Source organism: Mauremys mutica, chromosome 9 (genome assembly GCF_020497125.1).
Source record: "Mauremys mutica isolate MM-2020 ecotype Southern chromosome 9, ASM2049712v1, whole genome shotgun sequence".
NCBI classification, from domain to species: domain Eukaryota; kingdom Metazoa; phylum Chordata; order Testudines; family Geoemydidae; genus Mauremys; species Mauremys mutica.
The window spans coordinates 56,499,379-56,643,557 of NC_059080.1; the positions used below are offsets into that span (position 1 = coordinate 56,499,379).

The 144,179-nt window shown below is 45.9% G+C and overlaps 3 protein-coding genes and 1 long non-coding RNA gene across 11 annotated transcripts in view; 3 read left to right on the plus strand and 1 right to left on the minus strand.

Annotated features, from left to right (window-relative positions):
- The first annotated feature begins 1,779 nt into the window (after positions 1 to 1,779).
- On the plus strand, positions 1,780 to 15,623 carry SLC35G2 (solute carrier family 35 member G2). 6 transcript variants are annotated; one of them, XM_045029423.1, is made up of 2 exons: positions 1,780 to 1,816; positions 12,616 to 15,623. In XM_045029423.1, the coding sequence occupies exon 2, from the start codon at positions 12,639 to 12,641 to the stop codon at positions 13,872 to 13,874; it is 1,236 nt and encodes a 411-aa protein (XP_044885358.1). In that variant the 5' UTR covers positions 1,780 to 1,816; positions 12,616 to 12,638; the 3' UTR covers positions 13,875 to 15,623. The 6 variants fall into 6 exon arrangements, with proteins under 6 accessions (XP_044885358.1, XP_044885354.1, XP_044885355.1 ...); XM_045029419.1 differs by lacking the exon at positions 1,780 to 1,816 and adding an exon at positions 2,860 to 3,206; XM_045029420.1 differs by lacking the exon at positions 1,780 to 1,816 and adding an exon at positions 3,347 to 3,477.
- A 7,308-nt stretch (positions 15,624 to 22,931) lies between these two features.
- LOC123377126 lies at positions 22,932 to 47,668 on the minus strand. The gene is made up of 3 exons (XR_006582098.1): positions 47,286 to 47,668; positions 36,009 to 36,590; positions 22,932 to 23,021 (listed from the first exon to the last, which is right to left on the minus strand). It is a non-coding gene; the product is annotated as an uncharacterized LOC123377126 (long non-coding RNA).
- A 1,117-nt stretch (positions 47,669 to 48,785) lies between these two features.
- Positions 48,786 to 100,064, plus strand: EFHD1 (EF-hand domain family member D1). Its single transcript, XM_045031589.1, has 4 exons — positions 48,786 to 49,271; positions 78,566 to 78,713; positions 95,981 to 96,115; positions 98,612 to 100,064. The coding sequence occupies exons 1-4, from the start codon at positions 48,964 to 48,966 to the stop codon at positions 98,744 to 98,746; spliced, it is 726 nt and encodes a 241-aa protein (XP_044887524.1). The 5' UTR covers positions 48,786 to 48,963; the 3' UTR covers positions 98,747 to 100,064.
- Positions 100,065 to 127,544: 27,480 nt separating this feature from the next.
- GIGYF2 (GRB10 interacting GYF protein 2) overlaps positions 127,545 to 144,179 on the plus strand; it is a 165,959-nt gene continuing 149,324 nt past the window's right edge. For 2 of the 3 annotated variants that reach the window (XM_045030279.1, XM_045030280.1), the window contains exons 1-2: positions 127,545 to 127,684; positions 142,058 to 142,133. In XM_045030279.1, coding sequence (XP_044886214.1) covers positions 142,093 to 142,133 — 41 coding nt within the window. In that variant the 5' untranslated portion in view covers positions 127,545 to 127,684; positions 142,058 to 142,092. The remainder of the gene's footprint in view (positions 127,685 to 142,057; positions 142,134 to 144,179) is intronic. The other variant, XM_045030281.1, reaches the window with a different exon arrangement.

Consider the following 144,179-nt stretch of genomic DNA (forward strand, 5'->3'; position numbering starts at 1 on the left):
GCCCTCCTGAAGATAATGAGGGAGGGATAGCTCAGTGGTTTGAGCATTGGCCTGCTAAACCTAGGATTGTGAGTTCAATCCTTGAGGGGGGCCACTTAGGGATCTGGGCAAAAATCAGTACTTGGTCCTGCTAGTGAAGGCAGGGGGCTGGACTCAATGACCTTTTGAGGTCCATTCCAGTTCTAGGAGATTGGTATATCTCCAATTATTAAATGCAAAACCTCAAACTGTCTGGTTTAGGTACTAGAATAATGGTGCTCCTCCACTCATTCTGGGATTCCTCCACAACCCCTAGGGCTATCACCTTTAGCAACTCATGGACTGCCTTCCACATTTCCTCAGCAAGGGGCGATAGTGATCCTCCTGCACCCTGTCAGGAGTGATGGTAGGTCACAGATCAGACAGAGACACAGATGCTGCACCCCATGAAGGCACAGACACTGGACGAGACTGGCCAAGAATGGTTGACAGACAATAGGGACATCATAGGGTAGCAATGGGTTACTTCCTACCCGCGTCCCAGTCCTTCCAGCATTGTCTCCAGAGTTAGAAAGGGAAAGTTATTCCCAAAAGGGATACTCCAGGTTCAACTAGATGGACAATCAGTCATTTTATTCTTGCATGTGATTGAAAGAAAGCATCCACTGTTATCTGGAAAACCTTGGCTTGAGACGCTCAAGGCAAATCGAATTGATATCAAGGTGATCATGAAAAACATCTTGAAATCTTCAAGAAATACTAGGCAGACACTCCAAAGCATTTGAAAAAGAATTTGGACAGTTGAGCACCATGTCAGTGAAGCTCACTATTAAGTGTGACATCCAGAGAAAATATTGGACATCTTCATACCTCGTTTAGCCAATTTGGTTTATTGTTACAGATGATAAATGAAAATGGACCTCAATTCTGTTCTAAAGAATTTCAGAAGTTGAGCTTCAAATCGAATTTAGCACATATGTTGTGCTCCATACCATCTTGTGACAAATTAACTAGCAGACTGCTTCATACGGCTACTCAAGCATGCTTTAATTGCCAAGGAGTCTACTTTGACTAATCAGAAGAAATCGTCCAATTTCTAGCTTGCCTACAGGAACACACCACACTACTACCCGGGAGTTAGCTGCAATTATTTTCTTGAAGTGGTCTTCATGTTTCTGTAGGGACCTGCTTTATCCTGATGTTGTCTCATGTGTGGTCAAATCCCAAACTATGCAAATTGATCAACAACATGAGATTAATCATTGTTCTTTCCTAAACACTGAGCACCTGGCAGCTCACACTGACTTCTTGGTTCTGCAGTTTGTCATAAGACTGCAGAAGCATGTATGTGGTATATAGCACCTCTTCTATAAAATTAATAGATATTAAGGCCAGAAGGGACTGTTATGGTCATGTAGTCTGACCTCTTGTATAGCACAGGCCAGAGAATTTCACTCAGCAATCCCTGAATCAAGCCCATTACTTCTGGTTGAGCTACAACATATTTGTTAAAAAGCACATCCAGTTTCAATGTAAAGATTTCAAGTGATGAATACATCACATTCCTTTGTGAGCTGTTCTAAATGTTAGTTACCTTCAGTGTTAATAATGTGCATCTTATTTCTGGTTTGAATGTCTGGCTTCACCTTAAAGTCATTGGATCCTGTTAAGCCTTTGTCTGCTAGATTATCAGAAATCTTCTCCCCATAAAAGGTGCTTATAGATCACAGTCAAGTCATCGCTAAACCTTCTCTTCAATAAACTAATCAGATTGAGTTAACTCAGACTCACTGTGGGGCAGGCCTTTGCTAACAAAGATCCACAAGAATGATCTGAGGTGAGTCTGCTCTAATTTTTCATCATGCTTTTTGAACAGTGAGCAAGAAAAATGGACACAGTATCCCATGGCTTCACCCATGCTGTATACAGAGGTTATACCACCTCCCTACTCCTATTTGATATCCCCCTTCTCATACACCTAAGGATCACATTCACTGAGAGCTTATGTTCTGTTGCTTTCCAACAGGACACCAAGTTATTTACAGAGTTACTGTTTTCCAGTATACAAATGCCCCCCCCCTTCCTGTAAATATGGCCCCCATTCTTTCTTCCTAGATTCATGGTCTTGCATTTCATTGTATTAAAATATACGTTGGTTTCTCCCCTTCCACAACCCCAGTTTACAAAGTGATATTGATTTATCTGGATGGCATCATTATTTACCATATGATCCATCTTGGTATCATCTGTAAACTTTAATATTTCCTTCTGAAGCATCAATATTAAAGGGTGTTAGGCTGAAAATCAATCCTTAGGGTCCCTCTAGAAACACTCCTAAGCAATAATGATTCCTAATTAACAATTCCATATTTAATCTGTCAGACAGTTTTTAATCCCTTTTATGTGCACCATATTAGCACAAGAGAACCTCAGTCTCTTTAATCAGAATGTTGTGTGGGACTAACTGTCTTACAGAAGTTTCATATCAATATACATTTCCTTTATCAGACAGACTTGTGGTAATGAACAGAACAGGAATTATACAAACAGCAGGTTGTTACTAGACATCTTGCTGTTTATATATCTGCCAAAACATGCCAATATAAATTACTGAAAAAAATCCCAGATTTTGTAATTGGAGAACAGCACACCATAATCTTTTCAGCCCTGGACACCAGACGCATTTTGATTTCTGATGCTACACCTCGTTGTTTTTTCTCCTTGACTGAGCCCGGTTGCTTAATCCGCATAAGCATTATATCAATTAAAAGAAATTAAAAATCCAGGCAAAAGAAAGCTACTGTACGTAATACTCTAACATTAAATAAAAATGAATGTTGATACAACTGTCAGATGCCCTTGTGCTTACTGGGCATGCTCACTTGCTCCTGCTCTGTCGCTCTCTCCTGAGTCTTTTGCTGTCGCCTCAGTCTTTTCCTCCAGGCCCCTCTTCGCAGAGAGAAGAGGGCGAGTGGAGAAAGGCGAACCAAGTCTAGTTCTGCAAACACCCTTTTCTGGAGTACGCCAGGCAGTGTTGCTGACTTCACATTACACTGGGATTAATGGCGTTGTCCTGCCTTCTGGGCTCTTACAGCGTGAGAAAGATGAAAGGATTGACAAATTCTGGAGAACAGATTTCCTCCCTTCTTTTCCTCTAACATCACGTAGCCTCCTCATTGTTGCAAGGCATCATTGTTTGGACTTGATCGGCTCCTTCTAAGCGAGAGGTAAATAGAGATTTCTTCCTCCCCTCCACACACACACCCCTTTTCCTTATGGTATTTACTGATCTGCTGCATGATAACGCAGACATCCCAGCTGTTCTACAGGCTCCGTTCATTCAAGTAACAACCTCCTGCCTCTGTTATTAATACTCACTGCGCTTTACAAGGCAGGAGATTTGGAGGCGGTCGTTTGTTCAGACCAGATATGGATTCACTGGGAGACTTCTCAAAGCGACTTCATTTGATCCGGTTCCATAAATATAGACAAAAAATGGTAAATGGGTAAGAGCGCAGTCCGGGGTACATCGAGCCCAGGACTGGTAACGCCGCTTTATGTATCATTAGAGAACAGCGCTAAACTCGTGTGCTGTGTGTCCAAGGCACTGAAATATCTCTAGCCCTCATTCAGCGGCTCAGAGGGGCTTGTGGGCTGCATTCACCCCCCTCTTTGTCCTCTCCATTTTAGCTCTGCGGCGTACAGGGAGATCGAAGCCCTTTCATTTCTCTCCCAGGCTCTAGGATTTACTAATCTGCTTTTTAAAGAAATACGGCTAATTCCAGGATATCACAAGACAAGGACATTTTCCTCCTAAAGCTGGTGTGAAGAATGGGCGCAGATGGAGAAAGCTGTAGATAATCTCACAATAGGCTGATTTTAGCAATCAATGTAGCGTTTTTAATTAGCAGGTTGGAAGAGTTCCCGAACAGTCAGTAAGATCTGATAGTTTTACTTTCATATGTTTGTCGGCAGAGACTATGATTAAGACACATTGATATTTAAATGCTGATACAAAGATCTATTTATATTTCAGTGAGAAAAGCTGACTCATTCAAAGTAAAGAGTTCTATGAACTGTAAGGAAAAGGATGCTTTAAAGCGCAGATGCTGAATCTTACTTTTTTTTGGCGGAAGAGACAAATATCCAGATTTATTTGCGGGGGGAGGGGCAGATTTAGAATATCTGACAAAAATGCACACAGTGCTGCTGCGGGCAGTGTAGTGTAAATCTGCTCACAGAATCAACTTTCCACAACAGATTTTTAACTTATGAAGTTTGGACTCTTCTTGAATCCATCTCAGTTTGTCTAAACAAGTGCCTACTTGCCATCAAGGTATGAGTAAAATTCCATTCGATTACCACTATTTTAGAAACTTGAAATACTATTAAGTCTAGTAATATCTGCCTGCTTTTCCCCACAAGATACATTGATTGTAATATAAAGTCTGAGATTTTATCCAAATTACCAGTGTGAACATTCACTTAATTTCAATTAAACTGTTGTTATGCAATAATTTGTATGTAGAGTCCCCATAATAGTCAAAAATTACATACTCAAATTCAATATTAGCTAACTATTTCTAGAACAAGTTGCCATTTAAAATATACTAGAATGCTCAGGATCTGTTTCTTTGGAGAGTATATATCTGGTGGTTCTCTTTTCTGGTCTTACTTTACATTAAAGTGACCTAGCCAACAAATGAAAGTCACCACTTCTTAAAAAGAACAAAATTAAATGTATGATTGAGATTAAAAAGATGACATTTAATATGGAACACATCACTGCAGCAGATACAGCATATATTTTATTAAACTTATAAAGTAAACAATTAGAGCTAAAGACATAAGTTCCTTTAAAAATAATTAATCTATGCTTTAAAATTAATTATTTTCTATATTCTTATAATTAAACAAAACTGTTTGCCATTAGACCTTCATGTTTGTTTTATTTTACTGGAAAATATTTGTTGCTCTTGTTCAAACAAATTTTTCAATAGAAAAAATCAGAGAAAGGCTCTTTACTAAACTATCATGCCACTCATTATTTCACCATACAGACACAATATTTCATTTGTCACTGTTGACAATTTCATCTTAATGTTTAGGGTGACCAGTGTGTGGCTTTCATCAGGCAGTAATACATGTATTAAGCAGGAAAAAAAGGTTGCAGGGATATGTAGGGGAGTTACCATTTTTAGAAAACAGATTTTTTTTTTAAACTCAGACCCATGTAATCTCCATGGCTCTAATGCTGTAATTTCTATCCTAGTGCAACCCAGTTGAAATAATTAAAAACTCTATTTTGTATATAATATGCAACATGGGCAAGATCTGTGCTAGGTACAGGAGTAGGTGTGAAGCACTCCATGCCCTGTAAGCCTGATAGAATGAGTTGGATTGAGTGTGACCATGCAGGAGTGTCTACACCATGGAGATGGCCTCTGGAATGGCCCACACAAGACTGGCATAGAAGGTCAGTTTGGGACAAACCGCAAATGGTCTATGGGAGTCTGGGGAGGGGCTGTGGATCCACTTTTACACAGATACAGGGGTCCCAATACCCTGTGAAATTGAGGTGGAGGGGCTGATGGGTGTGAATTTCACCTGTCTGTTGCATCTCTCTGCTTACACCAATTCTGTATCAGATGCTCTCGGTTTAGGATTAAGATGATATTTTTCCTACATGCAAACTCAAACTGGCTAAATCATTCCCCTTGGTTCACCACAGTAACAAAGCTCCACTACAGGAGTGGTATGGGGACCACAGAGGCCCCATAAGACTTTCACTACCATTGGATGCATCTGGTGGCTGGCTTCTCTGCAGCTTGTACAATAGGCCTGTGCAGTACCAGTTATGCTACAGTACATCTGTAACAGACTAGTAGCCCTTTAAACTGTAATAGGCACTAAAACCACAATACAAGACTCAAAGCTGTTCCCTCTGGGAAGGCTGTGAATTCCCTATTAGTCTCTTTTGTCTGGGTGCCCAGACTTAGTCAAAAGCTAATCAGCACTTCCCTAGCTCAAGCCTCCTGGCTAAGGCAGACAGTAAACAGTCTAGGCTGTGACTCTCTGGGCTGGGCAGAGCAAGAAGTAGTCTTTAGCCTAAGCCTTCTGGCTAAGGCAATGTAATGGGGTCAGCACCCACCTCTCATGAGCGCCCCTATTTTGGCCACTACGTACCTGCAATCACTTAGTTTTTGAACTGGGTGGCACCTACCTCTTGCAGGCACCCCCTTTCTGGTTGGGTGGGAGCCTGTTTTTCTTTCAGTTCTTACAACAGGGTGGCACCTGCCTCTTGCAAGTGCCCCCCGGCCAATGGTAGTTTGGCAGGTCTTCAGCAACTCAGCCCTCTGGTCAAGTCACACACACTGTCCCACACTTCCCAGGTATACAGTCTCTAGCTCTTTCTCACAGCTCTGGTATGGGGTCATAGCACCAAGGCTCCCTCCCAGAGGCATTGCCTTCTGTAGTAGCCCAACAGGGGCCCATCTCAGTACCCTCAGTTGGTGTCCTTTCAGCAGCCCTCACTGGACTCAGTCTTCAACCAGACCAGCAGAGTCCATCACAGTACCTGCACCTGGGCTGGCTAGGTTCTGGTCTCAGTCCCCTGGGCTCCGCCTGCCCACACTAACCTTTCCATGCTCCCGCTACTCTTCTAGCCAGGCAGGCACCCCATCTTTAGCAGCCTTCCCTGGGCTCAGTCCTACCCGCAGTAACTGTCCGTAGTCCTGCTGCTCTTTCTGCCAACCAGGCTCCCAGTTCTCCCTCCTCAATCTCCAGGCAGCAACTAACTGCTTTGCCTTTGCTACTTCCTTATATCTGGCCCTTCCACCCCGATTGGTTGCTCCAACATCCCCTCCAATTGTCTGCTTCTCTGCAACCACTCTAGGTCACCTGGAGGACTTCTCCTCTGCTATTTTCTGGGGCAAGGTGAGGCAGAGCCAATAGGCCTCCAGCAGGGGGCCTCTGGACCTAGTCCATTCATCACAGCCAGGCAGTAAACACAGTCTAGGGCCTGGTCCACACTGGGGGACAGTGTCGAGGTAAGATACGCAACTTCAGCTACGGGAATAGCGTAGCTGAAGTCGAAGTATCTTATCCCAACTTACCTCCTGTCCTCACCGCTCGGGATCGACGTCCGCGGCTCCCCCGTCGACTCCGCTACCGCCACTCGCTCCGGTGGAGTTCCGGAGTCGACGGGAGCGCGTTCGGGGATTGATATATCGCGTCTAGATGAGACATGATATATCGATCCCCACAAAATCGATTGCTACCCGCCGATTCGGTGGGTAGTCTGGACGTACCCTAAGCTCTGAATCCCTGGATGGGGAAGAACAATAAGGAATCTTTAGTGCAGCCTCCTGGCTAAGGCAGACAGAGAACGCAGTCTAGGGGCTTGCAGCCTTCTGGCTGGGACAAGTCACAAACAAGGCACAGGCCTTCTGGCCTAGGGTGAGAAGGCTGCTGTGACGGGTTGAATTACAGAACCCACCTTGGGAGCTGCCACCTGATGTGCCAAGACTACTTTTGCTGCTGCTTTTTCTGCCAAGTTTGGGTTCCCAGCACCCAGTTTTGCTGAGCCAGACATGCCCGTCTGCTCCAACAAAGACCCAGGGTCTGAATTACTTGCCCCAAAGCTGCAGACTTAACTGAAAACAGCTAAGAGAAGTGTTTTTGTTTTTAACACTTAGATGCTCAACTCCCAATGGGGTTTAAACCCAAATAAATTAGCTTTACCCTGTTTAAAGCTTATAGAGGGTAAACTCATTCATTGTTTGTCCTTTAAAACACTGATAGAGAGGTATGCACAGCTGTTCCCCCACCCCCCAGGTATTAATACATACTCTGGGTTAATTAATAAGTAAAAAGTGATTTTATTTAATACAGAAAGTAGGATTTAAGTAGTAACAGACAGAACAAAGTGAATTACCAAGTAAAATAAAATAAAACACACCAGTCTATGTTTAATTTAACTGAATACAGATAAAATCCTCACCAGTTTCAGAATGCTTCCTTTTACAGACTAATCTTCTTTTAGTCTGGGTCCAGCAATTACTTACACCCCTTGCAGTTAATGTCCTTTGTTTTAGTTTTTTTCAGGTATTTTTGGGGGTGAAGAGGCTCTTTCTTTAGCCAGCCGAAGACCAAATGGAGGGGCTTTCCCTGGGCTTAAATAGACTCTCTTGTGGGTGGAGACCCCCTCTTCTCTCTTATGCAAAGTCCAGCTACAAAATGGAGTTTTGGAATTACCTGGGCAAGTCACATGTCCATGCATGACTGAGTTCCTTACCAGCCAAGCCACATTCCTGGGAAAGCCCAGATGTGGATTGGTGTCTCCAAGTTCATTGTTGGCTTAAGTGTTTCTTGATTGGGCACTTACTGAGAATAGTTTTTTCTCAGGAAGCTGACCAACTGCTTCACTACAGCCTACTTAGAATCAAATAAGTATGCAGCCAATATTCATAACTTCGAATACAAAAATGATACATGCATACAAATAGGATTAATAGATTCAGTAAATCATGACCTTTACAGAAATATGTTACATGGCATATGTAGCATAAAACACATTCTAGTTATTATATATATATATATAGCATAAGCATATTTCCATAAAGCCTTATCACAGCTTATAAAGGCATCACAGCTGCCACCCCAGGGTTAGCAGCAGAGGGTTGGGGGGACCCAGGCTATCCCTACTCTACTAGGTCCAGCCCAAAGCCCTAAAAGTGCCAGGGGATCCCGCCACTAGGACAGTGGGAATCCTGCTGAAACATGCTGAATCATACTGTGACATTACAACCTGACTAATGTCTGGTTCCCCTGGGTTACTTCCTACCACAGTCCATTAGTGTGGCTCCGTAGTCTGCAGGTCCTCAGCTTCCTCAGGGTACGTGGCGGATGGCAGTCCCAGCAGCTCTTCCCAACTCTTGGTCTCCTCCAGAGGCAGGATGCCACACAGATCAGAGTCTGGTCCAGAGTCCTGCAGCAGGCTAGAGTTGTCTGCCTCCTTGCCTAGCTCTGACCCAACTGACCTCCTGTGCTTGCCTTGTTCCCAGCCTTTCTCCAGCCCTGCTCAGTTCCTGCCTCCTATTCTGATCCTTGGCTCTGACCCCTGGTTGCTGACTCCAGCACTGTCCCTTGGCACTGTTCCTAGCCACTGACCCCAGTTCTGACCACTAGGCTTGACTGCCACTGCTTTGACCACCCATGCCCTGGTCCATGACAGTATCTCAGGAGGATGTTGAACACAGTTACTAAAGTTAGACATGTTTAAATCAGCAGGTCCAGGTAAATTGCATCCAAGAGTTTTAGAAGAGCTGGCTGAGGAGCTCACTAGACTGTTAATGTTAATTTTCAATACATCTTGGAACAATGGGGACTCCAGAAAACTGGAAGAAAGCTAATGGTGTGCCAATATTTTAAAAGGGTAAACAAGGTGACTGGGGTAATTATAGGGCACTCAGTCTGACATAGATTCCAGGAAAGATAGTGGAGCAGCTGTTAGGGGACTCAATTAATGGAGGATTAAAAGGAGGGTAACATAATTAATGCAAGTCAGCATGGGTTTATGGAAAACAGATCCTGTCAAACTAACTTGATTTTTTTAATGAGATTACAAGTTTGGCTGATAAACCTAATAGTATTTGTGTAATATAGTTAGATTTCTGTAAGGCATTTGACTTGGTACCACACAACATTTTGATTAAAAAGCTAGGATGCCATCAAATGAACATGTCACACATTACACAGATTAAAAGCTGGCTAACTGATAAGTCTCAAAATGTAATTGTAAATGGGGAATAGTCATTGAGCGTGTGTGTTTCCAATGGGGTATCGCAGAGATGGATTCTTGGCCCTAGGATATTAAACATTCTTATCAATGTCTTAGAAGAAACATACAATCATAATTGTAGATGACACAACAATTGGGGTAAATATTGAAGAGGACAGGTCACTGATTCAGAGTGATCTGGATCACTTGGTAAGCTGAGTGCAAGCAAATAATGTGTTTGAATATGGCTAAATGTAAATGTATACATTTAGGAACAAAGAATGCAGACCATACGTACAGGATGGGGGACTCTATCCTGGGAAGCAGTGACTCTGAAAAAGATTTGGGGGTTGTGGTGGATAATCAGCTGAACATGAGCTCCCAGTGCAATGCGGTGTCCAAAAGGGCCACTGCAATCCTTGGATGCATAAAGAGGTGAGTCTCACGGAGTAGAGGTTATTTTAACTCTACATTTGGCATTGATTAAACAGCTGCTGGAGTACTGGGTTCTGTTCTGGTACCCTCAATTCAAGAAGGATGTTGATAAGTTGGAGAGGGTTCAGAGAAGAGCCACAAGAATGACTAAAGAATTAGAAAACATACCTCCTAGTGATAAATGTGAGGAGCTCAATGTGTTTTGCTTTTCAAAGAGAAGGTTAAGGAGTGACTTACAGACTGTAATTAAGTAGGCTTGTATGCAATGTTGTAGCTGTGTTGGTCCCAAGATATTAGAGACACACACACAGAGAGTAAGCTCAAAAGCTTGCCTCTCTCACCAACAGAATTCAGTGCTTCCCAGAATATTACCTCACCCACCTTGTCTTTATAAATAGGCCTGGCAGAATTAAATGTATTTATTTATTTTTGTAACTTCAAATGATTAACATCAATGTTTATTTTAAAGTTTTTTTATTTTTAACTATTTTGATTTTCTCAGTTGCATGATTTTCTCAGGTCCATTAAGGTGGGGGGGGATGCATAGCTCAGGGGATGGGGTTTGGGGGGAAAGGGCAGAGTGGGGCTGGGGTGGGAAGAGGGGGGGCAGGGGCAGAGCAGGGGCAGGAGCTGAGGGGAAGGGGTGGGACAGGGGCGGAGGCAGTTTCCTGGGCCCTGCTGTGCGCAGCCCATGAGTGGCCAGCTCAGCCGTCTGGGGGATTGAGCTGGATGCTGGACCTGGATGCAGCACACAGCTGTGTAGGGCACCAGGAAATTTGGTGCCCCAAATTTAGTGCCCTACGCAGCTGCGTAGTTTGCATATGGGTAGGGATGGCCCTGCTGGCCAGTGATTGAATAAAATGGGCCATGACAGTGGGCTGTATAGGGCTCACTGCATGGCTGTGGAACCACGGACACTGGATTCCTGTGGGTGCTAGGGGAGAGGGAGGCTGTGCTTGCTGATTGTTGTAGATGGATGTCTTTGTCTATTTCTGTGTGTCAGGTGAAATCAGCATTTACCAAAGACTAACCATTATCAAATCCTGGCAGCCTTATCTATAATACCTACATGGGGAACAAATACTTATTAATGGACTCTTCTGTCTAGCAGAGAAAACTCGAACACAATCCAGTGCCTGGAACTTGAAGATAGATTAATTCAGATTAAAAATAAGGCATAAATTAACAGAGTTATTAACCACTGGAACAATTTACCAAGGGTTGTCATGGATTATCCATCACTGAGTATTTTTAAACCAAATTGAGTGTTTTTCTAAAAGATCTGCTCTAGGAATTATTATGGGGAATTATTATGGGGAAAAGATCTGCTCTAGGAATTATTATTCAGGCCTTGGAATCTGTGACTTTAAAAGACATGCTCTAGTGCAAACATGAGTTATTGGGTTTGATGTGTTTACTTATAAAATAGAAATAAATGTTTCCTACACAGAAGGAAGGAATCACTGATTGGAATTCTCTGGCCTGTGTCATGCAGGAAATCAAATTTGATAGAGATCATAATGGTCTCTTCAGATGAAAATCTGTTAATATATTAATTTTCTTCTTTATAGAATAAATGTAACAATTCAACCACGTTGGGTGAAAAATGAGGCATCCAGGTGACGTAGAATGGAACAATATGCAAATGTTCACTTTAGGCAGCCTGAATATAAGTTTGATATCTCTGTCATTTCATAAAAGTAGCAAAATCTACTTGTTCTCCTCTACATTGCCAAGGAGTGGACAGCTTCTTTTCATAAAATTTCTTAGTCATTTTGTCCAACGGAAGTTCCTTTGGAAAACAAATTGATAGTCAACAGTTTCTGGAAATAGTAATATGCAAAAACAGCTTCAGAGAATTTGAAAATTTATTGTAGTACTTTTTACATTTTTCTGGTCCTTGTGCCTAGTTCATTGAAGTGCTCAGTGATGCCATCTGTCTGTCTCTGGGTTGTTTCACTTTGAATTTGCAAAAATTGCTCTAGTCTTCTGTAACCCAAATTTCATTTTTGGTTTGTATTTCTCTTTGCCCCTTAGAACTTGGTAAAGAATAAAACCATTAATGATTACAGAATGACTAACTGACCAGAAAGTCCAACAAGGAAATTCTTCTCAGTGTAATAAGAACTGTTATTAATTTGCATATCTCTTTTTAAGAAGCAATGTAATAATAGGTATCATTTTCAAAAGTGAGTGCCTAAAGTTAGGCCCTAAAGTTATATTTAGGCACTTAACTAAAAAGGACTTGGTTTTCAAAGATACTGAGCAACTTCCATTGTGAAATAAAAATAGAGAGAATTAATTGAGGACAAGAGCAACTTGGTTAGGTTCATGCCAATAATTTGTAAATGGTCAAAAGATTGCAATGCAAATTAATTTTACAGTATTGGTTGAATAAAACTAACTTTTTTTTTTTAAAGACCAGACCTAGTTCTCTGAGGAAATGGATACTTCTGCCAAACAATGTCCAGTCAAAAAACGAGTGAAAATCCATCCCAACACAGTGACAGTGAAATATACATCACATTATCCCCAACCTGGAGAAGAGGGCTCTGATGAAACCAGTGAAGATATCGGAAGCTTTATGGAGGACAATCCAAAGAAAAGGTTGCTGAGTGACAGAAAAAGGAAAGGAAGAGCCTTCTTTGGGACTATGGATATCCAACCTCAGCCAGCCCAAGAGACGAAAGCCAATGAGACTGGACAACACCAGAATTTTACAGAAGGAAGCATATTTCAGTCCAGAAAGACTTGGGTAGTGCTGTTTGCCTCTGCCTTGGCTCATGGGTGTGTGGCTCTGATAACTAGACTTGTTTCTGATCGTTCCAAAGTGCCATCTCTAGAACTAATTTTCATTCGTTCAGTCATACAGGTGTTGTCTGTCATTGTTGTGTGTTATTACCACGAGGACCCCTTTGGACCAAAAGGATACAGACTGCAGCTCTTCTTCTATGGTGTCTGCAATGTTATCTCCATTACCTGTGCTTACACCTCCTTCTCTATAGTACCCCCAAGCAATGGGACCATTATGTGGAGAGCAACCACCACGGTCTTTAGTGCCATTTTGGCTTTTTTACTAATAGATGAACAAATGGCTTATATAGACATAATGACAGTAGTTAGTAGTGTCTTTGGTGTTTGCCTGGTCATGTTCCCCAACATTGTTAATGAAGACAATTCTTTGCTCAGTGTCTGGAAAGAAGCCTTTGGCTACACAATGACAGTTATGGCAGGCTTAACTACAGCTCTTTCCATGATAGTCTACAAGTCAATCAAAGATAGGGTCAGTATGTGGACTGCACTGTTTACTTTTGGTTGGACTGGAACTGCGTGGGGAGCCTCCACCATGTTTTTTCTTCAAGAGCCAATTATCCCACTGGATGGAGAAACCTGGAGCTATCTCATTGCCATCTGCATATGTTCTACTGTGGCTTTCCTGGGTGTCTATTATGCCTTGAATAAATTTCACCCAGCTCTGGTCAGCACAGTGCAACATTTAGAGATTGTGATAGCCATGATTCTGCAGCTTGCAGTGCTACGCATCTTTCCCAGCATTTATGACCTCATTGGAGGGGCCATTATTATGATTAGTGTTGTTTTCCTGGCATGTTATAAGCTGTCCTGGAAGAATTTAGGAAGGCAAGATTATCAGGAGATACTGGATTCTTCCATTAAATGAATGTCAGTTTGTTGTAGTCTTTACTGTAATAGTTTCTGCACCACAATGTCGATATTAATGTTCATTTACCAATGTCCTTTGTCTAGTAGAGTGGACAGAGTACTAACTTTGTTGTTCAGAAATGTGCCAGATTCATACCTGCCATAACAATGTTTAAATCAGTAGAGTTGTACTAGAGACGAATTTGTCCCAATGTGTTAAATAATTTAAAATGTTTCAATATGTGAACTTTAGATTTACTCTCAGCTGGTATGCAGTAGCTGCTAAGATTAGATATAGAGAATTCTGTCATAGGAGTCTTTCTATCATAGTCCTCCTTCTATAACATAATATTGAGACAGAAGGATTCACTATTGTTAGTCATTCTGGACAGTGCAGCTGTAGAATATTTTATGGCAACAAGAAAGTCATATGTTGACATTCACCATTGAAGGAGGAAATTCATGTTCCATAGTAACAGTATACTTACTTGGTTGAAGCATGTAATATTTTATAAGTAAGAATTTTAACATGTATATGGTTATAATTCTTTAAATATCTGCTGGGAGAAGAGTAAATAAATAAATGATGTTCTCTGTGCTCTAATAGTAAAGGTGCTGTCAGAATCTCCATAATAATCCTTGACTTGGTCCTAAAACTCCCTGTTAGCTGAAAGCTGGAACACATGAAACTAGAAAAAGATATTCATGGGCAAAAATGAAAAGGAAGATGTGAGGCTATTTTGGAATTGTCAGAGTGAAATGCACTTAAAAGCTAGTTTCAGATGTTTTTAACTCAGAAATGTTTCTAGCCACGGCTATTATTGCCTCACTTTCATAAGTGGCAAATCCACCTAGCTATTCACCCCTCTATTGACTCATGCCTCCTTGAATCTTTGGTTTCTTCCCTTGTGTGTGCCCACTGTAGCCCCAGGAAATGTGCCTCCCTCAGAGAGGACACCTCTGCCCATGCTTCTTACCCAAGTTTGGAGCAAAAGCTCTACTCCTAGACACAGATTTGCCTTCTGTGTCTCTTGAGGTTGAAGAAATTCACTCATGTTTGGGTTGAACGGCATGAAACACCCCCCTTCCCTGACAATAGTTTCTGGGGAAAAAAGATTTGTTTAAAATAGACAAAGAGAGAGACAGAGAATCAGATTAAATTAAAAGCAGCAGTTTCCATCACATGCCTTATCTGGGTAATTTCCCAAACCCAGAGAGGCAGGCTCTGTTTGCTTAGTTACAGAATAAGAAGGAAGCTCTCACATGTATAAAGAGCAAGCCCAGTCTCTGACTTCCCTGGCCAAAGTGACACCACCTTGGTGCTGTGTCCAGAGAGTTATTTCCTATCCCCCCCCACCTCGCATACACTCATTATGTTCCCTCCCCATTCAATCCAAGGCAGCTCTCCTTATTTTCCAAACCAATTATCTCAAGATACATCCACATGCAGTAAAGCTTGGTGAACAAATGCATGATCCATCCTGCCAGAGATGGCCAGCAGAGGAGCTATATTTAAGCAATGAGTAATGCAGCCTCTCTCATGCCAAATTCAGGTACAGCCTTCCACAGATGACTGGGTGCGGGTGTATCCAGTCTATCCAGACCTCTGTTTAAAACCTTTTATCTCAGTTTTTCATTGCCATGAAATATAAATTATTGGCAGACCCTTTGTCACACACTTGTTAAGGCAAAAGTTGGTATGGCTTTTTTAATGTGTGGTCTTGAAATAAATATTTAGGTGCCAAAATGTTACCCAAGTATGAAAATTTGCCCGTAACGATTACTTGTGCTTTTTGCCAAACTGTGCTAAAACTGAAAGTTGAAGTGAATGGCTCCATAACCTATTTTCAGTCTGCTGAGCCAGCAGCAATCCAGGCATTTTAAAGGCTTATTTCTGCTCTTATTGAAGCTAATAACAAAGTTTACATTGGCTTCACTTGCTGTAAGATGATATGATAGAACTGTGTTGATTTACAGCAGTTGATGATATTACTCACATCACATGCACAGTGCTTGCAGTCATCCAACAGAGCAATGATCCAGATCTTATGGTTTACTTGTTCACTGCTAAATTAATAAATACAAAAATAACATTATAAAATATAAGGTGGAGCTGGCAGTTGTGCCTGCGATTAATCTAGGTTTCACAGTACACCCTAGATTTAGGGTTCAGGTTCTTTATTCACGCAGCTACTTCTAGTTAATTAAGAAGATGAAACTGGTGAAGCATACACAAAATCTTTAAGATCTTTAGTTAATACAGACAAATATAATTGAAATAATAGAAAAATCAATATACATACCAATAAATAAGTAAAATAAAGTGGTTTTGTGCATTGTTCATGCTTCCAATCTTACACTGTGCATACTTGCAACCTTATGGAGACCATTAGAAACAAAGAGAGAAGAAAAGGTAAATGGAGCTCACCCAATGAGGAAGGTGCTGGGACAGGTTTCCTATCCAATTGTCCTATGTTATCATCCCAGTATCCCAGCTAGGGATGAGGTTGACAAAGTTTTATACACTTTTTCCCATTCCACCCATGTGCATCTGGGACCATATACGATTAAGTCAAGTCTCAGCCCATATTAATATTTAGTATTCCAGGAGACCAATTTTAGGATTCTGGTTGTTCATATTTGGCGTTCCAGTTAACCATAATTACAGTTCCAACAGTTAACCCAACCATTTGCATCAGTCCCTTTCCCAATAGTTTTGATATGTCAATGCAGTTAGCTCTTACTGAAAAAAGCCCCTAAGAAACTACTATCTGTTTGCTTGGGGTGTACCTGTTTATCACCAAATTCATTGGTAAACTATCACAACATGCTTATTGATAAAATTTGTAACATCAGGTCAAGCATTCCATAATCTTTGGTCAATCATATAATACTCATACTATGTTACACCAACTGTAAACTTCTAAGGGCTTGGCTACACTTACAGTTTGCAGCGCTGGTCATCCAGCTGTGTAGGAGCAGCGCTGGTGTGTGGCCACACTCACAGCTACCAGCGCTGGTGTGTGGCCACATTTGCAGCATTTCCAGCGCTGTTGGGAGTGATGCATTATGGGCAGCTATCCCAGCATTCAAGTGGCTGCAACGTGCTTTTCAAAAGAGGGGGGTGGAGTGGGGTCTAGTGTGACAGGGAGCGGGGGGAAAGAGAGTGGATTTTTGGAGCCAACACTGTGTGTTAGCTTCCTGACTTGAAAAATCAGAACATTTTTCCGACCCCTTAGTCTTAACTCTTAATTGCAAACAGCATGCAGGCAACACGACTCCCCGCTGTTTCCCTGCCTGCCTCTCATTTGATTGTTTACAGCCAGGTACAGATGATCACAGCAAACAGGAGCTGTGTTTGTTTAGATAGCAGCAGCAACGGAGGAGCTCCACAGAGCTCATTCACAACAGGGAGGAGGATCTCATTTGATTGTTCACAGATTGATCACAGCAAACAGGAGCTGATAAGCAGCTCCGGTAGAAACGGGGAGCTCCGGAGGTTCACAACAAAACAAAGAGAGGCTGCATAACAAAACAAAGGGAGTAATTTAGTTTAAAGCATTCTGGGATATCTCCTTATTCCCTGGAGGCCAATAAAAGCGCTGGTGTGTGTCCACACTTGATGAGCAGCGCTGGATCACCAGTGCTGCAATCGCTACACCCCAACCTGGCCAGGTGTACAGCCAGCGCTGCAGCCAGGGAGTTGCAGCGCTGGATGTGCCTTGCAGGTGTGGACAGTTACTAATTGCAGCGCTGGAAAGCCTCTACCAGCGCTGCAACTTGCAAGTGTAGCCAAGCCCTAAGCCTCATCTAAGTCATAGAAACTTAATGCGTAAGAGCTAAAGCCTAGCCCCAGGCTGCTGGAACAATTTTTATACTAGGGGTTCTGAGAGTCATTGAACCAAACTGTAAACCCTGTATATAATAGAAAACACGTCAAGCCAGGAGGTGTGGCAGCACCCCTAGTTCCACCACCTATGTCCAAGCCTACTTTTAATAGGGATATTTTGGTGGTTCTACTTCCTGATACAGCTTCAATAACTTGCATTATTTTTATATGCAAGCTTAGCAGATAGCTTATATTTACTCTAAACTATAAACCCTCCAAGGTCAGGACCGCCATCAATGGTCAACATAGTGATGCCTTTAGTTAAATGTAACATATTTCATTATAAGACTTAGTTTACAGTTTTACCAAAATCTGTTTGGGCTGAAATTTTTCCATGCTGAATCTCTGTTTGAGGATGATTGTTTTGTGAACGTTTCAGGAAAAATGGTTCATCCATTTCAGAGCATGAGTTAGGATCAAAATAGATGGGGGTTTTGCTCATGTTAAATAACTTTTACAACCATTTCTCTGAGATGCCCTTGAAATTATGCAGAGTGGTAGCCCTGGGATCACGGAGTTGCTGTTTGCTGTTTCTGCAAAAATCCACCCAAATTGGCTGAGTTATAAGCAGAGCTGGTTGGAAACAGAATATTTGTCCCATGGGAAATTTTCACATTTTTAAATTAGGTTAGGTCCAAATTGGAACAAAATGTCCAACATTTCTGTGAAATGAAAATATTAGAAAGGTTTGTTTGGGTTTTTCCTTTGTCTTTTTTTAAACACAAACTAAATAATGTGCGACTTTGATCTGGAACAAGAAGTCCTAGAGTCCCCACCATGGATGATGAGCAAGAAGAGGATAATTAAATCATTAAAGTGGGAGAGGAATTAAAAGCAGGGGGACCATCTTCAATACTAGTACTAGTACTTTTATATGAGTGTCAATCTTGAGCAAATCTGGATCTCATAAGAGAACAGTGGAAAGACTACCCCTTTCACATAACCAACTAATTTTGGTATGTCCTCCAGATGGTGGAATGGCTGGACACATAGGGGCCCTTTGCCCAGGAAATCTAGCCCAGCAGGCCAAGTTAGAGCAGTGTAACAGGCCCAGGAGCATAGTGTTCTGGCAGGAGTCACCAGAGTGCACTATTACACAAAAAGAATTTGTAAGACTCAGTGTTTGAGCAGTACAGTCTTTGAGGAAATGTAGTATTGATAGTTTTGTGATTCAGGTTCTCTCAGGGGAGTTTCTACTAAGGCAGGAGAGTTTGCTTTCTGCCTTGATCTCTTGAAGTAGAACACTTATCAGGGTGGAGCTGCTCCAAGGGAGCTGGGCACTGGTGTCTGGGCCAAGATTTCCCAAGTAGGGGATTTCCTGAATGTTGGTTGCAGCCAACTCTTTTCCAGGACTTGTGTATATAGTATAAATATATAAATTACACTAAGAGAATACCAAGACGCCACAGCACTGATTTCTCTTGCAACAGGAAACCAACCTGTAAGTCCACAACATCTGCTACTGCTGAGCAGAGGTATGCTCCATGCCAACGAGGGGTAGGTTTGACCTCCTGCTCCTGAGATCATAAAATAAATTCTTAGCCAAGTGTGCAGAAAAGCTGGGTGTAAGTAAATATTATGCATTGTAATGGCAAAATGTAAATGTATACTTTTAGGAACAAAGCCTGTAAGCCATACTTACAGCATGAGGGAAATCTGTCCTGGAAAGCTGTGACTCTGGCTGCTCTAGGCCATGCCAAGTCTGGGCACCGGTCTGGTACAAAGAGCAGGGAAAATGTCTCTCTTCTGCACTCACTGTCTCCCTGCTAGGCCTTGGTAGTATGGGGGAGGAAGCTGTCTGACTAGAATGCAGAGGGGACAAGAGTGAGGCTGAGGGGGAGGGAATGGGTAGGGGAGTAGATTGGGACAAGAAACATTGCAGGGGTCTGGGGAGATTGAGAAAGCTAGTGAAGTGGGAACTAGGACTGGAAGTTGAGAAAGAGAGGACTGGGAGCCAGGGAGGAAAATGCCAGGGAGGACTGGGAACCAGAGGATGGGGAGGGAGACTGAAATCAGATGGGAGTTGGGTGGAAGACTGGAACTAGCCAAGCAAGGACACAGACAAAGAGACGGTTGTTAGGAGGGCAATTGGATGAGGAGCCTGGGTAGAGACTGACTTGGAGACAGTGAGGATGGAGAGAGAGGGTGTGGGGATGAGTGGAAGTCAGTGGGTGGGTGGGAAAGGACAGATAAGATGAAAAGCCAAAAGCAGGGACCTGGGACTGGTTGGGGAACCTGGGATGGGAAGTCCAGAAAGGGACACTAATACAGGCAGGGCAAAGAGACTGGGACTGTGATGATAAGCCTAAATGGAGATCGGGATTAGGGGTGGGGAAGAGACAGATCTGGGACAGGGACAGGTTGGATGGGAAGGTGCCTAAAGGATCAAGAGTGGGAGAAACAGGCAGAAAAGTCTGTCCTCACTAAACCACACTCCCCTCCAATGCAAGGAATGCAATCCAAGATCCCTGAGTTTCACCATTCCTCTGCTGTCAGCAAAAACTTCTGGCAAACTGTCCCATCCCCCTCTAGTGCTACTCCATATATAGGATTACAACGTACTACTGCTATCAGTAACTCCATTAGCTCAAGAGGCAAAGGGCTCGGCTGTGGATCAAAAAATTTTGATAACTGATCTTGCTGAAATGGTCAGCAGTTATTCCTAACTTGTTTGCAATTAACGTTTGTGATCTTTTCATCCCTGACTGGTCATCAGTCACTCTGAAGTATTTTGTAATCAGAAATTTTCTGAAACTGATCATACCTGAATTCTCAGCAGTCACTCTGAACTTGTATACAGACTTGTGTTACCCTGGGGTCCCTAGGGCTCGGAATACATTTATTATACACCTCTCCATTGGTGTTACCAAGGGTTGGGGTCTCCATGCTAGGGTTAGGCTTGTGTCCAGTAGGTATTCTCACTCCAGGGTTAGAGTTACTAAGAGTAGGTGTTTCCATACTAGTGTTGTACCTGGGGTCACTAGAGCTCCCCGTGCTAGGGTTAGGGTTACCAAGATGGACCTGAAAATCCACATGACGACTCTCTCCCCTAGCTTCTCTGCCTAGATCTACTATAAGTTTCTAGCTTTTAACTACAACAGACCAACATAGCTACAATACCAAAAGGGACCACATGAAACCCAGAGGTCTAGATGAAATGTTTCATTCCACACAGCAATATACTCTCCAGCAGCTTCCATTAACTCTAACTAATGCAGGGGGCACACAGCTGGTATAGGATAGAACACTGTCCCCAGGTGAAGCAAGGTACACCTTAAATTACATATTCTCACCACAGAAGACAAAGAACATAGTACTGTCTCTGTTCCACACTGTAGGAGCAATATTTGGCATGTGATAAAAGTATAAAAATGGTATGGCAAACAGAAGAGCACCTGTGAGCCTCCCCCTTGTAGCCTGGTCCTAGTCACAAGATCTACAAAGTGGCCACATGACAATGATCTGACTCCAAAGCCTACTGTTCTAATAATATAGATTTAAGGTTTAACTGGGTTTGCAGTGATGGAATCCTGGGAAAGAGCTACTAAATTATCATAGGGCATTAAACCTACAATATACTAGGATTAGCATGTGAGCAGGCCATGAAGGTAAGACCATTATAACCACAGGGATCATGAAGAATGAGAGTTGTACCAAATTTCTGAATTTACGTTTGTGGAAACTCCATCAATCCTTTATCCTTGTTTTCAGATCCCCAGCCACAATCCTGCAAACATTTATGTGCATGTTTATTGCTACCATGAGTAGTTTAACTGAAATCAATTCACTGCTCATGCTAGTGAAGTTACACATACAGAAATGTTTTCAGGATTGGGATGCACATCTGATGACAGGTGCAGCCTATAAATGACTTTGTGATGTGACTTCTCAAGACTTTTGTGAAGGGGAAGAAAACAATTTGTTGGGGTTTCTGACATATTTAGTTTAGCAGGTTTCCTCATCTTTTCAGGCTTAAAGTGCTGTGGGGATTTCTGGGATAAGAATGGAATGGAGAAAGGTTCAAACAGTTGGTGTAGGTCAAAGAAGATGATGTGTTCTTATATTTGTGCCTGTTCTTATCAATAAAGAGTTTGTGTAACCTTTATGATCTGCGAGGCTGAATGGAACAGCATGCAATGGCCTGTTACTGACAGATTACAAAGGAAGTCTTGTCCCTTCCTGCTTGCCAGAAAAATGATGCCTGTAATGTAGGACCTTGGAGGAGAAATTGGAGAAGAGGTAAGGGAATGATCAGGGATGAGAGGGATCCCTAGCAAAAACGGAAAACTTTTCTGCTTACCCGCAGAGACATAGGGGTTCTTCACCCAGCAAGCAGGGGAAACTACATTCACTTTTTAAGTGTGTTATTTTAAATGGCTGCATGTAATCCCAGTCTTGGAGAGTGACAGGCTATGCAGACCCTCGCCCTGGGTTGGCAGAGAAACAGTTAACCATTTTTTCCTTGGGTAGGGCCAGAGATGTCTGCATTTTTTCCTTGGGTAGGACCAGGAGAGGGTGCAGGCAGCTGTGTAGAAGGGAGGGTCTGTCTCCTCTCTCTATATATATGAGAGTTTAGTTGCCTCTTTTTTTTAAGTCTTCAGAGGGTTGTAAGGCTGAATTGGCATAGGGGTTGGTTTTCCGTACTGTTTTTTGGGTGCTGTTTGATGTTCTTAGGTAGTTGGAAAACCACCTTGAAGATTAAACCTCTGTTTTTGCTGTGACTTTGCATAACATAAATCATGCTCTTTGGCAATGTGGTGGGAGAGAGACATATTTAATGACAAAACTCATACTGAAGACTGCGTATCCGCCACCTGTGTAGTATCTGCTAACTTTGAACTGACCATCTTTTCACAGTGTAGTTAAGGTGGTTGATCAGTCAGAATACTAACCACCTGCTGTGATATATATCTTTTCTTAAGCTACACTCTTACCCTTGAAAGCTTTCCCAGGCCCTGTTCTGTAGATATTGGAAATATTATATCTTCTTGTGTGTTGGAGGAAACAACGCTCTTTCTGAATCATTACTAGCAAACAAAATGGCTTGAGGGGAAGAGTGCAATAAAATGGCCTGAATGAAGGGGACATTGATAGACTTTCCTCCCCAGTGGAAGCACAGATAAGTTCTGGCACAGCAATGCACTAGCATAAATAGGCAGTCAGGACCTGAGTCCTGTTTGAACTCTCTTGAGCTTTTCTCTGTTTGAACTCTCTTGTAGTGCTTTCTCCTCAGTCACAGGAATTGCTGTGTCTCATCCTCCGTTCTCACTGGAACTGCTGCAAGGGAAAGGGGGAAATAAAGTAATAGTGCTCAATTTCCTCCCCACAGGGGATCTCTATTCCCCTTTTAGCAATACATAGAAGGCAGAGGGGCCCTGATTCTCTGGCATGGCTTGGTGCACCCCTCCCCCAACCTCATCACAGTATCCCTTGGCATAAACTCTCATTTTAAAGTGACCTTACTTTCCTTAAATCAAACTTCCTGCCATTCCAACCTTAGAACATCGTGGTAGAAGGTGACTCTCTCACTCCCAAATGAAACGGAATTGTGGATAGGTGAAAAAAATACCTGGGATTGGTAAATTACACACTGATTACATCTGACAACTATCCGCTGCAAAACAAAATGAGATGTAAGTTTTATGTTTCTGTGGTACCTGAAGAGTCGTCTTGGGACCACAATACTAGCACTGTTAAACAGAGCAAGGTAAGAAATGACTACATTGGCATAATTTTCAAAAGCCTTGACTCAAATATTCAAAGCTAGTCTATGTTAGGCCCTAAAATAAAAATAGTCTGGCCTTTGTCATGCTCGTTGCCTTTAAGAATAGGTTGCTTTCAATTAGTAGCTTGACTTTAGTCACTTACATTCAAAACTCTAAACCTGTGTCTGTGTTACCCTTCTCACTTTGCTGGGTTATGCCCTGCCTACTCTTTCCAGCAGGGCTTTGTCAGGCTTCCTATGCTTAAAGGAGACTTGAGCATCTGTTGCCAGCACAGAGTGCCCAAGGTCAGCAACAGTGGTTCGTTGCCCGGTGTGCTTCGCTCCAATAAACACACCAAGGTGGAGAAGCAGACAAAGTTTATTTGAGATCTCAAAGCGGGATGCTAGGAGACAGACACGTCTCAAATCAAGCACCCAGCTACAAGCAGCTTTTTCTCTTTTTATACATAACTTTAACTAAGGCCTGGTCTACACTAGGACTTTAAATCGAATTTAGCAGCATTAATTCGAACTAACCGCTCAACCGTCCACACCAGGAAGCCATTTAATTCGAACTAGAGGGCTCTTTAGTTCGAATTCGGTACTCCACCCCGACAGGTGGAGTAACGCTAAATTCGACATGGCTAGCTCGAATTAGGCTAGGTGTGGATGCAAATCGAACTTAGTAGCTCCGGGAGCTATCCCACAGTGCACCACTCTGTTGACGCTCTGGACAGCAGTCCGAGCTTGGATTCTCTGACCAGCCACACAGGAAATGACCCGGGAAAATTTGAATTCCTTTTCCTGTCTGGGCACTTTGAATCTGACGTCCTGGCTGGACATCGGGGCGAGCTCCGCAGCACCTGCAACGATGCAGAGCTCTCCAGCAGAGGAGTCCGGCCAATCCAAGAATAGAAAGAGATCCCCAGCATGGACAGACCGGGAAGTCCTGGATCTGATCGGTGTGTGGGGCGAGGAGTCTGTGCTGTCGGAGCTGCGCTCCAACAAGCGGAATGCAAAGACCTTCGAGAAGGTCTCCAAAGCAATGATAGAGAAAGGATACAGCCAGGATGCAATGCAGTGCCGCGTGAAAATCAAGGACCTGAGACAAGGCTACCAAAAAGTCAGAGCGGCAAACGGACGCTCCGGAGCCCAGCCCCAGACATGCCGCTTCTACGAGGCACTGCATGCCATTCTAGGTGGGTCTGCCACCACTGCCCCACCAGTGACCGTGGACTCAGTGGATGGCATAGTGAACCTGGACAGTTCCTCCTCGATGTTCGCCGATGGGGAAGATGAGGAAGGGTCTGTGGAGGACGGCGCAGGTGACGGCAAACACAATACCGCTTTCCCTGACAGCCAGGATCTCTTCATCACCCTCACAGAGATCCCCTACCAACCCTCCCCGGCCGTTAACCCGGACTCTGAATCAGGGGAAGGATCAGGCGGTAAGTGCTATAAACATGTAAACATTTATTTTTTATAAAACAGGTATAAAAAAATAGAAATACTATATATAAAATTTTCAATGAAAAACTATATGAAAAGTAGGTCCACACATATAGGGATTGAACAATAATCCTCCAGGGACAATTCAACAAAGGTCTCATAGAGGTCCTCGAAAAGCCTCCGCAGGAGGTTCCTGGGGAGAGGTGCCTTGTTGGGTGCTCCGTGGAAGCACACTCTTCCGCGCCAGGACATCCTTATGTACATGGGAATCATCGCCTCCACAAGCATGGCCGCATATGGTCCTGGTCTCTGCAGGGCTTCCCTTAGCATCCGCTCTTTGTGACTCCGAGGGACCCGCCTCAGGGTGATCTCGTTCATGAAATGCTGCATCTAATTAGGGCAATTAGTGTATTGTTACTGTTGTGAATGGTTGACTTTTACTTTGCATAACAATGACCCTCGCTTAACAGCCACGTGTTGTAGGCCACATAGGAAAAGCATACATTGATCTTTCCCGTGCACTGGCGGGAGTGGCTGGAAAAGGGTCAGAGTATATGATTTCCAGATTGCCTTTAGCGGGAGGGCACAGTTTCCATTAACTGATAAGCAGAATGTACTGTAAGGCTTACCAGGACTGTCTGCTAGATGGATTCAGCTGTCTCTCCCCACTTGTCCGCTCTCCTGTGCAATGCCGCAGCCAATGAGAGCGTATTCCGAAATCTCGAACTTGTCCTGAGATCTCGTGAGACTTGTTGCCCTGTATGGTCTTGTTCAGAGAAACTGACTAGATTGTGTTCACTGTTCGCAAACATGTATCTGTTCAAGGAAATCACTTACTTTTCCCATCACACAGCTTCGGCTCTTTCCCGTACTGCCCCGGCATCCCCCTCGCAGAGGCTGGCGCAGATTAGGCGGCGAAAGAAAAAGACTAGGGACGAGATGTTCGCGGAACTGATGGCCTGCTCCAGAGCCGAGGCGGCAGAGCAGAGACAGTGGAGGGAGACCCTATGTCAACAGCATCACACACACATCGAACGGGAGGATAGGTGGCGGCAGGAAGACCAGCAGGCGACTCAAACACTGCTTGGGCTAATGAGGGAGCAAACGGACACGCTCCGGCGCCTTGTTGATGTTCTGCAGGACCGCAGGCAGGAGGACAGAGCCCCCCTGCAGTGTATCTGCAACCGCCCTCCCCTGCCAAGAAGTCCTGCCCCCCCCTCACCCAAAAGTACAAGACGGAGGGGCGGTAGGGGCTGTGAGAACTGTCACTGCACCACTGCATAGCGCTAATGTACCACACACCTCTCATGCTATAAATTTGTAGAAGTGCTTCCCTTACAGGCTCACCCAGTCCCAAATCCAAGTTTCATCCCCCCACTGTGTATTAGATTATTAAAAGCTGTTTGCTGTTATTCACTGTTTCAGTCACGTCTTTCGTGTCAGAGGATTTTTTTGTGTATGGGGGGGGAGGGGATTTATAATTGCACGGTATAGCCTACATTACCAGGGTACAGAGTTGGGGGCATGATCAACTGCAGGGCACACACACACTGCAGTCAGTAGGCACCAGGGTCACTCTGTGTGGTGTATGCTGCCCCAGGTCATTCTGTGATGTGTATGCTTGTCCAGGGTCCTAGCGCCTGCCACCCCCTTAATGTTAAGGCACGCTGCCCTTACCATGCACTTCCACCGTAGCAACGAGCCTCTCCGCTGCCCTGAGCCCCAACAAGAGCCCTCATCCACGGACAGATACTCACCCTTCCCCCACACCCCTCACCCCTTCCTACGCCCAAACCCGCAGCCCACTGCCGTCATCCAAACCCCTATCCAAAGAAGGCACCACTCGCCCCTTCCTGCAAACCCACCCCTTCCTGCAAACCCTCCCCTTCATGCACAACCACTTGCAACCGTCCCCCACCCCAGAGACCTATGTAGGAGCAGGAGGATGTCATTCCTCTATGGAACAAGCGGTCTGTACATCAGTGCACACCGTGCCCAGCACAGTATGCGTCCATGTTTCAACACCTGAACAGAAATGCAAAGTAAAACAAAGATTTATTAATAATGAGTGTTACAATTAATTTGCTTTAAAACGTGCTTTGGAAGTGGGGGAAACTTGGAGAACGGGGTATGTAACCGCAGATCGAAATCGACACATACAGACACAGGCCCAGGCAGGGCCGTCCTTAGGATTTCTGGTGCCCTAGGCGAGATTATTAAACTGGTGCCCCTGTGCCTGATCTGCTCTTAGCAACACAAATATAAGCATACAGTATTGGAAAACTTGCCACATTCACGTTATTAAAACCAGTTTAACTTAAGCACACTGTAATGCTGATGCACTTGCACTAAAGAAGTAGCACTATAGAAAAAATTCTGATTTGACAGAATGATGCAAATAATATAATTTTTTTAATTTGTCAAAATTTTATTGGAAATTTATATGAAGAGGTATTGAAACAAAGATTTGTTTTTAATTAAAAGCAATCTTTCTGGCTTTTTTGGCTGCAAAATCAGTTTAATAAGCTGGGTTTCCAAACAGTGGGAAAATATAACCCTAGTTTTACTGCTAGGTAAAGCACAAAGTGACCAAAATGAAGTCAGCACAGAATCATCTCATCTAGATTAAGGTAGCACAGAAATGTTACAGAAGTCCTATTCTACCTTATTTTTGTTTGGAAAGACATTAGCAATAGCAGCACATTCACATGATAAAATACATAATAAATCACTGCCTCTAAAGTTCCATCAAAAACTGACATTTTCACAGCTCTAGCATGATCTGCTGTACAGATTCTTCACAAGGAAGTGTCCCTGGCCTTTTTAACTCATTAACTATGTATTTACTTTATGAAAGTTGGAGAAAACATTGTGAAAACATAAAACATTGGCTGCCCAACTTCTGGGCTGGCAAAAGCTATACTGACTCACAGGAAAAAAAAAAAAGCAGGAGAATCTTAGTACAACATATGATCAGTCTATACCAGGGGTCGGCAACCTTTCAGAAGTGGTGTGCCAAGTTCACTGTAATTTAAGGTTTCTCGTGCCAGTAATACATTTTAACGTTTGTAGAAGGTATCTCTCTATGTCTATATTATATAAATAAACTATTGTTATTATCTGAGGTCCTGGCCACCGGTCCTGCTCAGGCCACTGCCAGCTGAGTAAATGAAACCCCAGACCGGCAGCGGGCTGAGCGGGACTGGTGGCTGGAACCCTAGACAAGGATCCCAGGCCCTGCTCAGCCCGCTGCTGGTCTGGGGTTCTGACCACCAACTCCTGCCAGCCAGGATCCTGGCTGCCAACCCCCCTCAGCCCGCTACCAGCCTGGGATTCTGCTCACCCAGGCTGGCAGGAGGCAGAGTGGGGCCGGCGGCTGGGCTCCTGACTGGCAAGGGGCTGGCAGCCGGAACCCCGGAGTAGCAGTAGGCTGAGTGCTGCCGGCACCCCAGACTGGCAGCAGACTGAGCCACTCAACCCTCCACCGGCCCTGCTCAGCCCGCCACCAGCCCACTCAGCCCACTGCCGGCTGAGTGAATGGAACCCCAAGCTGAGAGCAGGTTGAATGGTTCAGCCGGCCTGCTCAGCCCGCTGCCAGCCTGGGGTTCCTTGGGGGTCCCCAGGCCAGCAGCAGGTGCTGAGTGGGGCCGACGGCCGGTATCCCAGCTGGCAATAGGGCAGCAGCCGGAACCCCAGAGCAGTGATGGGCTGAGCCGCTCAGCCTGCCGCTGCGTACCATCAAAAATCAGCTCACCTGCCACCTTTGGCATGTGTGCCATAGGTTGCCGACCCCTGCTTTATACGCTAGTAAGGAGATGAGCATATTACAGTTGTTGGAGGGCTCTTATCAGGAGTAAGAGGCTATAGGAAAGTCAGTCAACATTTTTTGTTTCTCTGATGAAAACTGGCCCACTCCCTGCCTCAAACCAAACCTGTCACTAATAATTGTCAACAACTTAATTTTCTGTTTTTGGCTAAGATATTGATTTTTTAAAAAAAAATATTGAAATTGGATTCAGGATTGTTAGCAAGAATTTTTGGCAAACAAAGTTGTTAAATGACAATCTAAATGGCAACACAGTACTGCTTTCATGCTTGGCTCACCCCCCAGCCTGCTGGTCCAACAGCTGCAGTAGACCCCAAAATCCACCTCTTGGGGTGCAGAGGCAACAGCAGCAGCAAACCTTCAGGTTCAATCACACGCCAATGGGCACCACCACCAGCCTTACGGACCATGGTGAAGTTAGCACAGCATCTGATCTCAGGGACAGGTCACCCATGGAGCCACAGCAGCTCATCCTGCCCTGTGTAGCTCCCCCCGGATTAAGTGGATCGCTGGCAGCTGCCAGCCTGGGGGAGAGGCGCTCCCCAGCTAGGGTGCCCAGATCCAGATGTCCTGATTTTATAGGGCCAGTCCCGATATTTGGGGCTTTGTCTTATATAGGCACCAATTACCCCCACCTAGAGTGACCAGACAGCAAGTGTGAAAAATCAGGACGGGGTGGGGGTAAAAGGAGCCTATATAAGAAAAAGACCCCAAAATTGGGACTGGCCCTATAAAATAGGGACATCTGGTCACCCTACCCCAACCCCCTGTCCTGATTTTTCACACATCTGGCTAACCCCAGCCCAGCCCTGTGTGACATTCCAATCCTGGCCGAGGAAGTGAGTTACTTTCACTTTCATTCCTCGGCAGGCAGCCAGCCAGCCTCCTCCCCCCACCTACCCCCCAGCACTTCACCCAACCCAGCCCTGACGGAGGGGAGGGAGGAGAGAGAGAGGGATGCTCCTGGGGAGGAGGGAGAAAGGAGGGGGTGCTCCATGGGGCAGGGGGGGAGAAGAATGGATGTTATGGGGGACAACAAAGGATACTGGTTGCAGAGCCTGCCTCACCTCACCTCAGCGGGGAGCGGGGGGAAAGAGTCACACTCACAGGTGAGCTCCTTCCCCAACCCCTACCCCCTCCCCTTCCCAGAGACCCCAGCAGCCAATCCCCTCCCTCAGACTGTGCTGCATTCGGCTCTCTCTAGGACCCAGCAGCCTGCTCTTACATGCTCCACTGCTTCCCGTCTGTCCCGGCTCCCGGCAGAGCGGTGCCCCCAGATCTAGTGGTGCCCTAGGCGGCTGCCTATTCTGCCTATGCCTAAGGACGGCCCTGGGCCCAGGGTCAGTTTCTCTTGAAAGCAAGTGGAGAGTCATAGGTTACCCTGCTCTCCGAGGAAACTTGCTTTCAAAGCCTCCCGGATACACAGCGCTTCCCGCTGGGATATTCTCTCGGCACGGGTGTCTGGCTGAGCGTAAACTGCAGCCAGGCGATTTGCCTCAACCTCCCATCCGGACAAAAAGGTCTCGCCCTTGCTCTCACAGAGATTGTGTAGCACACAGCAAGCAGCAATAACTAAGGGGATATTCTTTTCGCTGATGTCCGAGCGAGTCAGTAAGCTCCGCCATCTCCCCTTGAGACGTCCGAAAGCACACTCCACCACCATTCTGCACTTGCTCAGCCGGTAGTTGAAGAGTTCCTTCTCTCTGTCCAAGGCGCCTGTATAGGGCTTCATGAGCCAGGGCATTAGCGGGTAGGCTGGGTCCCCGAGGATCACTGTAGGCATCTGCACATCCCCAACTGTTATTTTGTGGTCCGGGAAGAAAGTACCTGCCTGGAGGCGTTTAAACAGACCAGAGTTCCTGAACACACGCGCGTCATGAACCTTGCCCGCCCACCCAACGAAGATGTTGGTAAAACGTCCCCTATGGTCTACCAGTGCTTGCAGCACCATTGAAAAGTAGCCCTTTCGGTTAATGTACTCGCTGGCCTGGTGGGCTGGTGCCAGGATAGGGATGTGAGTCCCATCTATAGCCCCACCGCAGTTTGGGAATCCCATCGCGGCGAAGCCATCTATGATGTCCTGGACGTTTCCGAGAGTCACTACCTTTGAGAGAAGTTGCTCAATGATTGCGTGGGCTACTTCAATCACAGCAACCCCCACGGTAGATTTGCCCACGCCAAAGTGGTTCGCTACTGACCGGTAGCTGTCTGGCGTTGCAAGTTTCCAGAGGGCTATGGCCACTCGCTTCTGCACACTCAGGGCTGCTCGCATCCGGGTGTCCTGGCGCTTCAGGGCAGGGGACAGCAAGTCACAGAGTTCAAGGAAAGTGCCCTTATGCATCCTGAAGTTTCACAGCCACTGTGATTCATCCCAGACCTGCAGCACTATGCGGTCCCACCAGTCCGTGCTTGTTTCCCGGGCCCAGAATCGCCGTTCCACACCATGAACTTGACCCATTGCCACCATGATCTCCACGGCGCGGCGTACCCTGCTTTGTGAGAGGTCTGCGCCACTCTGTGAATTCCTGTCCTCACCGCGCTGCCGGAGCCTCCTCGCCCGATTTCTCAGCAGCTGACTGTGGAAGAGGTGGACGATAAGGTGCGAGGAGTTGACAACGGCCATAAGTGCAGCGATGATCGCAGCGGGCTCCATGCTCGCAGTGCTGTGGCGTCCGAGCTGTAACCGACCAGAGAAGGGCGCGAACAGATTTCCCGCTGGCGCTTTCAGGGAGGGAGGGCGTGATTGACGGTTCAATGACAACAGTTACCCAAAAGCACCGTCGACACATTTTTCCCCCAGGAGGCATTGGGAGCTCTACCCAGCATTCCAATGGGCAGCGGGGACTGCGGGAACTGTGGGATAGCTTCCCACAGTGCACCGCTTCCAAAGTCGACGCCAGCCCCGTTACTGTGGACTCAGAAATTCGAATTAGTGTATTTACTGTGGATACACAAATTCGACTTCATAAGGTCGAATCCACAAATTCGACTTAAGTAGATTCGAAATAGTCTTGTAGTGTAGACAAGGCCTAAGCCTCTTCTATCCCCCCCCCCACTCCTCACCTTTCATTCCCATGTAGCAAATACACTTTGCGGTAGCAATTACATTAAGCAGTTAAGTCATACTTGGCATCTGACAATTTAGCTCGTTAGAAACTCTTCTGTGAACTGTTATCTTGTCTTATTTTCTTTGATCTGTTATTTTGCCCCTTAGCTAGGAGCAAGCAGGCCTCATTATTGCAGGCCTCATTATTACCTTCTGGTACAGGTGTTGCAACTGATAACCTTTCTCTGTTGCTGGCCTGTTAGGTCGATTAAAGTTCAAACATGGAAGCACTTTGGTCAGACATGGAGTGACTTTAGTTCATTCAGGCCTACTACAGAAAGGCTTCATTGACACTGTGGTTTTCCACCCTCCTGAGTTACCTAGAGTCATGCCTAATGACACCAACACATCTCTCTTCTCTTCATGCTGCCTTCTGTGGATTCACAGTTATTTGTCTGTTACATGGTCCGCTGGCCCTCAAGGGGACTAGAATTCACAGAATGGGGGATTGCAGGTTGGAAGCAAGGCTTGCTGGGCAAGGGGGCTGGGACCATACACCTAGGGAGTACCTGGAAGTTTCTCCTTGGAGAGGCCAGGGAAGAGGAAAGAGTAGTGAAAGGTCCCACCCCCAATAAGAATCTGGGTGCAGCAATAGCACTCTCAGCTGGTGCAGAAGTCTGAAAGGTCTGTGAACCAGAGCTTGGAAATAGCTGGGCAGGCAGCCTAGAGGTGACAAGGGGGCAATGGAACCCGCTGTGTGTGTCCGCGAGCGTGCTTTGGATAAAGGGCCATGTGAGCCCTGGATAGAGGTATGAAAACAGTGGCTTTGTGGTGAATGCAGATGAAGGAAACTTCTGTGACAATTGGTGCAGTGTGGGCTTGAAGCCCAGAAAGACCAACTGTATAGTCTCAGGGTGGGAAAGAAGCCTCATGGTTTAATTCCCCTGGGTCAAAAGGAACATTGCATGGATTCAGTTTCCTTACCCCAGAAAAGAGGTACCCTTTGTTTGGCCAGAAGGCCGTGTCACCCAACCACTCAAAGAAGAAACTGAGATGGAAAAGTATCATACCAGGAGACTGTGGAGCAGTGAGGGAAAATGGAGGCACAAGTACACCTGATAGTGCAATTTACCTTGTTCAATCTGCCTGCAAGTAACAGTATTATGGCACATTACCTCATGCCACAGAAAGGGCATAAGAGTCCTATGGTTCCACCTGACATAAGATTGAGAGGTGATAAGGCCTACTTCTTACTTTACTGGTTTCTTTTGATTCTGTAAAAGGACTTGAAATGTGAGATCTGGGGCTGTAGAAGCTTAAATCCAGATCTGAGCTCACAAATTGCTCTATGACTTTGGCACATATGGTGGGTTTGTGTAGAATGTGAACACTTGGCCACTAAGATAGGAAATGATTACTGAAGAGTGGTCAGATGGCTACAACTTCCAGTCACTACCAGAAAGAACTGGAACTGAACTGGTCACTTAAAAATGAGCATCTCTAGCCTGCTTCCAGTCCCCTGAAACATTCTGTATTTCTGTATCACTTTAATTGGTGTATAAATATTTAAAGCATGTGTGAAATAGTATTAATGATTATGTAAGTCTGCAAAATGAAAATCTCTTCATTTACAAGTAAAACACTTGAAAAGATTATCCCATCCTGTAAACCATGTGATGTGATGTCAGTGATGTGTAGGCTTATAGGACATGAAATCATATACAGGAGTAGTCAACAGGCAGACCGTGGGCCAAATCTGGACCGCCAGATGCTTTTGAATGGACCCCAAAATCTTTTTATTTACTACTTATTATCATAGTTTTCTTATTATTTTTTTCTGGAGTATGGACCTTGACTATACTTTGATCAAGAAATTTGGACCTTGACTACCCCGATATGGCATGTTTGAAAACTGAAAGAAAACTGTCAAGAACAGCACTTTCTCTCTTAGATGTCAGAATCTTATTTTCAAAATAATATGGGGTATCTTACACAATTTATAGGAGCAGGGAAATAAAGATTGTCACAGGTTGAAGAGATGAAAGTAGGACAATCTACGCTTTATTATCCCTGCTGGTGAGTCAGTTTGGTGCACATACACCAGAGGGCAGCCTGGTCCCATGCTATTGAACTCGCATAGGTGTCAATATCACTAGTGAAAACAGTGACTTGCTTTCAGTGAGCAATTGTAAAAGTCCTTACATCAAGAGCTGGATTCCCATTGCTGTGTAACCCCAAATCAGGGGAAAGTGTGTGACATATCCTGCCTTCTCTTCCCTGCCCCTCCAGACTGTGTAAAACTTGTTGTCCTGGTAACAACACTAAAACAAAGGGAAAGCTTGTACTGCAATTGCATTATCCTATTTGTAACATCTTATGTTTCACTTAGAAACATTCAGGGTCACCAGCTGTGTCTATGTAACTGGTAACTAATCTGAGATTAAGCACTGGGTGTCATTTGACTGTCCATATTTCCTAGGAGAGACTACTTTTCATCCTGCAAGAGGATATCTGAGACCACAGAGTCTGCAGCAGAGGGGCTCTTCCATGGGTACAATAGTTCTGCTAAAATATTCTCCATGTTTTCCAGTCCAGAGGAGTCTTCTCTCCCTGTTCAATGGTCAAACATGCAAGAGCTCTCAAAGGATGGCTACGATGGGGGCGGGGGGTGGTGGTGGTGGTTTGTCAGACCTTGGGACTGACTCATTACAAGACCAATATGCTGAACTTTATTGATGCAGATATTTTAGGATTTAATCTTCAGTGTTTAAAATGTGCCCATCAAATACTAATACCAAACTAGCGAACATGCTTTCCAGATAGATGCTTCAACACCACCCTTGAGCAAAAGCCTCAATCTGTGATGCTGGTACTGTGCCCTGGAAGCCTAAAAATGGGGCTCCTTAGTACAGTACTAGCAGGGGAAGTGAGTACTAGAGTCTAGGGCCCTCTGCTGAGAACACTGCTACCAGCTCACAGCTACTTCCTTATCTTAGTGCTTTGTGATCTAGGTGATAAATGCTAATGACCTAAGTCTTCAGAAAGAACTAGTGATTTAGGATGTCAAATGTGACATCTTAAAAGCTTATTCCATGGATCACCTGGATTGCTCTTTACTGCTGTCAGGGCAGGGTGAAGGGTGCTTGGAGGGTCATGGCTAAATGATGTCTGATCTGTGATAAGACTTAGGACAAGAGTTGGGGGGAATGTTTGATACTGAGGACACTTTAATGAACCTTAGCTGGAGGGGAAAGTAAGGGTATGTCTTCACTGCAGTCTTAACCCCAGGCTCTTACCCAGGGATGACCCCAAACCACCCTTGTCATAACTATAAAGGGAAGGGTAACAACCCTCCTGTATACAATTCTATAAAATCCCCCTGGCCAGAGGAAGCAAAATCCTTTTAACTGTAAAGGGTTAAGAAGCTCAGGTAACCTGGCTGACACTTGACCCAATGGACCAATAAGGGGAGAAGATACTTTCAAATCTTTGAGGGGGGGAAGGCTTTTGTTTGTGCTCTTTGTTTTTGGGTGGTGTTCACTCTTGGGACTAAGAGGGACTGGACATCAATCCATGATCTCCAAATCTTTCTGCACAAGTCTCTCATATTTCAAACTTGTAAGTAACAGCCTGGCAGTGCATGTTAGTTTTATCTTTGTTTTCTCAACCCGTAAATGTTCCTTTTGCTAGAGGGGCTACTTCTGTTTGCTGTAACTTTGAATCTAAGGCTAGAGGGGGTTCCTCTGGGCAATTTGAATCTGATTACCCTGTGAAGTTATTTTCCATCCTGATTTTACAGAGATGAAGTTTACCTTTTCTTTTAATAAAATTCTTCTTTTAAGAACCTGATTGATTTTTCATTGTTTTAAGAGCCAAGGGTTTTGGATCTGTGTTCACCAAGACTAATTGGTGAGGGTATACTCTCAAGCCTACCCAGGAAAAGGGGTGTAATGACTTGGCGGGGGGAGGAATTAGTCTCAAATCTGCCCAGGAAAGGGGGGGGTTACGGACTTGGGAAATATTTGGGGGAAGGCAGAGTTCCAAGTGGGTCTCCCCTAAGATTTGGAACACGCTTGGCATCTTATTGTTAACCTAAGCTGGTAAATAAGCTTAGGGGGTCTTTCATGCGGATCCCCACATCTGTACCCTAAAGTTCAAAGTGGGGAAGGAACCTTGACAACCCTATTATCACCAGACAAATCTTAAACCCATGTTTATGTGTAGCTCTAAGCCACCTACTTTGCAATGATGCTGCACGTGAAGCTCTGCACTTGTTCGACTTTAACCATCTCACTGCTAGTTGCAAACTGTTCCATTTGTGTCAGATTCAAATCTTAAGTCAAGACTCCTCATTACAGGATTGAAAACTTCAGTAAATAATTTTCAATACACATCCATAGGTGCAGCAAAAACATGGGCATTGTTTCCTTCATCAGTTCACCTCAATGCTTTCCTTACATTAGGCAGGCAGGGTTCCTCAAGATCCAGCTGTTCATCCTTTGCAGAAGCCTCTTTCCACAGATCCTCAAAACCATTGTTTCTCAATAGCTGAAGTGTCTCAGAGGAAAAATCATTCTTTGTGCTTCCTGAAAATTCAGGCTGATCTTCTGTAGACTCGTGTTAATCAATTCTACTTGGTCAAGAATAAGTAGAACCAGTTGCAGATTGAAAAATGTCTCAAACTTATGAAGTCGAGTAGCAAATCCACATGCTTTTCCTCCAGTATCAGAGAAACAAGTGCTGTCAATTTCCTCCAACAAGGTCAGCAGCATACCGTAATTTGAAGCCACTGATCTCAGGCATGTAGCATGTAGACACCACCTGGTGGGGCAGGAAAAGCAAAGACATTGAGCAGCAGGAGCTTCCGCTTCTTGTAAGGTCTCAAAGCTGGCCAGCTTTTTTGGAGAGCTTCTGATAAAACCAGGGGCGGCTCCAGGCACCAAGTGCGTGCCTGAGGTGGCAAGCCGCGGGGGCAGCCTGCCAGTTGCCGTGAGGGCAGCAGTCAGGCAGCCTTCAGCAGCGGGCCTGTGGGAGGTCCGCTGGTCCTGCGGCGGGTATGCTGAAGGCGCGGGACTGGCAGACCTCCCGCAGGTACACTACCGAAAGCTGCTTGACTGCCATGCTTGGGGTGGCAAAATACATAGAGCATCCCCTGGATAAAACCAATCAACTCATGCATTAGAGATAAGAAGTTCTGAACAGGCTGTATTTGTTGCATCACATCTTTCACAACCAGGTTTAATCAGTGTGCCATAAAGTGTACATACACAGCTCTTGGTTCGTCCTGCTTGGTCCTAACTTGTATGCCAGACAATACACTGCTGCACTGACATTTGCAGCCCCATTGTAACACTGATCTCAACATTTTCTAATGTCAAAACTGAACTGGAGCAGTACATCCTTCACTATAGTAAAGAGCGTATTAGCATCGGTAAGAAGTGTTTCATAAAATCCAAAGAAAAGCTCATCAACAGAAAAATCATCTTTAACAATCCTGAAACAGATGGATACTTGCTCTTTAACAGAACTATCTGCTGTTTCGTCAATTATAAGTGCGTAGTAAACACTTTCTTGTACAACCGTGCATAGCTTTTGCAGCACATCATTTGACATCGGGTGAGTATTTCATTGATGATTTCATGAGACATCCATTTATAAGACGTTTGCTGTAGCCATCTCTTAAGTTTAGGTACATCTTCAGCATGCAAATGTAGCAATTGAATGAAATTCAGATTTTCATCTGCGTGAAAGGCCACTATCTGTGCTGCTAAAAACTGCAATAAAGTTATAATTTTCAGCAACGAGATCCTTGCATGCTGATCAGGTTTTTTGCCTGCTGACATAAGGCTATCTACATATTCTCCTTTTTCAGATGCAGATACATTCTGAGCTGCAGCTTAGTGTACAGAAGAATTTTCATGGGATGAAAACCTTTCTAATGCTTTGTTCCATGAGCCAAACCCATTATTCACAAAAGCTGCTAATGATTCTTTATCTCTACTTGTACATTGGAGAGAATGTCTAGCCATAGTTGCTTTGCAGCAAACAGAGCAGAAAACACAATCCTTCACACTACCATATTTTAACCATTTATACTGCACCCCCACCCCAACTCTCTTGAAAAGATCTCCCTTTGCTTCATTTTTCTTTAGTGTTTTGTTTGCTCTCATATGTATCAAAACTACTGGTAGCAGATTCAGCAGTCAGATTGTCCACTGTTGCAGCAGATTCTACCGTATTTGCTGAAGCACTTTGGGTTCCTGAAGGTTCCTCACTGTTGATTTTCAACACAAATTTGGCCCTACTCACATCCATTACTTAATTGTGAATCACAGTATACTAAAGTACACTACACAGTATACACGGTATATACAGGGTCTAATAATTCCGCATTCCGGTTTCACTGCCATGTACATGGCTCCTGACCTACTGGTGCCATTGTAAACTGTCAGTTTAAGGCAAAATAACTTCCAACTGACATCTTTAATAAATTTATCACATACAAAGACAAAACATTGTGGCTCATGAGCCCTGGAGCACCCATGGAGTCAGCACCTATGCATGTTTGACCTCTGGCTGGGATGCCTGTAATAACTCTAAATAGAGGGTTTGGTATTAATTTTTAATAAAGGTTTGTTGTACACTAAACTAGTGTGAGTGCTTGGGAAAAGAGGAGGCAGGAGGCTTATCCAAAGTTTTTAATAAAGTATCAAACTCTTATAATTGCTTACAAGCAATAGCAAATACAGCGATCTGCATTCTGTAACAATACATAGCTTATCATATTTCTGCAATAATGTCACCAGGTGGTGTGATGCTACAGGTACACCCACCATCGCTTATGTCTCTTACTTGCCACCATCCAGCCGGAGTGATGACAAATGCACTTTCTGCTTTCCTATATTAGGCCTGCTAACCAGTTGTGGCTTGAGCCTATTCCTGGCAAAACTCTCTCCCTTTATCCTTGCAGATGTTGTACTGCATACCATGCTACTATGGGATTGGGCATAGGGGATCCCCATAGTTTTGTAGGCAGTGCTATCTTGCCTATACAGTAGAACCTCAGAGTTACAAACACCAGAGTTATGAACTGACCAGTGAACCACACACCTCATTTGGAACCAGAAGTACATAATCCGGCAGCAGAAGTGACCAAAAAAAAAGAGCAAATACAGTCCAGTACTGTGATAAATGTAAACTGCTAAAAAAAGGGAAAGCAGCATTTTTCTTCTGCATAGTAAAGTTTCAAAACTGTATTAAGTCTATGGTCAGTTATAAACTTTTGAAAGAAAAACCATAATGTTTTATTAAGAGTTAGAGTTACGAACAACCTCCATTCCCAAGGCATCTCTGAGGTTCTATTGTACATTCTTCCACCATCCTGTAATGGCTTAGTGTCTCTAAACAGTCTTCTGCCATCAGGGTTTGGTTTCATAAGCCAGGACTGTAAAAACTAAGTGGAGACCCCTAAAAGTAACAGTGGTACTGACCACGATCTGCAGAATGACGGAGTAGTAGCCTTTCCAGTTGACAATCATGCACTGCTTGTAGTGGGCAAACTATAGGCACACGTGCCACTGATGACCCAGCTCCATTCAGGAAACTATTATTTCAAATCCAGCTAATCTAGTAGGGCCAATATAGTGCTAATCTATAAAAAGGGAAAGAAGGACAACCTGGAGAATTACAAACCAGTCAGTTTAACTTCAGTACCCAGAAAGATGATGGAGCAAATAATCAATAAATTTGTAAACACCTAGACGATAATAAGGTGATATGTAACAATCAACATGGATTTATCTGTCAAGAACAAATCATGTCAAACCAACCTAACAGCTTCCTTTGACAGGGTAACAAGCCTTGTGGTAGATGTGGTATATCTTGACTTTAGTAAGGCTTTTGATACTGTCCCCCATGATCTCCTCATAAACAAACGAGGGAAATGCAGCCTAGATGCAGCTACTATAACGTGGGTGCACAATTGGTTGGAAAAGCATTCCCAGAGAGTAATTATCAGTGGTTCACAGTCAGACTAGAACGGCATATTAAATGGGGTCCCACAGGGATCGGTCTTGGGTCCAGTTCTGTTCAGTATCTTCATAAATGATTTAGATAATGGCATAGAGAGTATATGATGTTTGAGGACAATACCAAGCTGGGAGGGTTTGCAAGTGCTTTGAAGGATAACATTCAAATTAAAAATGAGCTGGACAAACTGGAGAAACATACAAAATGAAAAATGACTGTCTAGGAAGGAGTACTGTGGAAAGGGATCTGGTGGTTAAGTGGATCACAAGCTAAATAGGAGTCAACAGTGTAACACTGTTGCAAAAAAAAAAAAAAGCAAATATTCTGGGCCATAGGCGCCGACTCTGTGGGTGCTGAGGGGCTGGAGCTCCCACAGGGAAAAATTAGCCGGTGCTCCACACCCACCAGCAGCCAAGATCACCCCGCCCCCATACCCTCATCCTCCCCCTCCCAGCGCTTCCTGCCTGCTGCCTAACAGCTGTTTGGCAGCGCTTAGGACTTTCTGGGAGGGAGGGGAAGGATTGGGGATGTGGTGCGCTCAAGGGAGGAGGCGGTAAAGAGGCAGGGCAGGAGCTGGGACTTGGGGGTGGAATTGGGGCAGGGCAAGGGTGGGGCAGGGGCAGGTCCAGGGGTGGGGTGGGTCGAGCACCCACAGGGCAGAGGGGAAGTCGGCGCCTATGTTCCGGGCTGTATTAGCAGGAGTGTTGTAAGAAAGACACAAGAAGTAATTCTTCCACTCTACTCTGTGCTGATAAGGCCTCAGCTTGAGTATTGTGTCCAATTCTGGGTATATGTGGACAAATTGGAGAAAGTCCAGAGATCAGCAACAAAAATGATTAAAAGTCTAGAACACATGAACTATGAGGGGAAAATTTAAAAAAAAAAGAGTTTGTTCAGTCTGGAAATGAGAAGACTGAGGGTGGACATAACAGTTTTCAAGTACATAAAAGGTTGTTAAAAGAAGGGTAAAAAGTTGTTCTGCTTAACCTCCGAGAATAAGACAAGCAGTGGCCTTAAACTACAGCAAGGGTTGGACATCAGGAAAAACTTCCTGTCAGGCTAGTTAAGCACTGGAACAAATTGCCAAGGGAGGTTGTGGAATACCTATCAATGGAGGTTTTTAAGAACTGGTTAGGCAAACAATTGTGAGGGATGGTCTAGATAATAGTTCTGCCGTAACTGCAGGGAACTGGACTAAATGACCTGCTGAGGTCCCTTCCAGTCCTGCACTTCTTTGATTCTATTTTGGGTACATTAGCTATGTCTACTACCTGTTGGTAAACCACAGTAATATTTGCCTCACCTAGTGATTTCCCTACAACCCACCCCCTGAATTTCCCCAGCCCTCCCCCCTCCCAGTTTTGTGAACTGGTTACATGCCAATTTAGTGACTGTTTGGAAATTTAAATTGAAACATTAATACACACTTTAAAAGCATATACAGTGTATGATAAAATATGTGTATCTGAAAAAGTATAATAGATTTGAAAAATATGAACAGAGACTAGCTTCTTTATACAGCTGTTGTTTTTTATGACAATGTCAGTGCATTCATTTCTGTGATGTTGGCCAACCTAATAATTTCAAATGATGATTTGTAAGCAAAGTCTAATGAACTCTCCCTAATAGCTAGTGGTGAGCCGGGGCTGGGGGGAAAGGCTTCAGGACCAGATTGTATTTACATTCACACCTAATCTACCTATGTATCCAGCAAACAGAGCTGTGTTGCCCAAGTGATAGATTTTGGCTAGGGCTGGGTTACAAATCACTTGAATGCGGGGGGTGGGAGGATATGAAATGTTGTTGTTCTTATTGTATGAGTAAAGGGCAGTAGAACTGTACTTAGCCTGTGCTGATTGAGGGCATGAAGAGAGAGGGTGGGGACCTGTCCCTCTCCACTGTTTAAAGACAGAGCAATTAGGCTCCATAGATACCGTATTTATCGGCGTATAACACGCACTTTTTCCCCCTGAAAATAGGGGGCAAATGATGTGTGCGTGTTATACGCCGATATAACCTTAACAGGGCCGGCTCTAGGATTTCTGCCCCAGGCAGAAAAGAAAAGCGCCGCCCCCGCCCCAGCGGCGCGGAGCGGCGCCCTAGCCCCTGCCCCACTCCCGAGCAGCGCGGCCCTAGCCCCCCCCCCAGCGGCCCGAGCCCCCGCCCTCTCCCCCCCCCCAGCGGCGGGGCCTGAGCCCCGAGCCCCGGCCTGCGCGAGCCCCCACCTCCCGAGTGGCGCGGCCCGGCCCTAGCCCCCTCCCGAGCGGCCCGGCCCGAGCTGCCTTAGCCCACGCGCCCCTCCAGAGCGGCCCGAGACCCCGTCCTCCCTCCCTCCCCCGAGCGGCCCTGGCCCTAGCCCCCGCCCCCCTCCCGAGCGGCCCGGCCAGAGCCGCCTTAGCCCCCGCGCCCCTCCAGAGCGGCCCGAGACCCCGTCCTCCCTCCCTCCCCCGAGTGGCCCTGGCCCTAGCCCCCGCCCCCCTCCCGAGCGGCCCGGCCAGAGCCGCCTTAGCCCCCGCGCCCCTCCAGAGCGGCCCGAGACCCCGTCCTCCCTCCCTCCCCTGAGCGGCCCTGGCCCTAGCCCCCGCCCCCCCCCCGAGCGGCCCGGCCAGAGCCGCCTTAGCCCCCGCGCCCCTCCAGAGCGGCCCGAGACCCTGTCCTCCCCCCCTCCCCGCGCCGGCCCGGGCCCTCGCCCCCCCCCCCCGCCCGAGCGGCCCGGCCAGAGCCGCCTTAGCCCCCGCCCCCCTCCCGAGCGGCCCGAGACCCCGTCCCCGTCCCCCCCCCCGAGCGGCCCTAACCCGCGGAGCACCGCCCTAGCCCCCGCCCCCTCCCGAGCGGCGCGGCCCGGCCCGGCCCGAGCCCCCGAGCGGCCTTTTTTACTGTCCTTTTACATTATTTACCTTATAAGTGGTAATAATATTAATAAAACAAGTTCTGAGCTACCCTTATTTTGCTTCAAAGTCCTTTATTTGAAATTTAAGTTTTTTTCCTGAAATTTCCCCCTTAAAATGAAGGTGCGTGTTATACGCCTGTGCGTGTTATACGCCGATAAATACGGTAGTCTTTTGTTCTGTTAAGTGACCACTGCAGCTGAAATCAAACTGATAATCAGGTCTAAGTGCTTAGTCCTGCTGTGGGAACAGTGTTGCTGTGGAAGAGACAGCCCAGACTGCACTAGCAGTGAGGTTCCCGCACTGAGAGCTCAGCTGAAATCACTGAGAGCTGGTGGAACCTCAAGAGACCAACTCACAGAGGTCACAGTGGCAGGTGGCAGCAGAAGGTGACTGCGCAGGGCCATTGGCAACAGAGTGGTGGAGTGAACAGTGGCACAACAAACAGCAGTGACCAGGGCAAACAGTGAGCAGCTGGAGGAACGAGCAAGGTGCCTTCTTGCCCCCCACCTGGAAGGTGTACTCACGTGAAAGCACCTCTGAACTCTGAGTCTCCACTGACCAAGGACACCACCAGTGAGTGGGGTGCGGTGGAGGGAAAAGTGAGGGGAACGTTAAATAAACATTTGTTTGTTGGACTATATTTTAGTGACTTTGCTCCAGAATGCTAGATTTGTGACTGGGAATGGTGAAGAAGTGGGTATTCACCCACGAAAGCTCATGCTGCAAAACGTCTGTTAGTCTATAAGGTGCCACAGGATTCTTTGCCAGACTAACACGGCTACCCCTCTGATACTTGTTATATAAATATGTTTCCTAGTAGGCCAAGATTTTTAAAATGCATTATTTGCCAAGGTTGTTATCTCACATCATTGCTATCTTGAGAGGTCATTATGTTGGGGAGTTTCTGTACTAAACATTTTTATTATAATAATTATTTTTTTACATAAGAATGGTCATACTGGGTCAGACCAACAGTCCTTATAGCCCAGTATCCTGTCTTCTGACAGTGGTCAAGGCCAGGTGCTTCAGAGGGAATGAACAGAACAGATAATCATCAAGTGATCCATCCCCTGTTGCCCATTCCCAGCTTCTGGCAAACAGGCTAGGGACACTCAGAGCATGGTGTTGCATCCCTTCCCATCCTGGCTAATAGCCACTGATGGACCTATTCTCCAGGAATTTATCTAGTTCTATTTTTTAAACCTGTTACAGTTTTGGTCTTCACAGCATCCCCTGGCAAAGAGTTCCACGGGTTGACTTTATGTTGTGTGAAGAAGTACTTCCTTTTGTTTTTTTTTAAAACCTGCTGCCTATTAATTTAAGTGGGTGACTGCTAGTTCTTGTGTTATGTGAAGGATTAAATAACATTTCCTTATTCACTTTCTTCACACCAGTCAAGATTTTATAGACCTCTATCATATCCCCCCCTTAGTCGTCTCTTTTCTAAGCTGAAAATTCCCAGTTATTTTAATCTCACCTCCTGTTTCATACCCTTAATCATTTTAGTTACCCATCTCTGTACTTTTTCCAATTCCAATATATCTTTTTTGGGATGAGGTGACCAGATCTGCACACAGTATTCAAAGTGTGCACGTACCATGGATTTATATAGAGGCAATATGATATTTTCTGTCTTATCTATCCCTTTCTTAATGATTCCCAACATTCTGTTTGCTTTTTTGACTGCTGCTGCACCTTGAGTGGATGTTTTCAGAGAACTATCCACAATGACTCCAAGATCTCTTTCTTCAGTGTCAACAGCTAATTCAGACTCCATCATTTTGTATGTATAGCTGAGATTGTTTTCCAATGTGCATTACTTTGCATTTATCAACATTGAATTTCATCTGCCATTTTGTTGCCCAGTCACCCAGTTTTGTGAGATCCCTTTGTAACTCTTCGCAGTCTGCCTGGGACTTAACTATCTTGAATAGTTTTGTATCATCTGCAAATTTTGCCAACCCACTGTTTATCCATTTTTCCAGATCATTTATGAATATGTTGAACAGTAATGGTCCCAGTACCGACCCATCAGGGATACCACTATTTATCTCTCTCCATTCTGAAAACTGATAATTTATTCCTTACCTTTGTTTCCCATCTTTTAACCAGTTACTGATCCACGAGTGGTCTTCCCTCTTATCCCATGATGGCTTACTTTTCAAAAGTCAATTTAAATTAAATACATTTAAAAAAAATAATTATATTTTTTTAGAAATCTAGACCTGCTATGTGTTTTGGTGTAACTTGCATTATCCTTATGTTAAATTTGTATTATCCTAACAAAACATTTACTTTATTCATATCTCTTTTATATGTTGCAGGTCAAAGTGAAAATGAAAAGACAAAAAATACAACAATTTTTCCACTCAAAGGCCTCAAAAACAAACCAAGATGAAGAACACATAAAAAACCAAGAATATATCAACATGTCATCTGAAGGTTCAAGTGGTATATCTACATCCGACCAGCCTGAAGCACAAATACAGCTACCTACTGAAGAAACAGTGTCTCCAAAACCTAAAGGCAGTTCCCGATGTTTGTCGGTCAAAGTGTTCCCATTTATTGAAGTTACAAAAGATGGCTACTGGTGCACTTCTTGAAACAAGCTTACAAAGAAGGAAAGCTTCCCAATGCTATAACTGGTAAAAGTGGAGGCGCTTGGTTTGTCAAACCGATCAGCAAAGCCAGTGCTGACAAACTACATGAAAAGGCTGCAAAACACCAGGCCTCTGGAGTGCATCAACATGCAGAAAGCCTCATAAGCCCACTTTCAAAACCAATTTTAGAAGTACTTAATGAGTCTGTTAAGAATGCTGGAGACACAACACAGTTCATGCAAACAAACATGGCTCTGGCATCCTACTTTCTATTTAAGCATGAGATACCACACACTACAAACTGGAGGCCAATGTTAAGACACATCGGCTGCATCTGTGACAACCCACATCTTAGAAGAGTTAAATGCTTGTCAATTGGACCCCAAACAGATGGCTGCTTGTGCATTTGATGGAGCTGCAAACTTCTCTGGAAGACATGGTGGAGTACAAGCTTTGCTCAGAGAAAAGTGTAACCCTAATCTCTCCTATACACACTGCAGAGGCCATCTACTCCAACTAGCACTAGTACGAGCTGCAGAATCTTCAAAACACATTTAAAAAGCTATCAATTTAATGTCTTCATTATATTCTTTTTTCAGCAAGAGTCCAAAAAGACTAAATATCTTGGAAAATATAGAAGATACACTGGGACTGATGTTCAAATTAGTCCAACCTGGGAAAACCCACTGGATTTCTCATGAGTGATCCTTGTCTGTTGTCTTAAAATTACTCCAGCCGTTATTACTGGCTTTGGAAAGTATCTACCAAGATTATATGGATCTAAGTAGTGAGGCTGGTGGATTACTTTTGCTACTACATTCAGAGAAGACTATTGCCATTCTCTCTCTCTCGTAAGTCTACTGTTGAAACCACCTAGGTCATTAAACAATGCCATCCAGGCATCTGCTACAACAGTAGTAGATCTTTGTCCAGCAATAGAAGCTACATTTGGATCAATCAGAGAGCCATCCATTGAAAAAGTACTGGAAAAAGCAAAAACTTCTGTCCAGAAGTTGACTAATGAAGGCATTTATATTGAATCCTTAAGTGAAGAAGACAAGAAGTGTTTAAGACAACTGAAAAAGTACAGACTTGATTCTTAAAAATGTACAACGGTGACTTCTAGATTCTACTCAACCTCTACGTAGCTTTTACAGATGCCTGTCCTATAAAACACCAACAGTTGAGTGGAGTGAGGCACTACCAGCAATGGGGCTGCCATGTGATCAGGACAGACTAGAGAATTTGAACACGGAGTGGAATATCATATGACGAATGAATGAAGATTTGACTTAAGCTTCTTTTTTTATCATCACTAGTGGCTCGACCCCATCTTTGTGTTCTGTTTCCTGGGATGAAAGAAGTAGGAATTCATCTCTTGCTACTCCCAGTCACAATAGCTACAGTTAAGCATTCTTTTTCATCACTGAATAGAATTTTGTGTTCTGAAAGAAGTCGCCTTCTGCCTGATCATGTGAATGAACTAATGAGCATATCAACTGAAGGAATGGAAGTACTGGACACACGAGAAGCCACCAAAGATGAACACATTGCATTCAAGAAGTTCATTAACAGAGTTTTGCAAAATTATAACAAGAAACCAAGAAGGATGTAGACGTGATGCTTCACAGAAGGCTTGATTAGCCAACTTTAATTTGTGTAAATTGTCTTGCATCCGAAGAAGTGGGTATTCACCCACGAAAGCTCATGCTGCAAAACGTCTGTTAGTCTATAAGATGCCACAGGATTCTTTGCTGCTTCTACAGAACCAGACTAACATGGCTACCCCCTCTGATACTTTAATTTGTGAGATGATTTTAAAACATGAGTTAAATCTAATAAAATGGTCATGAAACATTTTTCAGTTTTTACTATGGTGCCATACAGCCCACCTTCACCCTCACAGTCTCACCCCTCATTGGCCCTGACACCCGCCCCCATAAATTCAAACACCCACCCTAATTTCAATTCCTGGGGAAACCACTGGCCATACCAACCTCCACCACAGTACTGATAGTTGACCTGCCTGTAGCAGATTAGGGTAGCCAGCTTCCAAATGGCAAGAGAAACTAGCTGCTGGACTAGTATGGCTTCCTGAACTTGTGTGTCCTCATGCTGGCATGGCAGGGTAAGCATCTCAGCTCCATGAAAGTGACCTTCCTCATGCTGTGCAGGCTGATGAGCTGGTGCCAGGCATGGGAAGGAGAGTCCATTCAGCAGGGACCCAGGGTAGGGTGGAAGGGGCACATACAGGTGCTATCCTGGGCCCTGCAGAGGAATGGGCCTGCTCTCTCAGGGTGGGCAGCCCCAGGCATAGGCTGCGCTGATGCTAGAGCAGGGCTGGCAGGTGCCCGCAGCACAAAGAAGAGCCAGCTGCTGTACGTTTATCAGGGCCCTCCAGAGGCGAGCTAGCCCCTGCCTTGCCCGCAGTGCTGGGCTACGCAGCACTGTCCGCTCAGGGAAGGGTGGAGGAGGCTGATCTGAAATGGATGGGGGGAAGTGGAGTGGTCAGGGTGTAGGGGGAGCAGGATAGGGGGACAAGGACAGGAGGGCTGGGCAGGGTGTGGGGGAACTGGGGCAGGATAGGGTGTGAGGGGACTGGGTGTGGGGGGAGTCGGGCAGAAAGGCTGGTCAGGGGGTGGGGGGAGTGGGGCAGGCTGGGTGCAGGGAGGAGTGAGGTGGGAGAACTGGGCAGGGTGTGGGGCAGACTGGGTGTGTGAGGGGGAAGTGGGGCGGTAGAGCTGCGAAGGGCAAGGTGTGGGGTAGGCTGTGCAGGGGTGGGGTGGGTAGGAGGGGGGAGTGAGGTGGGCTGGGCAGGGCAAGTGGGGGAATGGGGCAGGGCTGAGCTGGTGTGGGGGGAGTGGGGCAGAGGATAGGGTATTGAGGGGAGTGAGGTAGACAGGGTGTGGAAGGAGCAGGGCTAGGAGTGGGGTGACGTGAGCTGGGCCGGGCAGGGTGTGTGAGGTAGTGGGGCTGGGTGTGGAAGAGGCAGGGGGCTGGGCTAGAAGTGCAGTGAGCGGGGCTGGGCCAGGCAGGGTGTGTGAGATAGTGGGGCTGAGTTAGGGTGACCAGACAGCAAATGTGAAAAGTCAGGACAGGGGGTGGGGGGTAATAGGAGCCTCTATATGAAAAAGACCCAAAAATCAGGACTGTCCCTATAAAATCGGGACATCTGGTCACCCTAGGCTGAGTGTGGAAGGGGCAGGGGGCTGGGCTAGAAGTGCAGTGAGGGGGGTTGGGCCAGGCCAGGTGTGTGAGGTAGTGGGGCTGGGTGTGGAAGAGGCAGGGGGCTGGGCCAGGCAGGGTGTGTGAGATAGTGGGGCTGAGTGTGGAAGGGGCAGGGGGCTGGGCTAGGAGTGCAGTGCAGTGAGGGGGGCTGGGCTGGGCAGGGTGTGTGAGGTGGTGGAGTTGGGCGTGTAAGGGGCTGGGCTAGGCGTGGTGGGCTCGGCTAGGAGGGGGATAAGTGGGGCGCGTCCGGAGAACCGGGCTTTTGGGCTGTTTCTGGGGCTGCCCGTGCCAGGCAGGGGAGGAAACTTCCCGGCGCGACCTTAACTCTCCACCCCGCCCTGCTCCTGGAGCCTGGGAATAAAGTTCAGGGGCGGCCGCCGGGCGCGGGCTGTGAACTCGCCGTGCGAGCGCAGGGCGGCTCCCGCCTGTCCCCCCGCGCGCCTGGCCATGGCCACTGACGAGCTGGCCCAGAAGCTGCAGCGCCGGCTGCTGCTAGAGGAGAGCGGCCCGGAGCCCGCGCCCGGCGGGGAGGAGGCAGCGGCGGGCTGGGCGTCTGGCCCGGCCGGGCAGGAGGAGGAGGGCAGGAGCTCCATGCTCGCCAGCGCCGACTCGGAGCTGGGCGCCAAGCTGAGCCGCAGGCAGGACATCAACGAGGGCATGGCCCAGCCCCGCCAGGCCAAGGTCTTCAATCCCTACACCGAATTCAAGGAGTTCAGCCGGCGGCAGATCAAGGACATGGAGCAGATGTTCCGACTGTAAGCAGATCCCCGCGCCTGCCCCCTACCCCACTCCGCCGCAGAGCGCCTGCCCCTGGCTACCCGCCGGCCGGGCGAGTGCTCAGGAGGCTTGCCCCGTGCCCAGGACGGAGGACTCGGGCTGGCTTTGGTTGGCGCCGGTGAGCGGGCGGGCGGGCTGGCTGAGTTCTGGGGAGCGGTTCTCCAGCCCCAGGGTGGGTGGTGAGAGAGACAGGGGAGAGGGTGACTTCGGGAATCCTGTGCAGACAGGCCCTGCTGAGTCCTGCTCTAGCTCTGACAGAGCTGAGAGCGAAACCAGCATTTAAAATGTGGCTTCTTCCACTGCAGCCCTTAACACACTTTACCAGTGCGAATGAATGAGGTTAGGCTGCTCTGACTCCGGGAATTGATAGGCTTAATTGGGCGGCTGCTGTTGACTATGAGACTCCGACTGCAGAACCTAATGTATTTGTATCGGAGACCAAAACTTTTCTCCTCTCTCCCCACCCCTCCATACCACCAGTTGCTTCTTCCTCTCTGAATCATGTCTGATTTGGCAAGTGTCTGCCTCTTTATCATTCCAGAAAAGTCACATTGTGGCAGAAACACTTGACCCTTCACTACTTTCCCTGCCTCTAGCATCAAACCGCAGTTATATTTAGCATGTTCCTCTAAAAATGACTGTTTGCCATTTGTTTTAGTAACTCAAATACTCTTTGAAAACAGGCTTGTCATGTTTGTTAACATGCAGTTCTGCAGATTCCTGAAAAATATTCCATGGCATTCCTCCAAAACTTGGCTCTGTAAAAATATAAACCTCATTCCTGTAGAATGCCTTATCTTATTTCAAAGCTGCGTGATGAGCATGAATCTAGAGTTGCCTGGAAGAAAAAATAGAAGTTTACTATTGAAATAAAGGGCTTCCTTAATACTTTCCTTTTTAGGTCACTTTGAAAGCAGGCTCAGTGGGGTATTCTGCACACAAAACTAGTGTCTGATGTCACAATTGCCAGTTTTGCTGTAGTGTCCTCAACTGAATCACTGATATAGTGCAGTTCTTGGAAGCTGTGCGACTTTTTTCTATTCTAAAAGCTTTTAAAATGCCGCGAAAAACTTTTAAATACACTTTGTAAACTGTTGTGTGCACAAAATAGGGAAGCTGAGCCTCAAACAGCACTAACTCTGTTCCTTGAGTGGATGTTAACACAGCCTGTCCTCCCCACCCACTTTTCCCTCTCCTAACTTTAATCTTTGTGTTGATCTCACACACAATTCCAGCCGTTCATCTACTACTTGGTGATTCCCTCCTTACCTCTCTCCACTCACCTGCCATAGCTCCTCTTTTTCTTTTTGTGGAAGACTGCGCCAACTTTTTCAACAAGATCCTTCCACCATCCCCATGCAGATCCTTCCCTTATTTCCACTGATGCCTATTTGTTGTCTACCTCTGGCTCTTACCCAAAGTAACAGGTACAGGTTGATGTCTACACTGCCCATGTTACAGCACGGTCATGGCAGCACTGTGATATGGGCAATGTAGACACGCTTTATTGCTGGGGGAGAGCTTTCACGGTGATTTAAAAAAAATAAAACCATCCTGAATGAGTGGCGGTAGCTTCTATACTGGCGCTATTCAGTGCTCAAACTTTTGTCGCTTGGGGGTGTTTTTTCACACCCCTGAACGACTAAAGTTTTAGCGCTGAAAGTGGTAGAGACAGCCTTTGACTACTAATCTTCCTTGCCTTCATTCTCAACTCCTCCCTCTTTCTTGTATGCATCTTCCTCTCAAAATACAAACATTCCTTGGTGTTGCCCATCCTCAGAAGACCCACTTGCTACTCCTCTGAACTCAGAATGCCTACACTTGTTGTCTTGAGTTACCTGCTTGACTTTCAGTTGAATTTTCTGTTTTGTTTTAAATATCTTTGCATTCAGCTCTGCCATCATGCCTATAAGAAATCATCCAATTAGTGATGGGCCTTTGTCTATAGACAAATAATTATCAGTTGTGACATTGCAAAGGGGTGCTGTAGCTGAGTAGGAGCTAGTTATGGTGTCTCTAGGAAATTTAAAATGTGTGTATTAGTGTTAGCTCTTGCCTATGTGCTGTATGCTCCTAGAAGATGGATTAGTGGGGGTTGGGGGGCTTTCAAACCATGCTGCTGTTGATGGAACTTTTTTTTGCAGTTAAGCTTTAATTTGAGTAAAACAAGTTATTTTTGTCACCATTGTTTTGGAACAAGACCCTTTGCCAGTTGAATGAGACTCTTCGCTAATTAAACCAATTAATCTGGGGGAGGAGGAAGAAGAGAGCAAATCCAGGTGGAAATGAATGATAATGAGTCTCTTCCAGCTCAAATAACACAGAAAAACAAAACAATTAAAACATGAGGGATTCAGCAAGAGGACTGCATTTGGTTCTGGAAATCTGAACAGTGCTCTTGCCTATAAAACTTATCTGGCTGCAAAGTTCAGCAGCCGCTGATAGCTCTGTTTAATATGACAACCGTGGAAGAGGACTAACTCCTGTCCATTGTTTAATTGCATTGCATAGTGGCCCTCTTCCCTTTTTTAGGTTTTTTTTTTTGTACATATGAAGGGAATGGGATAGAAGCGTTCTCAACCTAATACACAGGAGAGTTGTGTGTTGTGTGCATTCATTCATTGTGCTTATTCTCATATTAATCAACTTTTGATTAGGTTAAGACCAACTTTTGATTTCATACAGCAATTGGAAATGAAAGGCTAACTGACTCCTCTTGAGTAATGATGCCCCTTGGTGACAAAAGTTTCTGAGCTTTGAGTGGTGGCAATAAATCAGCTGGCACCCACTAGGCAATTCTTGCACATTCTCTAAAACAGGATTTACCTAAGTAGGCCATTTTCCTGAAGGACTGGCTCAGTGAGGGATACGGATGGATGGAGTTTCTCTGAGTCTCTGCTTCAGTTTGCAACAATAACAGCTTTTTTTTTAAAACAATTTTCAAAACATGACCCCAATTGCAGTTGTCAAAGGATAAATACTGGGAAGGGGGAAGAGTCACTTAAGTTAGGTACCACTGTTGACACAAGAACAAATGGATATAAACTGGCCATCAGTAAGTTTAGTCCTGAAATTAGATGAAGGTTTCTAACCCTCAGAAGAGTGAAGTTCTGGAACAGCCTTCCAAGGGGAGTACTAGGGCTGAAAAACTTAACTGGCTTCAAGGCCAAGCTTGATACATTTATGGAGGGCATGGTATGATGAGACTGCCTGTGATGGCATGTAGTTGATCTGTGACTGCTAGTAGCAAATATCTTCAGTGGCTGGTGATGGAACGCTGGGTGGGAAAGGCTCTGAGTTACTACAGAGAACTCTTTCCCTGATGTATGACTGATGAGTCTTGTCCACCTGCTCAGTGTCTGTCTAATTGCTGTATTTGAAGTCAGGAAGGAATTTTCCCCAAGTCAGATTGGCGGAGACCTGGGTTGTTTTATTTTGATTTTTGTGCCTTCCTCTGCAGCATGGGGCACAGGTTGCTTGCAGGTTTAAACTGGTGTAAATGGTGGATTATCTGTAACTTTAAATCATGATTTGAGGACTTCAGTAACTCAGCCAGAGGTTATGGGATCCATTACTGGTGAGATTCTGTGGGCTGCAATGTTTCAGGAGGTCAGACTAGAGGATCATGATGGTTCTTTCTGGCCTTAAAGTCTGAGTCTATTGAATAAGTCCAGTGTGGAAAGATTCTCTGCAGAGAAAGTGTATGTATCTGGCAAGAAAGCAGACCTCATGTGCCTGCAAGACAGACACACAGAGACAACAGCACCAAACATCCCTGGCATGCATAAGGCAGTGATCATCAAAAGCAACACCTATAGTAGCACACTACTTGTATGTGACAAAAGATAGATGAAAAATACTGCTGTGAAACACCAATCTACAATGGAACTGTTATGGTTGAGCTTGACCAAATAGCAGTAGTTTCTTTGCAAACCACTTTAGTGAACAATTTGCATGGCCAACTGACGTTCTCCTGTCAGAAAAATCGTACTTTGTCATAGGCGACTTCCCTAGTCACACCACCATCTGAGGATACTACTACAATGGGGAAGAAGTTGTGAAATGGGAGGCAACAAACTAGACCTTGCTGTACAATTTCAAGGATAAATGTACCTTTCAGAGCTCATGTAGGGATTGCACCCCTTGTGATGGGTTGGATCACAGAACCCCCCTTGGGAGCTGCCAACTGATGTGCCAAGACTACTTCTGCTCCTGCTTTCCCTGCCAGCTTGGGACCCTAGCACCCTGTCTTGCTGAGCCAGGCACACCCATCTGCTCCAGCACAGACCCAGGGTCTGAATTACTTGCCCCAAAGCTGCAGACTTAACTGAAAGCAGCTAATAGAAGTGTTTCTGCCTTTAACACTTAGATGCCCAATTCCCAATGGGGTCTAAACCCAAATAAATTCGTTTTACGTTGTATAAAGCTTATACAGGGTAAATTCATAACTTGTTTGCCTTCTATAACACTGATAGATATGCACAGCTGTTTGCCCCCCCTCCCCCAGATATTAATACATAATCTGGGTTAATTAATAAGTAATTTTATTAAATACAAAAAGTAGGATTTAAGTGGTTCCAAGTAGTAACAGACAGAACAAAGTGAATTACCAAGTAAAATAAAATAAAACACGCAAATCTATGTCTAATACAGTAAGAAACTGAATGCAGATAAGATCTCACCCTCAGAGATGTTTCAATACATTTCTTTCACAGACTGGATGCCTTTCTAGTCTGGGCACAATCCTTTCCCCTGGTACAGCCCTTGTTCCAGCTCAGGTGGTAGCTAGGGGATTCCTCATGATGGCTCCCTCTTTTCTCTGTTCCACCCATTTATATATCTTTTGCATAAGGCGGGAATCCTTTGTCTCTCTCTGGGTTCTCCCCCTCCCTCATCCTTCTCAATGGAAAAGCACTAGGTTAAAGATGGATTTCAATTCAGGTGACAGGATCACATGTCACTGTAAGACTTCATTACCCCTTGCTAGCACACACACACATACAGGAAGACTTACAGGTAAAACAAAGCCATCTGCCATCAGTTGTCCTGGTTAATGGGAGTCATCAAGATTCCAAACCACCATTAATGGCCCACACTTTGCATAATTACAATAGGCCCTCAGAGTTATATTTCATATTTCTAGTTTCAGATACAAGAGTGGTACATTTATACAAATAGAATGAGCACACTCAGTAGATTATAAGCTTTGTAATGATACCTTACAAGAGACCTTTTGTATAAAGCATATTCCACTTACATTAGCATATTTTCATAAAATCATATAGAGTGCAATGTCATACCCCTCATTCCATCATAGCCTTTGTTACCTCTGAAAATATAGGTAGCTTCAGAAGGGAGATGTTCCCAATATGGCAGCACAGACTAGTGCAAGTGACAATAGAGGCTGCAGTACAATCCAGGAAAACAAGGTACCTGATGAGATTGAAATTCCGAAAGGCTGACCTGGGAACGCTTTTCCTCTGAATTGGATGGATCTGTCTGTAATAATACTCCAACCCACAAGCGCTCTGGCAAACTTCTCTCTGGTATGGAAGATTGCCCGAAAGCCCATCCCCAGGAGATGTCAGACACTAGATGTGCCTGGACTTTCAGAACAAACCAGCCAACAATATAAGAGAGATTCAGAACTATTTGACTTGGATCCCTTCAGTGAAGAAACGATCGGGCTTAGGGAAATGCTTGAGAGAGATCAGAAAGGAGTGGCACAGCCTCTGGGGGACTTGATTGAAACAACAAGCCTGTGCTATAATAGCAAAAAGCATGGGTCACTATTTGCAAGATTAACCCTGATAGACATTAACCAAAGCCTATCGTCACAGTCTCTCCCAACCAAGTCGCACACCAACTCATCCTAAATGGTAAACCAGCCCACAAAGCAAAGTGCAAAACAAAACAGGCTAAGCAGGAACTCTGCTGTTTCTTGAGAGATTGCAGAGTCCACAATGAGCAGGTCAACACTGCGGAGCTGGCAGTAGCCATGAAAATCCTGAAATGTGGAAAGGGTGCTGGATTCAATGGAGTATCTATTTGAACACCACTTCACTTTGGGATGAGAGCAAAGAAGTGGCCACTTGAATTCTTGCATGGTGTCAAGGCTGATTCAACACTCTGGCACTTTGAGTGCAGAAGGTGGGGACCTGCAAGGATTCTAAAAATTAATACTGACCACTCCAACCTTCTATTAAACTCCCAAGGTTATAGCTTTTCTCTGACCTTGGATAGGTAGATGCTGCCACCACTCAAGTGCAAAAACCCCTTTGAGAACCCAGGAAGGTGCACTTGGGAATTCCTTCCTGTGGGGTACCCTCAAACACTTTCACACCCCCTCCGGGGAAGAGCCGAAAAAGAAAATCAAAGGAAATCAGCTGTTGCCACCAGCTAATTAAACATGCACAAACCTCTTAGGACACACAAATCCAATCCTGTTCTTAAAAAAGATAAATTTTATTAAAACAAAAAAAATATATCTGGAAACTCAGGCTATTGCTAGATTTAAAAAGAGCAAATACAAGGATTAAGCATCAAGAATAGTTTCTTGAGGTCCATCTTAAAGGTTACAAGCAAAACAAAAGGATTTGGGGTTAGCACAGAGGAATCCACAAGCCATAAAGAAATAAAAAAAGAAATAAACCTAATGGTGTCTTCCTAGACATTCCCTGATCTACTTGCATATCTGGGCTTTCAAATGAGTAGTTGCTAGCTATGATCTGATGATTTTTCATACCTGGCCCAAAGCTTCTTACAGCATTGTTGCTCAGTCCCCTCTCTTCGGAGAACATCAGACAGACAAAAGTGGAGTCTTGTTTCAATTTTAAAAAGTTCTAGCCTTCCCATTGGCTCTTTTGGAGAGGTGCCTACTCACTTCCTTTTACCTATTCAGGGAACTTTTTAACTCTTTACAGGTAAAGCGAGTAGAGAACAACTACTAAGAGGAATTTTATAGCTAATGGACTGGCTGGGTGTCCATAAAAAGGAGCTCTCCCCAGTTCATTTATCACAGATGGAGACAATGCAGATACCTAGGCTGTGGAGACAAGCTAAAATGGTTGCACATAAACCACATATAGAACGGAACTCTGCAAAGACTTACTGACCAATATCCTGATTCTGCTCAACATACAAGCATGTAACTGGATGAAAATGGGTATAATTGCGTAATAGTGGAAGGGCAGCTGGCTGGCTGACCAAGTCGGTTTCCACACAAGACATTCATTCTGTGGTCAAGTTGTAAACCTAACTCAATACATTGAAGATGGCTTCAAAACCTGCAAAATGACAGGGGCGATTTGTTGATCTGTCGGGTGCTTATGATACTGCAAACTGAAACTGGCGATTTTGAGAAATGGCAAAATGGTCCAGGTCATGTACTCTCTGCTCAAAAATTGATGTTACTTCATCAAGTCAGAGGATCAGAAAAGCAGATGGCATACTCAATGGAATGGATTGCCCTAAGGTTCAGTACGATCACCCTTGCTGTTTGTCTACACAAATAAACAATCAATTCCCTGTGTGTGAAAATTAACTTATACAGATGATCTTTACATTGCCATCCAATCAAAAGATTTGAGAACTTTGAGTACATTCTAACTGGCCTTCTGAGTGTACTTGGAGAATACTGTCACATGTTGTTCCTGACTGACAACCCAAGTAAGACATAAGTGTATACCTTCCACCTAAAACACAGACAGGCCATGCAAAAAGTCCAGTCACTGTGGGATGGTACAGTCCTTGAGTACTATGAACATCCAGTGTACTTTGGGGTTGCATTAGACCAAATGCTGACATTCAGAGAGCACATGAAGTTGAAAAAGAAAGTGAACTCTAGGAAACTGGTCAACACAAACTGGGGAGCTGACCCCAAAACACTCAGAGCATCTAGTCTCCTCCTGTGTTGTTCAGCTACAGAATACAGCATCCTACTCTGGTCATGCTCAAGCCGTTCACACAGAATTGATACTGAACTTTTTATCAATACTGTAGGTTTGAAATGGACTCCCACACTGTCACCATACTGCCTTGCAGCAGTTGCACCACTATTATTGAGGTGGAATGCCTTTAGTAGAAAGGAGAAACAAAAACAGGTATATGATCCAAGAAACGCACTGCATGGACACTTTCCACCACTCAAGAGGCTGAAGTCCAGAAAGAGCTTTGCCCCCTGAAAATCCCTTCCACAAAATACCACAATGGAAGGCTATAGAGTAACAAAACCTGGTTCTTTAAAAACAACTCCCTCCAGGCACTGACCTTGAATGAAAACACTGGTGTACTCTAAATTGGGGCAGGAGCTGGGCTGGTCAAGACTGGTGATAATATGACTGGGTGGAAGCTGAGAAATGACCCCAAATGTGATTGGACACTGCCTGATATGGTGCCTTCTGTCAACATCCTGTTCTCCCAAGGAACTAGTCAAAATAAGTGATGACACCAGATTGTGGCTGCAGTTTTGGAGCAATAAGCTATGATGACGGCCTGCTTACTGGACTGCTTATCAAAGCGAGAATGAAATCCACTATAAAGGATCTACATATTCTTCAAGTGCTCATTTTGGTTAGGCCTTCAACACAGGTTGAAGAGGTGGCACAGTTTGCCTCCATCTTCCTGGAGAAGGCTCATCTTTTGAAAATTTGGAAAGGTTGTTTCGAAGACCAGTAAGACCAGCATTGGGGATGATGATGACCTAGACAATGAAACTGCCAGACAAGCTCTCAGGACTGAGCCTGGTCTGTACGACACATGTATTGCTGGTATAGTTATATTGGCATAACCTCCTAGAAGGTAGATGATGTTACTATGCCAACAGAAAAACTTCTTCTGCTGGCATACGCCACATCTCCTCAAACTGCATTAGCTATAGCAACAGAAGCACTTAGATCAGCATAGTTGTCTACACTGGGGGTTGTGCCAGTGCAGCTGTGTCAAGTGTGGTGGGAGTTTTCCCCACACCTATCTAACATAGCTATGTCAGCAAAATATTGTAGGGTAGACCTGACCTGGGAATGTAAGAAGTGAGGTGCCGAATTGAGGCACCCTGGAATATGCTCCTGCTCACCATAAGTGAGGGGTAGATCTTCATTATGGAAGTGAGATAGCACTGAAGGGAACTTCGCATCTAGCCAATATGGTGAGTCAGTTTCATTTAGTTTGTTTGCTCTGGGGTGCCAGCTGAGAAAATGACTTGAGGCACCTCCAGGAACTAATGACAAACTAGATTAGAATTCTGCAAACCGGAGAAACTGGGAAGGTGGCCAAAAAGCAATCCAACAGTATCATGAAGAGTGCTAGCAGCAGCAAGAGCCAAGTGAAGGAAGATTAGAATCTGAATTACAGACTTTAGGCATGTTGGAGTCTGTGCAAACAGGAGTCTATCTTGCAATAGTTTACAAGTGCATAAATAAAAATGGGGCATGTAACTTTCAGAAGGAGATTTGGCTAGAGAGAATATTTGGACAGATGGCCTCAGGTCAGTGACTGAAAGGACAGACTCTCAGAGGAGAGAGTATAATGGGTAGTGTTGAAGTGGATAATTAGAGCCAAATTAGACCCCCAACACACAAGCAATACGCTTTGACTAAAATGGGAATTGTGTATTCAAGTACATAGTCTGCCACTAAGAGTTCTCACTAGTTGGTGAGTAGTGCTGTACTTCTAAGGTGTCACTTAAAGTAGCCAGTGTCTTGGTATGTGGGTCTGTACAAGAACTACTGATTGACGGTTTGGGCTAGTATTGTGCCAGGCTGCCTACTGACTGCTCTGATCATTCTGCTGCTGCTTGCTTCCTGCTGGTCGGTTTTGTTCTTCTCCCACAGAGCTGTTCTTCTAAAGAGGACTTGTGAAACAATTTCTCAGTCTACTCCCTTCCCTCTCTCCAAAATGTTCAGCATGATCATACATGCATGCAAAGGGACAGCCCCGGGATTTTGGGAAGAATCTGTAATATGAAAATCTAAGGCACCCCTTACTTTATTTAAAAACAGGGCATCAGAGATGGCTCACTCAGTCTCCTGCTGCAAAAGTGAAGCATGACTTTATGTTGAGCTCCATGTATTGTCAAACACTTAGGCATTTCAGTGGACATTTCTCCAAATGAGCTCACAGACCTGGGATCCACTAGCTCTCAGCCATTAGAATTTTGTGTGCATTCTGGTAAATTTTAACACTTGCAATGATATATTGTCTTTATAATCTATGCAACACCTCCATGAAGTAGGCAGAGCAGTGGTACTGAAGGCAGAAACTATGTATTGGGGTTGTTGTTACTACTTCAAGCCAGGCGGTGTGGCAGAACCCCAGCACCCCTAGGTCCAGCACCTCTGAGGCAAACTAAAGGAGGGAGAGGAACACAAGGGCTAAGTGACTTGACTAGGGCATTTATGGACATGGATTAGAACTCCATTCCTGTGCTTAATTCACTATCTTGAGTTGTCTCTTGTGCTGTTGAGCTACCCTTTATAATGACTGGCGATCACAATAATTCCTCATCAGAGGAGTTTGCTTCAAGGTAGGCAGCTAGGAGAGAACCTGTGGTGGCCCTAATACCATCAGTAACACACAGGCCTGGTCTACACTACAGGCTTAGGTCGAATTTAGCCACGTTAGGTCGATTTTAAAAGGGGCTCTTAAAATCGACTTCTGTACTCCTCCCCAACTAGGGGAATAGTGCTAAAATCAACTTTGCTGGGTCGAATTTGGGATAGAGCAGATGCAAATAGACAGTATTGGCCTCCGGGAGCTATCCTAGAGTGCTCCATTATGACCACTCTGGACAGCAATCTGAACTCCGATGCACTAGCCAGGTACACAGGAAAAGCCCCGGGAACTTTTGAATTTTATTTCCTGTTTGGTCAGCATGGCGAACTCAGCAGCACAGGTGACCATGCAGTCCCCCCAGAATCGTAGAGCATAGAATGTTTCTACGCTCCCGCCTATCATCTCCGTCCCTGAGGTTATTGCAGATTAGAAGGCAAAAAAACCGCACTCTCAATGACGTTTTCCGAGCTCATGCAGTCCTCCCGCACTGATAGGGCACAGTTTAATGCATGGAGGCATTCAGTGGCAGAGGCCAGGAAAGAATTAAGTGAGCACGAAGAGCAGAGGCAGGATGTGATGCTGAGGCTAATGGGGGAGCAAACGGACATGATGAAGCATCTGTTGGAGCTGTAGGAAAGCCAACAACAGCACAGACACCCGCCACATCTACTGTATAACTGCCTACCCTCCTCCCTATGTTCCATAGCCTCCTCACCCAGATGCCCAAGAACATGGTGGGGCGGCTCCTGGCACCCAGCCACTCCACTCCAGAGGATGGCCCAAGCAACAGAAGGCTGTCATTCAGACAATTGGTTTTTTAGTGTGGCTACAGTAAGCAGTGTGGCCTCGTCCTTCCCTCCTTCCCCACCCCATCCGGGCTACCTTGTCCATTATCTCATTTTTTTTTTTAATTAATAAAGAAAGAATGCATGGGTTCAAAACAATAGTTACTTTATTTCAAAGTGGGGAGGGTGGTTGGCTTACAGGGAATTAAAATCAACAAAGGGGGCAGGTTTGCATCAAGGAGAAACCCGCACAACTGTCACACCGAAGCCTGGCCAGTCATGAAACTGGTTTTCAAAGCCTCTCTGATGTGCAGCGCGCCTTGCTGTGCTCTTCTGATCGCCCTGGTGTCTGGCTGCTCAAAATTGGATGCCAGGCGATTTGCCTCAACCTCCCACCCCTCCATAAATGTCTCCCCCTTACTCTCACAGATATTACGGAGCACACAGCAAGAAGCAATAACAATGAGAGTGTTGGTTGTGCTGCGATCTGACCAACAGCGCCAGTGAGCTTTTAAATGTCCAAAGGCACATTCTACCACCATTCTGCACTTGCTTAGCCTATAGTTGAACTGCTCCTTACTACTGTCCAGGCTTCATGAACAGATCCCCCGGGCAGGAGAGCAGAGTTGCAGCGGAAGCAGTGGATTAGGACGGTTAGCAGTCCTACTGCACGGTCTGCTGCCAGCAGCACTCAGGAGGACCAGAACGGATCCCCCAAGCTTATCGCTGGGGAGCAGAGTTGCAGCAGAAGCAGTGGAGCCATACACCATGCCCTGGAGGTTGCTAGGAGCCGGGCAGGGAAGACGTTCCTAGAGTCCCTGGCCAAACTACATGTCCGACAAGAACGGTTAGCAGTCCTACTGCACCGTCTGCTGCGAAGGCAAGGAGCTGCTGCTGTGCAGCAATGCCAGCTGCTGCAGATGCTTCTGTGTCAAATGCTTGGAGGTCCGGGTAGGGCAAGGTACCTCGGCCAAGGCAAAAGAGCAAGAGCCCTGGAACTGTTACATGTGTCAACCACAGAAGTGCTATGGGGTGTTACAGCATCAAAGGACAGGAATATGATGCACCTAATATCTAAAAAGGCCTGCACGTTTCCCAGAGTCACTATCCTTGATAACAGAATGTCAATGATTGCATTGGTTACTTGGATCACAGCAGCCCCCACAGTAGACTTGCCCACAACACCAGCGGTGATGGTGAGCTGAGTGGGCTCCATGCTTGCCATGGTATGGTGTCTGTCCGGGTAACCCAGGAAAAAAGGTGTGAAACGATTGTCTGACATTGCTTTCACGGAGGGTGGGGCGACTGACGACATGTACCCAAAACCATCTGCAACAATGTTTTTGCCCCATCAGGCATTGGGAGCTTAACCCAGAATTCCAATGGGTGGCGGAGACTATGGGAACTGGGATAGCTACCCACAGTGCACCGCTCCCTAAGTCGATGCTAGCCATGATAGTGAGGACGCACTCCGCCGACTTAGTGCGCTTAGTGTAGACATAACGCAGTTGACTGTGTAAAATCAATTTGTAAAAATCAACTTCTGTAAAATTGACCTAATTTCATAGTGTAGCCATACCCTCAGAGTGGAACTACCCCACAACTCTGAATTGGTCTGCTCCTGCCAGATATCAAGGGGGATATGACTGCAAGTCAATGGGTCCTAAAGATTGACCTTGGGTCATAGTCACATATGGGTGCATGAATGACCTACGATCTTCAGGAAGAGTCCTGGAGATGAGTTTTTGCACACTTGAATGGCCTTCATAAGGGAAAGGGACAGAAGTCAATGAAAATGAAAACTGAAAATCTCCTTTAGGTTTAGGGCTTGTGTACATTTGGAAATTTAACGAAATAGCCATTCCAGAGTAATTATTCCAGAACAGTTACTTTAGTATGACCCCCCACATGGAGACTCTTTCTCCAGAATGAGTGCCTTTTATCTGAGTTTTAGTTTAATCCACTTTCAAAACAAAAAACAGAAGTAAATGGGTGACTTTTCCCCCTGGTATAGGAACTAGGAAAGATGTCTTGGAGAAACTTCCATGTGGCCCTGTACATTGGGAGTGCTGTGAGGTCCTGGAGCCATACTTGAGCACTGGTTAGCCTTTTGGTAGGAAAGATCATCTCCCTTCACTTGCTTGTTATCAACTTGCAAAAGGTTTTATGGAATTCAGTCTCAGAAATGTTGTATCATCAGTACCCACTTTCCAATGCCAGGTTTACAATCGGCAATCTTGCTTTCATCAGCCCCATGGGGACTTGAAACATATTTTTCCCAGTTTCCCTAGTACTTATTCTTGCAACTACAGCTGGTCTTCTGGTTCTCTTCTTGGCTGCAAGATAGTCAATTGCTCTGTGGCTTCCCTTGGTTTTCAGATAAGCTTTGTATACTTTCACACACCATGTAGGGAAGTTTCTCTTACTGCTGTTCTAATCTGCCCTTGAAGAAAGAGGAAACGAAAAAGTAATACGGAGAATTCCCCTTCCAAAATGAAGATTTAATCTAAATTTAAACTCCCATGGGCAACACTTAAAAACAACCAGTATAAACAGAAACTCTTTCTTTTTTACCAGCGTAGCTGTATTAGGCAGGGCCCGTGGTGTCTGGGGTCCAGCAATATTCAGGACACGAGGGCCCAGCTCTACCAATGTTCAGGGCTGGGGGAGAGACCCAGCCCTGCCTGCTGCCCCCGCGCATCCCTGCCTGTGCCCTGCCTGCAGTCACCGCTCCTGCCCCATGCTGGGCAAGGGGCAGCTCCATCCCCCACCCCCAGGGAGGCTATAGTGAGGGCCAGCAGCAGGGGAGGAGGTGCGCATGTGATGGCAGGCCTCCCCTGGCACCCACCACAGGGGAGGCAAGGGGGCTTCCTGGACCTGAGAGGGGCCCTAGGAGCATGTGCAGTGACAGTGGTGCAAGGGGAATCTGCTGCCGGAGGGGACAGTGGGCTTTCCCCCAGAGCTCACTGCTGCCAGTGCGGGGAGGGCTGTGGGGGGGTCCTCTCTGGCCCCAGCTGTGGGTAGCATGCCTGCACCCCAAACTCCTCATTCCTGGTTCTGCCCCACCCCAGAGCCCTCACCCCACCCTGCACCTCAACCCTCTGCCCCAGTCCTGAGCCCCCTTCTGCACCATGAACCCCTCATCCCTGGTCCCACTCTGCAGCCCGCACCCCAACCCTCTGAGCCCCTCCCAAACCCCTCATTTCCAGCCTGCCCCCAGAGCCCTCACATTTTTACATTATTGTAAAAAAAAAATCTGTATCAGCTTACAAGGCGGGGAGGGTGAGGGCGGGACCTGGACCCCCTTCTGGGCACCACTAAAAATTATACAAACCTGCTGTCCCTGCTATTAGGACTATTGGTGGAATTCATAAAAGTTGTCTCTGAATCACCTGTGTTCACCATAGACCCCATCTTGTGCTCCTTGAGTTGGATTTTAGCCTGAATGAGGTGAGGAAGATAGGGCACAATGTATCATGTCTGAAGGATGAGATTGGGCTGCTAGCCTTTGTGATACTAAACTTTCTCTTCCATTAACACACAAAGCCTCTAGGTTGTATAATACTACTAACATGCAACCCTGGAGACCTGACTTCTTTTAGCTGTAATCAGATGGACATCATAGGCAATACAAGGATCTCCACATGGCTGTTACCCAGGTGCTCCAGCCTGTTCAAGAGGGGGCAAGCCATGAGAGGGAAGTTCAGTCTCCAGGCCTATTCAGGAAGCTTTATTAAGCACTAGCCAAGTACACAAGCAGACTGTCTGTTCCAAAGAACTTAGTCCATGATTTAAAAAAACAAACTACATAGGAAGTAGGAGATGATCAGGTGTGTACGACTTTTTCATGTACTTTTCCAGGTCTGTAACTACAAAACTGAGCCCTGGTCTACACTATGAGTTTAGGTCAAATTTAATAGCGTTACATCAATTTAACCTTGCACCTGTCCACACAATGAAGCCATTTTATCAGCTTAAATGGCCCTTAAAATCGATTTCTATATTCCTTTCCCCAACAAGGGGATTACTGCTGAAATCGACCTTGCTGGGTCGAGTTTGGGGTAGTGTGGACGCAATTCCACGGTATTGGCCTCCGGGAGCTATCCCAGAGTGCTCCATTGTGACCGCTCTGGACAACGCTCTCAACTCAGATGCACTGGCCAGGTAGACAGGAAAAGGCCAGTGAACTTTTGAATCTCATTTCCTGTTTGGCCAGCGTGGCAATCTGCAGGTGAGTGCAGACCTCATCAGCAAAGGTGACCATGATGGAGTCCCAGAATCACAAAAGAGCTCCAGCATGGACCGAACGGGAGGTACAGGTTCTGATTGCTGTATGGGGAGACGAATCTGTGCTATCAGAACTCCGTTCCAAAAGACAAAATGCCCAAACATTTGAGAAAATCTCCAAGGGCATGAAGGACAGAGGCTATAACAGGGGCCTGCAGCAGTGCCGCATGAAGCCTACCAAAAAACCAGAGAGGCAAATGGCCACTCTGGGTCAGAGCCCCAGAGATGCCGCTTCTGTGATGTGCTGCATGCCATTCTAGGAGGTGCAGCCACCACTACCCCAACCCTGTGATTTGACTCTGTCAATGGAGTAGCATGCAACAGGGATGCAGGTTTTGGGGATGAGGAAGATAGCTCACAGCAAGCAAGCGGAGAAATCGTTTTCCCCGACAGCCAGGAACTGTTTCTCACTCTGGACCTGGAGTCAGTTTACCCCCCCCCGAACCCACCCAAGTCTGCCTCCTGGACCCGCCAGGCAGAGAAGGGACCTCTGGTGAGTGTACCTTTGTAAATATTATATGTGGTTTAAAAGCAAGTGTGTTTAATTATTAATTTGCCCTGGCATTCATGGCCAGTACAGCTACTGGAAAAGTCTTTTAACGTGTCTGGGGATGGAGTGGAAATCCTCCAGCGACATCGCCATAAAACTCTCCTGGATGTACTCCCAAAGCTGTTGCAACAATGACTTTATTGCCTCTGCAAGCGGTGATCGAAGGGGGGAGGGGAGGGTGGCTAGCTTACAGGGAGGTAGAGTGAACCAAGGCAGGAGTGGGGGTGTTTCATCAAGGAGAAACAAACAGAACTTTCACACTGTAGCTTGGCCAGTCATGAAACTGGTTTTCAAAGCTTCTCTGATGTGCACTGCGCCCTCCTGTACTCTGCTAACCGCCCTGGTCTCTGGCTGCATGTAATCAGCGGCCAGGCGATTTGCCTCAACCTCCCACTCGGCCATAAACTTCTCACAGATATTATGGAGCACAGCAAGCAGTAATAACCATGGGAATATTGGTTTCACTGAGGTCTATCCGAGTCAGTAAACTGTGTCGGCGCGCTTTTAACTGTCCAAATGCACATTCTACCACCATTCTGCTCTTGCTTAGCCTATAGTTGAACAGCTCCTGACTACTGTTCAGGCTACCTGTGTATGCCTTCATGAGCCATGGCATTAAGGGGTAGGCTGGGTCCTCAAGGATAACTGTAGGCATTTCAACATCCCCAACTGTTGTTTTCTGGTCTGGGAAGAAAGTCCCTTGCTGCATCTTAAGGAACTCTGGTCTGTTTCAAAAGCTGCAAGAGTCATGTACCTTTCCCGGCCATCCCACCTTGATGTTGGTGAAACATCCCTTGTGATCACCAGTGCTTGCAGCACCACTGAAAAGTACCCCTTTCAGTTTATGTCCTTGGTGCTCCAGTGCCAAGATAGGGATATGGGTTCCATCTATTGCCCCACCACAGTTGGGGAATCCCATTGCAGCAAAGCCATCCACTATGACCTGCACATTTTCCAGAGTCACAGCCCTTGATATCAGCAGCTCTTTGATTGAGTTGGCTACTTGGATCACAGCAGCCCCCACAGTAGATTTGCCCACTCCAAATTGATGCCCGACTGACCGTTAGCTGTCTGGTGTTGCAAGCTTCCACGGGGCTATCGCCACTCGCTTGTGAACTGTGAGGGCTGCTCTCATCTTGGTGGTATTGCACTTCAGGGCAGGGGAAAGCAAGTCAAAGTTCCATGAAAGTGCCCTTACGCATGCAAAAGTTTTGCAGCCACTGGGAATCGTCCCAGACATGCAACACTATGCGGTCCCACCAGTCTGTCCTTGTTTCCCAGGCCCAGAATCAGCGTTCCACGGCATGAACCTGCCCCATTAACACCATAATGTCCACATTGCCAGGGCCCATACTTTGAGAGAAGACTGTGTCCATGTCCTCATCACTCTCGTCACCCCGCTGCCAGCGCCTCCTCGCCTGATTTTGCTTTTGCAGGTTCTGGTGCTGAATATACTACTGGATAATGTGTGTGTTGTTTACAGTGTTCATTATTGCTGCGGTGATATGAGCAGCTCCATGCTTGCTGTGCTATGGCGTCTGTGCTGGAAAAAAAGGCGTAAAACAATTGTCTGCCGTTGCTCTGACGGAGGGAGGGGTGACTGACGACATGGCTTACAGGGTTGGTTTACAGGGAATTAAAATCAACAAAGGGGGTGGGTTTGCATCAAGGAGAAACCCACACAACTGTCACACAGAATGGCCCCCTCAAGGATTGGGTTCAAAACCCTGGGTTTAGCAGGCCAATGCTCAAACCACTGAGCTATCCCTCTCCCCACTATTCATGGAGGGAGGCAGGGGAGCAAATGAATACAAAACAAATCTGGTCTCTTTCTTGTTTTGATCCTCTCCATCTCTCTTATACATCTTAGTTTGGCAGCAGATGGTGCAGTACGACTGCTAGACATCATCGTCTCCTTGCTGCTCCCCAGAAGACAGTGCAGTACGACTGCCACAGGACTGAATCGGAGACGAAACTTAAAGAGAATGACCCGGAGTCACTCCCATTTATGTCCAGGTGCCCCTGACAGACCTCACCAAGTTTGGCTAAAAGAGCACCTAGGATATGACGACCATGGCTACCAGTCATAATGCACCATCTGCTGCCAAAAGGCAATGAGCTGCTGCTGTGTAGCAATGCAGTACCATGTCTGCCAACACCCAGGAGACATAAGGTGAGCTGAGCAGGCCCATGCTTGCCGTGGTATGGCGTCTGCACGGGTAACCCAGGAAAAAAGGCTCGAAATGATTGTCTGCCGTTGCTTTCACGGAGGGAGGGAGGGAGGCGGTGCCTGTCGACATGTACCCAGAGCCACCTGTGACAATGTCTTTGCCCCATTAAGCATTGGGAGCTCAACCCAGAATTCCAGTGGGTAGCGGAGACTGCAGGAACTGTGGGATAGCTACCACAGTGCAACGCTCCGGAAGTCAACGCTAGCCCCAATGCCGTGGACGCACTCCACCAAGTTAATGGTCTTAATGGTCTTAAGTGGGGGGACACACAATCGACTGTATAAAATAGACTTCGACTTCTATAAATTCAACCTAATTTCATAGTGTAGACATACCCTGAATTCCTTTGCCCCACAGGGTGGCAATAAATAGAGGTAATCTTCAGTGATGTGATCATGTCTGTTAAGAGCAGGATTGGGAGCCACTTACAATAGATACTGGCAGTGAGCAAAAATTGATATGTGTTGAAAGCTTAGCATGTAATGAGCTAGATGTAATGGGTTTCATAATCCATTACAGATACCCTGAGCTGTATAATCCCTCCCCTTCCTGAAACTCTCCACGGAGCTATATACAGTGGCTAAAGTAGATTGAAAAAAGAGGAGGTGCTTTGCCTCTTCTGCTAAAAGAACTGCATTCCTTACCTAGATGTTCCCACAAAATATGGGTTCCCAAACCATGGCCCATATGCTACCAGTGACCTGTGGATAGCTGGCTGGTCACATGTTGCTGGGCTGCCTCCCTGCTTTGAACTTCTAAGTACATAAAAGGAAACTCTTTAGCTTTCAAGTATTTGTGTTACAGTAGGTACTATAAGTTTTAACCAAGATCATGACCCCCATTGTGCTGGGTGCTTTTATCAAGCATGTTGTGAAGTCTGTCCTTGCCATGAAAAATGTAAAGGCCAAATAGTAAAGATGAAGGGAAGACTCAGAGATCACATGACTTACCTAAGGTCACACTACAGGTTAGAGGCAAAGCTGGGAATGGAACCCAGGTTTCCTGCATCCCACTCAGTGCCCTGTCCACTGGACCACTGATGTCCCTGCCTTGTCTGTTTTTAATAGCCATCATTTGCAATCTGTCAACTATCTGTGTAGCTGTACAGTAGTTGATGCCTAAGTGTGGACAGGAGCAAGACAGGCTCAACTGGTGCAAACTTTGGCTTGCTCTTGTGTATGTTTAGGGTCAGCCCTAGTGCCACTGATTGCTGAGTGTAGACAAGACCTATGTATCCTGCATAAGGAACTGCTGTAGTCACAACAGGAATGTTTGATTATATGGATTGGCTGCCCGCCCGCTCCCATTACTAATTATAAATGGCAAGGGAGCTGGTCTTCAGGAGACTCTCAAAGATGCAAATGGGAGTTGGGCACCAAACTGCCCTTTAGGATGTGATCCACTCTGGAAAATCTGAGTATCTTGATTTCCTAGAGATGAGGGAGGGCAGCCCATACAACTGAACAACTTTAAAGTCAATGTTGTTCATGTTTTAACTGCCCTGCCATCCACATGAACTGGAGAATCTAAGACAGGGATAATGAGCAACTGTAACTCTCTGGCAACCTGAAATGTAGATGGGTACTTCCTATGTAAGGATAAGCAAAGGAACAGTGTTAACTTTTTTTTTTTTAAACTTGGAGAGCTGAAATATAGGCTGTTTAAAACAATGAGTCCATTAAATAGAGATCTGGTGTAAGTGTGAAATGTAGAATTTGTATTTGAATACTAATCTGTTAAACTTAGGTGGAAAATATTTCATGTATCATGAAGACAGTCCCAGCTGAATGTTAATTTCTCTTTGCCAAAACCCTAGTAGAAGTTAGGCCACATGGTCTCCCTTCTCAAATGTGACCTGCAAAGTGGGGAAAATGGTTTTGCTTTTTTGCTATATAAAGAAGGCCAGGAGGTTCTCCCCTGCTTTTATTTTAATGCTAATATAGGAACATGGGACTGACATACTAGATTAAACCTATAGTCTATCTAGTCCATATTGAGTCATGGTAAGGGCACCTGCAGTATTGACATAATGGTGTTTGCTCTAGTTATGATTTCCCCAGATTTTAGTTGTAGCAAACACTATTAATGTCAACAATGAGTACCTTAATTCTGGGATTTCCTAACTTCTTAATGCTTCTCTGCAACTTTATTTGTGTGGAATTCACCCATGACTGTGGCTTCGGTTGCTGCCCCTGGCAGGTGAAACTCCTTAAACAAAAGGTAGTTAAAAGCAGATTCTCCTAAACTTCAAGGCCCTGCTCCTATGACTTGAGTACCGTAAGGCTCAAGTACAGGTTCACTGTGGGACAGACGGGAGCTCTGAGTTAAACCCAGGTGGTGGAAGACCCTGGAAGTGAAGGGAAGAGGGTGTATACCAGTGATACTGAAGCCTCAGTGGTTCAGGAGCCAAATTAGCGAGCCACATTACCCAAAAGAGCCACAGTGGTGTGAATTCATGGTTCTATTTACTATTGTTCTGTGTATTCATATTTAAACAGTATGACGGGGGGAAATAAATGACTGCCCAAGTATTATTTTATCAACGACAATTGGTTAATTATATAGTAAAAGCATCCTGATTGGCTAATAATTAAATTAGTGTTTTAATATCATGGGCTGCAAAGAGCTACAGGAGGCGCATTAAAGAGCCGCTTGCGGATCAAGAGCCTCGGTCTGAGTATCGCTGGTGAACACTGACCTGAACTTAGGTGCAAAATGATTCTGGTTTTGGGGGGGCTCTAGTCTAGAGAGCACTGTCTTTAATGCTTGCCCAGTTGTGACTCGGTTTTGTTGAGACTCATGTCCCTTGGGAGGAAACTCACAGTTGCAAGTTATATAACAACAAACACCCATTCTCTTCCCTTTCCCCTAGGGTGTCAATGCTTGAATTTTTTCCCGCTATAATTTCCTGTTGCTAAGGGTGACAATGGTGGGAACCCTACGTCATCCAAAATTGTTCATAGCCGTTTTAGCAGTGGGAGCTACAGGGCTTGTTTACTGTAAACTTACCCCTTACCAACCAGTGCTAGTGTAGACAAGGACTCTGGTGACTGCAAGAACTACTGTATGCTTCCCTGGCAGAGGGACCAGGAAGTCTGCAGCTCAGACTAATTATAATCTGTAACCTAATTAGCTTTTTATTTTAACAATATGAGAATACTATTTTAACCATTATAATCGATTCCTCCTGGACTCTTACAAACTCTCTGGAGAGTCTAAGCCTTACAGCTCACCTTGGCACAATCTTCTAGCCTGGGCAAATGGCAGACCAGCGTTACAGCATAGAGACATGAATCTGAGAACTGAACTTCATCCTCTGTCATCCATGCCATGTCTCCACCAGGGAAATTTGGGAGGAGAATGCCCATTGTTTCATCTTAACCCTAGTAGAAGCGGAAAATGTCAATAAGGCTCCAGCGTTCTTAACACATGTTAATTAAACCTGCTCCTTGAGTGCTAAACAGATAAGGATTTAGTTTTAAACTCTCTTTGCATGCTGTAAATAGAAACACCCAGCCCTGCAGTGGGAATTACCTTATGGCTCTGTAGCATATCTCTTGCCCTCCCAATACTAAATAAGAAACTTCCTCAGTGTAGGAGACTTCTCTCATCTGTTCTCACCCCTCAACTCTTACTCCTTCCTCCTTTACTTCCCTTTGCCACCATCAAATTGCCCACATGGGAGTAGCATTTGTTCCCTTCTAATCTGTTGCTCTTTCTGATAGGCCTCTAGTGACTCTATTGGTTGCTTTGCCTGAACTACAGTCTCCCTGTTGGGACTAGCAGAGGAAGTGGCAAGAGTAGAGTAGCCATACAGGTGCATCTACACTGGGAAAAATCAGATACATAACTTGTCATTGCTCCTGCCCCACAGCTTATCTACAATATGGAACTCCAGCACTGCTGCCATTGTCACAAACCTCCCATGTCTGTAACAGTCAGCACAAGGGCTTGTGGAAATGCATGAGTGTCAAGTACACCAGTGGGATGGCACTTGCTCTGAGCAAGGCTATCTATTGTGCATTCCACTGCTGTGATTCTGTACTGGTACAGTACAAATGCAGACTATGCAGGATTTGCTTATCAGCTGCCTGCAGGTCTGAGTGCTCCCAGCAGGACCGGCAAGATTAACAAATGGCACAATGTATAATGAAAAATACAACTCTGTATACAAGTGAGTTTTGAAATATTGTCCCTCCATGGCACCACTCCTCCTCTAAAAATACCTGGGTGTCTGAGCGCTGCCTCATCACCATCTCCCACAAACATGAACTCTGAAAGAACAGGCACTCTAGCTGATATAGCTTCTTCTCTCCCCCCGCCTCCCCCATATGCCCAAGTAAATACACTTGCCTCGAAGGTACTCCAGCACCCACTTGTTCTCCTGCACCTCCACTTTGCTGCTCCTCAATATGGCACTCAATTGACTAGCTTCCTCCAATGCTCTGTAGATGGTGGATGGCTGCTCCACCACTCAATTTGCAGTAAAAATGGTCAGAGATTTTTAGGGATCTGGAAGGAGCTTAGATGACGTCCCTATAAGGGAGATTCCACAAGGGCAGGTGGCATGCAAAATGGTGCTGCAGCAGGGCCAAGGAGCATGCAGGGCTCTAACTATGAGTTTCAAAGGGCTGATTTTCATCAGGCTGAATAGAGATGCATCTGTGGCTGAGTGGGTTGTATTTCCTGTTAAGACTTTGAATACTTGTACCCACAAGGCTAGTTGCAGCACCAGAGGCCTCAGTGGGACACAAGGATGCATGCATCTCTATTGAATCATACAAACATCTCTCTCTTAAATAGCATGGCCATGTGGCTCTGAAGTACTGGAGTAACCTTACCAAGATTATATTATTATATCTTAAGCCTGTTTGGGTGGGTGGTATGTTTGTAGTCCGGGATTCACAGGATGTAATTTTCATTCTGCAGGATGTGTAATGAGTTTTTAAGTCTGGAAGAACAAGTCCTTTTCCCTACCCCCACTCCTCATCCATCTGGGGAAGGGGTCTTTCCAGCTATCAAATCCGCCGTACAGTTCATAACCATTCCTGTGTTTCAGAGCTGGCTCTCAGAGGGCTCTGTAAGTAGGAATGCTTTCTGATATTGTATTCCTGAGCTGTTCTTATCCCCTGCCTCACTCTTAGTGAAATGAGAGCAGAGTGGTTACAGAAAATCCAGAGGTTAAACTGTTTTGGAAAGCCCTGCTCTGAAGGCTGGACCTGGCTCTGCAAACTGAACACCTATTGTGCTACTGGTACAATGTCACTTTGCCATCTCAGCCCACTACCGACAAGACCTAATTTCTCACAATCCCGGCTTTGTGCTGCCTGTTTGTTGGAATGACGGAGCCATGAAGCTGTGCCTGATGGTTCCAGGACCCAAGTACAGTTGGTTAACCCCTTCAGGGCCAGCCCTTCTACTGTAAGGCTGGCTTAGCATGCTGAGGGGTCAAATGAGTGCTGTCATACGAAGAGGCAGCAGTTATAGCTGGCAAACTAGCCTCCTGATGTCATGAAATAAGAAGCCAGAATCAAACTGAGTTTTTGGTAGTGGGATGTCTAATTTTTAGACTAAAACGATGCTGAAGTGAGCATACAATACAAGATGTACAGTACATCTGTTTCTTTTGTAGCTATATAACCCACATTTTAAGGAGTCGTGTGAACGATAATCAGGGATGCCAATGCTGCCTTACTTTATTCCCTATCACCACAGGTGCACTCATCAAACTGGGAAATGCCATCCAGCTAAGGATAAAGACCCCAATCTGGAAACAAATGTTTCATTCAGCAGCAAAAATTACTGAATGTGACATGTCGACTCCATGTTGTAGTGATATTTACAGACCTGGCAGGAAGAACACTGTAAAGTCTTGCATATTGTCTAACAGCAGATGAACTTGCTAATGCTAAACGAGTTGTCTGAAGAATGAGATCATCCCATGCCTTTTAGGGAATCTGCGCACAGTCCATCACTTTTATGAGGAGTGGAGGAACTCTAGGCATGTGCCCTCCTCCTGCTTCAGCTTTGAATTAACGGACCCCTCTTTAAAAGGTGATGTGTCCTATGTCAGGAATCCAGATGGGAAATATTCATTCCAGTCCTATTTCTAGTCAGTCTTCTGATATACATGTCATGGAGACAGCACTGGATGCTCTGGTCAGGGCTTGAAAAACATAACATGCTTCTTTCTAGCCACAGAGAAATACCAGACCCTTTGCCACTTAATGCTGCTCCTCTCCCTGCACTTAAAAAGAATAACCATTGGATACTATATTTTGTTACCATATCAATCAAATTGCTGTGCCACTTTTTAAAATACAACTTAATATGAAGGCAGGTAATACACTATAAAAATTTTATTTAGTTAAATTAGTAAACTTCCTGTCCCCACTCCACTTTTTTCTGCAATGAACCATACTGTAGCTTTTTTCCTAAGTTGTCATGTCTGTTTACAATCTCTCTCTATTTTTCTTCTGTTTCTGCCCTCTTTCCCAAAATGCTCTGTATACGTCTGTGGATTCATGTACCATTTTTTTTTTCCTCATAAGCTCTGGACAGGAAACGGGGGTGAGGGGAGAGCTTGAGGAAGGTTCTGCTGTGAAGCAAACATGGGAGGAATTCAGGGATCATACACTTTCCTTTATTCCAATCAATTCCTTCTTCAGCATTGGAAGAAAGTGACACTTTCTGTTTGGTCATTGTCACATGACAACCCCCATACTTCCCCATCAGCATTTTCCTTCATGCCTCCTTTCTTCTACCAACAAAGCCCCAGTGCATCCATTCACCACCAATCATATGCCCCCATCCATGCACCCGCTACCATGCAAGTGGAAACTTTATCATGTGTATGATAGCCAGGAGACTACGCATAAAACTTTCAAAAGTGACTTAGGCTCCTAAGTAACTAGGTGGTTCTGAAAATTTTACTCTAAATCTACTGGCCATAGACCAATCTTTTGGTGGAAGGGGCACTAGCCAAGAGTGATGGTCAAGCAAGAAGCCAAGCCAACTTTCCTCCTCCCCCCCCCTTCAAGCTGCTGGAAAAGGGGAGGGCGCTGGGGATTCCTTTTAGGGTGCCATCCCTGGATCCACAATGGGAAAAGGAGGAAAGCTCCATAGCAGCCTCTGGCACTTAGTGTTCTGACAAACTTTGGAGCCATCCCAACCCATTGGAGAAGCAGCATTCTCCATTTTCCCCTGTGTGTATTCATTCTTGTGGATGGGGGGACAGTACTGATTGTATCCTCACCTCACTCTGTTCACTCCATGCAACAGCTAAGAGACCAGCAGCTTTGTTCATGCTCCTTTCTAATGCAGCTTCTTTTCTAATTGTGTAAGTTTCTTAATTGGACTGAGCTTCCTCTAAGGGAACTGTGATTATGTTGCTCTTAAAGTCTGGGAAGGCTGGTTTTTGTTTTAACGTAACTCATGGTGAGTGAAACGTGAAGGATGGGAAGATTTGATTTGCTCTGACCAAAGAGGAAAGCTTAAAAGCTGTCACTGGGACTTTCTGAAGCCATCAAAAGTATTGAACAAACTTAAGAATTCTGAAACGTTTGAAGGTAGTGAAGTTGAGAATGGATTGGGGGGAAGAATATAGGGTAAAAGAAAAAAAATGGGATGTACAGTAGTGTTGCTTGCCCTCAGTCAGACTTCTCCCTCCCGCCCCCCTTCCTTCCACTTGGGAAACTCACCCAGCTCCTGCCATTCTGCTGTGGTTTCTTATCTAAGTTACACACTGAATCCCTGTTCAGAGTGATGCTGTGCTCTTGTCAGCCAGCCAGTGCTGCAACTGGCAGAGATCCTTTCCTTATTCATTCAGCATTAGAGCTCCTTTCTTTGCTTTCTCAGCTCCAATTCACTCATCACCCCTTTTGCCTTAATTACAATGCACTTCCTTCTTCTCTCCTGGAGTAAATGTGGTTCTCTAGGTATAAGGAAGAAGACCAGTGGGGAATCTGTGTGATCGTAAGTCACCTCAATTATCAAAAGTCTTATGTTCATCTATTAACACTTTAAATCCATTGGCTTCTACCACGGAAGACTCAGTGCTGTTCCCCTCTAAAGGAAGAGTAAAAGCCCTATGAGCACATGCCTGAAGCCCACAGCAAAGCACGAAAAGGCACTACTGTAAAAGACTTGGTGTGGCACATGCTGCTAGAAAATCAACTTTTTTTTTTTATTTTAAAGATCAGACCAGCATAGTATGTCCATGTAATGTCTTAGATTTCATCTTGCTGGTTCCTTCTGAACTGGGATATCTGCTGACTTAAGAGAAACAGCAGTTTTGCTGACGTGAAATTTAACAGTGAAGGGCTCTCTTCTGTTTCAGAATCTAGGAAGTCAACAGTTTAGCCTACAGCAGTCTGTGTCTGCACCAAGAGCTGCTTGTCTTCAGTTTATTGCCCACAGCTGCTACCTTCAATCTGTTTATGACAGACCTTTGAAAGTCAATAGATTGCTCCATACTTTTCCTTTAACTTGCCAGATACCCTGCAGCAGACTCCCATTTCTGGATCCCTGTGCATTCCTAAAGTGATCCTTTATTCTGCGTAAGGAGCAGAATCTCACCTCTCTCCTCACCCTAAAAGTTCCTACTGGCCCCCCATTAGTGAGTGTCACAGTTACTGGGCTGTAAATGTGCAGACTCACCCCCTGTGGCGCCTCCTGCTGGTCTGTTCCGGGAATTAGCTCGTTTCAGCTCCAGAGTGCCCTCTGTAGGCTGGTGATCCACCTGTCCTCTGGGCTTGTGTCCCTCCCTGGACCCCGGTGCCCCTTTAACTGGGGTGCTGCCCCCTGGCAGTACCCCAACAATCTGGGTCTCCCTTCCCTGGGGAACCCTCAACCCACTATCCCCACATCGCCTCAGTATAAGGCTACTGCCAGTCATCATCTAGCCCCACACCCTGGGGCAGATTGCAGTATCAGCCTACTCATCACTGGCAAGGAAGGTTTGGACCTGCTGCCTTGGCCTACCCCTGGGCTGCCCTCTGCAACCCCCAGTAAACCTTTTAGCCCAATACTAGGCCGCAGCCTGGGGCTTTTCAGGCTGGAGCTCCTCAGCCTGTCCCCAGCCCTGCTCCACTCAGGTACTCTGTCTCTAGCTCCCTGCAGCCAGGCCCTTCTCCCTCTACAGGCAGAGGGAGACTGCTTGGGCTTCTGGCTCCTAGCCTCTTATAGGGGCCAGCTGGGCCTGATTGGGGCATGGCCACAGCTGAGCCTGCCTTCCCTAATCAGTCCAGGCTTCTTGCCCCAGCCACAGCCCTCTCCTGGGCTGTTTCAAGCCCTTCAGGGCAGGAGCAGGGGACCACCCTGCTACATGGGCTATCTGCTCCTCTCCTCTCTCCTGGTCTCTTTGTGGTATACCTCTTCTCGGATCAAGGGGCTCTAACCAGCTCCTTTCTAGAGGAAGAATCCTGTGATTCTTCAACTCTCGGACCAAGCCTTGAGTTGCACTCTCTGGGTACTAACCATGATTACCTCAGTAGGCCTGACTTTTTCTTCAATACCTGCAGTTCTGTTCACTCCAGGATCAGTGGTTAAGACAATGACCAAAGTATGTATTTTGAACAAAACTGTTTCAGAGAAAAGATCTTATAAAAAATAAACAGAGTGTACACACATCTACCTTACCAGGTGCCTCCCCATCTCCCACAACCATCAGGCTTCTGGTAGGTTTAAGCTTCCTATGGACTCCCAAAACTGTTAGGGTCTGGGTGACCAGTCTCTTCCCTTCATTGACAAAACAGTTCTCTTTTCCCCAGCACCAGAGTGTCACTTTAAATCTTGTCCTGTTCTTTGACCTTTCTTCTCAGAGAACAAGTCCACTTCCGAACTGTTTATAGCCCTTTGATCGGTTAGTTCCCAGTGCTGGCAAAACAGCTGTATAACTTCCAGTTGGAGCCTGGAAGTTGGCCACTGTGCTGTAATTGCCCCCCAAGTATTTGAGAGGTTGCTTAGCTATAGCTCTCCTCTTGTTTCCCTGATGGTCTTCCCAATAGTCACCTAGTAAGCTGGCTCAGTACATTCATACAGAAAAGTCTTAACTCTTACTATACGGTAACTTTATTGACCGGGTCACACACAGTATTCATAAAATTTATTACAGAATCAGTATTCTTAAATGATATAGCATCTCTGTTACAGGGAGCCCTTCAAATGGTAAAATAGCTGTGCCAGAGTATTTTGGCTTCCTGTTGGTTGAGTGACAGTCCTGGGTTGTTTGTTTTTTTTGTTTTGTTTTTTTTAATTCTAAAGTAGTGTGAAAGACCTTTGCTGGAATAGACACTTCTAGGCGTGGCTTTGGGTAGCTCTCTGGTACGTGCCTGGCATACAGTATTGACTTGAATCCTCTAGTACACTTGTGCATGGTGTCGAGCATTGAGTTGTAAGAATGCATGGATAGATACACATCTTGCAGGCATGGTGAGGTGTTTATTTACATTACCAATGGGCAAGGGCCTAAAGTCTGGTAGTGGTGGTGTGGGTTCCTCCCTACTCCCTCCCTTCATATTTCTGGCACAGTTGCTCCAAAGTCACTTCTGCATTTTTTCCTACAGAGTAATCTGCTTTTATCCTAGGAAGCTAATTTCAAAGGTCTCATGTGACTTCCCCAAACTTAACAGATTTCAACAGCTGGTTTGGTCACCATATCCCTGAGCATGGATCGTGTGTGTGTGTGTGTGTTTTTTCTGTCTTCACACTTCATTCTCTGGAGGAATGTCCTAAGAACACATTGCCTAGAGTGTCAGTAATTAGACTATCGCTTACCTATGCTGTAAAACTAAGCTTTGAAAATTCCCCGTGTTGTCAGTGTAGCAGGGGGTGTGACAAATGCTGACCTTTACCCTCTATCCCCTCAGGTATGACTCTGGAAAGGATGGGTATATAGACCTAATGGAGCTGAAACTGATGATGGAGAAGCTGGGAGCTCCTCAGACCCATCTGGGCCTGAAAAACATGATCAAGGAAGTTGATGAGGATTTTGATGGCAAGCTCAGCTTCCGTGAGGTAAGGATCAGCAAAGTATCTAATGTGGGGCTGCATAGCCAGGCAATAGCAATCTGGAACACTACCGCTGCATCCTTTCTCTGAATCGAGCTGTGCTAGATCTTTCTTCCTCCTTCTAACCTGGCCAAGATTCTTCTAAGCCTAGATAGCTCGATAAGCTATGCGGTAGTGGAAGGGCAATCAGTAGGGGAGAGAAGTAGGCAGACTCTGTTGCATGAAGCACGGTGTAACTGAATGACAAAATGCAACTCATTATTCATGGGGAATTCTGTGCCAAAAAATTAATTCTGTGCACAATATTTTAAAATTCTGCATATTTTATTTGTCAAAATAACACAATATAATCATGCCAGTTTCAATTATTTTGGTAATTTATTTTGAAATATTTGTCAACAAGTATGTCTGCAAGCTTGTTGATCTCTATTCCAAACCCTGTGTCTAATGCAGTTTAATACACTTATCACAGCTCTGAGCTGGATGGGAACAGTTTTTACTTTTGACTGAGGATAACTTAAGCCTAATGATTTAGCAGTTAAATAATTAGTGTTGACTTGAGCAACAGTGTCATCCAATATACTTATAGCTGTCCCTTTTTTAGGATGCCATGGCAGGTGTTGATCAGTTGCAGGGAGTTGTCTTGTTTCTGGGAGTTTTTTTCTGCCCTTTCTGCCCCTAAAAGGGGTCATGCTTATCCTCCTGCCCCAGGGCTCTATAACTTATCAAAGGGGATTTCTGTTGTCTCCACAACCAAGACTCTGAACCCTCAACTGTTCGGACCTGTAACTTTCAATTCAAAAGTGCCAGGGAATTCTGGCAGCTGCTGTGCAAGAGGGTGTGAACAAAGGGTAAGCAGCAGCTGGACACTTAACAGATGCAGTATGCTGGGTAGGAAGGGGCATGAGTAGACTAGGACAGCAGCAACTGAGTGCAGACAGCTGCTTGCTAGGCTGGCAAAGGATATGAACAAAGATGAGTGAAGATGAGGAAAGCAGCAGCTGTTAAAGTCACATTGTAGTGCCTCAATGCTAGCACATCTGAGCTACTGCTTCTGAAAAGTCAGCTTGCTCAGCAACTCTAAACGTCAGTCTCTGTATTCAGTTGGGTGTGTTTGCCACCACATCCATTGTGAAAAATTTAATTGCTGATAGTTTACATTGTAAACTAGTTGGTCACTAATTCGTGTAAAACATCAATCCCTCCATGACAATGGCTGAGATGTAGAGCAGCCTGGTGATGTCTCCGTCGGTGCGTGGTCAGAAAAGGCTGAGTGTGTTGTGAAACTACAGGGAAATCTAATGTGGTAGAAGAAGGGAATCAATTTGTTTTTAAGACCCTTTTTTTTTTTTGTTAAATGCAGAAAAATGTAAATACTGCCTGCCTACTTTTCTGTTTGGCTTTGACTCTACTTCTCTGGTATAGCATGTCCCTAGCCACATGCTTATAGCACATGCCTATTGGACCATATATGCACACACTATTTTCTGTGATGCACGAGTGTTCCTACCATCATCTGGCGGAACAGACTTACTCAGAATGAGGGTAACCACTGTGTCTTCACTCACTATGTCAGTTTCACTAGATGAAATACCAGCATAGGTGGGAAGTGCTGGCTTAATCTCAGCTATGTAAGCAGTCCTCTCACCAGTAACTGCTTAAGTACTCTGTCTATCTGGCATAGGAGGTCAGGCTTTCTGGAAGCCCCTCACCTAAACACATCTCACTGCATGCTACTTTCTCACCAGCATCCACTTGTGCGCACTGAAAAGTGGCGTGTTGGAACTGTGATCATGTCTTGGAACAATGCATTTGGCAAGTGTGCTGCCAGCTGACCCAAAGCAGATGGCTGGACGCTTGTTAGCAGGAGGGTGTACCAGCTACAGCTTAACTTTTTAAGAACACAGTGATATCAGAACAAGGATACAAACATGTTAGAAAGCAGGGTATTACTGGTTCTGGCAAGAAAAATAGAAGAACTGAAAGTCTGTCTCTGAGTCTAGGTCAGCAGTGGCACTGGGGCAGGGGAAAAAAGCCTGCCCGTTTTACAATAAATTGGACTCTCTTTGGGGGCTCTGTCAATGGAGCCTGAGATAATTCTGGATGGTACTAAGGAATCTAATGGAGCAGAATACCACGTCTGTGGCCCCAGGTGAGACTAGGGATGAAGACAAGAAATGGAAGCTGCATGGATACTATGCTGGGATGACAATACCTCTTCAGATAGTTCCAGGTTCATTAAAGCGACTGCTTGAGGGGCAAGGGTCCCTCTACAACAGGTGTATGTTGCTTTTTTGATTTTTCTGTTGGGGCCTGGTTTTGCATGTGTGTGGACTAGAGAACACTTCCCGGTGTCATGTGGATACTACTGCCATTATTAAAATGGACAGATGCAGCCTTCCATGAGGGTGTATGTCCCTTCTTCCTCCTTGAGTCAGTAAGCTCCCTCCTTGCACTGTTGCCACTGCAAAAATGGCAACTGCTTACTTCCTGCTCCTCCCACCTGTTCCAGCTTCCCCAAACCCTGCTGGCTTCAGCATCCCCCTCTGCGTTCAGTCATAAAGACTGTTCTGGGAGATTTCTGTCAACACTTTAAATACTGTGCACAGCAGCTGGCTCTGTTGCGTCCTGTAGCCAGATGCAAAATGATGGTTAAGCAGTGAAATTCTTAAATAAGAGGCACTCTTAAATCTTACTGTAATAAACTACACATTGGGAAAATGGGCCTCAGCATGTACGCTACACTTTCTGTTCATACCCTGGACCAGGATACCTGCTTAGATATCTGCCCTTACCTAGCTGCAAATGCACTTGATTCTGCCTTTCTGTATAACTGATAAGCATTATCTGGTAGCAAATTGCTCTTATATCTCCCACTAGCAAGTGAGATGGAATCAATTGTTGCTTTGTCCAACTATGCTTCCCTTCTGCTGACAGCCAACAAATAGATGGAAAAGAACCATGTTAATATGTTACCCATAATTATATCTTGGTTCTTTGGAGTAATCTTGGCAAACCTTGGCTAAAACCAGTGTTCTAGTTTAACAGTTGGGGTGGGGAGTGTGCGTGTGTGTCTGTCTGTCTAATTTAGCTGTGCCAACATGTAGGGTCTCTATGCCTTTCCAGCCGCAAAGTGTCCTCAGATAATTGAGAATAACCAATACAAATTTTCTCAGCCTTGCTATGCCTTCAATGGCCCCTCTTGACTTGCTCTTGCTGGAAACCCTCAGGATACCGTTCCTAAGGTCCTATTAGTCTGCAACAGGTAACCTTTAGCAGCTGCTGCAAACTGCACCTATCCTGCCCAAAAAATCCAATTCCTTCCCACTTTATCTTGGAAGAAAGTGGCTTATGTTCTTACAGGGTGCTGATACTGGGGAGTGGGAAGGTATTAGAACTGGAAACTGAACACAATTGTTGATTTATTATTTCTAATTCAGTGACTATTGCTGTACCAAGGCAATTCCAGAGCAGGAGAGGCTACAGGAGCAGAAGTTCCATGAGAATGTATTTAGAGCAACTAGCAGTGATTTCAGCAGCAGACCCCTGCATCTATTCACTGTGTACCACTTGCACTGGACAACAGCATGTGTTATGTGGGAGTCCGTAGCTGCTAGTCATCTGCTCCCTCCTATGTAGGGTGACTAGATGTCTCATTTTTAAAGGGACAGTCCCATTTTTTGGGACTGTTTCTTATATAGGTGCCTATTACCTTCCACCCCCTGTCCCGTTTTTTCACAGTTGCTATCTGGTCACCCTATTCCTATGTGTTTCCACAGCGCTCAACCGCTGCACCAGAGCAGAAGAAACTGTAATCCCTATTATGTGAATTGCTTACCTCGATAGCCTGTAAACGAGACTCTTCCTGTATTACACTGGCTTCCTATTGCACCTGACTGGCATGTTCATTAATAAAATTGACTTGTACTATGACCTTTGTCAAGAGTCCATAAATATGTCCTCAATTAACTCCACAAAGTTCCTCTTTAAGACTCAGGTTAAACAGCTTATGCTTAAAAAGAGAAGCATAACTACTCTACAATGCCTAGGCTCAAACTCCCACCCACCAAAGGAAAGAACAGATAATAGCTGTAACAGCAATACTTAACTCTATCCATATCTAGCATCAGTAAAATCCATTTTAGCATCACTGTGCCTGTACTAGTAAAATGTTCAATCTCTGATCCAACTCACATGATTGCCATCTGGGTTGATGTAAGTCACAGCTTCCGCAGGGCACTGTTTGTGTCCAGCTGTGCAGGGATTGCTTCAAGGATGTCATAACTATAAAGGGAAGGGTAACAACCCTCCTGTATACAATTCTATAAAATCCCTCCTGGTCAGAGGCACCAAAATCCTTTTACCTGTAAAAGGTTAAGAAGCTCAGGTAACCTGGCTGACACCTGACCCAAAGGACCAATAAGGGGACAAGATACTTTCAAATCTTGGGGGGGGGGGGGGAGGCGGGAGGAAGGCTTTTGTTTGTGCTCTTTGTTTTGGTGGTGGTCGCTCTTGGGACTAAGAGGGACTGGACATCAATCTCTGTTCTCCAAATCTTTCTGAACAAGTCTCTCATATTTCAAACTTGTAAGGTTCATAGAATCATAGAATTCAAGATCAGAAGGGACCATTATGATCATCTAGTCTGACCTCCTGCAAGATGCAGGCCACATAAGCCGATCTACCCACTCCTTTAGCAAGCGACCCCTGCCCCATGCTTCGGAGGAAGGCGAAAAACCTCCAGGGCCACTGCCAATCTGCCCTGGAGGAAAATTCCTTCCCGACCCCAAATATGGCGGTCAGCTGAACCCCGAGCATGCGGGCAAGACTCTCCAGCCATACCCTCTGGAAAAAGGTTAAGAATATCATATCATTGACCCATTGTACTATTTACCAGTGTGGCACTTAATTGACCTATTGACTAAGCCCGTTATCCTATTATACCATCTCCTCCATAAACTTATCTAGCTTAATCTTAAAGTCATGGAGGTCCTTCGCCCCTACTGTTTCCCTCGGTAGGCTGTTCCAGTATTGCACTCCCCTGATGGTTAGAAACCTTCGTCTAATTTCAAGCCTAAATTTCCTGACTGACAATTTATATCCGTTTGTCCTCGTGTCTACATTAGCACTGAGCTGAAATAATTCCTCTCCTTCCCTGGTATTTATCCCTCTGATATATTTAAAGAGTGCAATCATATCTCCCCTTATCCTTCTTTTGGTTAAGGAAAACAAACCGAGCTCCTCAAGTCTCCTTTCATACGACAGGCCTTCCATTCCTCGGATCATTCTAGTGGCCCTTCTTTGTACCCGTTCCAGTTTTAATTCATCCTTCTTAAACATGGGAGACCAAAACTGCACACAATACTCCAAATGAGGTCTCACCAACGCCTTATATAACAGGACTAGCACTTCCTTATCCCTACTAGAAATACCTCGCCTAATGCAACCCAAGACCGCATTAGCTTTTTTAACGGCCACATCACATTGCCTACTCATAGTCATCCTACGATCAACCAGGACTCCCAGGTCCTTCTCCTCCTCCGTTACTTCCAACTGGTGCGTCCCTAGCTTATAACTAAAATTCTTGTTAGTCATCCCTAAATGCATAACCTTACACTTCTCACTATTGAATTTCATCCTGTTACTAATACTCCAGTTTACAAGGTCATCCAAATCTCCCTGGAGGATATCCCGATCCTTTTCCGAATTGGCAATACCTCCCAACTTGGTGTCATCCGCAAACTTTATCAGCCCACTCCTACTCATGGTTCCCAGGTCAGCAATAAATAGATTGAATAAAATTGGACCCAAAACCGAACCTTGAGGAACTCCACTGGTAACCCCCCTCCAACCCGACAGTTCCCCTTTCAGTACTACCCTCTGCAGTCTCCCCTTTAACCAGCTCCTTATCCACCTCTGGATTTTCATTTCGATCCCCATCTTTTCCAATTTAACCAATAATTCCTCATGCGGTACCGTATCAAACGCCTTACTGAAATCCAGATATATTAGATCCACCGCATTTCCCTTGTCTAAAAAATCTGTTACTTTCTCAAAGAAGGAGATCAGATTGGTTTGGCACGATCTACCCTTCGTAAATCCATGCTGTAATCTATCCCAGTTGCCATCGGCCTCCTGCTCCGTAACCACTCTCTCTTTTAAAAATTTTTCCATTACTTTGCATACTACAGATGTTAAACTAACAGGCCTGTAGTTACCCGGGTCACTTTTTTTCCCCTTCTTGAATATAGGAACTACATTAGCTAATCTCCAGTCAAACGGTACAATCCCCGAATTTAGAGATTTATTAAAAATCATCGCTAACGGGCTAGCAATATCACTCGCCAATTCCCTTAATATTCTAGGATGAAGATTATCCGGGCCCCCCGATTTACTTCCGTTAAGCTGTTCAAGTTTGGCCTCCACCTCAGATACCGTAATGTCTACCCCCATATCTTCATTCCCATCGGTCCCTCTATCACTATTCCTTAGCCCTTCATTAGCCTCATTAAAGACCGAGGCAAAATATTCATTCAGATATTGTGCCATTCCAAGATTATCCCTAATCTCCTCTCCGTTTAAAGTTTTAAGCGGTCCCACTTCTTCCTTCTTGGTTTTCTTCCTATTTATATGGCTAAAAAACCTTTTGCTATTGGTTTTAATCCCCTTCGCTAGGTCCATCTCCACCCGTCGCTTTGCCTTTCTCACTGCATCCCTACACCCTCTGACCTCAATAAGGTAGGTTTCTTTGCTGATCCCTCCCATTTTCCACTCCTGGTACGCTTTCTGTTTTTTCTTAATGACCCCTCTAAGACGCTTGGTCATCCAGCTCGGTCTAAAACTGCTACCTACGAGCCGTTTTCCCTTTCTCGGGATACATGCCTCTGACAACTCCTGCAATTTCAACCTGAAGTAACCCCAGGCGTCATCTGCCTTTAGATCCCTAAATATGTTGGTCCAGTCCACTTCCCTAACTAGTCGCCTTAATTTAGTAAAGTTAGCCCTTTTGAAATCGTAAACCCTAGTCTCAGATGCAATATTGATTATCCTCTCATTAATTTTGAAACGAATTAGCTCATGATCACTCGAGCCAAGGTTGTCCCCTACAACTATTTCCTCAACAAGGTCCTCATTACTCACCAAAATCAGATCTAAAATGGCATCCCCCCTCGTTGGTTCAGCAACTACTTGATGGAGGAATTCATCAGCTATTACGTCTAGGAAAAGCTGAGCCCTATTGTTATTACTAGCATTTGTTTCCCAATCTATATCTGGGAAGTTAAAGTCTCCCATGATCAAGCAGTTCCTATTAATGTTTACCTCCTTAAAAACATTAAAGAGCTCTCTATCCGTCTCCAAGCTAGATCCCGGCGGTCTATAGCACACCCCAATCACTATCCCGGGTGAGGCTCTGGTAGTTTTCTTCCCCAATGTGACCATTGTCCACACAGACTCCGTATTATCCATTGCATTGCTAGTTATTTCATTACATTTCACCAGCCAGGCAGGGTGTATTAGTTTCTTTGTTTTCTCAACTTGTGAATTTTACCTTTGCGAGAGGGAGGTTTATCCCTGTTTTGTTGTAACTTTGAAACTAAGGCTAGAGGGGGTTCCTGTGGGCTCTTTGAATCTGATTATCCTGTAAAGTTATTTTCCATCCTGATTTTACAGAGATGTGTAACCCCCAAAGAGATTACATAGATTCCTGGAGCTCTGTCTGCTGGCAGCTCAGGGAGGAGGAGCCAAGGCAAACTCAGAGTCTGCCCAGCAACCAATAGGGAGTGGAGATGCCCCTCCCAGGGAGTTGAGGAGATAGAGAAGCCATTTTTGAGAAGAGGCTAGAGCCAGCCAGGGTAAAGGCCAAACTGGCTGTGTGGGGAGCTGGTGAGTCCCAGGCCTGCAAGCAGGGTTCCCCCTGAGAACTGGCCTCTAGGGACCTGACACCAGATTCCCCAGCTGGGTTTTCCTTCCTCGCGGATGATTCCCAATTGTTACGTTTGCTGAAAAATTTCCCCAGCCAGGCTGGGTTCGCCTCCAGCTCCCCTGGTGAAAGCAGTCCCCACATGGTCAGCGCTGCTAGTCCAGGGCTGATTCCTGCCTGAGGAGGATCCCTGCCAACGGACAGCAGCCCCTGGAATCGTCCAGCGTCATCCTCAACCCTGAAGATCATTTGTGGAGTTCGTGAGTGCCTTGTCTTTAGTTAGTTAGTCAGGGAATTTGTTTTGGGGACCCTCTACTCCCTGAACTGTGTCCTCAAGCCAGGGAGTGAGGGTTTGAGGATTTTATAATTTACCGCTTATTACACCTGTGGAGGGATTCACCACCTCCTCCCACTTGTGGGTCTTTTGGGCTGTACTGAACCCAGTCAGCCACACTGCTACACCTCTGCAGAGAATTGTATAGGTCATCAAGGGCCCCAGCAAAGTACACGTACCAACAGGACACTAGTTTTGCATTTGTTACATCCAGACACGGGTATTTTAAGTGTGGGCACCGGTGACCCTAAAAATAGTGTTTCCCCTGTTATGTTGTATTTGTTGCCTGTTTAATATAATTGTTGTGTTGAATATATTTTTATGTGTTGTGTTATTTCTTGGAAGTCTCCAACTATCTGGCAAATAAGTGGGGATTCCTCTGTAGTTAGAATTTTCCACCCAAGCTGCCCTGGTGACTCTGCCAGGAAGGAGCGAGGGGGGTGGAGGCACCGCCAACTAATTTCATAACCAAAAAAGATTCACCCTACTGAGTGGGTGGCGGGATCCAAAAGAACCCAGACCTGTCCATCAGAACCTGTAAGTAGATTGCCAGTAAAGGAGGTAATCAGGTGGAGAGGGGCGCTACAGATGATTTTTAGATTTTCCTTTTAATAAAATCCTTCTTTTAAGAACCTGACTGATTTTTTTCCATTGTCCAAAGACCCAGGGGTTTGGGTCTTTGATCACTTTTTAACCAGTTGGTTAGGATATTATTCTCAAGCCTCCCCAGGAAAGGGGGTGTAAGGGCTTGGGGGGGATATTTTGGGGGAAGAGGAACTCCAAATGGTCCTTCCCGTTTCTTGTTAAATCACTTGGTGGTGGCAGCGTACCAGGTTTTAACCTAAGCTGGTAGAAATAAGCTTAGGGGGCTTTCATGCGGGTCCCCACACCTGTACCCTAGAGTTCAGAGTGGGGAAGGAACCCTGACAAAGGACCAGTGCCTCTCCACTTCAGTTTATTAAATATCTCTCCTCATGTCTCAAGGTTTATGCTGTACATACTAGGCAAGGATTACAGTAGCCATGTTGCTGTCATTTTGCAGGTCAGCAGGGACTCTGTACTCTGTCTGGGGGGTGTAACTGCAGTATGACTTTTTGGCAGAGGAGGAGTGTGTGTGCTGGGTCACTAAGAATCACAGAGAGCATTTGTGCCCAAGATCATGGGGTTGGAACTGTGTACCCTGCTCTCTGTGCTTCTCAGCGGAGTCTTTAAAAATTCTGGTATTATGCACTTTGCCTCTCCTCTACCTCAGCAGCTGGTAAGTGGCCACCATAATCCATGTTTCCAACTTTTTCTTTCTGGGTGAGTAAGTCCCACAAGCTTTTTATTGGCTGAAGTAGCTAGTAAAGCAGCATATTTTCCCTGCTGTAACAGCCCATCTTCCATAAGAAGAATGCTCCCTGATTCCCCTGGTTCAGGGTGAGTCATGCACACATGTCCTTGTGATTGGTCATGGCTGGGTGTTTCCAGGCGCTGACCTACCCTTCCCCAGACTGCATTTGCAACAGACCTCAGGGCTGCTTTGTTTTCAGTAGACTTTTTGGATGCCAGGAAGTTTGGCTTTCAAGGGTGGGGTTGGAACAGCAAGGAGGAACAGCTGACTAATACTAGTACAACCAGAGGTTCAGGCTGTATCAGAGATCCAAAGCGATATCTGGGTTGTTTGGTGGAGGGAGGAGAGGACAAAACCGACTTGAATAGAATGGAAGGAGGTCTTCTCAAGTTTTTGAGTTGGCTGATCTACCCATTTAGCTAAACCTCACCTAATTTTAAATTTTGTTTGGAGAGGGTAGGAAGCTTCCCCATAAAACAGCTTGCCTTCTGTATGCTCTACCTTAGTAAGCACACCAAGCTTACAGGGCTATTGTGTAAATCTTCTCCTGCTAAACTTGGATGCTGTGGTAGAGAATAGCCAGGACTGTAGTTATCCTGCCCATCCTACTCTCAAACTGCTGCACCTCCATCAGCTGCTCAGTAACTGTCCTCGAAATAGTAAACAATTCTGTTTTCCCTGATGCATTAGTGATGAAAGGAAAAGGAATCGGCTGAGATTGCGAACATACTGAGATGCTGCTGTCCTCTAGTGGAAGAGCGTGATCTCTACATTGGAACAGACAAATCCTGTCCGATTGAGGAAATACAGAACTGAACCTCCTTTAACGTTTGGTGTGTTCGAAATCTCTCCTTATGGAGGGAGCACACATGCTCCTATATGTCACTTAACCCCTCCATGCTGGACTTCAGTGGTGCAATAGGGCCTGGTGCAGCTCCTGTCCACAGGGGTGAATCTGTGTGAAAGCCAGTATGTAGACTACGAAATAGCTGAGAGCACAGTGGTGAGACCTAATTACAGCAGTACTTTAATGTTGCATGTATTAGTGTTTGCATCATAAATCCTGGATTCAGAGGATTACAACATAGATGTGAGTTTCCTCAACTGAAAATGGGTGCACTATTGGGAAGTTTGAGCCTTGTAGAAGATCATTTAATTCCTTTTGGGGGAAGAAAAATGTGCTTCTCAGATAAAAGCTGATTTTTACAGTTTAAATAACCTGGCAGGCAGACTGGTCAGGTAACTCTTGGTACCTTAAACATTTCTAGTTACGTGCTCCTGTAAGGGTTTTAAAATGAGTTGCTGCATAGGCACTTTTCTCTCTTTTTAAACCCTCCTTGAGTGGGACAGAGTATAGCTCTATTGTGACCACTGAAGGACCTTTGCTATAACAAATCTCCTGTATTCTTAATGGACACAATAGAAGAAAACCTCCTTCTGTCCAAATGATAGCCTAGCAAGGTGGTAGTCGTAAAGCTATGATGCAGTCCCAAGACTTCTCCATGTTCTGGAGAATCCTGAGTAGCGATTTAACACTAGAGCTGGACAAAAATTAACTCCCCTCCCCCAGCACAACCAAAAAAATCCCTAATCTTTTTGCATCCCACTATCAGTATATGAGGCAGAAATGTCAGTTAGAAGACATTCTCTTTTCTAATATGGATAACTGAGTAGTTCTTTGAGTGCTTGCTCTTGTCCATTCCACGTTAGGTATGTGTGAACCATTGCTGGAGATTTTCCCCTCAGTGGTATCTGTCAGGCAGCTCTAGTGCCCCCTGGAGCCACGTGCTTATGCACAGGTATAAGGGGCACCACTGGCCACGCACCCTTTCAGTTCCTTCTTATCGCCCGTGACAGTCGCTGGAACAACCACTCTTGCTTCAGCAAGGCTTCTTCCCAGTGGTTTTTGGACTCTAATTCTTTGTTGTTTTTAAACATAGTTTTTAGAGTAGATAGATATTGTAGCTAGTGTTCAGGACTATCGTTGAGGGACTCTGTTCGCCCCAGGAGCCAGGCATGCCCTGGTCCCTGGGCTTCAAACCTTGTGCCTCCTGTGGCAAACCTATGCGTGTGAGTGTCCCGCATTCCAGTTGCTTGAAGTGCTCAGGAGAAACTCATGTGAGGCACAAGTGTCAAAATTGCCAGGACTTTAGACGCCACGCTAAAAAGGACTGTGAAATAAGGTTCAAGGTTATCGTAATGAAAGTCACACTCAGACCAGCCTCAGAGCTAAGCCAATCTGATTCTGCACCAAGCGCTTCAGTGTGAAGTGCTGCTCTGCTATCGTGCTTTTCCTGGCACCGTTCACCATCTCCAATGCTGAGAAAGAAACAAAAAAAGCAGTGCACCGGCAGAGGGCACTCATTGGTGCAGAAAAACATCAAGCAGTGGGAAGGCAGTGCAGTGCAACTGATTCAGGGCCACTCTTCCACCCCTGGTCCCACGGTGGCACCATCAACTCTGCCCAGAGTGTTATCTGGTGCTGCACCCTCTGCTGACACCCAGAAACCTCTTTGACCCCAGAGATTCTCTCAGCAACCAGAGATTTACTATCACTCCCAGTCCCCCCGATGCCGATGAGACAGCTGCCAGCTCCAATGACTAGGAGAGGGAGTGTCGAACTCCTTCCTGACACCGGCACCAACAGCACCTTCTAGGGACAAGCCAGCCCTGATCCCATCATCACAACCATCTCCAGTCTACCGTTGGTCCCTGGACCCTCAACACCGTGTGAAGGCAGAGAGGGGTACTGCTCCACTGTGGTCACTGAGGGAGGACTCTTCATCTGAATTCGAAAGGGAACCCTATGTGAAGCCTAAGGTACCCAGCCTATGTGTCACCGGACCTCGGTGCAGGTCCCCACACTGACCAATGGGTCAGAGGCCTATGTAATGGGCATACTGCAACCTTTGGGTCTTCCGCCCCAGTATTGGGCCCTTCCTCCCATTGATCCTACTCAGAGGTTTCCAAGAGGTGGGTTATCTCCCTTTCCTGCTCAGCGTCAGGCCCTGACTCCAGTACCAACAGGTACTGACTTTCAGGTTGTGGCTCCCGTCACCGCCTTATGCTCCAGACGAGGCCATCTCAGGGCCCAGTAGTTCACTTCTGCAAGACGATTCCAGGGCCCATCAGGACCTTCTGACATGGATAGCAGCTAACCTGCGGCTGGAAATTGAGGAGCTTAAGGAAACATCCCACAGCCTTCTGGCTACAGCAGCTCCCTCCAAAGTGGCCTTACCCATTAATGAGGCTGTAATGGGTCTGGCTGAGGCCCTGTGGCAACTCCTCTGCCCCCCACGTCAAAGAGGGCAGAAAAGAAACGTGCCAGCAAGTGGATTTGAGTACCTGTACTCACGTGTGCACACACACACCCCGGGGTCCCTCGTTGTGTCAGCGGCTAACAAAAGGGACAGGCAGGGCTAGATGAGTGCTACAAACAAAAAGATGCAAAAAAACCTGGATCTGTTGGGGGAGAGGTTTATTCAATGAGTAGCTATCAACTGCATATCTCCAATCAGCATGTTTTGCTGGGGAGATACAATTACAATCTCTGGGACTCCTTGTCCACGTTCACACTCTCTCTGCCTCAGGACTGGAGGCAGAACTCACTTCCCTCTTGGAGGAGGGTCAGAATGTGGCCAGGACCTCTTTCCACGTAGCTTTGTATGCAGATGATGTGACAGAGAGGACAATGGCCTTTGTTGTCACCATGAGGCGTTGTTCTTGGCTCCAGTCCTCAGGACTACCTCACAAAGTCCAATAATTCATCCAGGAACCCCCCTTTGAAAGCTCCTCAGAGCAGACAAACATTGAGGTTTCATGGCCTGAAGGACTTTAGACCCACCTTCAGGTCACTGGGCCTCTACGCTCTGTCTGCTTCCAGGAAGCACTTCAGGCTCCAACAGCCACCTCATTTATCGGCACCACCTGTTCACCTCAACCTCCCAGCCAGGGTCTCATAGGTTTTCCGGTGGGTTCAAGCAGGCCTTTTCAAGGTGCGCCTCAGGGTGCTATACCAGTTCCCATTTCAGATCCTGCCTCCCCTTTGTTTTTGGACTGTTTATCCCACTTCAGCCCGGCATTCTCCCACATAACATCAGATCACTGCATGCTAAATATAGTGACAATGGGCAATACCCTTCAGCTTTTATCCACCCCCTCCCTCCCACCCTGCATCTCGATCCTGCTTCAGGGACCCTTTTCATAAGCAACTCTTCACCGAGGAGTTGCGGTCCCTCCCATGCATGGGGGCTGTGGTGGAAGTTCCTCAAGACTTGAGAGGAAAGGGGCTCTGTTCGCATATTTCCTAATCCCAAAGGCCAAAGGAGGCCTCTGGCATATTCTGGACCCACATTGTCTCAATGGGTTTCTCAAGAAACCGAGGTTCCGCACGGTCTCCTTGGCCTCCGTCATTCCCTCCCTGGATCCAGGGGACTGGTAAGCTGCCATCGACTTAAAGGATGCATACTTTCACATTTATCTCTCTTGGCCACATAAGATTTCTCAGATTTATTGTGAATCAATGCCACTACCAGTTCACTGCTCTTCCCTTAGACCTGTCTGCAACCCCTCGGGTTTTATGAAGCATATGGCAGTAGTATAGCAGCCTTCCTCAGATGGTGAGATGTCCAGGTCTACCCGTACCTCAACAACTGGCTGATCAAAGGTCGGTCAGAGACTCGCATGTGGAACAGCATCAGCATGGTCCAAGTCACCACCTGGGTGCTGGGCCTATTGATTAAATGAGCAAAAGTCAACTCTTGTTCCAGTTCAGAGAATAGAATTCATTGGGGTGGTGCTCAATTCAACCCAGGCCAGAGCCTTCCTTCTGGAGGCCCAATTCCAGACTGTTGGACCGGATATCCAAGGTCAGGGTACACCCAATTATGACTGCCTGAGTTTGCCTGAAGCTTCTGGGGTACATGGCCACATGTACTTATGTGATTCGGCATGCAGGGTTATGCCTCAGGCCCCTATGGACGTGGCTACTTCCCGAACAGAAACCACTTGGACTCGGTGCTCACTGTTCCTCCCTTAGGCCTCACCTCCCTGGATTGGTGGAAGGACCTGAAGCCGGTAATGATGGGGGTACCCCTCATTCGTCAGTATCCCTAGTCTTGGATGTGTCAGACCTAGGCTTAGGAGCCCACCTCAACTGACTCAGGGCCTATGGTCCCAAGAGTAACTCTCCCTGCACATGATCGTCAGGAAATTCAGGACTGTACGCTTAGCCTGCCAAGTGTTCCTCCCCCAGATCAAAAGTAAGGCGGTGCAAGTTCTGACAGACAATGCCATGGCCATGTTCTATATCAACAAACAGGGAGGTGCTCGATCCTTGGCCCTGTGTCAGGAGGCCATCTGTCTGTGGGAATTCTGCATGAAGAACTCCATTCACCTCACGGCATCACATCTCCTCCCAGGATGCACTGGCGGATCACCTCAGCTGATCCTTTTCCTCTCACCGCGAGTGGTCCCTTCACTCTGAGATCGCCAGGTTCATCTTCCAAAGGTGGGGATCTGTTTGCAACCAAGCAGAACAGGAAGTGCCATCAGTTTTGCTTGTTGTACAGACACAGTCCTGGCTCCATCTCTGATGCCTTCCTGCTTCCATGTTCAGGGCCCCTGACCTGTGCTTTTCCCCCTGTTCCTCTGGTTCACAAAGACCTCCTGAAAATCAAGCAGAGAGTTATAGCTCTGGCTTGGCCACACCAACACTGGTTTGGAACACTACTGGATCTATCGGTAGCATCCTCTCTCCCGCTCCAGCGCCGTCTGGACCTGATCTCACAAGACTACAGCCACTGAAGCTGTACTGAATCTGTGTTCCACATGAACCTCATTTCCTTTCACTTGACAGCATGGATGTTACATGACACGTCTGGCTAGGTAGTAGGAAACAATCCACTAGGGCTACCTATGTGGCCAAATAGAAATGCTTCTTGAGATGGGCATCTCAACCAGGTCTCTTTGTGGTTAATTCTTCCCTGCAGGCTATCTTGGACTACTTGCTCTATCTAAAGCAGCAAGGTTTGGGTCTTGCATCTTACAAGGTGCATGTAGCAGCAGTCTCTGCCTTCCACCCACCAGTGAACAGCAGGTCAGTGTTCTCTCATCAGATGGTGGTCTAATTTCTCAAGGGTTGGAGAGACTCTACCCTCAGGTTCATGAGCTGATCCTTACAAGAGACTTAAACCTGGTCCTGTCAAGGCTCACAGGCCCTTAATTCGAACCTCCAGTGTCATGCCCTCTACTACTTCTTTCTTGGAAGGTCACCAAAGAACAACAGTTACAGAAGGTCAGCGACCGTTTTTTTTTCTCTTGGGAATTTGGCTTTGATCCATGATCATAGAATCATAGGACTGGAAGGGACCTCGAGAGGTCACCTAGTCCAGTCCCCTGCATTCATGGTAGGACTAAGTATTATCTAGACCATCTCTGAGAGGTGTTTGTCTAACCGCTCTTAAAAAATGATCCAGTGCTCCAGCCCTCTCTACCAGGGGCGGCTCTAGGCATTTTGCCACCCCAAGCACAGCAGGCAGGCTGCCTTCGGCGGCTTGCCTGCGGGAGGTCCGCCGAAGCCGCGGGACCAGCAGACCCTCCGCAGGCAAGCTGCTGAAGGCAGCCTGCCTGCTGCCCTCGCAGTGACCGGCAGAGCGCCCCCAGAGGCTTGCCGCTCCAAGCACGCGCTTGGCGTGCTGGTGCCTGGAGCCGCCCCTGCTCTCTACAGTGGCCGAAGGGCATTGTATTAAGAGCTTGAACTACCTGGTAGTTACTCAGGTAAAGGGTGGGTGTCCTGGGTTCCATAATTTCTCCCTGATCCTACACAAAAGTACATGTTGAAGTGTCCACACTCCTACTCCAGTGTACAGGTACATTTGACCTGAGATGGTCTTTGTATTACTGTATGTAGTACAGTGAGGTTGGACTGGCCTACGCAGCTAAATCTTCATGGGAGTCAAAGCTCTCCCTGCCAAGCACTAGCATACAATGCACAGTCCTGTCTATGGAGTTGAGTCCTGTGTGACGTAGGTTCCATTGGGCCTATTTGGACAATGTGGGACAGTAGGTGGAGGTTCATTTGAGGGTGGGGGCAGCCTTCTGTTCTAATTCTTTCATTCAGTGTGTTATGTATTATGCAGCGTGATCTGAGACCCTATAATGCATAGTGTGGTGAACTCTGACATAAGGGCCACCAAAATGGCTTGGGGTGACAGCACATATGTCAGCTTTATGGCACGCACTGAGGCAGCTGCGCCCTCCAGAGAATCACAACATGCAGCTGTACTACTCACGCAGCTTGGGGAGGGGAGAGAAGAGACCATCCTCTCCTCTGGGCCCTGGTGGTGTCAGTGATTAGGCAACACGTGAACCACACTGCTGCCAAAGCTCTGGTCTGTGGAAAGCCTCTTCTCCTTTCCCTAAAGGCTCCTCTCTCTCCAGTCTGAGAGCGCACAGTACTGGATCCAAAGTGCTGGAGGCAGCTTATTGTAAATACATTTTTCTTTCTGTTTATAAAATGTTTTCCTGTGTTGGTAATTGCAAATTCTTATCCTGGGGTTCATACATTAGTTACTGCTCTTATTTAGCATATAATTTAAGTGCTTGGAATAGTAATTAACCTCTCTGAAAGCTTGAGCCTCAGCGATTAATTTTGGTGGAACTATTTTTTTGTTTGTTTTTGCTAGTTCCTGCTGATTTTCCATAAAGCTGCAGCCGGAGAGCTTGAGGAAGACAGTGGGCTGATGACTCTGGCAAAACTCTCTGAAATAGATGTTTCCACTGAGGGAGTTAAAGGAGCCAAGAACTTCTTTGAAGCTAAGGTATGGTGGTACAGTGGAGGTGGGGAAGCTGAAAAAGCTTGCTATGCAGGTCCCAGTTCTCTCTTCTTAATGTGTCCCCTGGAATGGACATTATGCTTGACGCTGGACAGTATGCCAGTGTCACAAGGTGATTAAATCCTCTTATTCCATCAATTTAAGAAGCTGTGAATTTTCCTCCTCAACACATCCTCACTATCATGCTGGGTTATGCCACTTCCTGTTCAGACTTGTATGCTGTGCCCCACTGAGCATTACTCACTGCTGATAAATGAATCATAAAATGGCTTATTTTGCCAGGCTCTGCTGCTCCAATGGTGGTTCCTTTCCTTTCAAGCACCCTGTATACTTCTTACTTAATCCATCCTGTTTGTGCTCCTGCCCATCATCTTGGTGGCTGAAATAGCCATTTAAATAAGTCATCATCCAAAATAAATCACAAAATATCTTGGAGACTGAGATATTAGGGGCCATAGGTGCTGACTTCCCCTCTTTGCTGTGGGTGCTCGACCACCCGCCCCCCGGCCCCAGCCTGCAGCCCTGCCCCCACTCCACCCCTTCCATGAGGCCCCTTCCCCAAATCCCCGCCCCAGCCCTGCCTTTTCCCTGCCTCCTCCCCCTCCCTCCCGGAGCATGCTGCTAATGCCGCCCAACAGCTGTTTGGCAGTGGCAGAGCGGGAAGCACTAGGAGGTAGGCGGAAGAGCAGGGACGCAGCGTGCTCAGGGGAGGAGGAGGAGGTGGGGCGGGGATTGAGGGGAGCTTGGCTGCCAGTGGGTGCAGAGCACTCACTAATTTTTACCTGTGGGTGCTCCAGCCCTGGAGTACCCACAGAGTCAGCGCCTATATTAGGGGCTAAGCTTCCCAGAGAAAGGGTGTGTCTGTATTACGGTCAGGAGGTGTGACTGCAGCATACTCAAGTAATAGCAGCAGTGAAGCTGTGGCAGCATGGGCAGTGTCTGCTTGACTATTTACCTGGGATCCTAATCAGGCAAGACTAGCCCATGCAGCCGTCTGTGCTGCTGTGGCTTCATTCCTATTGTTACTTGAGCTAGCTTTGGGTATGTCTAGACATGCTGCAGTCACACCTCCTGATGATAGTGTAGACATACCCACTGAATCTGGGCCAGGGTGCTGCGAAGCTTTTGTTCTTAAACACAGTCAATTGGAAGCGGTCACAGAACAAAGCAGAGCTTTTACCAGGGCCGGCTCCAGGCACCAGCATTCCAAGCTGGTGCTTGGGGCAGCAATCTTCAAGGGGCAGCAGTCCCTGTTGTTTTGCCCCCAGCAGCACGCCGAATTGCAGCCGCGGACGGCAGGGGCAGTCCGTGTGCCCTTAGGGCTGCACGCGTGTTTCCGCAGCGGCAGCAATTTGGCAGCAGCTTCTATCTTTAGCTGTCCGCAGTGGCTTCAGCTAAACATAAAAGCTGCCACCGAATTGCCGCCGCAGAAACGCGCCTGCCGCCCTAAGGGCACATGGATTGACCCAGCCGTCCACGGCGGCAATTCGGTGCGCTGCTTGGGGTGGTGAAAACTGTAGAGCCGGTCCTGGCTTTTACAAGCACCTTAAGCATTGTGTGATCACTGAATACCACACAGACCAGGACTCCTGGACCAACTTTTAACATTCACTGCAAGGAATTTCCTTTTCTCCTGCATCAGTGCATGAAGCTTAGTTCTGAATATAATATTTGAGATTGCTCTCCTTGTCTGTTCAGTTTTCTAGGTTAGAATAACATAATAAAGCATTAGATTTGAATAACACTACACAGCTATATCTTCATGTTTGATTGGACTGGGTTTTTTAAGCTGGTAAAATTCCTTTCCGACAGTGTTTTACGGACAAAAATAGATGTTACTCATTGAGAGTAGCATAGCAGAGCTGTTAAAACAAAGGCTGGAAAGTAGAGCTGAAAAAACAACTCTCAAACTAAATCTTTTTCTTTGGTCTGCAAATGGGCCACAGACCGAGTTCCTCCTATTTGGTCCCAATTTGGAATTATCAAATTTTCTGCAAGAATTTTTATCATTGGGGAAAGTTCATTGTGTTTTCACAACTCATGCTGTGATGGCTAGTTACATAGTTCCTGTGATTAGGGAAGGGAGATACAGAACTGGTCAACACAGTTGTGCTATAAATCTTGAAAGTCAATTCATACATTAAGCTTCATTTTGTATTTCACCCAAAAGGTCATAAAGAAGTTGCAATAATATTTCCTGTGAGTTGGAATAAATATATCCACACAATTTTCCCTCCGTTTGGCTCAGTTCCAGTGGAAAGTGACTATTGGTAAATGAAACTATCCTCTTGATTTGAGAATAAAACGGAACCAACAGGTCTTCAGTGTAAATATTCAGCTACTGTAGTATTGTTAACCCTTAATCAATTTTGGCACCACTGAATATGGTAACCGGAGGAAGATGTGACAGACAGATGTGCTGCGAGGTAGTTCAAATTCTTAATGCTTCCCATAGCTCATGTCTGCTCTTTTCCTTTACAGGTTCAAGCCCTTTCTTCAGCCAGTAAGTTTGAAGCAGAGATCAAGGCAGAGCAGGATGAGCGAAAGCGGGAAGAGGAAGAGAAGAAACACCGTCGGGCAGCATTCAGAGAGCTAAAGTCTGCATTTAGCCAGTAACCATCCATTCTACCACCAGAGACTTCTCTTAATTTGGTACATTTCCATGAATCACGACTGTGCCTGGAGAGTATCTTCTGCTAGAACTTCACCATCCTTTCAGACTGAAGCTTCTAACTCAATTCCAATGGGTACAGGTCTCACAACTACCATGCGTTCATATGGTATGAACAATAAGAACTGTGTACATACTCATCACTCTGAAGTGTCAGGTAGTGCTTAGGGAAATTAAAGTTCATCCTAATGCTGAAGAACCAGGTAGCAAATCAGCTTTCCTTAACCCAAAAGGAATGACAATGTTTCTTGGCTATATTTTTTCCTTGGTTTCTGTTTTTCATAACCCTCTGAAATACCATATTGATAACCCTTTCAGTAAAAGAAGCCAGACTTCCTCAAGGAATGCCTTACCCACAACTTTGGCAGGAGAAAAATTAACACCACTTTAGACAAGGAATAGAAAACTGATGGGGTTTTTGACCTGTCACATTCCATTTTATCAATCTATTCCATAGCCTCATTAGACTTTTTTAGGCCCTTGGATTTAGGAGAAGCAAGTAGGTGTATCTACATCTAAGAAATATTTGGAGCTGGGCAGTACAATTGGATGATGCACTAGCCTTTCAACCTCTGGAAATCTGTTCATATGTTGAGGTTGTAAGTGTAAAAGTGACTTTCATGAAGTCCTTAAAGTCATTACTCTATTAAACCAATCTGGTACAATGAGCAGTTTCTGCTCAGAAAGGGAATAACAGATGGGTTACAAATCAATACTGAGGTGCATTTGGCAGAGTTCAATTTAGTAAGCTTGCATGATACCTTATCTTAGCTAATGGTATCCATTTCTTATGAGCACAAGAGACTTGCCCACAAGTTTTAAAAACTTCCAGGTGCATGTCTCTATATGCTGAAGGCCACCAAAAAGGGGAACAGTCCCTCCTTGCAAAGCCTCTCTGGATGCATTAATGTTCTGCCTCTCTATTGTTGCCCAAATTTCTTCCAAGATAAGACTCTCACCAGTGGTCTATCTGATTGACCATCTGTATCTTCTCCTGTCTGTTTTTCTTCTTGAACTGTGAGCACTAAGCTGTGAGTGTGGAATAATAAATAGAAAAACCGCTAATCTTTAATGTCAGGTGGGAGAATTGCTAAACAATTAAACTGTGTATATATCGCCACAGATTATATTTTATAAATCACGCTTTTTAGCTAAATATTTATAATTAAATGTTTTTATTCTTTACAACAAAGCAGATAACTGAATCTTCAATCATTTCTCCTGTTGCTAAAATGTACAAATAAAACTTACTTTAATAACTCAGATCTTGTCAGTGGGTTTATTTTAAGTCCTTGAACATACTATTTTGTCCAAGAATTCTCATCACAGATCCCACTCTTTAATTGTGTCTATTCGCTACTCCAAAGCCCAGAACAGATGTCATGAGTGAGGACGTGTTCAGCCCCCCTCCTGATATTTCCACTACAGCACAGTATTGTGGCTATGCAAAGGCTAATGATGTTAATTTCTAAGGGATAGTGTTGTGTAAATATGTGAAATGCTGTCTATTAAAAAATGTTCACATTTGGTCCCTGTCAGTTGCTTCAAGTCTTAAAATGGAGGATGCAAACTCTCCCACATCAGTCCCTCAGCAAAAAGTTGAAGATGCTGATAGATGGGGGCGGTGGGAGGTCTCCATTGCTTTTCACCCTTGGTGGTCTGAGTTGAATTCCCTGATGCACAATGCTTTGTAAGGAAATCTTGACATGGTGGTACTTACAGCTAAAAAAGTTCCTTTTTGTTTTAGGACATGTAAAGAGGCCTAACCTTGTGTAGACGATAGATAAAAGCATCATATTGAGGATGGAGTGCCTCAGAGAACCTACTGTGTTTCCGTTGGTGTAAGCTGATTGCCAGCATGGCTGAAGAGGAGGAAGGAGGACTAACAGCCCTTACTGAAGGCTGACATGGTGAAATGTGGCATGGTATTAATAGCATATCCCAACAGTGTAACAGCATAGGTCTTCTCTATAGCCATGGCCCTGACGACTGGTTAGAATGCGTTTTCCTAAAATTTTTTAGTCCTCAGATCTCTCAGGTTATGTAAAATGGGAACAAGTTTTTTTTTTCTTTTCTTTACTCTCTGCTGTATATTAACACGTTCCATCAGAAGATCACAGCACTTCACAAACATTAGCTTCCATAATATATTAAGTGTTGCTGTCTCAGCACAGCACATTACAAAGTTAGAGACAAGCAACAAGAAATCAGAATGAGGAGTTCAAGAAGAAAGAACCAGAAGAAGTCTTCAGAACAGCTTCCAACATTCACTTTCCTCAAAAAACTTCAATTATACTCCTGTGGTTGACAGTTACTGACCAGAAAGAGCACTGCATCTGGGCTCAACATGGTCTGAGGGGAGAGGAGGCCGTCCCCCAGCCTGGGAGGTGGAGGGGAGCCTCGGGAAGGTCACAGGCAGCAATGACCCAGACAGGGAGGGTCCATCGGCATGTTGGGGATTTTAGCCATTTTGTTTTTCTTGTTGTCTTTTACCCTCCATTTTCATGCACCATCTTCTTGTTCAGTTTGGTGCCCTTTTTGTGGTGTCCAATTTTGATAAATTAATTTCTAAGTAATCTAGGGTGACGAGACAGCAAATGTGAAAAATCGGGACGGGGTGGAGGTAATAGGAGCATATATAAGAGAAAATCTGGACTGTCCCTATAAAACTGGGACATGGTCTCCCTAAAGTAATCCTGCCCACTAACAGAACAAAGGCAGGAAGTTTCAAAGGGAAAGAATGGGAAAAGGTCCCATGACCACAAGCTAATCTGCCTGGTAATGGGCTGACATAAGGGACTGACGCAGTGTGACAGGTTGCTGTCCACCCAGGAGGCAGCGTATGTTTGGGTTGCGCAGTCCTTTGAGAAGACATCTACCACCTACCTGTTTCCATTGGTGAAGGCACACCTATTCTGGACATCAAAAGAGAGAGAGACATGAGCTGACTCCATCCAGCCTACAGCCATACAGACTGAGTAACACTGAGACATTTTATATTGCTATCTCATTTGTTCTAGTTGGGTCTGGACTTCATCCTATTTATATTTTGTAAAACCCACCAAGCTATTTTATAAATGTTAATACATCCTTTTGATTTACCCTTTAAGAGCATTCAAGTGTTTGCCTGCTGCGACTAATAAGTGATAGACCCTAATTCAGGAGAATCAAGCTTATTTTTGGAGGCGGGGATCCTTAAATATTCTTTCCTTTAGTTTCTTCTGGTAACAGGTACAGCTCCCATTACTACTGGCTGCCACACTGCACCCAGGCTCACTCTATGCCTGCACTCAGCTCCTGCTGCCAGGCTGTCCCCGCTGTGTCCCGCTGAAGCCAGTGACAGGCTGCCCCTGCTGCCACCTGGGCTTTCTGCCCAAGGCAGCTACCATGTGCAGCGTTGTTCCTCCTGTTGCCTCTGGCCCAAGGCTTGCAGTTTGGCTGGGTAGTGCCCCCCAAACAACACCTGTGCTGCTACTGCTCTGCACCTGCCTGAGGCTACTATGCCCATGTTAAAAAGTGGGTGGAAGGGGCATGGTGCCCCTGGTTCTGGCTCCCCTGGGTTTCCAGGGTGTGGGGATCCCAATGTTCTTTATGCCCAGGGCCTCAATAAATCTAATCTGCTTCTGCCCGTGAGTGCAGGGGACTAGACTAGATGACCTCTCAAGGTCCCGTCCAGTCCTATGATTCTAAGCTTTTTGGACAGCTGTTCTGGTAAGAGGCTGAACTGTTTGTTTGCCATATGTGCAAGATGGCCAGATGGAATTGGAGGGAGTGAAAACCACAAACAAGTAAATGCTGCTGCTGAGTATCCTATTTAGGGAATCTCAATAGGCCATGTAATTTGCCTTAATATATACTGTAGCTGAGAGCTTGATCTTAAATTATTTCTTTCCCAATCCTATGGGTACCTCTTCTTTGAATAATCAGACTGAGCTACTCCAGATTGCCTTGTCTTGAGAGAGATCCATTCCATTGACTGCTGTAACAAGTGACATATAGTGGCAGAGAACCGATCTGGTCTGTAGGATCTTTATGGTTATGCGAAAGAGAGTGATTATCTTACAGTAACTGGTTCTTTGAGATGTTATTCACATGGATTTGACTCTTGGTGCACATGTGCCCTGTGATTGGGTTTTTGGCCAACAGGTTTGGGGCCATTCTTGTGCCCTGATGTCCTTGTGCTACCTCCCCACTTGAGGGCATAAAGAGTGGAGGGGCCCAACTATCCCTCAGTTCCTTAAAGTATATAAAACTCCACAGTAGGACAGTAGGAGGGCAGGTCATGGAATTCCTGTGAACAACACATGTCTGAGAACCACATTTACTGAGAGTAAACTTTTTTCGGAGTGATTGTACCCAGAGATTCCACTCTTGGTTACTAACAAGCAATTTGCTTGGAGGTGGGTAGTAGGAGTCCTACTTAGTGACCACAGGACAGCCCTACCAAAGTGGAAGCCTCTATCCAAGAGTAGCATCTTGTAAAGGTGTGGTTAGAACTCAAGGTAGCTGCCCTACAAATGTAAGAAAAAAGGACCTTCTTCAAACAGGCAGCAGAATTAAATGAGCCCTGATGAAAATTGGTGGATGTAACCTGGCTAACTTGCAATATGTTTATATAGATTTGGGGTACTCATTTTGATGATCATTATGAGGAAGGATATGGCCTGACCCTTAAACCTTTTCAGCAAAGGCCACGAATGATCTATGTACAGTAACTCCTCACTTAAAGTTGTCCTGGTTAATGTTGTTTCATTGCTGATCAATTAGGGAACATGCTTGTTTAAAGTTGTGCAATGCTCTCTTCTAACATCGTTTGGCAGTCGCCTGCTTTGTCTACTGCTTGTAGGTAGAGCAACCGTTGCAGCTAGCTGGTGGGGGCTTGTAACCAGGGTGGATTGGCAGCCCCCCATCATCTCCCCCAACAGCTCCTCTCTCCCCTAAATTCCCTGTGCTGCAGCTGCCCAGCAGGCTATCAATTGGCAGTTCAGCTGTCCCTCCTCCCACTACCATGTGCTGTTCCTGCCCTCTGCTGTGGAGCTGCTCCCAGAGACTCCTGCTTGCTGTGCAGGAGGGGAGGGGAGCGGGGGCTAATGTCAGGGTGTCCCCATCCCCCTGCTCCTGCACCCCTCTTATCCCTTCTCCATATAGAGCAGGGAGGGGACACTGACGGAGAGAGAGCTTGCGGCAGCAGCTGCTGTCTCAACTTCCTGATCCACTTAAAAAGACAATGCACTTAAGAGTGGGTCAGCTTACTTAAAGGGGCAGTGTGCATCTCTCTCTCTCTCTCTCTCTCTCTCTCCCCCCCACACAAGGTGTGTTTCTGTCTCTGTCTGCTATGCTGTCTCCCCTCCCTCCTATTCGTGCTGCCTTGATGAGAGGCTACATTAACAACAATGTGTTAACCCTTGAGGGCTCAGCCAAGTGCTTGTTCATCACTTTAGCAGTAAGGCATTCCCTGGGAAATATTCATCCCTCTTCCACCCTCTAACATCACCACCTCAACCAAGCTTCACAATCATCATAGCTGTGAACAATATAAAATTGTTTGTTTAAAATGTATACTGTTTGTATATCTATATAATATATAGTTTTGTCTGGTGAAAAAAATTTCCCTGGAACCTAACCCCCCTTATTTACATTAATTCTTATGGGGAAATTGGATTTGCTTAATATTGTTTCACTTAAAGTTGCATTTTTCAGGAACATAGCCACAATGTTAAGCGAGGAGTTACTGTATGTTCTTGAATTATTTCATCCTGTTCAGGTAGTAGGAGGCCACCAAGTGAAAGAAATTTAGCTTCCCCCAAGGCTGTGTGAGGGCTGGGGAGGAAAACATGGAGATGAATGGTTCATATGAAACTCTGAAATTATTTTAGGCAGGACCTGGGAATGGGACTGGGACTAACCCTGTCCTTATGAAACGCTATATAAGGGGGATTGGGCATGAGTCTCCCCTACCCTTCCCCTGGTGTAATGACTATTAAAAAAGCAGAGTTAATTAATAGTATAGGGAACAGCTTGCTAATGGCTCAAAGGGGAGACCCATCGAATCTGTTAATACTATATAGAGGTCTGTAGCAAAGAGGCGGCTGCCCTTGGAGATTGAGAGTGAGGGACAGCCAGATGCCCCGTGGTGGGCAGAACCAGGAAGGCCACACTCTCCATGCTGGAAGCAGAGGTGTGAGACATGAAGTATAAAAGGTGGGCCCTGTAGCTCAGTTGGAGAGCAGCTGCCAATGAAATGGACATGTTTTCCCTACGGCTGATGCAGGGGCATGTGGAAGACTTCTGCTGTCCCGAGCAGGCCCATGAGCTACCCAAATGGTCAGATACACCTGATGCTGAGGAGTTGCTGGGACTGCCGCTTGCAGTGTAGCCTGGGGTGACAGAGGACAACCCTTGGAAGCAGGTACACCTGAGGGGGAGTATAGGAAGCAGCCCAGGGGAACCAGACTACCATCTGAGATGCAGATGGTACAAAATTGTTTAAGATACTTAAGTCTCAGGCAGACTGCAAAGAGCTACAAAAGGCTCTCTCAAAACTGGGTGATTGGGCAACAAAATGGCAGATGAAATTCAGTGTTGATCAGTGCAAAGTAATGCATACTGGAAAATATAATCCCAACTATACATATAAAATTATGGGGTCTAAATTGGCTCTTACTACTAAGAAAGAGATCTTGGAGTCATTGTAGATAGTTCTCTGAAAACATCCACTCAATGTGCAGTGTCAGTCCAAAAAGTGAACGGAATGTTGGGAATCATTAAGGGATAGATAAGAAGACAGAAAATATCATATTGCCTCTATATAAATCCATGATACACCCACATCTTGAATACTGTGTGCAGATATGGTCGCCCCATCTCAAAAAGATATATTGGAATTGGAAAAGGTTCAGAAAAGGGCAACAAAAATTAATAGGGGTATGGTACAGCTGCCGCATGAAGAGAGGTTAATAAGACTGGGACTTTTCAGCTTGGAAAAGAGAAGACTAAAGGGGGTAATATGATAGAGGTCAATAAAATCATGACTGGTGTGGAGAAAGTAAATAAAGTGTTATTTACTCCTTCTCATAACACAAGAACTAGGGGTCACCAAATGAAATTAATAGGCAGCAGGTTTAAAACAAACAAAATGAAGTATTTTTTTCACACAACACACAGTTAACCTGTGGAACTCCTTGCCAGAGGATGTTGTGAAGGCCAAGACTATAACAGGGTTCAAAAAAAGAACTAGATAAGTTAATGGATGATAGGTCCATCAATGGCTATTAGCCAGGATGGATAGGGATGGTGTCCCTAGCCTCTGTTTGCCAGAAGCTGGGAATGGGCAACAAGGGATGGATCACTTGGTGGATTACCTGTTCTGCTCATTCCCTTTGGGGCACCTGGCATTGTCATGTCGGAAGACAGGATATTGGGCTAGATGGACCTTTGGTCTGACCCAGTATGGCCGTTCTTATATTCTTATCTGGCTGTGGTGCCGCCAGAGACATGGTCAGAATGTTGCGGGTGGATTCCCCGCTGACCTAGTGGCAGAGCACTCTGCCACTGTTAGGGCGCTGGGCTGGGACGCGGTGGAGTTGGCGGGCCCACATCCCCCCCTGCTATCCCATCCCTGGTGTGGCAGTACTCCCCTCCTTAAGAACAGGAAGTATAAAAGGCGGGACCTGTAGCTCAATTGGAAAGCAGCTGCCAAAGGAGACGGATGTGTTTTCCCCACTGCTGATGCAGGGGCCTGCAGAAGACTTCTGCTCTCCTGAGGAGGCCCCTGAGCTACCCAAACGTCCAGACACACCTGACACTGAGGAGTTGCTGGGACTGCCACTTGTAGTGTACAGAGGGTGGAAGATGACCCTTGGAAGCAGGTACACCCAAGGGGGATTATAGGAAGCAGCCCAGGGGAACCAGACTACTGTCTGGCTGTGGTGCTGCCGGAGACACAATCAGTGTGTTGTGGGTGGATTCCCTGCTGACCCAGTGGCAGACCACTCTGCCATTGTTAGGGCCCTGGGCTGGGATGCGGCGGAGTTGAGTGGGCCTGCATCCCGCCTGCAACCCATTCTCAGGGTGGCAGTACTCCCACTCCTGAGGCCAGGAGGTCTGTGCTCTTCAGCCCCATAGACTGTTTGGCACTCACCCCTTGCCTGAGCCCTGTAGACTGCAGTTGATGCTCGCCAGTTGGGTGGGCCCCTCGACCACTTGGTGCTCGCCCCTGTCCAAGGGATGGAGTGCTAGACTGCAAGGTGCCCCACCCTGCCTAAGAGTTTGGGTCCCTGAACTGTTCACTGCTCTACCCTGCCAGTGGGTTTGAGCCCTAGAGATAGCTAATTTCCTCCTTATACAGACTACTGTTCCAGGTGTGTGACAGCAAAGAGGCGTGACTGCCCTTGGAGATAGACAGTGAGGGACGGCCACACATGTCTACAAGGTCCTAAGCAGGGTGGGGGTCATCATGCTCCCAAACTCGGGGGAAAGCATGAATAAGGCCCTTTAGGAATCTAGCCACTGTAAAGTGAGAAAATACTGTGGCCCAGGATACAAGTGCATATATTGCTGCTAGATGGATCCTTCTGGAGCTTACAGAAACTAGTAAATAGTACAATATTGCTGAAATGGGTGTTGTAAGGGAGGGAACCAATGCTGAGATGCCCAAATACAAAATCTCTTTTCTTTAGCTTTATAAGTCAGCTTGAGTCTTTCCTGTTTTGTAGCAGAATGTTCTGAACTTGAGATAAACAACTTTTTTGGTGGACAACATTCAGGCTATCAGATGTAATGATGCTGGGTCCAGATGTAGAAGCTGACTGTGATTCTGCATGACTGTCAGGAAGAGCTGGTAAGGTGATTAGGGGGCAGAGTAGAGGAGGCTGTGTTAAGAGATTTATCAGATCTGAATACCAGAACTTCCTGCCCCAGGCAGGGGCCATCATGATAATTAACCTCACCCAGGGCCAGCTCCAGATCTCAGTGCGCCAAGCGTGCGCTTGGGGCGGCATTTTGCTGGCAGGGCGGCAGGCGGCTCCGGCGGACCTTCCGCAGTCATGCCTGCGGGAGGTCCACAGGAGCCGCGGGACCAGTGGACCTCCCGCAGGCATGCCAGCGGATGCTCCACCGGAGCTGCGGGACCAGCGGAACCTCCGCAGGTACGTCTGCAAGAGGTCCCCCGGAGCGGCGGGACTGGCGTGCTTGGGGCCGCCAAATTCCTAGAGCCGCCCCTGACCTCACCTCAGTTTCTTCAGGACCTTCTGTATAGTGGGGAGCCGGGGAGGCCGATATGAATGCCAGTTTCCAAGGGATGAGAAAAGGGCCTGAGAGGGAGGCAAGCCCTCACTGGAGCAGAACACCTGACATTTCTTGTTCTGGTCTGTGGCAAATAAGTCTATTGATGGCTAACTCCCTTTGTGAAAGATGCTCTGAAGCACCAGGTCCTTGATCAACCATTTTGTGATTGTCTGAGAACTGTCTGCTGAGGTGATCCACTAGCGACTTCTAAATGCCTGGAAGATGCAAGGCCAGCAGTGTGATCTGGTGATAAATACACCAGGTTCAGAACTGAATGGCCACCTGACAGAGTGGAGATAACCTGTCTCCTCCTTGTCTACTGATATAATACTTAGTTGTGGTATTTTCTATCAGAATTTAGATTGTGGATCCTTGGAGTAGAGGCAGAAATGCTTTACATGACAGGAAGGTGGCTCTGAGGTCCAGGACATGTATGTGTAAATGAGATTCCTGAAGGGACAATATGCCCTAAACTTACAAATCTAGATGAGCTTCCCATTCCTCAGTGGAGGTGTTTCTCACCAGAGTTTTGGTAAGTAGAAATGTAGAGAAGAGTATTCTGTTCCTCAGTCGAAGAGGGTCTTTCCACCAGTTTAATGAGGATGTGTTAGGGGTGTATGGGGTGTTCAGGGAGGGGTAGCACCTCTGGTGTAGGGGCATGTCGTGTCCTTTCAGGGCAGCTCGTCCACCTTTGGTCCCCACCTGTCACTCAGCTCTCACCTGTGGCTCCTAGTAGCTGTAGCATGCGCAGTGGCCACACCCCGGGCAACAGCTTTGACAGGCTGGCTAAACCAGGTTGAGGGTAGCCGTCGGGCATAGACCTTCGGTGAGATAGGGCCTTGTCTATCCTGAGCATGTGAAGACAGACTCCGGCGGATTGAGCGGATGAGACCTTTTGGAATAGGACCAACGGTCATGAAGGCGGTTTCTGCAAGCGATGTGGTACGCTAAGAGCACGGCAAGACGCGAAAGACGCCCTGGTCAACCACTGCACCCAGCCCATCTCCAACCGTCTCGACTTTTGTCCTGCCATTGGAGCAAGATGGAATCTGGGAAGAGAGAGTGAGGCTGACTATGCGCACCTCTCCCTCACTTTAATCCAATTCACGTGCAAATCTTGACATCCCTCCAATTCCCATAAAAACTTTAAAGTCCTGTGGCGATGGGTGAGCGACGAAGCAGCAGGTGTGAATACACTGGGAACTGTAGCCGCGGACCTGCACACAGGCGGCTCAGGTCTAATGGTCGTCTTCTTGCTGACCGAAGCAACAGCTGGATTCGGCGTCTACCTGAGTGACTGAGCAGCCCTCTTTAGGACTGCACTGCTCACCTCCGTAGTAAGAGGAAGGGGCTAGAAAAGGTGCCCTAAACATTGTTTGCTTCATAGAACCCTGGCCAGCTTACCACGGCTGGAGGGGATCCCATCTTATGCGGTCGAATAACAAAATTTCAAACAACAAAACGCAAGGTGACACCGCTCATTATTGGTACATGGAATGTACGCACGCTTCAAGACAACCCCTCAGCAGATAGACCAGAAAGAAGAACAGCTCTGGTCGCCAGAGAGCTCGCAAGATTTAACATTGATATTGCGGCCCTGTGTGAAACTCGTCTAGCCAACGAAGGTCAGCTCACAGAAACAGGAGGTGGTTACACATTCTTCTGGTGTGGACGTAGCAGTGACGAACGTCGTGAATCTGGAGTTGGCTTTGCGGTTAAGAATCATCTTGTCCGCAAACTTGCCAGTCTTCCCAAGGGCGTGAACGATCGACTCATGACACTGATCTTCCACTACCGAGAGGAAAGCGAGTTATACTAATCAGCGCTTACGCACCCACAATGACGAATCCGGATGAAGTAAAGGACAAGTTTTATGAAGATCTCGATGCCCTACTTTCATCCGTGAAGCGCACCGACAGGCTGATTCTACTTGGCGATTTTAATGCGAGAGTAGGATCCGATCATTCTGCCTGGGATGGCGTCATTGGAAAAAATGGAATCGGCAAATGCAACAGCAATGGCCTACTACTATTGAAGACATGTGCGGCTCATGATCTGATCATCACCAATACCATCTTCCGCCTGCCCACTCGCAAAAAGACGTCCTGGATGCACCCACGTTCCAAGCACTGGCATCTCATTGATTATGTCATCGTGCGGAGGAAAGACAGGATGTAAGGGTGACTAAGGCCATGCCGAGTGCTGACTGTTGGACTGATCATAGACTTATCATCTCTAAACTAAGCCTTCACATCAAGCCAAAGAGACGTCCGCAGGGAAATAAAGCTGTGATGAAAAAGATCAACGTCAGTAAACTGAGGAACCCCAACACAGCAGCTTCACTAGTAGAAGATCTCGACAACCAACTCTCAGAGCTGCAATTAGAGGAAAACGTTGAGGGGAACTGGGAACGCTTCCGAAATATTGTGCACTTTTCTGCACTAAAGGTTCTTGGACCCTCACACAGGAAACAGCAGGACTGGTTTGATGAAAACGACGAAGAGATCAGGGCTTTACTTGCTGAAAAGCACTGCCTTCACCGTGCTCATCAGAACGACCAGTTGTCAACAGCTAAGAAAAATACTTTCAACAACATTCGCAGGACCGTACAGAGCAAGCTTTGTAAGATGCAGGACTCCTGGTTGAGTGCCAAAGCAGACGAAATCCAGAAGTTTGCTGATAGAAACGATGCCAAACGGTTCTACGAAGCCCTTAGATCCTTGTACGGACCTCGACCTTCAGGGAGTTCCCCTCTACTGGACTTAGATGGTGTAACTCTCATTACTGAGAAGACTCTGATTCTACAGCGCTGGGCTGAGCATTTCCAATCCGTACTGAACCGCCCATCTTCCATCAATAATGAGGCAATTGACAGAATGCCCCAGGCGGATATTCATTACAGCCTGGACGTTCCACCATCAGAGACTGAAACCCTACAGGCCATCAGTCAGCTGTCTAGTGGCAAGGCCTCAGGATCTGATGCGATTCCAGCGGAAATCTATAAGGATGGTGGTGCAATGCTTGTTGACAAACTCACTCAGCTGTTCCAGTCCTTCTGGAATCAAGGGTCCATTCCTCAGGAACTGAAAGATACGTCCATCGTACACCTCTACAAGAGGAAAGGAAATCAAAAAGTCTGTGATAATTATAGAGGAATATCACTGCTTTCTAGCGCAGGTAAGATCCTTGCACGAGTGTTGCTGAATCGCCTGATTGACCACCTGGAACAGGGTTTACTACCCGAGACACAGTGCGGCTTCCGCAAAGAGCGTGGCACTGTGGACATGATCTTCGCAGTTCGGCAGCTCCAAGAGAAGTGTCAAGAGCAGAATCGTGAACTGTATACCATCTTCGTGGATCTTACCAAGGCTTTTGACACTGTCAGTCGCGAAGGTCTGTGGCGCATCATGTCGAAGTTTGGGTGCCCTGACAGATTCATCCTGATGGTACGTCAGTTCCACGACGGCATGATGGCTCGTGTTCTGGACAACGGAGAAGCTTCAAAGGCCTTTCCCGTCACAAACGGCGTCAAGCAGGGGTGTTTTGGCACCGATCCTGTTCAGCATAATGTTTTCAGCTATGCTGTCAGACGCCTTTCAGAACAGTTCCTTGGGAATCAGCCTGAGATACAGGACTGATGGGAAACTGTTCAACCTGCGAAGACTCCAGGCTGTCACCAAAATAAAGGAGACTGTGCTAAGAGACCTTCTTTTTGCTGATGATTGTGCCCTGAATGCTGGATCAGAGCAGGAAATGCAAGCTAGCATGGATAAATTCGCAGCAGCATGCGATAACTTCGGCCTCCTCATCAACATAAAGAAAACCGAAGTGATGCACCAGCCAGCTCCGAAAGCCCAACACCAAGAGCCCACCATCATAGTGAAGGGACAAAAGCTGCAAGCAGTGGACCAATTTACATACCTTGGCAGCACCCTTTCTCGCGCAGTGACAATTGACATCGAGGTCAACTGCAGAATCGCTAAGGCAAGTTCTGCATTTGGCAGACTGTTGACCAACGTGTGGGACCGCCGTGGAATAAGCCTTGCTACAAAGCTTAAAGTCTACCGAGCAGTAGTGCTAACTACCCTGATGTATGCCAGTGAGACTTGGACTGTATACAGGAGGCACGCTAGGCAACTGAACCACTTCCACATGACTTGCCTCCGCAGACTTCTGAGGATCCGGTGGCAGGATAAGGTGCCAGATACAGAAGTCCTCTCCAGAGCAGGCCTGCCGTCAGTTTACACTCTGCTTATGAAAGTCCAGACACGCTGGGCAGGCCATGTTGTAAGGATACCAGACCACCGCATCCCCAAACAGCTCTTTTATGGTGAGCTGTCTCAAGGAAAGCGATCGCACGGGGGAGAAAAGAAGCGATACAAAGACACGCTGAAAGCCTCTCTTAAGTCCCTGGATATTGACATCACCTCCTGGGAAACTCTGGCACAAGACCGACATGGCGTACGCTGATCCACCAAGGCTGCCAGACATCTGAAGCCAGAAGGATAACTATAGCACAAGAGAAGCGAGCACTCCGTAAAGCCAGAGCTGTAATTGTTGTAACAGTGGTGCCCACACATGTCTGCCCGACATGTGGCAGAACATTTCGTGCCCGTATTGGCCTTATCAGCCACCTGCGGACGCACTGTGGACAGCTCACAACCTGCTAAATGTCAAGGTCTTCTTCGAAAACGATGGACGAACATACATATACATACATACAATGAGGATAGCACATTTAATGATAGACTGTGATTATCATAGTGCCTGCTGGGTAGATACGCTAATTTCAGACACCCTTGCTTAGTGTGTAGGTGAAGTCTGGCAAACTGAGTCAGAGAGGTGCTTTAGGCCATGTGTCACAGAAGTCTGTGGCAAGTTCTCACTGATGTCTTTGGGTGAACTTGAAGTTGGCTGATGAGATTCACTGTCTTATGAAATCTTTCTTTTGGGAAGTAACCTCTCATTAAGTTGGAATCTATCACTGCTCTTATGAACTCTATGCTCTGAGTCAATGTCTGTTTCTTTCTCTTGACTTTGGTGACTAGGATGAAAAAGAGCCCTATGGTTACTTGGATCAAGTGATCACCTGTTGGTGTGATTTTCCTTGAATCACTCAGTCATCAAGGTCTGAGTGCACATGAATACTGGTCTCCTTAGATGCGCTGCCATGATTTCCGAGCACTTGGTGAATATCCTCAGTGTTGTGGAAAGATTAAGGGGCAGGAAACTTCACTGGTTGCAAGATATTCCTAGGAATCTGAGGTATTTCCTGTGGGTTGGATGAATGGATAAATGAAAATAGGCCATCTTGAAGGCTGACAACAGTAAACCAATCTGGAGGATCTAACAAAGAAATTATGGAGGCCAGTCACAATTTTGAACGTGAAACAACAGATGAATTTGTTGAGACCTAGAAGGTCCAGAATAAGACACGAACCCCTTTCTTCTCTGAGGTGAAAAAATAATGCAAATAAACCTCCTGCCCCTGAAATCTAAGGGCACCTTCTTCACATCTCTAAGTTGTAGAAGGGAATTCACTTCTTGTGTTAATAGTATCATGTGAAAAGGGTCCATGAAAAAAGATGACAAAGGGGGATAAGGAGTAGGAAGTGACTGGAATTGGACAGAATACCCCTTGTTTACAATTTCCAGGATCCACTGATCTCAGGTGATCAGAGTCCAGGCTGCCTAAAAACAAAAGAGGAAGATGCCAAAGGTTTGAGTAGAGGAGCAGAGACCCTCGAGAGCGAGAGGCCACTGGCATCAAACCTGCTGCCCAGCTGAAGAGCCAGAGTGTGCAGCAGTGGAGGAAGAGACTGAGGGTTTTCCCTGGTGGAAACTGTTTTTTCCTTGGTGGCTCTGAGGTCCTCTGGGGCTGGTAATAGTTCAGGCAGAGGGATGTTGCCTGAAGCCCGTCTGTTGACTTGTTTGCTTCCTTCTTGGAGCTGGGACTTATAGGCCTGAGTCCTTTAAAGAATGGAGGGCCTGATCAGTCTTTGAATTAAAAAGCTCACTCCCTTCAAAGGGAAGGCCATCTATTGTTATTTGTACCTTCTTGGGTAACCTAGATGCTTCTGGCAGGATAATCTTCTCATTGCCACAGATGTGGCCATGCCATGATGCATGCCACTGTATCGGACAAATCAAGTGCTGCTTGAATGGAAGTGCAGGTTATCAGCTGCTCTTCATTCAATATAGATTTAACTCTTCCCTATATTTCATAGGAAGCCTGTTCATAAATTGAGACAACTTGTTCTAGTGCAAGTAATTGTATTTTGTGAGCAGCACTTGCTAATTAGCTACTTGCTTCTGGAAGCTATTGAAAAGTTATTTGCTCTCTTCATGGACTGTAGTCCATTGGTTATGTTTGATCAGGGAACTTTTGAGGGTATCTCTCCTGAGGCCCATCATTTTTGACTCAGACTCTTGTCAGTCTTAATTGCTTAAAGCAAATGTGACCTAGCTGTGGTGCCATTGACTGGCTTTCCCAAAGACTTGTTTACCACATTAAACAGATCCATCTCTCTTCTCTTTCTCAAAACTGGAGTGTTTGCCAATTTGTTCCTTAATTGTTAGTATGTCAGATTTTACATAGATTTTTTTTCTAGTAAAATTTTTCACAATTAAAATGCTCATCTGTGCCGAAAAAGAAAATCCCATGGTCTCATTAACTTGTGTATTGTGAGAACACACATTCAAACAAAATTGATAAGTAAATTAGTTGGTGCAATTTTTGTAAACAGTACCATCTTGTGACATACTGAAATTCCAAAAGTCAAAGCAGAAGTGTTTCAACCAAATTGTAGTCCTCCATCAGAGTTGGCAGTTTGAAGTGAATGAGACTTATGCTAAGTCACTTAGATGTTTTAGGAAAACCCCTTAGGTGCCTAAATATGACAGGAGCACAATTTTGGGCTCCTTTTTATTCTGAAAATGTTGGTGTATGTGTACAAAGTTCACTAACTTTTCATTGTTAAAACTGAAGTAATTTTTTAATTTACCATTTTTGCTTCTGCTCTGGCATGTACATAACTTCAAGCATATGAGTAGTCCCATTGAAATCAGTGGGATTATTCATGTGAGTTAAGTTACATATCTGCAAAATCAAGGCTGTAGTTTTCAATATTTTATGTTTTGCCTAAAGCAGTTTTGTAAAGAGACATTACCAGTCACGTCATCTTTTACAAAAAACATCATTTCATTTAGTTTATTAAACATTTTAATCTAAAATTGTAGTAAACAAGTTTTGAAGTTAGTATTACAAAAAGCACTGATATTAAAATACCTTGATTTAAGCTGTTCCACCCTGCTCATAACTGTTGAGCTAAACTAACACAATTGACCAGTGCCTGTCTGGCAATGCACAAGGTGTAAACATTTAGGAAATATTTAATCCAATATTCCTTGCTTTCATCAGCCCACTATTATATTTTAATTAAGCAAAATTATACAAGAAATATTTTTTTCCTCTAGAAAATAAGACCTCATTCTCCTTTATATTAGCTGCATCCCTATTCCCTCTGTCGATGACTTAATGGCTAGGCCCTCAAAGATCTGCTTCCCACTACTTGCTGGCCCATCCCTTGGCTGCTAATGTGTTAGGTGGAGCCATGCTGACTCTCAGCACTGCTCCTGTTGTGATCAACAGAAGTAAAACCCCTTTAAACAGCCAGGGGAGGCTACAGGTGATTTAGGGGTTAGGGTGTGTGTAGGACCACTGCCTTGGAGAGTAGTCATATGGTGACTAACTTATTGTGGAAAGGGTAAAATCACTGGTATAAGCAGTGCTGTCAAGGCAAGGTCCTTTTCCAAAAGACTCCAGATGAAGTTAAGTCTAAAATCACTCATCTTCTGGACAGGAAACTCAAGGGAGCCTTGTATAGGAAGATTTTTTAAAAAATCTTCCACCAGTGGGAGCCACTAGTACTTTGACCATTGTTTAAACCTGTTCTGAGCAGGGTTAGATGACATGGTGAAAATGTCAGTGGCCAACTGTGCCCTGTCTACACTTGTGCTCCCACCACTACTGCCATTGACTGAGCAGCATCAGGGTATGTCTACACTACAAGACTATTTCGAATCAACTTAATTCGAATTTGCGGAATCGACCTTATGAAGTCGAAGTTGTGTATCCACACTAAATACACTAGTTCGACTGTGTGAGTCCACAGTAACGGGGCCAGTGTCGACTTTGGAAGCGGTGCACTGTGGGAAGCTATCCCACAGTTCTCGCACTCCCCGCTGCCCATTGGAATTCTGGGATTTCCCCCCAATGCATGCTGGGGAGAAAAATGTGTCGAGGGTGGTTTTGGGTAACTGTCATCATTGAACCGTCAATCACGCCCTCCCTCCCTCCCTGAAAGCGCCTGCGGGCAATCTGTTCGTGCACTTTTCTGCTCAGTGACAGCGCGGGCGCCACAGCACTTTGAGCACGGATCCCGCTGCAGTTATGGCCGTTGTCAACTCCTCGCACCTTATCGTCCACCTTTTCCACAGTCAGCTGCTGAGAAATAGGGCTACATTTCAATGGTGCTGCGAGCACTGGTGGACCATGGGGGACGTTTTACCAACATCAACGTCGGGTGGCCAGGCAAAGTTCATGACGTGCGTGTTTTCAGGAACTGTGGTCTGTTTAGACGCCTGCAGGAAGGTAGTTTCTTCCCGGACCACAAAATAAGTCTTGGGGATGTGCAGATGCCTATAGTGATCGTCGGGGACCCAGCCTACCCGCTAATGCCCTGGCTCGTGAAGCTCTGTGCAGGCGCCTTGCACAGTGACAAGGAACTCTTCAAGTACCAGCGAGCAGTGAGCAGCGTGACCTGTGACTGTTCAGTTTCTTTACAGAGAAGCTGAACCTGCCCCTGTTTCTTTACCAAGTGACTGTTGACTAGCATCTGCAGTTACATACCCCGCCCACCCCGCTTCCCCAACTTCCAACACACGTTTAAAAATAAAATACATGTTCCACTGTAACTTTACAAAGGTTTCTTTATTGATGACTTTGCGTTACAGGGTTGAAACCGGGACACGGACTGTGCTGGGTAGGCTGTGCAGTGATGTAAAGACCGCCTGTAAACTCGAGGAATGACAGGCTCCTGCTCCCAGAGCGGTCTGCAGTGCCGGACTGGATGTTTCAACGGAGCCTGCCATCCCTCCTTTTTGGGACTCTGTGTGCGGGGGCTATGTGGCCTTTTGGCGGGGGAGGACGGATACAGATTCCTCTGCTGCGTGGCTCTGTGGTCCAGGACAGGGACCGTTGCATGAGATCTGTAACCCCCCTCCCCCGCTACAAAGTCACGTACCCCCCCACCCACACAGAACCTGCAAACCACCTCCCATACCGACCAGGGTGCGTACTGACAGCAGTGTGTGTGTGACCTGCTGCTGATCCTGCCCCCATGTCTGTACCCTGGTAAAGGTGATTGTCCTGTCAAATTACCAACCCCCTTCCCTCCCTTCAAACACAGTCTCCTCTAAAAGAACATGACGGAAACAGTAATTAACAGAAAAGTATTTTTTATTATCAACTAGACAGTTAGGGGATGAAACTGGGATGGGGGCTTGGGTGAGGCGGGAAGGAAAGGACTTCTCAAAATGTAGGGTATGAGAGCTTTTGGGTACTTGAGCACTCTGCTGGGGTGCAGTGACAGTTTACACGGCCTCTGGCGCCCCTCCTTCTGGTTATTTTGGGTGAGGGGGGTATGGGACTTTGTGGCGGGGAAGGGCGGTTGCAGATACACTGCAGGGGGGCTCTGTCCTCCTGCCTGAGGTCCTGCATAACATGCACAAGGCGCAGGAGCATGTCCGTTTGCTCCCTCATTAGTCCAAGCAGCGTTTGAGTCGCCTGCTTGTCTTCCTCACGCCACCTCTCCTCCCGTTCGCTGTGTGAGCGCTGGTACAGAGAGAGGGTCTCCCTCCACTGGCTCTGCTGGTCCGCCTCGTCTCGGGAGCACCCCATAAGTTCAGCGAACATCTCGTCCCCTGTCTTTTTCTTTCGCCGCCTAATCTTTGCCAGCCTCTGTGAGGGGGATGCTGTGGCAGGTCTGGAGACAGTCGAAGCTGTGTGATGGGAAAAAGGGAGTGAATTCCTTGCAAAGATAAATTTTTGAGAACAATGAACACAGTCTAGTCTGTCTCTGTGAATTCTGGGTTGAGATCCCAGTGCCTGATGGGGCAAAAACCATTTTCGCGGGTGGTTCTGGGTAAATGTCGTCAGTCATCCCTTCCTCCAGGAAAGCTACAGCAGACAATCATTTCAAGCCAGTTTTCCCTGGATTGCCCTGGCAGACGCCACAGCGTGGAAACCATGGAGCCTGTTTTGCCTTTTGTGCCTGTCACCGTATGTGTACTAGATGCCGCTGACAGAGGCGGTCCAGCAGCGCTACACAGCAGCATGCTTTTGCTTTTGCATGACAGCAGAGATGGTTACCAGCCATACTGTACCATCTACCATACCATAAATTGGTAATAAGATGGGCATGGTTACCAGTCCTTTTGCACTGCACCATTTGCTGCTGTCATAAGTGCCCCTGGCTGCTCTTAGCCAGGGGCGCAAAAGCCAAAATTGGGAATGCTCCCTGAGTCAATCCCTCCTTTTTGGTATCTAAAAATAGAATCAGTCCTGCCTAGAATATGGGCAAGTGTACTAGAGAACCACTGTATCAGAGAACCAGAGAGCACAGCTGCTCTGTGTCAGATCCTGCATAGATTATGAGCTGTATGCTATTCACAGGGGGTGCTCCTGCAACAACCCCACCTGTTCATTCCATTCTTCCCCAGCCTTCCTGGGCTACCGTAGCATTGTCCCCCCACTTGTGTGATGAAGTAATAAAGAATGCAGGAATAAGACTCAGTGACTTGTTAGTGAGAAATGAGTGGAAGGCAGCCTCCAGTTGCTATGATAGTCCAGATAGGACATTAAGGAGTGTGGAGGAGAGGAGCCCAGCATCCTGCTGCTAGTCCAGGGGCAATTGAATCTTTTCTTTACACATGAAGGGTGGGGGCTGATGAAGCTCAGCCCCCTGTTGCTATGATGACGATGGTTATCAGCCATACTGTACCATCTACCAGGAAAAATTAGGGCCAGGCGCCCTTGATCGACCTAACGGATGGTAGTCTGCATGGTTACCAGTCCTTTTGAACGGCCCCATGTGCCAATAGGCTGATGATGACGATGGATATCAGTCTTATTGTACCATCAGCCATCCATAGCGTGGGGGGAGCAAGGATGTTGGTGTTGAGTGCTGCACCATCGCGTCTATCTGCAGCATTCATTAAAGATAGGGTGACATGTAAAAGAGTCAAGAGAGGATTGTTTTCCCTTTCACTTCTGGGGGTGGGTGGGGGGCTGCGTAAATTGCCGAGCTATGCCCTGACCCACCGCGGACACTGTTTTTGACCCTAGAAGCATTTGGAGCTCAGCCAAGAATGCAAATCCTTTTCGGAGACAGCAGGAACTGTGGGATACCTTGCGTCCTCAGTCGCCCCTCCCTCCATGAGCGTCCATTTGATTCTTTGGGTTTCCGTTACGCTCGTCACGCAGCAGCGTGCTGAGTCTCTGCTATGCCGTCTGTCCGGAGATTTTTTAAAAATACTTTGGACCAGGCGTAACATTACAGTAATTCCCCTAATTAGATGCAGGAGTCTCCGAGCGAGATCACCCTGAGGACGGTCACTGAAGGAGATAGAGAGCGCATGCTGCGTGAAAGCCAGCACAAACCAGGGCCCTATGCAGCCGTGCTCGGGGAGGCAATGCTCCCTGAGTACCCCATGAAAGCCTCGCGCGGAAAAGTGTGCTACCACGGAGCACCCAATAAGGCAGCTCTCCCCAGGAACCTCCTGCGGAGGCTTTTCAATTACCTCCAGGAGAGCTTCGTGGAGATCTCCCAGGAGGATTTCTGTTCTATCCCCATATATAGAGAGACCTCCTTTTCACATACTTCAGATTCCTGTTATATTAAGAATAAAAGTTTACATGGTTAAAGCACTTACCGACTGCTCCTTCCCCTGATTCAGGATCCGGGTTAATGGCCGGGGACGGTTGGTAGGGGATCTCCGTGACGGTGATGAAGAGATCCTGGCTGTCGGGGAAAGCAGTGTTGTAAGCGCTGTCGCCTGCCTCGTCCTCCACAAACCCTTCCTCATCTTCCCCGTCCGCGAACATCGCCGAGGAACTGGCCGTCGACACTGTCCCATTGTCAGAGTCCATGGTCACTGGTGGGGCAGTGGTGGCAGGCTCCGTAGCGTCCGTTTGCCGCTTTGATTTTTTGGTAGCCTTGTCTGGGGTCCTTGATTTTCACGCGGCGCTGCGTTGCATCCCGGCTGTATCCTCTGTCTCTCATGGCTTTGGAGACCTTCTCGTAGGTCTTTGCATTCCGTTTTTTGGAGCGCAGCTCCGAAAGCACAGACTCCTCGCCCCACACACCGATCAGATCCAAGAGTTCCCGGTCAGTCTATGCTGGGTCCCTCTTTCTAGTCAGAGATTACATGAACTCCTCTGCTGGAGAGCTCTGCATCGCTGCCAGTGCTGCTGAGCTCGCCCCAATGTCCAACCACGAAATGAGATTCTAACTGTCCAGACAGGAAAAGGAATTCAAATTTTCCCGGGACTTTTCCTGTATGGCTGCTCAGAGCATCCAAGCTCGGACTGCTGTCCAGAGCGTCAACAGAGTGGTGCAGTGTGGGATAGCTCCCGGAGCTAGTAAGTTCGATTTGCATCCACACCTAGCCTAATTCGACATAGCCATGTTGAATTTAGCGCTACTCCCCTCGTCGGGGTGGAGTACCGAATTCGAACTAAAGAGCCCTCTAGGTCGAATTAAATGGCTTCCTGGTGTGGACGGGTGCACAGTTAATTCGAATTAACGCTGCTAAATTCGAATTAAAGTCCTAGTGTGGACCAGGCCTCAGTGTTAGTATGGTGGTGGGGGATTTTAACTAAAAAGCTCTGTGTACACACAGACTAGAAGGAGGAGGAACTTACATGAGTTTATTTAAATTGATTGATCAAGGGAGCATCTTATGTATGGGTTCTTACTCTTTTGTGAAGAAGAGTGTTTATGTTTATACATATGATTTAGGGGAGTAAATCTGACTTTTAACCCTTTTGGTATTGTAAGCATTGAATTGCAAACCTCCAGTGGTAGGATGTATTCAAGAGTAACATGATTTCTCTTCTGTGCCTGCTCAAGTTTAGTTTGCAGGATGTTAAAGGGTCCCAAAATACCATTTGGACACTGCATAGCAGCATCATGTTGTGAGTCTGTCTTGCGCAATAAGCAGTTAAAGATGACTGGCTCCCCTCAGTAACTGATGTTTAAAACTGATGTCCTATATTATGTGTTTGCCTTCTCTGTCTCTCTTTTGGTGACAGATCATGATCATGATGAGGGTCTCTCACTCAGAACTCCCAGTGAAAATGAGAGTTGCAGATGCTCGCCATCTCTTGAAATCAAACCTCTGTTAGTGTTTTATGAGCTGTTGGGTGGATATCAAGTATTGTCAATCACAGGTGAAGTGCTTGGTATCTCTAAATATAAAACAAGTTCATTTTATAATAACCAAACAGAGACAGATAAGATTCATGTACCATCAGAACATCTTTACAGCTCATGGTTTATGATAGTTCTTTTTCTTTTCAAAGTCTGTCCTATAGGTTCCTAACTCCACTGATCCAGTAAAGAAGGCTGTACTCTGCTTCCCTAAGCCAGGGTGGCACGAAAAGGATGGGTCATTGACAGCTTTTTGTTAATAAAAGATTCCTGCCTCTCTCTTCCCCTCCCTTGGATATGTAATAGCACATTCAAATTAGTTTAGCAGTTCAAAAGGCTGTAATGTACATAATAACAACCTATTAAAAGTCAGACTGGTAGGAGTGTTTGCTTACCAAGAGCCAAATTCATACCTAGTGTATATCTGCTGTAGTTCCTGTAGTTACACTATGGATGAATTTGGCCCCACGGACAGTCTTGTAATTTGTAATAGTCTTGTATTCTGCTTGCTTGACCATAATGGAAGTCCTAGGAGAAATCTAATAAGATACTAAAATGTATTTTAATTTTTCCAAGTAAAATTTCAGAAAAATGCTAACTTTTGCAGAGGAATATCTTTAAAATGCTCCCTTCTTGAAATGTTGCTTGACAGTTTCACTTTTAGGTGGTTTCTCTGACTAAAAGCACATTCCCACAAACTAGATTTCTCCCATCTCAGACACAGGTCACTTCTGAACTCTCAGAGTAAAATACAAAGAGTTGTTCACATGATCTAACTGACTTCTGCCAAGAAAAGCCATTGGAACAAGGCACAGCTGCTTCTGCAACAGAGCTGCAAGCTCCTATTGTGACAGCTTGGGTTGCAACTCTTTCTCTCTTGCACTATTCTAGCCACTATTAATAGCAAGAAGCCAAGAGAATGGAAATACAAGTTGTCAGAGACCAGAACCTTACAACTTTTCTATAGTCAGATACTCTCTCAGACCAGTCTCCTGAGGGTTGTCTCTCTCTCTCCAACAGAAGTTGGTATAATGAAAGACATTGCCTCTCCCACCTTGTCTCTCCAGTCTCCTGAGGTTCATTTTACAATGAAGCTCATCCTAAATTCTAAGGTTTTTTTTGTTGAATATATTTAATGTGTTATTTTTATGTGAATTCAAAACAAGTTTGAGAAATGCACTTTTCAACTTATTGGCTCAAAAAAAAAGAAGAGAGACATTTGTGTTAACTATTACATCAGCCATGGCCAGTGTTCAGTGCACAATGTCGAGTATTTATTCACCTGAAAGCTCAGAGGTAAAGTCAAATGCATTTGGCTGAAATCGCCTGATTAGAGAATGGTTTTCTCAGCTAAAAATGGTCACTCCTTTATTGATGTCGCATAACAGCTAATGATAGTTTTTAGGTTGCATCAAGTACTAATATTGTTGTTTAAGGCTATAAATAAAGTAATATTTTTAGCCGAAAAAGCCTTACCCTGAGTGCCTGTTGGTTTTCCATCTGGAAATACGATTACATTCGAGATCTAACAAGTTAATTAAATCGTCGTACCTCAATGTCTTTTCCCCCAGCCTTAAGCAGCTGTAGTAATCTCCTTTCAGCGCCCCTCCCTACAAAGGCACCTCTTCCCAAACCATCCAGTGACCTGATGCACTAGAAGTAACTACTATGAGACTTACACTGAGTTTGATTACTGATAATACTTGCCCATGGGACTATGTTGAATAAAAGTACACTAACATCACTGAACCATCTTTTAACCAAATAGGACACTATCCAATTGGGTTCATGAATACAGTAAAATTAAAAAGTGCAGCCAAAATCTAAAATGACCTGGAAAGGATAGAGCTGTAGGAAATAAAAGATTTGGTGTTAATAAATGGTAAGCACTATACATTCAGAAAGGAAACAAACAGAAACTGTACAGACTGAGGGAATATAACCAACCAGTTGTGCTCAGAGCATTAAGGAGACTGGATGAAAATAAACTCACTTTATTACTGTCATCATACTAACCTTTTCACGTAAGAAAATGTTTAATTTGCTACAGGGACAGCATGGAGTGAGGATCAATACATTATTATAAGTAAGTGGTTCATGTGGGAAAAAATGAGAACCAGTGCTTAAGAGCAATGAAGTTTGAGTCTGAAACAGAAGTACGAGTTTTGTAAAATAAATGGAACCCTGAAGGACTTGTATAGCCAGGGTCGCCATATTCTTGTCCTACATATCTAACAGTTCTACATTAAAATTTAATGCAAGATATCCCTTTATCTTTCTGAATGAAAAAGTTTTTTTTTTTTTTGTAAGTAAGATTTTATGCTAGCTGGAGACTTCCTAGAATACAAACAACTTTTTGGATTTTTTTTTTTAAACAGATTACAAGGACATTTCACAAGTGGTAATTTGGGGAGTTGTAGCCTCTTCCACAAGGGGAACAGAAGCAACAAGTCTTTTCCCTTTCTGAATCTTGTTTTGTAAATGCTTTTGGGGGGGGGGGGAGGGGAGGGGAGGAAAGGGGAGAAAATCTTTACAGTCGTCTATCTGGCACTTCATCAAAACTAGCTTTTAATGTGCTCCTTTTTAGGGGCCCTGGCTTGTAGGGTTGCAATTTCTGGATAAATGTAGCATGGGTGATACCTGCTGTGGTATAGTGGGGTTTCCGTTAGGGTGACTGAGTTTACTTGATATGTGGCTTAAATCTTCCTATATCTCACCATTGAATCCCATGTAGTAGTTGAGTGCTGTTGCTTTGATCCCACTTGGAAATCATAGAAGGGACCTCCGTAGGTCATGTAGTCCAGTCCCCTCCACTCAAGGCAGGCCTAAGTATTATCTAGACCAGGGGTCGGCAACCTACAACATGCGTGCCAAACATGGCACGCAAGTCGATTTTGAGTGGCACGCAGCTGCCTGCCATGGTCCCGGCCCGCAGCCCCACTCAGCCCCCCGGCCCCCCGCTCTCTCCTGCAGGGACAGGAGGCACAAGCTTGGTCCTGCGGCAGCCAACCTTCCCCCCTCCCCGGCTTCTTCCCCCAGCGTGGTGCTTTCCTGCACCTCCTCCTCTTCTTCTCTGCACCAATCATCTGATAGCTCTTGCCATGGGGAGGGGGAAGAGTGGCAGCCTGCGCGCAGCTCCGTAAAGGACACAGAGAGAGGTAGGGATTGAGCCTTGGGGAAGGGGGTGGAACAGGGCATATCTCTTCCAGCCCCTTGCTGTGAGCCGCTCAGGGCAGGGGGCTGGGAGCACCCCTACGAGCCGAGCACTCCAGCTCTCTGCCCTGACCCCCCCCCACACTCAGCCTTCTGCCCTGACCCTTGAACCCCCCCACACACCCAGCCTTCTGCCCTGAACCCCCCACACCCCAACACACACCCAGCCCTCTGCCCTGCACCCCCACAGCCCCATCCCTCTGCCCTGACCCCGGGATCCCCCCCACACCCAGCCTTCTGCACTGAACCCCCACCCCAGCCCTCTGCCCTGACCTCTGAACACCCCCCCCCCAGGTCTGGGGTCCCAGCCGCAGGCCCTGCTCAGCCCACTGCCGGCCTAGGTGAACAGAACCCCAGGCTGGCAGCGAGCTGAGCAGGCTGGCGGCGTAAGATCAGCATTTTAATTTAATTTTAAATGATGCTTCTTAAACATTTTGAAAACCTTGTTTACTTTACATACAACAATAGTTTAGTTATATAATATAGACTTATAGAAAGAGACCTTCTAAAAACGTTAAAATGTATTACTGGCACGCAAAACCTTAAATTAGAGTGAATAAATGAAGACTCAGCATACCACTTCTGAAAGGTTGCTGACCCCTGATCTAGACCATCCCTGACAGGTGTTTGTCTAACCTGCTCTTAAAAACCTCCAATGACGAGGATTCCACAACCACTAGGCAACTTGTTCAAGTACTTAACTACCCTGACAGTTAGAAAGCTTTTCCTAATGTCCAACCTAAACCTCCCTTGCTGCAATTTAAACCCATTGCTTCTTGTCCTATTCTCAAAGATTAAGGAGAATTTTCACCCTTCTCCTTGTAACAACCTTTTATGTACTTGAAAACTGTTATCATGTCTACCCTGTCTTCTCTTCTCCAATCTAAACAAACCCATTTTTTTCAACCTTTCCTCACAGATCATGCTTTCTAGACCTTTAATAATTTTTGTTGCTCTCCTCTGGACTTTTTCCAATTTGTCCACATCTTTCCTGAAATATGGTGCATAGAACCTGACACACTACTCCAATTGAAGCCTTATCAGCATGGAGTATAGTGGAAGAATTACTTCTCACGTCTTGTCTACAACAGTCCTGCTGATACATTCCAGAAAGATGATTGTTGCAAAAAAAGCCACCCCCCCCCCAAAAAAAACAGTGTTACACTGTTGACTCATATTTAGCTTGTGATCCACTATGACCCCCAGATCCCTTTCTGCAGTACTCCTTCCTAGGGAGTCATTTCCCATTTTGTATGTGTGCAATTGATTGTTCCTTCCTTAGTGGTGTACTGTGCATTTGTTGTTATTGAATTTAATTCTATTTACTTCAGACAATTTATCCAGTTTGTCCAGATCATTTTGAATTTTAATCCTATCCTCCAAAATACTTGCAACCCCTCGAGCTTGGTATTGTCTTCAAACTTTAAGTGTACTCTATATACTGTTATCTCAATCATTTATGAAGATATTGAACAGAATTGGACCCATGACCCCACTTGATATGCCCTTCCAGCTTGACTCTGAACCATCGATAACTTCTCTCTAGGAATGGTTTTCCAACTAATTATGCACCTACTTTATAGCAGCTCTATCTAGGCTACATTTCCCTAATTAGTTTGAGGAGATCATGTGAGACAGTATCAAAAGCCTTATTGAAATCAAGATATACCACATCTACTGCTTCCCCCCCATCCACAAGGCTTGTTACCCTGTCAAACAAAGCTATTAGGTTAGTTTGACATGATTTGTTCTTGATAAATGCATGTTGACTGTTACTTATCACCTTATCTTCTAGGTCTTTACAAATTGATTGCTTGATTATTTGCTCCATTATCTTTCTGGGTTCTTAAATTAAGCTGACTGATCTGTAAATTCCCAGATTGTCATTATAGATCGGCACTATATTTACCTGCTTGCAGGCCCCTGGACTCTCTCTCATCTTGCATGAGTTTTCAAAGATAATAGCCAATGGCTCAGATATTTCCTCAGTCAACCCCTTGAATATTCTAAGATGTATTTCATCAGGCCCTGAACACTGATCAAGTTGCACTTACAGCCTGAACACCTTGACAGGGTGGTTGCTGCAGACGAAGTGGTGGTTGGCTACATGTCAGAGGGTTGAAGGAGGCTAGGCTCTATGGTGGATTAAGGTCATTACAGGCCAGGGGAAGGAGGACATGGGGCAGTTGAGAGCAGAAGAGTGAGACAGGCAGGGAGTGGAGGCTGTGGGGAGGTATCTGCCCAGTCTCCTCATTCGACATGGAGCTGGGTGCAGAGTGGGGACATAGCTGGCACTAGGGTGACCAGATGTCCTGATTTTATAGGGACAGTCCCAATTATTGGGTCTTTTTTTTTATATAGGCTCCTATTACCCCCCACCCCCTGTCCCGATTTTTCACATTTGCTGTCTGGTCACCCTAGCTGGCACCTGGGTGACAGGATTGCATGGCCTAGGCCCCTTGGCAGAGCGAGACTCAAGGAGAGGAAGGAGCCAGGGCGCCCCAGGGCAGGACAGCCTTGCACACTCTGGAAGCAGCGAGGGAAGGGAAGCATGGGCGGCGGGCACAGCCGGGTGGCGCAGGAGGTGACAGGCAGAGAGCCGGGCGCTGCCGGCCTTATGCTCTCTCTCGAGGCTCTGTGCTGGTACTGGGGCGGGGCTCGCGTCACCCGCGGCAGCCGTTGGCGTTAGGTCTCCCCAACTGTTAGCTCGCGCTCTGTTTGCGACGCGCGCTCCCTCAAGCCGCCGCCGCCGCCGCCATTCTCATCCGGGGCCTACGCGGGTAGGTGGCGCCCTATATCACGTGACGATGCGTGGCGGCGCGACCGCCATCTTGTGTTGTTGGGACAGAGGAATTGCTTCGGCTGTGAGAGATTCTCCGTCCGGGATCGCAGGTAATTAACCCCGCTGGCTCTGGCTGGCTCCCCTGGGCGCCGGGTGGTGTCTGAGCCTTTCTCCTTCCCGCTCGGGGCTTGTCCGTCCCGTACACGCGGCCCTGCCGCGGGAACGTGTGTAGGCCGCTTGGAAGCACCGGTCTCGCCTACGGTTACTGCCCCGGGAAAGGGTACGGAAGCCAGGGAGGCCCGCGGCCTATGAGGAGCCGAGGTTATTTGGACTTGGCTTATGGGATATAGGCCTTTCCCGGAGCCTCTGCGTTTGGTCTTTTCCCCTTTGGCTTCCGAGGAGACTCCGGCGGCCTCACCCTGTCCTGTTCCCACCCCCTGGTGGCTCTGAGGGGTGGGGGCTTCGTCCAAGTGGCCCCTTGGCAGCGGGTCCTGCCGCCGGTTGGGTGAGTGCTGCTGGACCGGAGTCTGTCAGGCAGCTGCGGGATTTCTTGGATTATCCTGGGCCACCTCCGGTTCCTGGTAATTTCCTTTTTATCCTGACTCCTGTGAACTCTCCTCTCCCACCCCAGCGGGACCGTCCCGTGTCCTGGGCGACCCGTGGGCAGGTTCTGTTCGCACTGAAACCATACTCCTCTGAGCGTGCCTGGCCTTGTCATATTGCAGACACTAGGAGAGAAGAGCTGGTTCAGGACTGAGGCCTTCCCCTCAGTGAGCTGGTTGTTAAGGGGAATAATCAGCAGCGTGGGACCATGGAGGTTTTGACAGGCTGAAGAGCCCATTGATCAGGGTCTTGTATGTTTGGTATTAATCCAAGACAAGTAGTCTCAATGTCAACAAAACACTCCCAGCACTTTCAAGCATGTATAACTGCAGTTTAAATCAAGACAAGTTTGAGGTCAAGGGGATCAATACAGATTGACATAGTTGGAGTAAAGCCTCCCCCCCGAACATTCTCCTATGCCCATTACTTCAACATGATGGCCTTGTTTTTTGTTGTTACTTTTGCCATTATTTTCGCTGTCTCTATTTTGTTCTCTAAATTTTATGTCTGAATTCAGCTTTTGTTGATTTTTAAAAATTTTATCATTTTCAGCTCATCACCCTTTGCTTTCTTGCTTCAGGAGCTAGCTTGTGCCATTTTTTTGAAAAGTGTTTCCTTTTCCACAATTCTACTCGTATTTATTGCCTACTAAATTTTTATTAAAGATAAACATGTCTGAGTAGAATATGTAATAGTTGGACATTATGATAATCTGGATCTTTTTGACACAAAAACAGTTGTTATAGGAGTCAACAAAACTTCTGGCATTTATTGAACTCACCTATTGCTGCTAATTCTATTGGTAGTAGGGCTGGTAGGAGCATTAGTATAGACAAGGCATTGGTGGTCACTAATTTGTCTAGACTTTGTCTAGCTCAGAGTTAGGGCTTGTTTCCACTTTCCGTAGATCGATGCTGTGGTGATTGATCCACTGGGGGGTTGCTCTCCCCTTGACTCCGGTACTTCACCAGAACGAGAAGCATAAGATAAGTTGATGGTAGAGTTTTTCCCGTTGACTCAGTACAGTGTAGACACAACAATAAGTTGACCTAAGGTATGTCGACTTTGGCTACATTATTCATGTAGCTGGAGTTGAGTAACTTAGGTTGACTTAGCCCTATAGTGTAGACCTGCCTTTAGCCGATACTGTGGAAATAAGCCTGTGCCCTGTCAGTATGAGCAGGAGAATCCATGGAGGTGCAACAGTGGGAGAACTTTTTAAAGTAGCATAGACACACTCACCCAGTGAGGTAATTGGTGTCAGAGCTCTTGTGTCACAGAATGGATTCTTCATTGAGCCTGGACAAAATGCAAGATTCTGCTTCCTGGTTAACTGTATTAAATAGGTCAGAAATAGCGGTACCATCAACTGAAGTGGTACATTACAGTGAAAATTTATAGCGGTCATAGCAAGACATGACAGCTTGTTGACTCCACTGCTGTCTGAAGACTTAATGTATCTTTTCAGTTCTCTGACAAAGTTGTAAAATATTTGTTAGTGATTTCAGGAGCTGGACAGGGGTACCATGTCATCTGGGCATGTGGATATGCTTGCACAAAGATTACATCCTCTGTCACCAGGTTTGCTGCAGAGCCTTTTTTGAACTGTTTTCCAGTATCGCTGTTTTCAGCTAATATAGATAATTAAAATACAGAATATTTATATTGCATCTTGGTTTACTACTCATCCTTTGAAAATGCATCAAGAGACCTGTGTAATGCATCAATAAAATTTCTCAAATACCTTGAACATCCCTTCTTTTCTCCAATAAAATGGTGTCCAGCAAAAGGGCTTAAAGTATGATAAAATATTCCTTTTCTCTCTAAAATGTACAATAAATTTAAAGGAAAAACGGCTTGAAAAATCAGCCTTTTCTATGAAAACTCTGTAGTGGTCATAGTTAAAAGTAAATACTACTATAACCAAAAAGGTGGTGTAGAGCTCTGTTTTTTCCATGTTTACTTTGTGTATAGTCAGTTTCACTATTTTCCCCTGTATAATCAATCATTTTGCTCTCTGAAAAGTCTCAAATGCCAACTGGGGAATAGAAAAATCTGTACACACACATTTTAAAAGGACATTTTAAAGCAAAACAATGCCGGTCCTTCCAAAGACTTAATATCTAAAAGGCTCTCTGTCAGGAACTGAAATTTTTTTAAGTTAAAACAAATCAAGTTGAATAATGCCTTTCAAATTTATGAATATTTTAAAGAGGCAAATGAAGTTTTCCGTTTGGGATGTACTGTAGAATTGAAAGATGACGGGTAACCCACATGCACATTATCCATGTTGATCTGGGATGTTGGCTAGATGGATTTTTTGCTAGTCTAAGCTCTGCCAATAATATTTGCAGTGCAGTTAAAACTTAAGTTTTAACTGTAGACATGGCCATAGTTAAAAGTGACCTGCAAAGGGGAGTTGGTTGGAGACCCCTGATGCAATATTTTATTTCTTATTTTTCTTCTTTAATGTGTTGAGGCCTGAAATTCTCCTTAGATTTTCTGCTTGTGTTTGACATTTGAAATATCCAAAATATTAAATGTTTATTTTCCTTTCTTTTGCTGGAGTTCTCTTTAGAAGTCCAAATAACTGAGACAGGAGTGTTGTCCTCTCCCTGCTCCCCCCAATTGAAATGTTTCAAAAAGGTCTTGTCTTCAAGCTATTCCTTCAAGTAGAGTTAAATAGCTGTTAACAGTCCCATGGTTTTTAAACAGTGATTTAAAAATTAATTTTCATCTCAGTTAGGATTCTGTTCCTTGGCTTTTTGATGTCATGATACTGGCTTTCCAGTATTCCTGTTCAAAGATATATTGGGATAAATGATACATGAATCTTAAATATAAAACAATCAGGGGGACAAAAAGCTTAAACAAGGATTTTAAAGTTTGCTTTTAGACTGTATTTAAAGGAAATAGGTTGTAACCAAGAAGATTTAGTAGTGATGTACATGTGAACAGTGTGCCCTCTTGTGGTTGGTTGCATATTAAAAAGAATGTAGGGTCCTGCTATACTACTTTTCTGTAACTTACTTTTAGTTCCAGTGGTAGTGGCAGGGTGTGAAGATACAGGATCAGGGTCTCAATCCCAGCTTTACAAATTTTGGTGTCTTTGTTAGTAATTTAGTTTGCAGCAATGGGTTTATTGCAGAATGATATCCAGCTATCTTTCTCAAAATATGAAGAAACTTTCTCAAGCTGTTTTTAATTAGCTAAAAATTTCCTGAACATGGAAGCCACTTAGCAGTAAATCCTTAGTTATGGTGATAAGTAGGGAGCCATTATAAATCCTATGTTCATATTGCTTATACTTTTTCACATAAAGTATTTTTATATTACTTCACTCAAGTACATCTGAGGGGTTTTTGGAGAGTTTGACAGCAAGTGGTGAAAGCGCTTAAATTATGGATGTTTTTAAAAGAAACCGCCTTATTTTAAATACAGTTTCAATTATTTAAAGTACTTATTTGTGGAAATCTGCCTTAATGTTTGACGTAGCTGCTTATGATGTGAGAGCAGCATTGCAGAAGTCTGGCTATCTTAGATAGTTATATTGCCCCCATGACTGTAGCATCTGAGAATCTTTTATTGGAATTATGCTTACAACACCTCTCGGAGGCAGAGAAAGTACCATTATCCCAATTTTACAAATGGTGAACTGAGACACAGAGAGGCTGTGACTTGCTCAAGCTTACACAGGAAGTCTGTGAAGATAGAGCAAGGAATTCAGCATTAGGGTAGAGCCTTAACCACTGGACCATCCTTTCTCCATAGTTCATAAACTTTGTAGGGCAATGTGAAGTAGAGAGAACCAAGGACGACCCCCCCTCCCCCCAGCTCCTAAGATCTGCATTGCTTATGGAGTATGGACAGTTGGGGATCCTGCAGAGCTCTTCAAGGCCAGCATGGAGCTTCTGAGGCTTTTTGTTTTTAAAATGCATGACTAAAATTAAGTTAAGATTGCTACAATGTATGTATGCCAAGGAGTGTTATAGTTTAACATACCCTCCCCCCAGGCATTTAAAAATATGGTAATAAACAGTTTAGGAAGGTACTTAAATATACAAAGATATTCACCATTCAGACAATATTTTAAGTGTACCTATCTAAAACATCAGATTGTATATTCTAAAATCCTTTAAAGGTCATTGTAAACTTGAAATATATTCAGTTTTAAAAAATGGCTTCAATGTAATTTCAGGTACACTTCTCTGAGTCCACCCGTCAACTTTTGTTAGTGCTTTACAACCACATAATCCTATTTTCAAAATGTTTTTCTCTCCCTGAGCTGTCCCAAAAACCCACACAAACATGCACAATTAATTATAGCGGAAACATTAAATTGACTCTGTGGAAAGTGCTGTCAAATGCACCAAGTAAACAGGTGAAACAGGCTATCCATAAAAGTAATAAAACTGGAAATCAAGGCTTTTTTCTGCTGTTTAAACATGTTAATTTTTTTTTTTAAGTAGGCAAAATTTATTTTGCTCTTGTGAAACTTTTTTCTTTCATGATTTGATCTTTTAACTCTGTTCTCATGTCATCCAACAGGGAAATGCTTGTGTCATAGAACCAAACCAAAAGTTGAAATGCTTCTTAAATCACTGACTGCAAATGAAAATGTCATACGTGGTATAGATATGTGGATTCCTCTTTCTCTTGTGTGGTAAATAATATTTGAATGGACTGAGATTTTTGGTCTACCTGTGTAAAGTGACTTTAGATGAAAGTAGATGTGTGGTCGGTATCTGGAAGATAGTGAGCCTCTCTAGGGAGGGTAAATCAAGGCAACATAAGAATTCTATTGTATTGGGAGTGTAGATGGGTTTTCTGCCTCATGGTAGAATGGGGAGAGTGTGTGGAGATGATGATTCTGGACTGTTTGAAGACTAAAGTGATACGTTCTGGTCTCATGAGCCACTTACAGGTGAGTAGTTGGAATGGGATAAGGTTGAGCTTCTGGTTTACATGTGAGATGTAAGAGGTAAGATGTTAGTATACTGGCTAGTAATCGGTGGTTGAGCCATTGTCTTAGCCATATATGGAGAGTCTGTAGCACATATTGGAAACTGATGTAAGATGAGAGGATATAAAATGTTTCTTATTTATAGGTGGAGGCTGAACAAGGATATGGGACATAGTTAAGCTCCCCACCCCCAAAATATGCAGCTTACAACTACATACTTCAGAAATCATGCGCTTGATTCAGAGCTCCCCTCTTTGCATAGGGTTCAGTTAGAGTTGGATCAGGTAGTTGTTTGACTGTTTCCCTTCCCTTATTGTTTGCATTGCAGTAGTGCTTAGAGGCCTCATTTGGGATCACACCTCCATTGTAGTAGGTACCCCACAATCACACACAGAGGTTTTCAGTCTAATTTGAAACAAAGCAAGTGAGTGTAACTACCCTCCTCTTCTGCTCCAGGCAGGAAAGATTTCTCCATGAATCCCTGTGCTATTGAGTAGATGATCGACCTGGAGGTGGTGGTGATATGCTCTTATATACGTTATGTATATATACATGCATAGGCGCCGACTCCATGGGTGCTGTGGGGCTGGAGCACCCACAGGGAAAAATTAGCGGGTACTCTGCACCCACCGGCAGCCAAGCTTCCCCCAACCTCGCCGCCTCCTCCCCCGAGTGCACCGCGTCCCCGGTCCTTCCCCTCCCAGCGCTTCCTACCCACTTCCTAACTGCAGTTTGGCGGTGCTTAGGACTTTCTGGGAGGAAGGGAGGGAGAGGAGTGGGGTTGTGGCGCGTTTGGGGGAGGAGGTGGTAAAGAAGTAGGACAAGGACTTGGGGAAAGGGGGTGGAATTGGGGGGGAATGAGGGTGGTGCAGGGGCGTGGCTGGGGGTGCATGTCAGGCACCCACGGGGCAGAGAAGCCGGCGCCTATGTATACATGGTAGCAACCTTTATTTAAAGCTAATTTTTTGTCGGTTAAAGCAGACTGCCCTGTTAGCACTAAACTTGGGAATTAAAAAGGTCAGTCACAGGTTTTTTGATATGCCCTGAAGTTTGTCAGACATTGATTTGCAAAAACTTTGTAGTAAGGATGAGTCAGCCGTCCTGCCGAATACAACATTCGATATTATGGAATACATGATACAGCTCTTCTCTGGTTTACATTTTCTTAATCAGTATTTCTAAGCTGATTTTATATTTTAAATGTACTAGCCTGTCACACCATCATCTTGTCTCTTATCCTGTCATATAACAGCTATACTGGCATGTTTCAGAGCAGCTCCTTTGTGAAAAGAAGACTTTGTAGTAGATTCTGTGTGGGAGAGTTCTTGAAGTACCTTTCCAATGAAAATCTAGAAATGCTTTATCACTCTGAAATATCCATTTTCTAAACATTTTATGTTTACTACCTGGTGGCATGGAAAATCTTGCAAAGTGGGGAAAACATAATTGAGAATCATAAAACATGCTATAGCTATATGAGGCCTATAGAGGTCTGGTTAGGTAAATTAACGTGAATGTGATTGTTTGTTCCAGGAATCCTTTTATTTGTGTGCCTTGACTTCATACGTTTTGAAATGTTATACATACATTCTTGCTGGATTTGAATGTGTTTTGTAGCAGTAACAGTACCATGTGATAGCTGGAAGGGAGGCACTATATAGGTTCTACCTCTGGAACAGATAGTGGCGGTGTACTACTAATTAGATAGGATGGCTTAGGTCATGTCTAAGCTAGCACTTAAGTTGGCAAAACTTTCGTTGCTCAGTGGTGTGGGGAAAAAAACCACCCCTGAACTACACAAGTTTTGCCAGCATAAGCATTTGTGTGCACAGTGCTATGTTGGCAGGAGCTGCCACTTGTTGAGTTGGTTTTATTAGGTTGATGGGAGAGCTCTATCCCATCAGCATAAGGCGGCTACATGAGCACTCACAGCAGCACAACTGTATTGGTACAGCTGTGATGCTGTAAGCTTGTAAGTATAGACATGGCCTTCGTTTGCAGTGTGCTGACTGTATGACTTGGCATCATAATATGTGGCATGTTAGTGGAACTGCTGGGGATGAGCACTGCTCTGGTACAGAGCAAGAAACATTTACCAGCCACTTGCTAGCTAGAGACTCATATGAAAGGGCTTTTTTATTTTTTTTTATTTTTTTTTTTTGTGTTGGATGCTAGTAAGGCCTAGAAGCATCATTTTGGTGAGAAACTCAGATTCTATTCCAGTCAGTTGGGAAGGGTGCTGTCCCTAGATCAGGGGTGGGCATACTTTTTGGGCCGAGGGCCACATGTGGGTGGGGAGTTGGGGTGCAGGAGAGAGTATGGGGTGTGGGAGGGGGTGTGGTGTGCAGGAAGGGGCTCAGGGCAAGGGATTTGGGCAGAGGAGGGGTGCGGAGTGTGTGAGGGGACTTGGAGAAGGGGGGAGGGGTGCGGACTGCGGGAGGTGGCTCAGGGCAAGGGGTTGGGGTGCAGGGTGTGGCAGGGAGCTCACGGCAAGGGGTTGGGGTGCAGGGTGTGGTAGGGAGCTCACGGCAAGGGGTTGGGGTGCAGGAGGGGTGTGGGGTGTGGCAGGGGGCTCAGGGCAAGGGGTGAAAGTGACCAACCCATGGCTAGTTTCACTTTGCTGCTTGAGAATACTTCTACTGGTAACAGGCACTGAAGCAAAAGCTGCCCAAAGACTCAGAATATCTTGTGGTGGTTCAAAGTGGGAAGGTTATATTTCCAATCATAAAGGTTAGAAATGTAATTAACATACAGAGTCTTAGATTCTGCAGAAATGATGTCTTAGCTTTCCCTAGAGTAGAGGACTCCTTTCTGTTAACTATAGGTGAGTGAATTTTCCAAGCCCTGCTCTACAAGACCTGAAGGTTGAAATGGCTGTGTAGAACAGACATGGGCAAACTATGACCCGCGGGCCACATCCGGCCCGTGGGACCGTTCTTCCTGGCCCCTGAACTCCCGGCCAGGGAGCCTAGTCCCCGTCCCCTCCCCCGCTGTCCCCTCTTCCCCGATGCCGCCGTGTGGGCCACACTCTGGCCCGCCGCTCCTGCTGGGCAGCATGAGGAGCGCAGCTGGATCTGGCTGGATGTCGCGGCTGTGAGCTCCTGCTGCTGGTAAGGGGGTGGGGAGCAGGGGGGTTGGGTTAGGGAGCGGGGAGGTTCTGGGGGGCAGTCAGGGAGGAGGGGGCAGTTGGATGGGGTGGAGGTTCTGGGGGGGCGGTCAGGGGATGGGGAACAGGGAGGGTTGGGAGTGGGAGTCCCAGGGGCCCGTCAGGGGGCGGGGATGTGGATAGGGGTTGGGAGGGTAGTCAGGGCAGGGAGCAGCAGGGGGTTGGATAAGGGGGTGGGATCCCGGGGGCAGTTAGGGGCGCGGGGTCCTGGGAGGGGATGGTCAGGGGACGAGGAGCAGAGGGCGGTTGGATATGGGGTGGGAGTCTGGGGGGGGGAGGGGTACTTTTGGGATGGGGTGTGGATAGGGGTTGGGGCATTTGGGACAGGAAGCAGGGGGGTTGGATGGGGGTGGGGTCCTGGGAGGGGGTGGTCAGGAGACAAGGAGCAGGGGGCATTGGATGGGTTGGGGGTTCTGAGGTGGGCAGTTGAGCGGGGAATGGGAGGGGACAGATGGGGGTGGGGGCCAGGCTGTTTCGGGAGGCACAGCCTTCCTTACCTGGCCCTCCGTACAGTTGTGCAACCCTGATGTGGCCCTCGAGCCAAAAATTTGCCCACCCCTGGTGTAGAAAGATGTATGTTTTAAGTCTCCTGGGTAAACACTGAATTGCTTGAAAAGGGAGAGCTGTGTTTCTTCTCTCGTGTTCACATGTTCATAATATTTCAGCATGTGTTGGAAAAATGGCTGAGGTGAGAGTATTGCTTGGCTCTTCTTTGGAGTTCAGATCTCCCAAAGTTTAAAACATGTAGCAGCCCTAAAGGTGTAAATTACAATCAGAAGAGCTTTGAAGTGGGCAATGATGAGTTCCCTAAAATTACAAATTTTGTTGAGCTTGTTGCTTAGAATATGAACTTCCGTTCTACATTTTGTCTACTTTGATTTTGCTTTATACTACCCATGGGGGATTCCACAAGAAGGCAATCAGAATTTGACAAGATGCCACTAGTAAGGATATGATTTATTCATCGAGGTCATGGATTCCATGACTTTAACGGGCCTCCGTGACTTCTTCGGGTTCAGCCCACACTGGAACAGCAGCAGGGGTTGGAGCTGTCACATCTCCACCCCCTTGTGGTGCAGTGTGGTCTGGAGCTGTCCCATGGGCTCACCCCCCCGTGGCTGCAGCTGTCCCATTCCCCCTACCCCAGCGGGGTCTGGAGCTGTCCCACTTCTCCCCGCACCACCCCCAATGGTTGCAGTGGGTGCTTGAGCTGTCCCGTCCTGTGTGGCGGTCAGTCCTTCTCCCTCCCATTTATTAGTAAAAGTCACAGACAGGCGGCGGGCTTCTATGAATTTTACTTTATTGCCTGCGACCTGTCTGTGAGTTTTTAATAAACATAACCATAACAAAATCTTAACCTTAGCCGTTACCCTCAAAACTTCATGGCAGACTATCGTGGATGAAAACAGCCTTGTTTAGCTGTTTCTGAGAATCATGGTAGGGAAAAATATGTTTTGCCCATGTTTAAAAAAGCTCTTACAGCCATTTAAATGAGAAGTTCAGGTGTCTCCATTTGGAGAAAGGGCTTAACATTTGATGGGAGGCTTGCCCTGGTGTCAGAGATGTCTTCTGTCCGTGTGAAAATTTACCCAAATTGGTCCACAGTGAGGGGAGAAAATAGGAAAAGGGAGTATGAGCAGAAGGGGACTGGCTTGGGTGGGTAGGACAAAGCAGAAGAGTCTAACTACTAGAGCACACTCTATACAGAACCTGGAATTGAACCTACTATTCCCAACTTGTGACATTCTGTTGCTGTCTAGCAAATAGCCTGTGAGACACCTGTCATCTCCCTTCTAGGGCATGTTCACATAGAAAATAGTAGCAGCCTTCTCCTGCTACCAGATGCTCCCTTCCCTCAAGTGGGAGAGGAATGGACTGTGGATCTGAAGATGATGACCCATATGCAGGTCATTATGGTTCCACATGATGGCACTTTTGTTTTTTCAATTTAAGTTTTAAAAAACTCAGGAAATTACATTAACTGTAGGAAGTGGAAGAATGGTCTTCTCGTTAAAGCATTTGAATGTTGTCTTGGAGAACTGGATTTTATCCCTTTCTGAGCCACAGAATTCCTATGTGATGTTGGGCAGGTCACATAAACCAAAATTTCCACAGATGACCACTGTGTGGTGCTGATTTTCTGGATAACCAGTTTGAGACTCTTGTAGTCTGATGTGCAGAACACTCCCAACTGTAAGGTCAGTGGGAGCTGGCCTCTGAACTTAATATGTGCTTATCCTTCCTTGGCCACATGGCAGCCTGTGTGTACGTCATTGCCTTTGCTCACCTCCACCTTCTCTGCCTACAGATGTGGCTCCAGAGAGTTTAGTCACCGCCCATGGCATGCTATGGACCTTATGCTGAGATATCCCCTTCCTCCCATCCTCCACAGACAGGGAATCATACAGAAACATCCCTTGCAGAATGGGGAGCACACATGGGAGAGTGTATGATGCAAGTGACCTGGACCCCTCGGGAATCCAGATGCACATCAATATGCTGGAACTCCGGACAGTACGGAGAATGTGTCAAGCATTTCTTCCATCCATTGGCTCCCATCATGTTCTCATCATGTTGGTCAACACCACCACCATTTATTACATCCACAGACAAGGGGACACTAGGTTGTTTGCTGTGTGTGCCAAGGCGGCCAATCTATGGGATTGGTACATTGCCCACAAGATCCTGTTGTTGGCAGCCTATCTTCTGGGTACTCAGAATGTGATTGCAGAAGATTAGTGGCCAACCACAAGTGGGAACTCCACAACACTGTAGTAAGCGACATTTTGAACCCATGGGGGACTCCAACCAGAGACCTCTCTGCCTCCCACTCCAGCAACAAATGCAGCACATATTGCTCTAGAGCAGTAGTTTTCAAACTTTTTTTTTTCTGGCGACCCAGTTGAAGAAAATTGTTGTTGCCCACAACCCAACAGAGCTGGGGCAGAGGGTTAGGGTGCAAAAGTGAGGACTGCATGGTGGGGATGGGAATGAGGGGTTCAGGGTGTGGGAGGGGGCCCTGGGCTGGGGCAGGGGGTTGGGATGTGGGAGGGGGTCAGGGCTTTGGGCTGGAGTTGCAGGGTCTGGGATGGGGATGAGGGGGTTGGAGTGCAGGAAGGGACTCCAGGTTTGAGGGAGGGCTCAGGGCTGGGGCAGGGGATTGGGGTGCGGGCTTACCTCCAGCAGCTCCTGGTCAGTGGCATAGCAGGGATGCAGAGGCAGGCTTCCTGCCTGTCCTGGCACTGTGGACTGTACTGTGCCCCGGAAGTGCCCAGCAGCAGGTCCGGCTCCTAGGTGAAGATGCGCAGCTCTTGCCCACAGGCACCATCACCCCCAGCTCCCATTGTCTGGGAACTGGCCAATGGGAGTGTGGAGTCAGTGCTTGGGGCAGGGGCAGCGCGTGGAGCTCCATGTCCCCCCTCCCCCAGCTTAGGAGCCAGACCTGCTGCTGGCCGCTTCTGGGTAGGGACTACTAGTTTTACTACTAGTTTTACTGGCTGGCCGGCAGTGTCCCTGGGTGCTGAGCAAGGTGACCCAGTGCCTTACATTCCACAACCCGAACTTTGAAAAATACTGCTCTAGAGGATATCGGTATCCACTCCCAAGGCGATGCTCTCATACTTTGCTGGTTGAACCAGAGCAACTATGCCTTCCCCCTTCTACCACTCCTGCCACCAGTACTCCACAAGATCCGGCAGGAGTGAGCCACAGTCATTCTGATTGCCCCATTCTGGCCAAGACAGTTCTGGTTTCCCAACTTACTCTGCATATTAGCCTGTCCCCCACTTCCCATCCCCACTTTCCCCAAGCTGCTAACACAATAGCACAGACATCCTGATCTGTAGATGTTTCACCTCAGTGTGTGGTATTTGGATGGGCATTTTCTCTAGAATGGGAATGTTTATCCAAAGTGCAAAACATCCTCTTGAGCAGCAGAAAAGAGTCCTCTGGGTGTTCCTACTGGGCCAAGTGGAAACGCTTTGCCTCCTGGACCCAACGGAAAGGGCTTTCCACAGAGGAAGTGGAGATTCCTTTTCTTTTGGATACCTCCTGTTCTTGAAGACGTGAGGGCTCACCCTCAACTTTCTCAAGTTCTACATAACGGTAGTCAGCGCCTTCCATCCCCCTGTGGAAGGACACTCTGCATTTATTTACACATCCATTGACTACTAGGTTTTGGAAAGGTCTCCTCAGAACTTTCCTACCCAGTGGGACCTCAGCTTCATTCTTGTGGCACTAATGAAACAGCCCATGACGGCAGACCCCCCCCCCCACCCTTTCACCACTTTCCATAAGGACAAAGTCTCTCTGTGGCTACATCCTAAGTTTCTACCAAAGGTCATATCCCAGTTTTATCTCAACCAACTCATACTCTTTACCTGCTTTCTTTCCAAAGCCCCTCACGTCGGCAGAGGAACAATGACTTTTGTCCCTTGACGCCTGCCAGGCCTTGGCCTTCTACCTGCAGAGGAGAAGACCTATCAGGAGGTCTCCTAGATTGTTTATCACAATAGCTGAGAGTGTTAAGGGGCAAGCAGTCTCCACATAAAGAATCTCTAAGTGGATGTTTGGGTGCATTACAGTCTATCAGTTGTTTTCGCTGTCTCCACCCCTTGGGGTGAGAGCCTATTGCACGTGAGCCCAGGCATGAACTATAGCCACCCTCCATGATGAACCACTTTGAGAGACACGTAGGGTGGCCACGTGGAGTTCAGTACATACCTTCGCTGCAATTTCGCCTTGGTGAAGAACTCTGCAATGGATGCCTCATTCGGTGTGGCTGTCCTCCACACAATCATTCCATCCTCATCCTTGCACCGTCTTCCGAATTAGGTATTGCTTGTTAATCACCCTCAGTGGAATAAAGTAGGAACCATCACTCAGAGAAGAGGCAGACATTACTTATCTGTAACTGGAGGTTCTTTCAGATGTGTGGTCCCTATCTGTATTTCAGTTTCCACCCTCCTCCTCTGCTGTGGATCTGTTCAGTTTGCGATGGAGAAGGAATTGGAGATGCTGTCTATCCGCCCTGCCCTTTATCACCTCAGATGAAACCATGAGATGAGGCAAGGGCATATGCGTGGACCAAAAGACACTACGACTTTCTGCTCTTGGAACACATGGCATGCATATGTAAACCCTCAGATAGGGACCACACATCTTAAGGAACCACCAGTTACAGGTACATAATCTTTTTTGCAATTGTAAGTAATAGAAAATTTTAAATGAAATATCCTGGCACTTGCCCAGGAAATCTTGCTATTTGCCATGGATAAGTGACTGGATTTTTCAAGCTCTGTAATTTATTGTAATTTATAAATTGCATAGGTGTGACTTCATTAATCAAACTTTTACTTCTGCGGAGGAAAGCAGTAGTGGTTCCTAAGTAGGTATTTGCTGGTGTGTTCAGGTGTCTTTTATTGCTCATTGATCTCAAAAGAGACTGTACAGATTGCCTTGTTTCTTCCTCTGCCGGTGATCAAATTAGGGGTGCTGGAAGTGGTGTCTGGGACCAAATATCCTGTTATCTAAAGTAATTCAATCTCGGATTGAATTGCATTACAGAGCTTAGATTCACTAGTAGAACCCACTTAATCAGTTAACCTCTTTTAGCATTTCATATTGCTGGGATGGTCAGCTGCAGTCTGCTTTTGTGTATTGAGGACACATTAACCTTATGAAGAAAAAAATTACTCCCTTCATGATATTCTTCATTTGTGTTTTTGTTTTGTTTTATTTATTTATTTTTAGGTTAACACTTTTAAAGAGGAGTAGAAAAGAAGAAAATGGCAGCGGAAACTCAGACACTTAACTTTGGGCCTGAATGGTGAGTCTCTTCTGATTTGTCAGAGTTTGGGACCTTGTTCTGAAAACTAGGAAGGCTTTATGGAAATGTATATTTGGGAGGAGGGAGAGGCTGAATGGGTTATAAAACTGAATTGGACACAGTGTCTGTTAATCACTTATTCAAATCTAGTTTTGCTCTATAGTGACTAAAAGTAATCTTCATATGACTGCTTAGTGCTCTGTGTGAAAGGAATTGGTGGTTTTGTGTCATTGTAATAGCTAACACGTACACATCAGAGTCTCCAGAATGTCCAAGGAATGAAAAAGAAAGGTGAAGAACTATCTTGATGCTTGAGATGGTTGATTCTTGTATATGAGGCATATTGGTGAGGAAATTAGCACTTGCACTACCCATAATTGACTTGTTCTACAGATACATAAGCCTTCTGTTTTCAGTTTTGAAAATAAAAACTTGCAAGGTGGAGTGTCTGAGAAATTTGTTCCCTTCTCCCTCCCATCACATTCACAGTATTTATTCATAAGAAAAAATACCCATGTTAAGAGTGGGCTTCCATGCATGCATTGTTGGAATGTTACATCATCTTGCAGTGATCGTTTGAGAGTCTTATTACAATACCCATCCAATGTGCTTTGTCCTTGACCTGATAAAAGACTGTTCTAGAGGTGTGATAGTAGTTCAGTGTTTGCCCCTCTTGCTTATTCAGCCTTGACCTCTCTGCTGAGAGATATCAATTGATGTTGCTTCAAAAGAGCTAGCATGATCCTTGGATGGATAAATTGGGGGGCAGGGGAGCATACAAGAGATACTACCACTGTTTAGGTAGTGGTGAGACAGTTACTGGAAAAATGTAACTATTTTTGTGGCCATTCTTTAAAAATGATGTAGAACAATTGGAGAGGGTTCAGGAAAGAACTACAGAATGATTTGTCTGGAAAATGTCTTACAATGAGAGACTTAAGCTTAATCTCAATCTCTTTAGTTAACTGAAAAGAAGGTTGAGAGGTTGACTTGATCACTGAGTGTACGTATACCGGGAGAAAATATACTACATGGTGGTTTAATCTAGTAGTCCAGTCATAACTAGAGCCACAGTGGTAGGAAGCCAAAGCTAGAAAAGTAAGGCACAAATTTTTAATGGTGAAGGTAATTAAACATTGAAACAGTTTACGAAGGGATGTGGCAGTTTCTCCCTCCATCACTTGAAGTCTTAAATGAAGACTGGATGTCTTTTTAATGGATGCTTTCTAGTTCAGCCATGAATCATTGGGCTTGATTTAAAGGGCCTGGGGGTCCCCACAGCAGCCAGAGCCCCGGGCCCTTTAAAGCGCCACTGGAGCCCTGCTGCTGCTATGCCAATATAATGGGGTTTCACCTATAACGCGGTAGGGATTTTTGTTAAATGCACAATTGCCAATTATCCCAGTGCAAATTAAAGATGGCTAGAATAGTAAGAGGCCAATATGACCTGAGAATCAAAAAGGAATCCTACAGAAAGTGAAAACATGGACAGATTGCTAAAGAGAAGTACAAAAGAATAGCACAAGCATGTAGGAATAAAATCAGAAAAGTCAAGGAACAAAATGAGTTACACCTAGCAAAGGATATAAAAGACAATACAGAGCGGTTCTTTATATCCATTAGGAGTAGCGTTCCCTCTAATTTTTTACGTTCATGTGCGGAATGAACTTTATGTACACCAATATGGAGGTGATGTGTGACACATCACCTTCATATTGGTGCACATAACAAAAGTCATGTGGTGGAGGCGGGGCCAAGGGGTTTGGAGTGTGGGAGGGGTATCGGGCTGGGGGAGAGGGTTGGGGACTGGGTGTGGGGGTGACGAGGACTCCGGCTGAGGGTGTGGGCTCTGGGGTGGGGCCGGGGATGATGGGTTCAGTGTGCAGGAGGGGGCTTAGGGCTGGGGCACGGGGTTTGGGGTGGGGCCAGAGATAAGGGGTTTGGGGTGCGGGCTGCCCCGGGGCTCCAGTGTGGAGAGAGGATTCCCCCAGCCCTGTATCTCCGCAGCAGCTTGGGGATGGGGGAGAGACACCTCTCCCCGGCTGC

Excerpts from the sequence above, each read along its gene's own strand:
- EFHD1 (XM_045031589.1), top strand. The coding sequence starts at position 48,964 with ATGGCCACTGACGAGCTGGCCCAGAAGCTGCAGCGCCGGCTGCTGCTA. Across the intron at positions 78,714-95,980 it reads GCAAGCTCAGCTTCCGTGAG|TTCCTGCTGATTTTCCATAA; the intron begins GTAAGGATCAGC and ends TGTTTTTGCTAG. Across the intron at positions 96,116-98,611 it reads AGAACTTCTTTGAAGCTAAG|GTTCAAGCCCTTTCTTCAGC; the intron begins GTATGGTGGTAC and ends TTTCCTTTACAG.
- SLC35G2 (XM_045029423.1), top strand. The coding sequence starts at position 12,639 with ATGGATACTTCTGCCAAACAATGTCCAGTCAAAAAACGAGTGAAAATC.